The sequence below is a fragment of the Apodemus sylvaticus genome, chromosome X, assembly GCF_947179515.1.
Source record: "Apodemus sylvaticus chromosome X, mApoSyl1.1, whole genome shotgun sequence".
In the NCBI taxonomy this organism is placed as follows: domain Eukaryota; kingdom Metazoa; phylum Chordata; class Mammalia; order Rodentia; family Muridae; genus Apodemus; species Apodemus sylvaticus.
Genome location: NC_067495.1, coordinates 56269319 through 56384815, shown reverse-complemented (window position 1 = coordinate 56384815; position 115497 = coordinate 56269319). Strand labels below are relative to the sequence as shown.

The 115497-nt window shown below is 39.0% G+C and overlaps 3 protein-coding genes across 5 annotated transcripts; 1 reads left to right on the top strand and 2 right to left on the bottom strand.

Moving 5' to 3' along the window:
• The first annotated feature begins 32622 nt into the window (after positions 1–32622).
• Positions 32623–65756, top strand: Zc4h2 (zinc finger C4H2-type containing). 3 transcript variants are annotated; one of them, XM_052171518.1, is made up of 5 exons: positions 32623–32854; positions 46027–46198; positions 47807–47979; positions 62659–62821; positions 64304–65756. In XM_052171518.1, exons 1-5 carry the CDS (start codon positions 32802–32804, stop codon positions 64415–64417), a joined length of 675 nt encoding a protein of 224 aa, XP_052027478.1. In that variant the 5' UTR covers positions 32623–32801; the 3' UTR covers positions 64418–65756. The 3 variants fall into 3 exon arrangements, with proteins under 3 accessions (XP_052027478.1, XP_052027480.1, XP_052027479.1); XM_052171520.1 differs by lacking the exon at positions 62659–62821; XM_052171519.1 differs by lacking the exon at positions 64304–65756 and having other exon boundaries at positions 62627–62819.
• On the bottom strand, positions 49353–49616 carry LOC127675399 (non-histone chromosomal protein HMG-14-like). Its single transcript, XM_052171521.1, has one exon. The coding sequence runs from the start codon at positions 49614–49616 to the stop codon at positions 49353–49355; it is 264 nt and encodes an 87-aa protein (XP_052027481.1).
• A 47095-nt stretch (positions 65757–112851) lies between the features above and the next one.
• Positions 112852–113313, bottom strand: LOC127674490 (profilin-2-like). Its single transcript, XM_052170250.1, has one exon. It carries the CDS (start codon positions 113311–113313, stop codon positions 112852–112854), a length of 462 nt encoding a protein of 153 aa, XP_052026210.1.
• Positions 113314–115497: the final 2184 nt, after the last annotated feature.

The window sequence follows — 115497 nt, the reverse complement described above, 5'->3', positions numbered from 1 at the left end:
ATCAAAACAACCCTGAGATTTCACCTTACACCAGTCAGAATGGCTAAGATTAAAAACTCAGGAGACAGCAGGTGTTGGCGAGGATGTGGAGAAAGAGGAACACTCCTCCACTGCTGGTGGGGTCGCAAATTTGTACAACCACTCTGCAAATCAGTCTGCTGGTTCCTCAGAAAACTGGGCACATCACTTCCTGGGGATCCTGCTATACCACTCCTGGCCATATACTCAGAGGATTCACCAGCATGTAATAAGGATACGTGCTCCACTATGTTCATAGCAGCCCTATTTCTAATAGCCAGAAGATGGAAAGAACCCAGGTATCCCTCAACGGAGGAATGGATACAAAAATGTGGTATATCTACACAATGGAGTACTATTTTGTCATTAGAAACAATGAATTCATGAAATTCTTAGATAAATGGATGGAGCTGGAGAACATCATACTAAGTGAGGTAACCCAGTCTCAAAAGATCAATCATGGTATGCACTCACTAATAAGTGGATATTAGCCTAGAAAATTGGAATACCCAAAACATAATCCACACATCAAACGATGTCCAAGAAGAACGGAGGAGTGGCCCCTGGTTATGGAAAGACTCAGTTAGCAGTATAGGGCAATACAAGAACAGGGAAGTGGGAAGAGGTGGATGGGGGAATAGGGGGAGGGAAGAGGACTTATAGGAATTTTGGGGAATGGGAAGCCAGAATAGGGGAAATCATTTGAAATGTAAATAAAAAATATATCGAATAAAATAAAAAGAAGTTTTGTGGTGGAATGTTTTGGGGTCATATGGTAGATGTTTGTGGTGGTTTGCCTATGTTTGATCTTATTCGGAGGTGTGGCCTTGTTGGAGTAGGTGCAGCCTTGTTGGAAGAATGTCACTGTGGAGGGTGGGCTTTAAGACCCTCCTCCTAGTGGCCCCTAGTTCTGGAAAGACTCAGTGCAAGAGTATAGGGGAATTCCAGAACAGAGAAGTGGTAATGGTGGATGGAAGAATAGGGGAACGGAAGAGGGCTTATGGGACTTGCGGGGAGTGGGGACCCGGAAAAGGGGAAATCATTTGCAATGTAAATAAAAAATAAAATAAAATAAAATAAAATGAAAAAAAAAAAAGACCCTCCTCCTTACTGTGTAGGAATCAGTTGTTTCCTAGTGTCCTTCAGATGTCCTTCAGCTGTACCAGGCCTGCCTAGATGTTGCCATGCTTCCTGACATGATGTTAATGGACTAAGCCTCTGAACCTGTAAGCCAGCCTCAATTAAATGTTATCCTTGTAAGAGTTGCCTTGGTCATGGTGTCTGTTCACAGCAGTAAAACCCTAACTGAGACCATCTCTCTTTAACTTTTTGAGAATTCTTCACACTGATATCCATAGATACTGCACCAGTTTGAAAGTTCACTAACAATAAATGAGAAATCCCCTTTCTCCATTTCTCTCCAGCATTTGTTGTCAGTATTTTCTTAGCCATTATGACTGAGGTAAGATAAAATCTCAAAGAACTAAAAAACTCAAAGTGTCAAGAAAACATCCCAGTCAAAAGACAGATCTTAACAGGTAGCTCTAAAGAGAAAGAATAAAAATGACTAAAATTTCTTTTTTTTTAATTTTAGTTTTTTCGAGACAGGGTTTTTCTGTATAGCCCTGGCTGTCCTGGATCTCACTCTGTAGACCAGGCTGGCCTTGAACTCAGAAATCTGCCTGCCTCTGCCTCCCAGAGTGCTGGGATTACAAGCATGTGCCACCACCGCCCGGCTTGACTAAAATATCTTAAAAGTATTCAAAATTCTTAGGAATTAGGAAAGTGCAAATTAAACCTACTGTGAGATGCAACATGATAAAAATCTTAGCAAAAATTTTGTTCATTTATTTTATGGTTTTGGGTCTTTTAAATGAATGTAGAAATGATTGTATCTATAAATTCCTTCCTTAATTGGCCTATAGTATAAATATATATTAACGTTTATAAAAATAAATCTTATAAGAAATTATGAGAAATTAGATTGACATAGCCAAGTGTTATTTATATGTGGGGATTTTTATACTTTATATATCAAATATAATTAGACCTTTGAAATAGATGAAGTTATTTCTTTAAAAATAAATTTCCCTTTTTTCCAATCACAATATTACATCATTTCCTCCTCTTTTGTCCTCTCTCCAAACCCTCCCAGCAGCCCCCTTAGTAAAAAACATGATGTTGAGAATATACATACACACATATATTCTTATATACATAAATATAACCTGTTTAGTCTATGTAATGCTATTTGTATGCCTGTTTCTGGAGATGATCATTTGGTGTTGGATAACCAATTTGTGTGTTCATCCCTGGGGAAGATGATTTCTTCCACTCTTACCATTGCTTAGCACGTAATGATCAGGGATCATTGTGGAAAATAGAACAGAAAGACAGCAAAATCCAGAGAAGCAGAGAATTTTCTGTGACATTTGTCTCCTAGAAGTGTCAGAAGCTGCATCAATGAATCTTGTCACCATGACTGCTTAAACATGACCCAAACAAGAATGCCACTAATAGGCATGGAAACATGGATAGAGGGAAGTTCACAAAGTCTCAACATTACACAAAGAACTACAGGTAAATACAAATCTACTTTTAATAGAAATTTTTAGAGAGCTGACTTTAAAATGCAATAATGTAATACTTTATAATTCCAATTAATATTTTTAGGCTTTTAACAAAATTGGGTCTCATTTAAATTTCTATACAATCTAAAAATTTTTAATAACCACTTTATAGTTCTATTTAATTAGAGTTATGAAATATGTATGCTAAATACCAAACAGTGCAAAGAATGGAGACAGAATCTTTGCTAGCTACATATGTAATAAAAGGTTAATATTAAGAACATGCAGCACTATTCTTTTTCATATGCCCAACGAACTTGACATTTGATTCTACAAATATTTGATCAGCCATGTTAATTACCACCTAATTCATGTATTCTTATATTATGATCACTTATGCTATTTAAAATTCATGTTAAAAAAGGTTTCAAGATGTACTTTTTTCCCTAAGAGATCTTAAGATTAAAAAAACTTTCCTCCCATGATATACCACGACTTCTACAGAAAAATGTTCTGTTTTTAACTTTTTAATTTAATTTATCTTTTTTTGTTTTCTGTTGAAGGAGATATTACAAGGGTAGAGGGCAGTTTTCCTGGGATAAGGAGATGAATGGGGTTGGTATGGTGAATGTGAATTCACAAAGAATGAATCAAAAGTAAAGAAAAAAGTTAACCCCCCAAATTTATTCAACAATATAAAACTAAAGCTACCTTTCTATGTCTAAAACAAGGTTTTCCTAAAATAGTTTTTCTTACTACAAAAAGAAATTTGTTTGTGTGTGAGTTTATATTACAAAAGCAATTGGTTTGTAAATGAATATTCATGTACATTAAAACTGTTCAATTAGTTCAACTTTCTTTTAGTTAATAACTGAAAAATTAAGACAAAATTAACAAGTACAGCATCCCTGGCATGCTAAGCTTTGCATATCCCAATGTAATATAAAAACATACAGTATCAGTGAAAGTCTGAGAGAGGATATCGAATCCTGTCCGGGCTAGGGAGTAGATGATGCTGGGGATAAAGGAGCCTGACGGCCTTAGGTCTATGTTTAGAGTACTGATAAGTACTTTAACCTTAAATACAGAAGGTAAACTAAAACAGAGAACAATTTAATTTGACAGTATTGTTTCAATTGTTACCTGACTGACTATTTTCTCAATTTGTTTTACAAGATGGCATAAAGAAGTCCCTCTTCCTTGAAAGTATGAATGAACTGTTTCCTCACAGTGTTTAGATTTGCACTGATTGAATAATTATCTTCACCCGAGCGGAGGGCGGGGGGGGGCACTTTTTCTGGAATATAATGCATGAAACAGTAACTTTTATTTTTTTTTACCCTGCTTTGGTTGTATTGTAGGCCCAAATTAAGAAGTGTGTGTACGTGGGGGGTTGTTTGTTTTAATAAAATCAGTTTTGAATCACCTCCAGTCCATCTTCTTTCACCCACAGACATAGATCCAGAAGTACAGCTCATATGCCACCCTGTCCTAAGGAAAGCCATCCGTCCCTACACCATCTCTACACTTAAAGTCCTAGCTTTGGAAGTTAAATAGAAGCTTATCTTCTGACTTTGCTCGATGGGTTCATCTGACCTTTACCATTTTCATCAACCTCGAAAATGTGGTTCTCAATTTACAGCTCGTGCTTTCACCTACTGAGTTCCTTAGATCTTTAACTACTCCATGGCACTTCGAATCTTGCAGTGATAGCAAGGACTGATTGTTCCAGGTCTAGCTCCAGTTATGTGGATCCTGTGCTTGTGCAACCTAAAAAAGGCTAGACTTTCACATCAGACAAACAACAAAAGAAAGAATTATACATATCCAGGACTCATCACCAAATCACACAAAAAATATTATAGGCCAAGACAGTATATCACTTCCACAAGCATACTAATCTTTTTTTTCCCCTGTCCTCCCATCCACCCCTTCCCACTTCCCCGTTCTGGTTTTGCCAAATACTGCTTCACTGAGTCTTTCCAGAACAAGGGGCCACTCCTCCTTTCTTCTTGTACCTCATTAGATGTGTGGATTATGTTTTGGGTATTACAGTTTTCTAGGTTAATATCCACTTATTAGTGAGTGCATACCATGATTCACCTTTTGAGTCTGGGTTACCTCACTTAGTATGATGTTCTCTAGCTCCATCCATTTGCCTAAGATTTTCATGAATTCATTGTTTCTAATGGCTGAATAGTACTCCATTGTGTAGATATACCACATTTTTTGCATCCACTCTTCTGTTGAGGGATACCTGGGTTCTTTCCAGCATCTGGCAATTATAAATAGGGCTGCTATGAACATAGTAGAGCATGTATCCTTATTACATGGTGGGGAATCCTCTGAGTATATGCCCAGGAGTGGTATAGCAGGATCTTCTGGAAGTGAGGTGCCCAGTTTTCGGAGGAACCACCAGACTGATTTCCAGAGTGGTTGTACCAATTTGCAACCCCACCAGCAATGGAGGAGTGTTCCTCTTTTCTCCAGATCCTCGCCAACACCTGCTGTCTCCTGAATTTTTAATCTTAGCCATTCTGACTGATGTGAGGTGAAAACTCAGGGTTGTTTTGATTTGCATTTCCCTAATGACTAATGAAGTTGAGCATTTTTTAAGATGCTTCTCTGCCATCCGAAGTTCTTCAGGTGAGAATTCTTTGGTTAACTCTGTACCCCATTTTTTAATAGGGTTGTTGGGGTTTCTGGAGTCTAACTTCTTGAGTTCTTTATATATATATATTGGATATTAGCCCTCTATCTGATGTAGGATTGGTGAAGATCTTTTCCCAATTTGTTGGTTGCCGATTGGTCCTCTTGATGGTGTCCTTTGCCTTACAGAAACTTTGTAATTTTATGAGGTCCCATTTGTCAATTCTTGCTCTTAGAGCATACGCTATTGGTGTTCTGTTCAGGAACTTTCCCTCTGAACCGATGTCCTCAAGGGTCTTCCCAAGTTTCTTTTCTATTAGCTTCAGAGTGTCTGGCTTTATGTGGAGGTCCTTGATCCATTTGGAGTTGAGCTTAGGATGGATCAATTCGAATTCTTCTGCATGCTGACCTCCAGTTGAACCAGCACCATTTGTTGAAAAGGCTATCTTTTTTCCACAAAATACACAATGGAGTATTATTCAGCCATTAGAAACAATGAATTCATGAAATTCTTAGGCAAGTGGATGGAGCTGGAGAACATCATACTAAGTGAGGTAACCCAGACTCAAAAGATGAATCATGGTATGCATTCACTAATAAGTGGATATTAGCCTAGAAAACTGGAATAACCAAAACATAATTCATACATCAAATGAGGTACAAGAAGAATGGAGGAGTGGCCCCTGGTTCTGGAAAGACTCAATGTAGCAGTATAAGGCAAAACCAGAACAGGGAATTGGGAAGGGGTGGGTACGAGAACAGGGGGAGGGAAGGGGACTTATGGGACTTTCGGGGAGTGGGGGACCAGAAAGGGGGAAATCATTTGAAATGTAAATAAAAAATGTAAATAAATAAATAAATAAGAACAAGAATTGACAAATGGTGTACAGAGCCATATTGGGGCAGTCATGCACATGGTCAGAGTTTGACTTTGGTCAAGGATAATCCCTGGCTTTGGGCAGGAATCTGCCTTTAGGGCATAATAGGGAAGTAGGTTAAAGCAGGAATTTTTATCCTTGGGTGGAGTGCTAAGAGTGTACTTGACTATGGTCAAGGTTAACTTCTCCCAGATAGCCAGGATCCTGCTTCGAAGTAAAGGTTAAGTCCATTGTTCCTCCAGGTCTAGGAATTCCTGAGTTAAGCAGTTGACCCACCCAGGTGCTGGAGCAGTCAAGACAAGGACCTCCAAGAGAAGCTAGACAACTTCCACCGGAACTCAGCCTGGAGTCTGGGGGGGGGGATGGGTTTGCCCAAACTGTTAAAAGGTCTGGCGCCATTAAAGTTTCCGGCTTTGATCTGCGAATATTGTCTTAGCCCTTATTTCTTTTCGCCCCTTCCCTATCCATCCCTCAGCTTCTGTTCCAGAAACCCACTTCGTAATAGCTGCAGGCAGCTATGGAACTCAACAGAGTGGGACCTCATAAAACTGCACAGCTTATGTAAGGCAAAAGACACAGTCAATAGGACAAAACTAACAAATTGGGAACTAACAAATTGGGAAAAGATCTTTACCAACCCTACATCTGATAGAGGGCTAATATCTCATGTATACAAAGAACTCAAGAAGTTAGTCTCCAGAGAGTCAAATAACCCTATTAAAAAATGGGGTACAGAGCTAAACATGGAATTCTCAACTGAGGAAACTCAAATGACTCTAAAGCACCTAAAGAATGTTCAGCATTCTTAGTTATAAGGGAAATGAAAATCAAAACAACACTGAGACCCCACCTTACACCGGTCAGAATGGCTAAGATGAAAAACTCAGGGGACAGCAGATGCTGGAGAGGATGTAGGGAAAAAGGAACACTTCTCATTGTTGGTGGGATTTCAAGCTGATAAAACCACTCTGGAAATCAGTTTGGCAATTCCTCAGAAAATTAGACATAATACTACCTGTGGACCCAGCTATACTACTCCTGGGCATATACCCAGAAGTTTCTCCTACATGTAATAAGGACACATGCTCCAAAATGTTCATAGTAACCTTATTTATAATAGCCAGAAGATGGAAAGAACCCAGATGTCCCTCAACAGAGGAATGGATACAGAAACTATGGGATGTCCTCATTCTTAATAGTTGAATAGTATTCCATTGTGTAAATGAACCACATTTTCTGAATCCATTCTTCTGCTGTGGGGCATCTAGGTTGTTTCCAGCTTCTGGCTATCTAGGCCTAGAATGTTTTCAGCCTCTGAGATTTACTGCTGAATAAGCTTATACTTTCTTGTTCTTTCTCATCTCTGGCTGGCTGGTTCAACTCAGCTGTTCTAGCACAAATCTCCTCTCCAAACTGACTGATTCAGTCTGGCTTCTCTCTATTGGACTCTCCTGAATTGCTCTGCTTGGCTTTATACAAACTTTGGCAATATGTTCTAATCTTCTGGCTCCTTCTCATTCTCTAGCTTGTTCTCTCTTTACCTGTGTCTAGCTTGTTCTTTGTCTCTGTCTCTGTCTCTCTGTCTCTCTCCTGCAACCTGTCTCTGTACAACTTTCTTATAATACTGGCTCCTCGAATTTTCTCTGCACTGTCCCTTGTAGTTTCCTTTTCCTCTCTGTTCTCATGAAAGTTAGGCATATCCTATTCTGTCAAATATTTCTCTGATTGGTCAGTTTGTCTGCCACTCAACTAGACATCACTTTCAAACATGGGTGCTTCCTATTACAAATTAATTTTACCTTTATTGTTTAGGATTAAAGATGTGTACTAAGAGGGAGTCTGTATTCCAGCCAGAGGGATTAAAGGCAAGTGCTAAGGGCTGAACCGCAGCATAACTAGAAACAGGTTTTTCAGTAACTAACATAATCTTGGGGTTCACAGTGTGATCAAATAACCTACAACAACCACTAACACACACACACACACACACACACACACACACACACACACACATTCCAAGCCAATAAGGCAAAAAAAAAAGCCAAAACAAAATGAAATGGAACAAGTGACAACAAAAACCAGAGAGTTCATGTTATTTGGGCATGAGGCTAGCCATAGAATATGTCTGGTATGCCTAGTAACACACCGTTGGAGAAAACTGATTTTTTTTCCTTTTTCAGTGGGTGTCAATTGCAAAGAGAAGTAAAGCTGGTATTCAACTAGAAGTGTTAACTTACTGACTAGCTTTCATTGTGCTAAAAGGTACTCTGTACATTATAGGAGGAGAAAGGTGATTATAATATCAAATAGCTACAAATTCTGTGACCTATAACAGAGACTATTTTTTGATTGGATTTAAGGACTGCTTCATAAGAAAGAATCCATACCTGATACTGTTAAAGTGGTGAAGACCCTGAGAGTGGATAGGTCATAGTTTAGAGGAAAACCCATTTCTATTATTCTGCTAAAAGAACATAACAATAAAATAACTTCTAATGTATGGTGCTACACCCATAGAATAGAACCTCATTCAAGCTTAATAAAAGAAGCTTCTTCTCTCAGAAAATGGGAATTAATCCAGGGACCTACAATTGTAGAACGTGTAGAGAGTTGGAGAGTTTGGAGCACTTAGTTTTAAATGAGATGTTTTCATTAAATCCCTGCCCTCAATCCTTGAGGATTTTATTGGAAGAATAGAGGTTCTTGTACTCACAGATGAGCACTAAGGAATGTTAAACATGTAGAGTTGTCTTCAAATAAAGAGCAATATAACCTGTTTTTGGCCCAGAAGACTTGGGATGGAGGTGGTTAGGCAACCTTTCTGTTATTTGCAGGACCAGGCCACCTGTCTCCCCCAGGCACCCACAGCACTACCCCAAGATAGTTAATAGCCTAGGTGAATTCTATACTATCTGTATGCCTGGAGGCTCCCTCCCATAAACAGGACAAGGTGGTTAATAGCCTAGGTGACATCTGTGCTATCTTTAAGTACAATACCACTCAAGATTCTCCTGTAGACCCTTAAGATAACATGTGTAGCCCATCTGTAGAATCCATCTGCATGGAAGAAAAGATAGGAATTTTGAAGGGTTTCAATGTAATTATGCGTTATTGTTTCTACCAGATTGTGTTACACCAGGAAACTTTTTTCTAAATTATACTGTACTTATGCCTGTAAATATGTAAATATACTATAAATATACCTCAACTAAGCTGTCTAGTGTCAGACTCCAGAAGTTTGAACTAACATGGGCTACTGGGATTTGTTAAACTGGACTTCCCTTTTGCCTTATATAGATAATTACATTGTTAGCCATGGCAATTGAAGAGACCCCTCACAGGGATCTAGGAAGAAGAGGAGGCAGAAGGATTATAAGACGCAGAAATGATGGATGATTCCAAGGAAATTGTATATTCCAGACACAGCAGGATTGATATACCTATGAATTCAGAGACCATGACATTCTGCACAAGACATGCACAGGTTCAAGCCAGACAAAATAACAGAACTGAGAATAGAAAGTAGACACATGTAGCTAAGAAACTATTTCAACTGATAACCTGCTGACAAAGGGAAAAGTCAATTTGCTCCAATGAAGTGATACTGGCTATGTCAATCACACTACAGGGAGGGCTGCTACCCATGAGAGTAGCTAGGCAAAGAAAATAGACTTCATGTTTTTGTTTTTGTTTTTTTCTTGGTTATTTTACTTATTTACATTTCAAATGCTATCCCTGCTTCCTGGTTTCTCCTCTGCAAACCCCCCTTCCATTCCTCCCCTCCCCCTCCCCCCCCCCCCGTTTCTATGAGGGTACTTTCCCATCCACCCACTCTCCCACTCTGTCCTCACTACTCTAGCATTCCCCTACACTGGGGCATTGATTCTTCTCAGGTCCAAGGGCCTCTACTCCCGTTGATGTCCAACAAGGCCATCCTCAGCTACATATGGCATTGGAGCCATGGGTCCCTCCATATGTACTCTTTGATTGATGGTTTAGTTCCTGGGAGCAATGGGGGTACTGGTTGGTTCCTCCTATGGGGATTTTGTTTTGTTTTGTTTGTGTTGTGAGTGCACATGGACATGCTTTTTTGGGTTTTGTTTTGTTTTAGCTTTTTTTCCTTATTGGGTTTTTTTTATTTGTTTTTATTTTTATTTTTGTTTTTGGGGCTTTTGAGAGAGAAATAGAGAAATACGAACATGATGTTGAGTGGATAGCAATGTGGACAGGATCTAGGCAGAGTTAATGGAGGTAAAGAATATCTGATCAAGATATACTGTATGAAAGAAATTCAGAAAATTGGAAATAGATCTCCCTGAAGACCCAACTATACCACTCTTTGGGAATATACCCAAAAGATACCCCACTATGTCACAGGGGCACGTGTTCTACTATGTTCATAGCAGCCTTATTTGTGCTAGACAGAAGCTGGAAACAACCCAGATGTCCCACAACAGAAGAATGGATAGAGAAAATGTCGTACATTCATACAGTGGAATACTACTCAGCTATTAAGAATGAGGCCATCCTGAATTTTGCAGGCAAATGGATGGAACTACAGAATATCATCCTGAGTGAGGTAACCCAGACCCCAAAGGACATGCATGGTATGTACTCACTAATAAGTGGATATTAGCAAAAAAAAAAAAAGTACAGAATGCCTGAGATATAGTCCACAGAACTCAAAAAGGTCAACAAGCTGAAGTGCTCAAGTGAGGACGCCTCAGTCCCACTTGAGAGGTAGAAGAAAGTAATCACAAGTGGGGAGGGAGGGAGGGACCTGGGAGGGAAAGTGGATGGGATGGGGGATGGGGGCATAAGGGGGAGAGGGGAATCTGACATTGGTGGAGGGAAAGGACTGAAGCCCTGTGGGCCAACAGAAAGAATGGAAACATGCAACCTCAGAAGATAGGAGGTTGGGGGACCCTCCAGAATGTACCAGAGACCTGGGAGGTAAGAGACTCTCAGGATTCAAAGGGAGGGACCTTAGATGAAATGCCTGTCAGTAGGAAGAGGGAACTTAGAGAGGCCACCTCCAGCAGGAAGACAGGGCTTCAAATGAGGCAGGGGGTTTCACATTCACAACTCTGAGCCATAATTGTTATTGTCTGAAAGAATTACAGGGATGGAAATAGATAGGAGCCTGAGGAAAAGAAGGTCCAGGGACAGGCCCAAAGTGGGATCCTGCTCAAGGGGAGGTCTCAAGGCCTGACACTATTACTAAAGCTATGGATCACTCACAAAAAGGGACCTAGTATGACAGCACTCTACAAGACCCAACAAGCAGCTGAAAGAGTCAGATGCAGGTATTTGCATCCGACCAATAGACAGAAGCAGCTGACCCCTGTTGTTGAATTAGGGAAGGCTGAATGAAGCTGAAGCTGAGGGCAACTAGTAGGAGGACCAGCAGTCTCAATTAATCTGGACCCCCAGGATCTCTCAAACACTAGACCACCAAACAGGCAGCACACACCAGCTGATATGAGGCCCCCAACACATATACAGCAGAGGACTGCTGGGTCTGTGTTCATTCAGAGAAGATGCACCTAACTTTCAAGAGAAGGAGGCACCAGGGAGTTTAGAGGTCAGGTGAGGAGGGGGGGTAGGGACATCCATGTGGGGACAGGGGGAGGGGAGGAGGTATGGGATATGGAACAGTTGGAGGGTGGACAGGGCTAGCCTGGAAGGAGCGAATAAAATATGGAGTGTATAAAAATTAATAAAAAAATTAAAAATTCTAAATTAAATATAGGGAAAAGAATTAAAGAAATTTGCTTATTTTCTTTTACCAAAATAGCATATATATGTATATATATATATTATTCATATATAAAAATCTCCATTGCCAGGCATGAGAAACCTCCCTTCAGTTTGTTGGATTCTAAGGGATTTCCCCCCAAAAAACAATATAGGCTATTGCCTATATTGCCCTTGGTTGCCTCCACAAACTTGAAGGTAAGATCCTATTACTTTAGATACCACACTTCAGACATAGGACTTGGAAGAATCAGAGTGGGGCTGGTCAGCAATAACCTTGATTATTAGCTCTAATAGTATGGGAAGATGCTATGCAATGGAGAAAAGTGAAATACCTAGCTATAAAACCTATGGACTATAAAAATGTTCAGCATAGAAAGATATAGTGTAATAGTGGCAGTTACATGCTGTTGCTAACCAATGGTGTTGTATAACTGAACTTAAAACCTTCTGAATAGGAGACAATTTATAATTAATAATGTATACTTAGTCAACTGCATGGCTGATAAGGCCATTGGTCCTAGAAAAGAATCTACTACTGCCACTTCCTAAACCAGTATAATTCCTAACTGCATTCTAAATTTCTACCCTTATGTCGGCAGATAAGTGGGGCTTTTTTCACCCCTCATCAAAGATCCTTCCTTTTGAATGTGGAGACCATTGCATGAATCCATAACTGGTGAAAATAGAGAAACTGACCCTTTCCAATTGACACATTATAAAAAATCTTCTAAAGAAGATTCAAGGAGTACAATGGAAGATGGAATGGAAACACTGTAAGAGCCAGAGGACCAGGTCATTTGCTGTAAGATGGTGACTACTATACATGATAGGAAACTGTGTTTACATCAACAATATTTTTGCCTAAACAAGACTAGCAGAATGATAACCCTACTTATAATTCCACTGGCAGCAAGGGAAATCTCAAAAGGCCTCATTCCTAGCTGAAGAGCTATTGGCAATTAGTAGTTATTAAGACAGAGAGAATCAGTTATTTTCAGGGAAGAACTCCTTGATTAGTTAACCCATATCAAGTATCATCCCTACATATAAATCACATCTATATATAAGCAGCACTAAATGAACTCAGGTTATATTTATATATCCATTCATATATACATATCTAGCAATAATTATTAAAGAAGAAAACATTATGAATTTGAGATTGGAGTGTAAATAGTGTATGGCAGAAATGATATAAATACAGTATTCATTTATCAAATTCTGAAAAAAATATAAAAAAAATGAGTGCCATTTTAGTAATGCAATAGTGTGAATAATATACAACAATCAAGTATGGTTTATAACATAACGACCAAGGACATCAACATAAGACCAGATATACTGAATCTGATAGAAGAGAAATAGGTAATAGGCTTGAACTCATTTGGAGTTTCTGTACAGAACACTGTAGCAGAGTTGTTAAGAGCAGTAATTAATAAATGGGACCTCATGAAACTTAAAAGGTTTTGTAAAGCACAGGATACCATCATTTAAGCAAAGTGACAGTCTACAAACTGGGAAAAACTTTACCAATTACACATCTGACAGAATATTAGTGTTTAGAATATACATAGAACTAAAATAACTGAGCATCAAGAACAAATACAACCAAATTAAAAGGTGGAGTATACAAATGAACAGAGGTCTCTAAAGATGAAACACAGATGGCTTAGAAATACCTTTAAAATGCTCAATATTTAGCCTTTAAGGAAGTGCAAATTAAACTACCTTAATATTTCACCTTATTCCAAGATCAAAAAACAAGACAAAACAAAACCAAACCAAATTGCATCTCATGCTTGCAAGGATATGGGAAAGAGGAACAGTTATTCATTCTGTTGGGAGTGCAAATTGGTATAGCCACTATGGAAATCAATGTGGATACTCCTGAAAAATATGAAAATCAATCTACCTCAAGATCCAGAAACACCACTGTTGATCACATATTCAAAAGACTATACATTTTACAATGGGGATACTTGCTCATCTGTTTTATCATTGTTGGAAACTGGAAACTACCCAGATGTCCATCAACTGATGGACATATTCCCCTGCAGCACCTCCATCCACAGCCATTCTGTTTTTCTTCAGAAAAGGGAAGGTACCCTACGGATATCAACCAACACTGTCATATGAAGTTGCAGTAAGACTAGGTGCATCTTCCATTGAGGCTAAATGAGGCAGTCCAGTTAGGGGAAAGGACACAAAGGCAGGCAGCAGAGTCAAAGACAGCCCCTGCTCCCGCTCTTAGGAGTCCCACATGAAGACCGAGCTACACCAATGTTACAGTATGGACCCAGGTCAGTCCCCTGCATACTATCTGGTTGGTGGTTCAATCTCTGTGAGCACTTATAGGCCCAGGCTAGTTGAAGCAGTAGTTTTTCTTGTGGTGTCCTTTCCCCCTCTGGATCCTTCAATCTTTCCTCTCCCTCTTCCACAGGATTCCCCAAGCTCCACCTAATGTGTAGCTGTGGGTCTCTGCATCTGTTTCCATCAGTTGTTGGGCGAAGCCTCTCTGATGATAGCTATTCTAGGTTACTGTCTGCAAGTATATCAGAATATTATTAAGAGTGTCAGGCGTGGGCTCCTTCTTATGGCATGGGTCTCAAGCTGAACCAATCATTGGTTGGCCATTCCCTCAATTTACCTCTGTATGTCCTCTAGGCATGACAAAGTGTAAGTCAAAGATTTTGTGGTTGGGTTGGTGCTCCAATCTTTTCATTAAGTTTTGCCTGGTTATAGGAGATGGCCCCTTTCAGGCTCTGTAGCTCCCATTGCTAGGAGTCTTAGCTAGTGTCACCCTTACAGATTCCTAGAATTTTCCATTGCCCTAGGTTTCTAGCCCATCCCAAAGATGCCCCTCCCCATTCGGGTTGTCTCAGTACTTTCTCCTTTTGTCCCACCCCATTTGTTCTCTACTGTTCCTATTTCCATCCCCTCCCTCTCTAATATTCTCAACCACCTCCACTCATGATTTATTTCCCCTTCTCAGTGAGATTCCAAAGGTCCCCATTTGACCCTCCTGTTTCTTAGCTCCTTTGGATCTGTGGATTGTAGCATAGTTATGCTTTACTTCACAGCTAATGTCCACTTATAAGTGAGTACATACCATGTTTATGGTTCTGGATTGGGCTTACCTCACACGAGATAATCTTCTCTACTTTCAACCACTTTCTAGTTCCATGCAAATTTTATGATGTCTTTGTTTTTAATAGCTAAGTGATACTCCATAATGTAAAGGTACCACATTTTATTTATCCATTATTCAGTTGAGGGACATATAGGTTGTTCCCAGTTTCTGGATATTGCAAATATAGCTGCTATGAATAGTTAAGTGTACTTGTGGTATGGTCAAGCATCTTTTGGGTGTATGCCCAGGAGTGGATAGCTGGATCTTGGTAGATCTATTACCAACTTTCTGAGAAACTGCCAAACTGATTCCTAGTTTGTTGGACACATTTACACTCCCACCAACAATGAACGAATGTACCCCTTGCTCTCCATCCTCACCAGCATGAGCTGCCAATTGAGTCCTTGATTTTAGTCATTCTGATGGATGTAAAATGGAATCCCAGAGTCATTTTAATATGCATTTCCCTGATGGCTAAGGATGTTGAACATTTCTTTAAGTGTCTCTCAGCTATTAGCAATTCCTCTGTCAAGAATTCTCTGTTTGCCATCTGTGTCCCATTTTTAAATTGTGTTGCTTGGTTTGTCGATGTCTAACTTCTTGAGTTCTTTATATATTTTAGATATAAGCCCCCTGTCAGATGTTGAGTTATTTAAAATATTTTCTCATTCTGTAGGCTGCCATTTTTTCCTGTTGTTGGTGTCCTTTGCCTTATAAAAGGCTTTTAGTTTCATGAGGTTCCATTTGTTAATTGTTGACCTTAGCGCCTGAGGTGTTCTGTTCAGGAAGTTATATCCTCTGCCAATGCATTCAAGGTTATTTCCTACTTTCTCTTTTATCAGGTTTAGTGTATCTGGTTTTATGTTGAGGTCTTTGATTCATTTGGAACTGAGTTTTGTGCAGGGTGACAAGGATCTATTTGCATTGTTTTACATACAAACCCATTTGTTTAAGATGCTTTCTTTTTTTCCATTCTATAATTTTGGATTCTTTGTGAAAAATCAAGTTACATAGGTGGTGGATTTACTTCTGGGTCTTTGATTATATTCCATTGATCAGCCAGTCTGTTTTTATGCTAATATCATGTGCTTCTATTACTATAGCTCTGTAATAGAACTTAAAATTAGGAATGGTGGAGTCTTCCTGCTGCCATTTGCACCAGGGAGCCAGGAGACTCCACAGCCTTCTGTGCACAGCTTGCTAGGAGAGAGTGATCTACCAGCAGTGCTTTCACTTCTAAGCTTAGAAGAGTAAGGACACAGGCTTACAGGCCCACAAGAAGAACCAACTCCAGCCAGAGACAACAATAGCAACTAGCACCAGAGCTAACCAGATGGAGAAAGGCAAGCACAAGAACCGTACCAAGAGAAACCAAGGCCGCATGGCAACATCGGAACTCAGTTCTCCCACCACAGCAAGTCCCGGATACCCCAACACACCAGAAAAGCAAAAGTTGGATTTAAAATCATATCACATGATGCTGATAGAGGGATTCAAGAAAGACTTAAATAACTCCCTTAAGGAAACACAGGAGAACATCGGTCAACAAGTAAAAGCCCTTAAAGAGGAAACACAAAAATCCATTAAAGAAATACAGGAGAGCATGGGTTAACAGGCAGAAGCCTTTAAAAATGAAACACAAAAATCACTTAAAGAATTACAGGAAAACACAAACAATCAAGTGAAGGAACTGAACAAAACCATCCAGGATCTAAAAGTGGAAGTAGAAACAATAAGGGAATCACAAAGTGAGACATCTCTGGAGATAGAAAACCTTGGAAGGAATTCAGGAGTTATAGATGCAAGCATCAACAACAAAATACAAGAGATAGACGTTTCTATGGAACCTCAGGTACTGAAGATACCATAGAAAACATTGACTCAACAGTCAAAGAGAATGCAAAATGCATAAAGCTTGTAACCCAAAACACCCAGGAACTCCAGCATACAATGAGACGACCAAACCTAAGGATTATAGGTATAGATAAGACAAAAGATTTCCAACTTAAAGGGCCAGTAAATATCTTCAAAAAATTATAGAAGAAAACTTCTCTAACCTAGAGAAAGAGTTGCCCATGATATTATGTGCCTCTGGCACATAATAATCAAAACACCAAATTCACTAAACAAATAAAGAATATTAAAAGCAGTAAGGAAAAAAGGTAAAGTAACATATAAAGGCAGACCTATCAGAATCACACCAGACTTCTCACTAGAGAATATGAAAGCTAGAAGATCGTGGGCAGACCTCATACAGACCCTAAGAGAACACAAATGCCATCCAACTCTACTATACCCAGCAAAACTCTCAATCATCATAGACGGAGAAACCAAGATATTCCATAATAAAAACCACATTTACACAGTATCTTTCCACACCTACAAAGGATAATAGACAGAAAACAGCAACAGAAGGATGGAAACTACATCCTAGAAAAAGCAAGAAAGTAATCTTCCAACAAACACAAAAGAAGATACCCACACAAATATAAAAATAACATCAAAAATAAAAGGAAGCAACAATCACTATTCCTTAATATCTCTTAACAACAATGGACTCAACTCCCCAATAAAAAGACATAGACTAACAGAAATATTTCTCATGTAAATCTTCAATTTTATCAGAAAATGTTTGTAATTACCCTTTTAATTAATTTAGTAATGTTTTTTATGTCTACCATTTTATCTGCATTATTTTTCATGATAATCTTCAATTTTAATATGTCCTTTTATATATTTCCTCTGTTTTATCAGAAATGTTTTCAATGTAAATCTTTGATTTTATCGCAGATGTTTCTAATTCCATCTTCAATTAATTTAGAAAGAGTTTTTATATCTACCATTTTATATGTAAAATTTTCCATGTAATAGTTAATTTTAACGTGTTTGTCTATATATTTCTTGAATTTTACCAGAAATATTTTCCACTTAAATCTTCAGTTTTATCTGAAAATGTTTATAATTCCACCTTCAATCAACTTAGAATTATCCTTATTCCTATCTTTTTATCTGTATAACTTCCATGATAATCTTTAATTTTAAAATGTTTTTCTATATATTTCTTCAATTTTATCAGAAATATTTTCCATGTAAATCTTCAGTTTCCTCAGAAAATGTTTATAATTCCACTTTCAATCAACTTAGGAATACTTTTATGCCTACCATTATTGTATCTATATAAGATTTTTCCATGATAATCTTCAATTCTAACATGTTTTTCTACATTTTTCTACAATTTTATCAGAAATATTTTCCATATAAATCTTCAATTCTATCTTTTTTTATTTTATTATTTTTTATTTGTTTTTTCAACAAACATATAACTCTAATGAGTAAACAACTAACCAAAAGAGGGCATTAACACACACACACACACACACACAGATACACACACACAGACACACACACCCACACACACACTGACACACACAGAGTCAAATGCACACACACATGCATTTATATACATACACACAGACAATTATAGCAATCAAATAAATTTATAGCTTCATTGGTCTAAAGTAGGAAGTACACAGATAAAGGAGAGATTGAAGAAGTGGTCCTGATTACTGTGGAAGTGTATCTCCTGGATTCAGAGTGGTATATAGTGGATCATGATTCCTTCGTTTTGGTAATTTTAGTTTCACTAATGGTTTTTAATCCCAGTTCCTTTCACTTATGGGTCTTTCTATTACTGATGATAGTTTGTGCTTACTAGTTATTGTTGAGGTTTGGTCTGTTGCTATCTATTGTAATGCTAAATTCTGTACCCAGAGGTCTAGGTCTATGAATGAATTCTCACAGTTATAAGTTTTTGTTGGGCAAACATTGTTCCTTAATTCAAAAATGATTGGTTAAATTTTAAATTAAAATTGACTAGAGCCAATTACTGGAGAGGTTAGTGGTAGGTGGTTTTTGAGTTACCTGGTTACCTGATGGAGAAGTGAGTGGAAAGGAGGAGAGACCATGAGAGGAAAGTAGACAGGACCATGAGAGAAGGGGTACCATGAGCACATGGCCAGGTGAAACAGCAAGGATCTGAGGAACAGAGCTGGGGAGGTAGCCAGGTCAGCAATTTGAAAAGTAGATTAGGGTTACCCACTAGTAATTATCAAAGCCAAATAAAATAACCATAGTTAGAGTCTCATTTATTTGTAAGGTAGTTGGGGATAAGTTTAAATTGTTTGTACTACAAATTATTTTCATGTAAATTCATAACCAATATTCTTTCTTAAAATGTTTCTATTTGATATTTCAATTAATTTAGCAATGCTTTACATGTCTACCACTTTACTCTTTAATTTTCCATGAAAATTTTCAATTTTAACGTGTTTTCTATGTATCTCTTCTATTTTATCTGAAATATTTTCATGTAAAACTTTAATTTTATCATAAAGTGTTTTACTTCCCTTTTCAATAAAAAAGGGAATTAGAGAAACTGTTCTAGCATTTCTGATCAAGTGACCCTTAGAATCAATTCCATTCTTGTCTTCTGACCAGCTCCAGTTTCTTCGTCCCCCTAGACAGCTATTGTGTGCTGACCTGTGCTCTCTATATGTTCTACTTCTGATATTCATAGCTGTGACTGTGACCTTAGAGAGAAGTAGTAACCCTATAGATGACTTTACATAGTGGGTTCAAGCCAACCTAAGCCAGGTACTGGTATGCTCACAGGAAGAGAGAAATGTAGTCTCAGAGGGAAAAAAGAGATGCCAAGACCATGCTTAGACAACAAATAAATGCACATACAATGTAAGCACTAGGATTCCCAATGTCCCTCAGACCTTAAAAAAAGGCAAAGAGAAATCAGAACCATACCAACCTCTTAATTTCATTTGAGACTTCTAGAATTCTGAGGAAAACTGAAACTTGAAAGAAAAACTCATACACTGTGATAGAAAATTTATGTTAATGTATGGTTATCAGATTATAGGTCTGGCTCCTGTACTTAGCACTTTCTTGCTATAAAACAAAAAGAAATGGACACTATGCAGAAAAAGTTCATTTTCTTTCATTTCAATTTTTATTGTTCTTCTATGGGTAAATCTAGGAGATACTGTGGTCCTCATGAGATAAAGACATAGATATAACATAAGTGTTTCATACTTGATAATTTTAGAGAATGGCCAGGAGAATCTGAGGAGAGACATTAGAAACCAGAGAGGAAGAGATGAATAACTTTAAAATAATTTTAAAAAGGACAGAAATAATCAGAAAGAAACATTTCAAAATGCAGACGCTTCAGTACTGGTTTGAGGCAGCAGGTTTGAACACCAGCTTAGGAAATTCCACCTCAATGAGTGTGGGTCAAGTCGATGCCAAGTCTGACCTAGATATTGTCACTTGGAATACACATACTATTTAACAAGATTTTTCTGGAAGGAACAGGGAGTGCAGAATTAAATCTGCATCAGGTGCCCATGCAGGCTGTAGTGTCTTAGAGTGGCAATGCCAGCCTTCTTGTCATTGTCCTCCCAGTCGAGGACACATGGAAGTCAATGCCAGATAGGTGACACACTGTGAGTTCCTTATGAAGGAGGCTTTGATGGAGAATTGGAAGGGTCCACTGACAAGTATTAAGCCTTACAGGAGTCCCTTCCCAAGTGCTTACTCTACAAGTCTGCAAGAACAGCTAGCCTCTCTGTAACCTTCCAAAGTAATAAAGGATGATTCATTCTTTGGGTGAAAAGAGTGGTCCCATGGGTCAGTGACTGAGTATACCCACTGAGGGCTACATCTCTGTTCTGCACATGCTTACTCTTGCCTCTTGTCAGGACAGGATTCTTTGTAGCCAACATGCAAGTCAAGGCCTCATTCCTTATTCTGCTGCATGTTGAACCCCTGTCCTGGATCCAGCCCTCTAAGGGAGGATCCTAAGAAGGACCAGAGAAACTATGGGCTCCCTAGAGGAAACGTGCTTCAGGAGAAGTGGTCTTTGAAGCTTGTAGATAATAGACATCAACTGATGCAGAAGTTTTAAAGTATTGACAAAGAACCACAACAAATATTTTACATTTGTGCCCCAACACACACACACACACACACACACACACACACACACACACAAACACACACATGAACTCACACATGTACACATGACCAGGCTTGTGCAAAAAAAGTTTTGATACCTAATGTTTATTTCATGAATTTTGACTTATTTGGCTCTCAATCTTTGTCCATTTTAAAGGCTCTGGCTTTTCAACAGTTTCAGAAATTGTGGAATTACAACTTCCCTGTCATCCCTGAGATAAAGTATTCTTTTGCTTCTAGAAAGGCAGGGCAATGTTGGAAAAAGGAAAGATATCCCCTTCCGGAGTATTTTTCTTTTTATTTTAATTTTTAAGATTTGTTTATTTATTATATGTAAGTACACTGTATCTGTCTTCAGACACTCAAGAAAAGGGAGTCAGATCTTGTTACTGATGGTTGTGAGCCACCGTGTGGTTGCTGGGATTTGAACTCAGGACCTTTAGAAGAGCAGTCAGTGCTCTTAACTGCTGAGTCATCTCTCCAGCCCCAGAGTATTTTCAAAGGAAAAAAATCATATTCCAGGAGGCTCAAGAATGTGAAAAGGAAAAAAAACATGGCAGTGTTCCCTGGACACATATATAATAATTTAAATGGTGGGGTGCAATTTCAGGAGACCAAAATGGCTGTGTGTATCACTGGGTTTGATTTTTGTCTTTGTTTCCTGGTTTGTTTGTTTTCAAAAGTAAGGTCTGGCTCATTATGTAGCACAGGCTGGCCTAGAATGAAACACTCTTTAGTTTTTGTTTTTGTTTTTGTTTTTAAATAGGAATGGTGATACCTCCAGAAGTCCAGTTATTATATGATTGTTTTAGATTAGATGTTATCTTATAAGTTTTAGACATGTATGTTTCAAGTAGAGTAACTACTGTGTTTAGGTAGCAGGGAAGGGGCTATGGTGGGGAGAAGAGGAACTTTCAATAATGGGAAATAGAATATAGAAGGAGAAATTAGCATGGAGGATTTAATGGGGTGAGGTGGGATAAGATGGGGTGGAAGGGAAAGGTAAAGGAGGGACTATGTGAAGAGACAACTATCACTAAAAGTATTTTTGAAAAGCCATATGGAAATGTATTACTATGTAAACTTCCTGAAATATATACATATATGAAAGAAAATTCAATGGAGTTATAATATAATGTGGGAGACAATATCACAAGTGGAAACAGTATGCTACCATGCAAAACCCACCATGCTAGGAATGAGTTACATGTTGTTGAGTCATTGGCCATAGTAGTCTCATATAGCCACCTCACTAATATTACAGGCTATTGCCAATGCTATTGGCTATCCTCTATAACCTGATGTTAAGATCCTGTAGCTGAAGACACTGTTTATGTCACTGAACCTGGAGAAATCAAGGTGGTGCTCAACTAGAAGCTTCCTCTCTACTGTCTAGTGTACATGGGCCACTCCTGGGCATATACCCAGAGGATTCCCCAGCACACAATAAGGACACGTGCTCCACTATGTTCATAGCAGCCCTATTTATAATAGCCAGAAGCTGGAATGAACCCAGATGTCCCTCAACGGAGGAATGGATACAGAAAATGTGGTATATTTACACAATGGAATAGTACTCAGCTATTAAAAACAATGAATTCATGAAATTTTTCGGAATATGGTTGGAACTGGAAAATATCATCCTAAGTGAGGTAACCCAATCAAAAAAGAACACACATGGAATGCAGTCACTGATAAGTGGATATTAGCTCAGAAGCTCAGAGTACCCAAGACACAATTCACATATCAAATGACTCCCAAGAAGAAGGAAGGAGAGTTTCCTAGTCCTGGAAGGGCTTGATCCAGCATTGTAGGGGAGCACCAGGAAAGAGAAGTAGGAGGGGGTAGATCAGAGAATGGGAGGAGGGAAGAGTGCTTATGGGACATTTAGGGAGGGGGGAACCTGGAAAGGGAAAATCATTTGGAATGTAAACAAAGAATACAGAAAAAAAAAAAAAAAAACAACTAAGCCTAAATTTCACAACTGAGGAATCTCGAGTGGCTGAGAAGCACCTAAATAAATGTTCGAAGTCCTTGGTTCTCATAGATAATATGCATACTACTAGATAAGAAATATAATAATCATATAATAGCTATCTGCAAAACCTGTGAATCATAATAGCAACATGGCTGCAAGATATATTTATATAATAATTTTACAAATGTTATGGTATTAATCAACCACTTTTCTACAAAATTTAAGGACAACTCCATGGATTGGAACTTATACCTGAAACTGTTATTATGTTTAAGAACCTGAGATTAGAGCATATTCGCTGCTGGCCGGGGCAGAAAAGCTTCACTAGGTACTGTATCACCCCGAGCTTTAGATCTCTGGGGGTGCAAACCACCAGGGGTCTGCATGCACTCAGGAACTGAGCACATAGGAGGTTCATCTGCCAGACCTCCGGGCATGGGGCCTATGTTCTGCCTGGTGACCAGCACAGAGAGAGAATCCCTGCGGCCATATTCGCTGTCTGCCGGAGCAGAAGAGCTTCATTAGGTACTGTATCACCCCGAGCTTTAGATCTCTGGGGGTGCAAACCACCAGGGGTCTGCCTGCACTCAGGAACTGAGCACATAGGTGGTTCATCTGCCAGACCTCCGGGAGTGGGGCCTGTGTCCTGCCTGGAGACCAGCAGAGGGAGAGAATCCCTGTGGCCATATTCTCTGCCTGCTAGAGCAGAAGAACATCACTAGGTACTATATCACCCCGAGCTTTAGATCTCTGGGGGTGCAAACTGCCAGAGCTCTGCCTGCACCCAGGACCTGAGCACACAGGTGGTTCATCTCCCAGCTGGTAGGTCGTGGGGCCTGTATCCTTTGCAGAGAGCAGCAGAGGGAGCAACTCCCGTGGCCATCTTTGTGGCCTGCCAGGGCAGAAAAACATCACTAGGTACTCTATTATCCTGAGCTTAAGATCTCTAGGGGTACAAATCTCCAGGGGTCTGCCTGCGCTCAGGACCTGAGAACATAGGCGGTTTATCTGCAAGCCGGTCGGTCGTGGGGCCTGTGTTCTAAGTGAGAATCAACAGAGGGAGTGACCCCCCACTCACCATCTTTGCTCCACAATAGAGCAGTCTGAGAACACCCAAGTATAACATTTCTTGAGGCAAGACTGAGCAAGGCTCCAAAGGCACAAAAGAGGAAGGCAGCAAATTAGTAATCTGTGCCAGAGGAAACCCAGTCATCCAGTGTTGCAGAAAAAGCCCTAAAGGTCCACAATAGGTTGTGGCACCAGCCAGTAACAATAGGACCATCTAACAACAGGGAGAACTAGATGCTAAAGGCAAGCTTAGGAACGTTACTAACAGAAACCAAGGCATTATGGCAGCATCTGAACCCAATTCTCCAACAATAGCAAGTCCTGGATACCCCAACACACCAGAAAAACAAGAGCTGGATTTAAAAGCACTGGTAAGGATGCTGTTAGAGGAACACATGAAGGACACAAATAAATCTCTTAAAGAAAAATTTCTCTTTTCAGGAGAAAAATGATCAAAAGCTAGAAGCCCTTACAAGGGAAACACAAAAATCACTTAAAGAAATTCAGGACAATATGGGTCAGAAGTTTGTAGCCAATAAGGAGGAAATGCAAAAATCGCTTAAAAAAATACAGGAGAACTTTGATCAACAGGCAGAAGTCATGAAAGAGGAAACACAAAAATCTCTCAAAGAATTAGAGGAAAACACAAACAAGGAAATGACGGAACTGAGCAAAAACTTCCAGGATCTGAAAACAGAAGTAGAAACAACTAAGAAAGCACAAAGGGAGACAACACTGGAGATAGAAAACCTTGGGAAGAAATCAGGGACCATCGATTCAAATATCAACAACAGAATACAAGAGATAGAAGAAAGAATCTCAGATGCCGAAGATACCATAGAAACCATGGACTCGACAGTCAAAGAAAATGCAAAATGCAAAAAGCTTGTAACCCAAAACATCCAGGAAATCCAGGACACAATGAGAAAGCCAAATCTAAGGACTATAGGCATTGATGAGAGTGAAGATTTACAACTTAAAGGGCCAGCAAAGATCTTCAACAAAATTATGGAAGAAAACTTCCCTAATCTAAAGAAACAGATGCCCATGGATATACAAGAAGCCTACAGAACTTCAAACAGACTGGACCAGAACAGAAATACCTCCCGTCACATAATAATCCAAACCCCAAATGTACTAAACAAAGAGAGAATACTTAGGGCAGTAAGAGAAAAAGGGCAAGTAACATATAAAGGAAGACCTATCAGAATTACACCAGACTTCTCACCAGAGACAATGAAAGCTAGAAGATCCTGGGTGGAGCTCATGCAGACTCTAAGAGAACACAAATGCCAGCGAAACTCTCAATCACTATAGATGGAGAAACCAAGATATTCCATGATAAAACCAAATTTACACAATATCATCCCACAGACCCAGCCCTACAAAGGATAATAGGGGAAAACACCATTACAACGAGGGAAACTATACCCTGGAAAAAGCAGGATATTAAGCTTCTTTCATCAAACCCAAAAGAAGATAACCACACAAGTATAAAATTAACATAAAAAATGATGGGAAGCAATAACCACTACTCCTTAATATCTCTTAACATCAATGCACTCAATTCCCCAATAAAAAGACATAGACTAACTGATTGGTTACGTAAACAGGACCCTACATTTTGCTGCATACAGGAAACACACCTCAGTGCCAAAGAAAAAAACTACCTTAGAGTAAAAGGCTGGAAGACAATTCTACAAGCAAATGGTCTCAGGAAACAAGCTGGAGTTGCCAATCTAATATCAGATAAAATTGACTTTCAAACTAATGTCATCAAAAGAGACTCTGAGGGACACTTCTTGCTCATCAAAGGAAAAATCCAACAAGAAGAACTCTCAATCCTGAACATCTATGCTCCAAATACAAGGGCACCCTCATTCATAAAAGAAACTTTATTAAAGCTCAAAGCATACATTGCACCTAACTCAATAATTGTGGGTGACTTCAACACTCCACTCTCCTCAATGGACCGATCAGGAAAACAGAAACTAAACAGGGAGACAGTGAAACTAATTGAAGCTTTGGACCAATTGGATTTAACAGATATATATATAGAACTTTTCATCCCAAAGCAAAAAAATATACCTTTTTCTCAGCACCTCACAGTACCTCCAAAATCGATCATATAGTTGGTCACAAGACAGACCTCAACAAATATAAGAAGATTGAAATAATCCCATGCCTACTATCAGATCACTATGGAGTAAAAGTGGTATTTAATAACAATAAAAACAACAGAAATCCCACATTCTGAGAAAGAAATTAGGGAAATGACACCCTTCACAATAGCCACAAACAGCATAAAATAGCGTGGTGTAACTCTAACCAAACAAGTGAAAGACCTATATGACAAGAACTCCAGATCTCTGAAGAAGGAAATCAAAGAAGAGCTCAGAAAATGGAAAAATCTTCCATCTCACTGATTGGCAGGATTAATATAGTTAAAATGGCCATATTGCCAAAGGCAATCTACAGATTCAATGCAATCCCCATCAAAATCCCAACCCAGTTCTTCATAGAGCTAGAAAGAGCAATACTCAAATTCATCTGGAATAACAAAAAACCCAGGATAGCTAAAACTATTCTCAACAGTAAAAGAACTTCAGGGGGATTCAGTATCCCAGACCTCAAACTTTACTACAGAGCAATGGTGATTAAAAACTGCATGGTATTGGTACAATGTCAGGCAAGGGGATCAATGGAATAGGATTGAAGACCCAGAAATGAACCCACACACCTATGGTCACTTGATCTTTGACAAAGGAGCTGAAAGCATCCAGTGGAAAAACGATAGTCTTTTCAACAAATGGTGCTGGTTCAATTGAGGTCAGCATGCAGAAGAATGCGAATCGATCCATTCTTATCTCCTTGTACTAGGCTCAACTCCAAATGGATCAAAGACCTCCACATAAAACCTGACACACTGAAACTAATAGAAAAGAAACTGGGGAAGACCCTTGAGGACATGGGCACAGGGGAAAAGTTCCTGAATAGAACACCAATAGCTTATGCTCTAAGATCAAGAATTGACAAATGGGACCTCATAAAACTACAAAGTTTCTGTAAGGCAAAGGACACTGTCAAAAAGACAAAACGTCAACCAACAGATTGGGAAAGGATCTTCGCCAACCCTAAATCTGACAGAGGGCTAATATCTAATATATACAAAGAACTCAAGAAGGTAGAACCTAGAGAACCAAATAACCCCATTAAAAAGTGGGGTACCGAGCTAAACAAAGATTTTTCACATGAAGGACTTCGGAGGGCTGAGAAACACCTTAAGAAATGTTCAACATCATTAATTATTAGGGAAATGCAAATCAAAACAACCCTGAGATTTCACCTCACACCAGTCAGAATGGCTAAGGTCAAAAACTCAGGAGACAGCAGGTGCTGGTGAGGATGTGGAGAAAGAGGAACACTCCTCCACTGCTGGTGGGATTGTAAGATGGTGCAACCACTTTGGAAATCAGTCTGGAGGTTCCTAAGAAAACTGGGCATGGCACTTCCAGAGGACCCTGCTATACCACTCCTGGGCATATACCCAGAGGATTCCCCAGCATGTAATAAGGACACATCCTCCACTATGTTCATAGCAGCCCTATTTGTAGTAGCCAGAAGCTGGAAACAACCCAGGTGTCCCTCAGCAGAGGAATGGATACAAAAAATGTGGTATATTTACACAATGGAGTACTATTCAGCCATAAGAAACAATGAATTCATGAAATTCTTAGACAAATGGATGGAGCTGGAGAACATCATACTAAATGAGGTAACCCAGCCTCAAAAGATCAATCATGGTGTGCACTCACTGATAAGTGGATATTAACCTAGAAACTTGGAATACCCAAGAAATAATCCATATATTAAATGATGTCCAAAAAGAACAGAGGAGTGGCCCCTTGTTCTGGAAAGACTCAATGCAACAGTATAGGGGAATAACAGAACAGGGAAGTGGGAAGGAGTAGATGGAGGAACAGGAAGAAGGAAGAGGGCTTATGGGTGTTGTGGGGAGTGGGAACCCAGAAAAGGGGAAATCATTTGATATGTAAATAAAGAATACATGGAATAAAAAAAAAAGAACCTGAGATTAGATAGTTCATGGACCCAAGGTTGAAAACATACTGCTATTATTTTGCTAAAGGAATAATAATTGCTATGACCATAGTTCAATACTTCACTGAGTCCTCATTAGAGAAAGTTCCTTTTGTAGCAGATTGAATTAACATTGAGACCTCTACAATTGGATGATGTAAAGAAAGTGAGAATTTGGAGCACTCAGCCCTAAGTCCAATATCTTCATCAAGTCCTCCTCTTCGAGAATGTAAGAACCAGAACTGATAGGTGACTGCAAGAAAATAGTATCTTCCAGATACAACAGGAATGATATATATTTAAACTCACAGAGACTGCATGCACAAGACCGAAGAAGTTCAAGTCAGAAAAAAAGAAAATAAGAAAGGAACAGGCACACAAGATCCCTCCTCTAAGAAGCTATATGCATTTTATGCCAACTGGGGGTGTTGGTATTCTGTCCAAGCTCCACCCTACACCTACCTGGTAATAGCCAGGGATGCTCCGCCCCAGAGATCTGGCCCACTATAAGAGGGGCTACTTGCCCCTCCTCTCTCTCTTTTCTCTCTCCCCTCTCCCACAAACTCTCACCTCTCTACCCTTTGTGCTTTCCTCCCCCCTCTCTCCATGTGGTCATGGCTGGCCTCCACTCTACTTCTCTATTCTCTCTCTCTCTCTCTCTCTGCCATTCTCTACCACTAACTCCCATCCCCTACTCAGAATAAACTCTATTCTATACCATGCCTGTGTGTGTGTGGTCCCTCAGGGGGAAGAAGTGCCTGGACAGGGGCCTGCCTGGGCACACCCTCCCCCACACCACTCCCTTAACCCCCAATCCTCTCTTTTTAAGCCCCCTCAGGGGGAAGGAAAAAAAATCAATTTTCTCCAATGGAGTGACACAGAGTACATCAACCATATCCTGTGTTTAAAAGTTGTTAGCTAACACAAAACAGATACCATATTTTCTGGATTCCTTTGTTTGCTTTAGTTTGGTATTCTTTTCCCTTTTTGAGTTTTTGCTTGCTTTGATTTTTTTTTGAAAGGAAAAAAAAAGAACATTGAATTTGGGTGGACATCGAAGTGGTAAGCATCTTGGACGAGTTGGGAGAGGGGATAGAATGTGATTAAAATATATTGCAGGAAAACATTTTAAAGCCAATTGTTAGAACACAGTCTATAAATGAATCTGTGTGAGGAGAATTCTGAGAGATTGTGAGATAGCTATAAAGAAATAAAAGTCTTACAACCTCTTGTTTTTCCATAGCACAATTTGGTTTTCCAGTGTGCTTTTGTGCCTCTCCCAGATATAGTAAAAGGTGGGGTTTGCTTCAGATTATCCATCATCTTACTTTTGTTATTCAAAAGTGTTTCTAAGGATGGATTAGTCTTGTGACTGTATACAGCCTAAACTCTGGTGAACTTTGCTTATGACTTGCTTAACCCTCAGAATATAAATTGTCAATGACCTGAAAAAGGTTGGATCTTTCATGAGACTTCACTTTTAGGCCAAGCTCTCCCAGGTTCATGTCAACATACTTTTTAAAAGAATGGATACATTCATTTTAAAACCTTAAAGACTACGTTCACTATGCACTTCTTTGAAAGAGCACTTGTCTATTATATAGAAACACTGAGTTCCATTCCTGGCATGACAAAATTGACAAAACAAGTGAGCAAAAATAAAAAATGTCCTTCAAAGTTCATTCTTGAACTACTTCCCCATATCTCCATATACAACAACAACTTCTTCCCCAAATAATACTACCACTTATTGAAAAGTACTTTATGTTTATCCAGGAGCCTATTTGTATTTTATTTTCCACATATTTTTTTTTGGTTTTTTGGATTTTTTTTTTCGAGACAGGGTTTCTCTGTGTAGCTCTGGCTGTCCTGGAACTCACTCTGTAGACCAGGCTGGCCTCGAACTCAGAAATCCACCTGCCTCTGCCTCCCAGAGTGCTGGGATTACAGGCGTGCGCCACCACCGCCCGGCTATTTTCCACATTTTTTATTAAAAGTATTTTTTATACAACATATTCTGATCTGTTTCCACTCCTACAATTCCTGCCTATCCTTCCCACATATATTCAAACCCTTGACAAGAAGAGTCACACTGGAGTCTACTTGAAGTCCATCAGCAACACAGAACTGATAATTACAGCACAATTAGTACCTGCTTAAGAGTATTCTCCCTTAACACCTAGAAACTTGAAACTTCCCTAGGAATCTCATCAGGAACCCCATTTATAGGTAATTGACATGTACTGAACAGCTTGTGGGCCAAACCACAATGGATCTTATTACTTTATTAGATTATAGTTCCACCCAAGTGAAGTAGGCACTTCACTTATCTTATTTATGGAAAACTGAGAAAACAAAAGGTTTCTTAACCTTTTGGTATGTCATCTGAGAGTTACCAAAAGGTTTTTTTTTTTTTTATGGCTAATGCTAAAACAAATAATCTCATGACTCTCCTAAGGCCTCTATATGTATATTTGGAGACATCTCATTTTTATTTTTCACTTTCCTTTAGAGAATCCCATATTCATATTTTCATGTGTGCTCTAGGTCTCTTCTAAAGGACAGTTCCTTGTTAATATCTGTCTTAGTCAAAGTTCTATTGCTGTGAAGAAACATAATGACCATCACAATTCTTATAAAGGAAATCATTTGATTGGGCCTTACTTACAGATTCAAGTTTCATTTTCCACATGGCAGAAAGCATGGTGGCATGCAGGCAGATGGTGGCTGAAGAAGTAGCTGAGAGTTCTACATCTGGATTCACAGGCAGCAGAAAGAGAGAGTGCCACTGGACCTGGGTTGAGCATAAGGCTACCCTGTAATGACTGAAGATTCAAACATATGAGCCTATGGTGGCCATTCCTAGTCAAACCACCACAATATCTTTCATGAAATCTCCAATTCTGCTTCCTGAAATTCCTCCTCTATGAAATCCATGAATTGAAGTTTAGTATAGGTCATGGTACCTCAAAGATTAGGGGACCTCAACAGGCAGCTGAGAGTGACAGTGTGGAGGTGAGTCTTGTTAACTTATCTCTCACACTCCTTTGTTTCTGAAGCCTGGCTTCCATGTCAATCTATTGTTTTTGAATAACTAATGCCCTCTCATTTTCTTTAATTTTAACGTTTGCTTTCACAGTCACCTTCTTACATCACCCCAATTTTATTGCTCCTGTGCTTTTAATTATTTTATTTTAGAAGTTAGAAATGTAGCTAAGTAGTGGAGTACATGCTAAGAATGTATATGGTTCTGAGGAGAAATTCCAGCACCAAAAATTGATACATACTCTAAATATAATTGCACATTATTTGGCATGCAGTAAGCACAAATGCATACTGAATAAATGTGTGCCTATAAGATCAATTCCAAACTCTAATCTGACCCTCCAAGGTATTTAAAAATCTAGCTTCTGGGAAAGAAGCTTCAGGGTTTTTTTCCCCCCCAGGGACGCTGACTCCATACATGGTATCCATGCTCCAGTAGATGGCCCTATACCCATGCGCCAAAAAGTGGTTTAAAAAAATAATGCATGAATTTAGAAGGGAGATAGTTCTCAGAGGGGTTGGAGAGTAGCAATCGGGGAATTTGGTCAAAACACACCGTATAACATCTATAAAATAGCCAAAGAAAGCATTTAAAAAATATACCCTTCAAGAACTCTATACTCCAGGCACTCTGAACCACGAGCCCTTTTCATTCTCTGTGTAGGCTGCTTCTGTGAAATCCTGCTCTTCTCTGGAAAACTCTTAGTTTTAAAAACATATTTACACCTTCTATGTTCAAGTTTCATTTATTATCTCTGCGTTGTGACAGATCACACTACACTGTATTTACAATATATTTCACTCTCTCCTTCACAAAGACAAGAACTTGCTTTTATTTTCTTTGCCTCCCTCAGTAAAGCTTTCATTGACTGGCAAAAAACAAGCTCACTAATAGTTCAGTGGATGAGGAACCAGAGGGAAAGAGGTTCTCCCAGCAAGCCTGGTTTCCTGTTTTTGAAGAGTCCCCTTTCTCTTGTTCACCCCCTCTCCCCACAGGATTTTCAGTTCCAGTCTATTTACATTTCAGTGTCAAAGCTACAAATCCCTAGGTAGCATCCAGAACACTTGACATTTTGGAAGCTAAATCACCTACAGTTTCTCTCCAGCCCAAGGCATTCTGTAATAAATAATTTCTTAATTTGTTGAGGGGGTGGGGTGGGGGTAGGCATGAGGCCAGAGTCCGAGTCTCCTGATAAAAGGTTTATTTTTCATCTTCCTAGCTGCTTTCGAGAAAAATTCCCCCATTTTGCCGCACATCGATAGGACAAATATCTTCATTCCTTTGCTTATAATCTTAGACATAATTATCAGTGACATATTGATTTAAAGTGCCGCTACAGGAACTGGAACAGGAATGCTTTGCTTAGCCTTCTGGGAGTTGTAGTTCTAGAGGCACCCAGGCTGCCTGGCTGGTCCCGGAACTGCGGACTACAGCTCCCAGGCCTTCTCTAAGCCCCTACCACACAGGCTCAAAGCCACAAACCAGTAGGAGGTGGCTGTATTGTATCTATTGTATCCCTTGGCTGGTGCTTTTTTTTTTTTTAAACAATTCTCTGGACGTGAAATTGAGAGTGAAAAGCATGGCAGATGAACAAGAAATCATGTGCAAATTGGAAAGCATTAAAGAGATCAGGTAAGCCTTAATGCAGCATCCCTCCTCTCTCCTCGTTCACCCCTCCCTTCCCGGGCATCCCTAGAAGCAAGAACTGTCTTCCCCCCCCCCCCCCCCCCCCCGGTGAAAACTATCTATTGTTGGGCTACTTGCAAAGGGAATCGGAGGACTGGAAGGGGGCCCATTCATCACAGATTTACAGATAAGGTGGAAAATGGGAGCAGGGGCGGGTAAATTGAAATCATGTCTAGAGGAGGTAGTTGGTGGAAGTGTGTGTGTGTGTGTGTGTGTGTGTGTGTGTGTGTGTGTGTGGTATATAAGGCAGAAGGGAAAAGGGGAGATGGCAATGTCTTACCAGATGTTGCTGATGTTGCTGAGATGGAATAAAGGGAGACACCAAGAGCTGGTCACCAGACAACTAACGGTATTCTTTTTGTTTAGAACAAGTTGCTTTTTGCTTCTTGCTTTATAAAGTTGAGAATGATTTTTCCTTCATGACCCAGAGTTTGAGAAAGCCTTTTGAAAGGCAAGTTTAGCTGGCCGGTTCATTCAGTTTGCAACTTTGCTGTGGCTGTAGTCTGGGGATTCTGATGAGCCTGGGGAGTGGGTTGTTCTTGTTTTCCTGTAATTCTTTCACCACTTTTTTTTTTTTCAGTCCTGGGGTTGGAAGGAGGTTGTGAACTATGAGGATGTGAACAAGAGCTGGAGGTCTGGCAAACTGAGAATTGTCACACCTCCAATAGTTTACTCAGCAAGCAAGTTTTGATATTGCAGTGTTATTCCCGCCAAGAAAACAATAACTCAAATGCTGACTATGCTGACCTCCCCTGCTCTGCCTAACTCCCCGAATCTGTAGTGTTTTTCAGACATATGGAAAAAAAGAAAAAGGGACAGAGAGCATATCTTTTCTGAGAAATTGGGGCATATAATTTAACTCTGACAAATTTAACAAGAGATTTAATCTCTGTGGGATCTCTGTGGAATCTACACATGGTGATGGTAGTAAAGAATCTTGGTTTATTTTTCCTCTTGGAGGAAATGATAATTTATTGAGCCCCTGTTATGCCAGCCCCTCCCCCATTTCAACCCATTTTTGAAAGTGCCCTGTGACCTTTGTCATATGTGGAAAAATGGAGGTTCAGAGAATTTGAGTGGCTTTTTATATTCATGAAAGTTAACAATGCTACATTTTGACAGGAATCAAGTCTGCCTACAAAGGCTCTGTTCTTTTGTTTCCCATTGAAGGTCTGCTGCTATCTTTTTCTATAAAGACATCAGGAGATCGGAAATGAGAATCTTGGGTGCAGGAGAATGCTAAAGATGAAGGTGATGAAAAGCTTAGACCTTTGAATAGGAAGTCTCTAACTTCAGTCCTCTCTTCATGGACTTTAAGTTTATCTTATCCCTAGAAATGGACTATTTGGGATCAAGGTAATTAATCCCCAGTGAAAATAGACCCATTCAGGGGAGGGCAAGTCAGGAGCCATGGCTTCTTTTCTCAACCAGGTTAGATTTAGAGAGAAGGCTGAAGTTCCACTCCAATAACATGGGCATACCACTGGGTTGTTAAGAAAGATCCAGTGTAAAAGCTAGATTTCTGCTGAACTCTCAGGAGTTCTGAATCTTACTTAAATATTTGTCTTAGTAGGTCTCAGAAAGCCTACTAAGACAAATATTTAAGTAAGATTCAGAATTTTTAAGTCTTATTGAAATGTTTCTCACTGTACCAATAACTCTTCATGAATGAAAAATACACAGATATCAATATTGATAAACCACAGATTCAGAATAATATAACATGAGTTTTAAAATATACATCATGAAAATGCCCCTATAAGCAACTGTAACACCCTAGGAGCATATAAACATACAAAAATCACAATGCAGAGAAACTTCGGACCTTTAAAGTGTTGGAAATGTTAAGGACTAGAGAAACTTTTGAAGTTGGAATAAATGCTAATTTGTATTGTTCTTGGGTATTTGATTCTTGGTTCCCAGGTAGTGGTGCTATTTGGAGAGATAGTATAACATTGCTAGAGGAAGTGCTTTGTTGGAGTAGCAGGTTCAGGAACTGGGCATTCCCAATTGCGCTCTCTGCTTCCTGTTTGAGGTTGCTTCTTTCTCCTGTTCTTGCTGCCTGCTGCCATCTCTCTCACACTGATATGGACTTTCCTTCTGAAACCATAAGTACTAATAAACTCTTCCTTAAGTTAAAAAAAATACAAAACCTCAGCAAATAGGCAAGTACCAACAGCAAGAAAAACAAAAGAAGATGCCGAAGGGATCTTTAAAACAACCTAAAAATTCAACAGATAGGTGGAACAGAAAGGCAGAGAAGACAGGAAAAAAATGAGTCAGCTTAATACTAAAGCAAGAGAAATCACTGTGAGATTATTACTAAAGTTTAAAAATTGTCACAGGACAGGAGAAATAAACAGCTGGAAAAATAAGGACTAATATTGTTCCTTATTGAAGAAAAACAACTTCCAGATTCAACTGAATCTACTCCAACATATATTATAATCACACTTCAGGAAAAGTAGGAAAAAGAAAAAAAAATCTTTAAAGGAAAGCAGCTGACAAGAAGCAATCTCCTAAACAAACGTGTGTGTGTGTGTGTGTGTGTGTGTGTGTGTGTGCAGGAAAAAATAGAAAGACAATTTCCTTAACAGAAAAAAAAAATCAAGATCAAGGACTTAGTAGAAAGAGGTACAACATGTTCAAGTGCTGAAGGAAAAGAACTACCAATGCAGAATCCTGTGTGCAGTAATAGTGATATTATACTTCATGATAGAAGACATTCTCAAATAGTGCATCATCATCGGAGTGTGGAAAGGTGACAAAAATATTTAAAATAGACAAAAACCAAGTTTGCAACACTAGGAAGCACAGAAGTACCAATCAAAAACATGATAGAAATGACTTTACTTTTTTCTTTTGAGTATTTTTTAACTATCTTTGGTGAATTTTTATTTTTGAAATTTTTTGTTTTTTATTTTCTTTTTTATTATCATATATTAATGTATAAAAACTTACAGTGACAGTCTACATATTTATATAATGTACTTTGATTATATGGACTTCTCTTACACTCCCTTGTTCCCTATTCCCTGGTCCTCTTCTTCCCCATCAGACCTCTTGAAGGAAACTTTCTAAAATCATGATAACATAATCTCAGTGTATGTGCAGGAATATTTATATTTTATGTTTAGGGGAATATAAAAAGAAATAAAACAAATAATATATTTCACAAAGTTGGGAGTATGATGTTAGGAAATACTGATAAATTGGGTATATATAAGATATTACTTAAAGCAAACACTAATATTATACAAAGAGATGTGCTTAAAACTATGAAAAATAAACAAAAAACAAATTCTAAAACAAGTATAGTTTATCTAAAGCAGGATAAAAAAAACACTCACCCAACCAACCATCACCAAAAACAGCAAACAAGCTAACCAACCCGCAAGCAGAAAATAAACAGGATATACACATTTAAAAGGCAGATGTAGTTTTTACATTTAAATAATCCTGTTATAGGTAATGTAGTGCTGGAGAGATTGCTTAGTCGTTAAGAGTGCTAGTTATTCTTACAGAGGGTCTGAGTTTGTAGCTCACAACTGCCTCTAACTCCAGTTCCAGTGCCTTTATAGGCATCTGCATGCCTACAACACACCAAATTCACACAGTGTGCACATATTTAAAAGTATTTTATTTTAATAAACATTTTGTGTTTATTGGTGTTTTGCCTACATGTATGTCTGTGCCTCATGTGTGTAGCGTGTGTGTCAGCACGTACTGCCCATGCACATCTGAATGGTCTATAAATTAAACTCATCTTGGTCACCTCTCTATAACTTCATGGATCCCATCTGCTATTGAGCAACTCTTTTGAAAACTCGTTTTAATGTTGTTATTCTTGTTATAGTTGCCTCGATTGAAATTTGAAAGTCAGCATTTGACTTTCTCTTTCTGCCTTTAACATTTCACTCAAATTCCTGTCCTATTCTCTACCTCCACACTTACTGCCCATTTCAGGCCTTCATCATCATTACCCTGACTAGTTGTGCTCACTTTGACCTACAAAATTATTTCCCTGTCTCTAGTCTTTCCTCTGTCTTTAATTCAATGTATACGGCTATGAGAACAACCTGCCTGAACTATGCATGATCTTTTCCCCTCAAACACCCCAGTGATTTACCTTTCTAGATAGCAGTATTTTGAAATCGCAGGCTGTTGTCCACTAGTGGCTTGGCTTGCATATAGCTTTAGTCAGTTGCAAATAGTATTATTTTTATTTTTATTTAGAAGATAGAATACCAGTATATATTGCTTAATAGGTGGTAGACATACCTTTGGCAAAGCATTGCTTTTTGCTTGTTCTCTCTCTCTCTCTCTCTCTCTCTCTCTCTCTCTCTCTCTCTCTCTCTCTCTCTCTCTCTCTCTCTCCTCTCTCTCTCTGTGTGTGTGTGTGTGTGTGTGTGTGTTCAGTCGTGGTGTGAAATTCATTGTTTCCTAAGAAACAATTATTTTATGCTGTCTATTTGTTGGACATTGGCCTATAATTGATACTATGACATTCATAACTGCAGTATATTGCCACATCCAGGTTCACCATTTCCATCTTACCTATGACTACTCCTTATCTCCATTCTATCCCTTAGCAATATAGACATTCATTTCTAGTTCATATATTTCCATCCTCTAGTATTTTACCTGCATAGATCTTTCTTTCTAGACTGCTCTTTTCTCATTCCGTGCCAGTAAAAATCTGTCCATTTTTTTCCCAAGGAAGACCTAAATGAAATGCTACCTTTTATCCCAAACTTTCTCTAATGCTCTAGATCAAAGGAGTCAGTCTGCCTAAGCTACAGTGGGATCTATTATGGTATTCAAGGTAGCCAGCTTTATGATGCAACTTTTGTTTTACATGTGTTCTGTCTTAATTAGGGTTACAATTGCTGTGATAAAACACCATGACCAAAAGCAATGTCAGAAAGGGCTGGTTTTTGCCTATGCTCACAAGTAACTGTCCATCACTGATTAAGTCAGGGCAGGACCTCAAACAGGGCAGGAACCTGGAGGCAGGAACTGGGGAGTTCACGGAGGGGTGCTGCTTACTGTATTTCTCTCATGGACTATTCAAACTGCTTTCTTCCAACACCTGAAGACCAGGAGTGGCCCTCGACAGCACGAGTTCCCTCTCTATTTGCTTGCTTTCTCTGCAACTTTGTGACTTGGCCTTTCTCTTCCTCTCTTCCCCACCCTTTCTCTTACTTACCTTCTTGTTTAAACCTTGGGGCTTAAACAGTTATCAAAGTGAATATTGAGGTTACTAGAGCAGTAGCTGAAGGATGATGTGAGAGAGCGAGAGCGAGAGCGAGAGAGAGAGAGAGAGAGAGAGAGAGAGAGAGAGAGAGAGAGAGAACATGAGTGCTGTATATTGTACCATTAACATATGATCTATCATTTCTACTGGCCAGTTTCTATACACTTGGTTATCCCATCCTTCAGTGCTGTAGGTTCTAGCTGTCTTACCCTGTGTTTTGAGTGAGTACTGGTTTTGAACTGGTATGAAGTTTGTCACAGGGGAGCCCATGAAGTTTCTGTAAGTAATGGATAACTCATATCCTTAACAAATGCTCGCTTGCTCTTTCATTCTTTTGTTCTTTCTTTCTTGGAAAGCATTTATTCTTTCTGGATCTATATCTGAAGAAGAAAGTATAGTTTAGGAAGATTAGGAATCTAATTTTAAAAGTTTTGTGTCTTGTGTAATGTTGTGTTTCTTGGTACTGTATAAATTCCTCAAGGGAATTCCTCAAGGGAATTCCTGAAGTTTTTCTGGCATGCACTGGCCTTACCAGCTGTCCTTTAGTCTTTTGGAGGATCTCATTAGGAAATTCCTTTAAGAATTCCTCAACTGTAAAGCCAACTATTCTAAAGGCATCTCATGTAGTCGTCCAGTTCTCTGTACAGGATATACTGACTCTTACTTTTCATATAGAATATTCAAGATTCCAAAAAGTCCCATGATATTTTTTTTATTTCACCTTGAAAATTGGTGAGTCAGCGAGGACCAGAACTCACCCCACTGGCTCATGTTCCATGAGTTTACATGCGGGACGATGACTGGGTTCATAGGTACTAAGTTTTCTACTTCCTGAATATATAACCTGGGCAACTCATTTTACTTATTTCACTCTCAAAATTTTGTCTTTAAAAATGAAACTCAACATACCTGTGTGTGAGCGTGATGTGAGCATGGCATTTCATAGCATATAACGTTCCTAGATCAGTTGCCAGAATGTGGTAGGCTACACAAATACGATACCTATTACAATTAATCAATGCTGTTATAAAATAACACATTTTATGGTACTGAGAATAGAACCCTGGGAGGTTCTATATTAGGCAAGCATTCTATCACTAAGTTAAGCAATAAGATTCTTAACATATTTCTTTCTAACACAAGTTTCTGCCATTTCATTTGTGTTGTGCTTTCATTTTTATTTAATTCTTTCTTGATTTTTTTCCTTTGACCTATGAGGTTGTGTAAATATTACTGATTTGTTTGCTGTTGATTTCAAGCTTTATTTCATTGTAGTCATATGCTCTACAGAACTAGCTAGTCTTTTTTTGTTTGTTTGTTTGTTTTTTTTTGTTTGTTTGTTTTTGAGACAGGGTTTCTCTGTATAGTTTTGGCTGTCCTGGAACTCACTCTGTAGACCAGGCTAGCCTTGAACTCAGAAATCCGCCTGCCTCTGCCTCCCAGAGTGCTGGGATTACAGGTGTGCCCCACCACTGCCTGGCTTGTTTAGTCTTTATTTGTTAAGATCTCTTTTGTTTCCCAGTGTATGGTCTATTTTGGGGAAGCTTCCAGGGGCTATTGAATAAAGTGTGTATTCTTTGGTATTTGTATGGAACATTCTATAGCAGTCTTTTAGGACTATTTGATGTATGATGCCACTGAATTCGGGTGTGTTTCGACTTATATTTTGTCTTATGTTCTATCTATTGGAGGAAATGAAGCAGTAAAGTTATCTACTATTCCTCAGTTGAAGTTAATCTTTGTTCCCAAGTATAGTAATCATCTTTTTATGAAACAGGCTATGCAATAGTTTGGTACATATATGTACTATCTTCTTGATTTATTGTTTCCTTGATTAAAACGAAGTGTCTTTTTTGAGATTATACTATAATTACATTATCTTCCTCTTCCCTATCCTTCTCCTAACCCCTCTCGTGTGTATCCTATACTTACTCACATTCAAATTCAGGGCCCATTTCTTTAATTGTTACATTTTATATATAAATGTGTTACACACACACACACACACACACACACACACACATACACACATGCACGCGCGCGCGCGCGCACACACACACACACACACACACACACACACACACACACACACAAAATACACACACACATTTCTATATTCCTAAACATATAACTAGAACTTTCTCAGTCTATATGTTACTTTCATGTATATGATTTCAGGGGAGCCTATTTCTTATCGGCTAATCCATTGGGGGAGCTCTTCCTTGGAGAATATTATTTCTGTCCTCAGCATCTCTTCACTGCCTATAGTACTTTGTGTAGAGTTAAGGAATTGTGAGCTTTCCCCCATTCATGTTGTATGTCTATTGGTGTCCTCCTTGTTCAGGTCATATTTCAGCAGCCATGTTTGTGAGACTTCATGTGTGAGTAACTTTTATTCTCCTAATGTAATTGTCATCTTTGAGGCTTACTGCCTCCCTCTGCTAACCTCAACCTAGTCTGGAAGCTTCTGGCCTCTGTACAATCTCATCTAGGTCTAGAATATTTTCACCCTCTGAGACTTACTGCTGGATAAGTTCACCCTTTGTTGTTCTTTCTGAGCTCTGGCTGGCTGGTCCAACTCAGCTGTTCTTGTTCAAACTCCTCTCAAAGCTGACTGATTCAATCTGGCTTCTCTCAGCTTCTGACTGAATCACTCTGCTTGCTCTCATGCTATTTCTGGCGATCTGTTCTAATCTGCCTCCCTCTCATTCTCCAGTTTATTCTGTTTCCCTCAATATCTAGCTTGTGCTAAGGTGAGCCATGCCGAACTAGAACCAGGATCTCCTAGTAAACAACACAGTTGTGGAGTCCGCAGTGTGATCAGATATCCTACAACAACTTTGTGTTTGTAGCTTCTTTAACATTTCTAGAAGACACAATTTGACAGCAAACTTCCTACTCCTTTGGCTGTTACCACCTCCTCCCCTAAGTTACCTACAATGAATCCTGAGCCTTTAGTGCAGAAATTGTGTTGTAGATAGGACTGGGCTCCACATCCTGGATTTTGATCCATTGTGGTTTTCTGTAAATGCTCTTTGTCGCAAAGAGAAAGTTCCTTAATGAATGATGAGAACTATACTTATCTATGTGTATAAGGATAAATATTTAGAGTGTAGTTAGGGATTATGCTCCTCCAATAACCATGGCTTCACTAGCATGGACTTATTAACTAGATTTCCAGTATCATGAGAAAAAGAGGCATGTTTTCCCTCTTGTTGAGTGGCCCCACAGTCCAATTAGAGAGGTATTAGTTACTACTAAGTTGTGCATGCCACTATTGCCACCTTAGAGTTATTGTATCATGCTGATTTCGTTATTCATAAGCATTATAGCTGGGTAGGACTGTTGGTTATTCCCTCCTTTGGAACTTTGTATGATGTCTTCTGATACCATGAAAACTAGTCATCAAGGAGGAGACTTTCAGGTTATATTCATCTTGGGTCAAGTGCCCAACTTGCATTGTGTCTTCAGCAATAGGGAGTTATCTTCTATTTCTCAGGGGTAACCAAGAGCAACAGAAGTAGCCTATCATGTTTTGGGAGTCTCTTAGAAAACCATGATCAACAATTCTAAAGAGGTTTTATCACCTTTGGTGTGGTACTTTGTTAGTCTATGGTTTTGGGGGTAGCATTGTCAGCCTAAATGGGAAAATTTCATTTAAAGTATGTATATGTTTATACAGACTCATCTGTATTATAGGTAGTTTATGTAGATTGTAATATGATTTTATGACATGTTTTAGAATCCTTACTGTTATTTCACTCTCTTCTTTTTTCCCCTCTCCCCCTCCCTTTTTTTTCTGTTTTCCCCTTCAGATCCCTTGTATCCTGCTTTTTTACTCTCTACTGCTTCTAACTTGCAATGTTTGCTTTTTACTTTCCTGGTGATTTGAATGAGAGTGGTTCCCATGGGCTCATCATATATTTGAATGTCTAGTCCCTGGTTGATAGTGAAGGATTGTTGGAGGAGGTTTGTCACTGGGGGTGGGTTTCAGGCTTTGAAAACCCAAGTCTAGGCCTAGTTTCTGTCTCCTTCTTGGTCTGTCTCTCTCTCTCTCTCTCTCTCTCTCTCTCTCTCTCTCTCTCTCTCTCTCTCTCTCCCTCCTTTCCTGCTGTCAGTGGAGGTGGATTTGAAACTCTTAGCGACTCCTCCACTGCCTGTCTGCTTTTTTGCCATGATAATAATTGACTAACCCTCTGAAACTGTAAGCAAGCTCCCAGTTAAATGCATCCTTTTATGAGAGTTGCTGTGGTCAATCTAAATGAAATTACCAAATAACACGGGTCTCAGAGCCCCAACTAGATTTCTCTTGTCACTAAATGAAGGTTCCAATACCAGGAATTAGTTACATTTAATTGAGTTGCTGGCCAAAGAGGTCCCATGGGAACTTCTAAACAAACAACCCGGGCTGTTGACAAGGCTATAGAATGTTCTCTACAACTGACAACAAGGCCATATTACTGAAGACAATGTCTAGACAACTCTTGAATATGGAAAAGATGAGCTAGTTCCTACTTAGAGCCTTCACCCCTATGGGCTAGTACTCATGGTACAGAAAGTTACTCTGCATGCTTCCAGTAGAGAAACATAAACACCAACCCAGATATAAACCCACTGATCTATAATGTTGTCCTGCCTGCAAGCTATTCTAGTGCAATAGTGGCAAAATTCTTGTGGTGATAACCAGCCAATATCCAACTTGAGTTAAGGCTCATTCCACAAGTTAGAACTCATACTCCATGCTGCTCAGATGGTGAAGAACCTAAGATGCCCAGGAACCTAGGCTAAAACAAAAATATCACTGTCCTGCTAAAGGAATGGAACACTAAAACAACTCCTAATGATATCCTGTTACACCCATACATATAACATCAAAGAAACTTCTTCCTCCTACAGTAGATGGGAGAAAATACAGGGACCCACAGCCAAACATTATGCAAGTAGTAAGAGTCTTTGGGGCTTTGGGGGCATTCAGCTCTAAATGAATGTCTCCATCAAATCCCTCCTCTCAGCACACATGGAGCCCTGTGACAGAAAGAGTATAAGAACCAGAGGAGATGGAGGCCACCAGGAAACAAAGCCTTCTAAATGTGAAAGAACTGATGTGCATATGAAATGGCAGAGACTGAGGCAGCATGCCATATTTTCTTCAGTGTATCATTTTGGCATTTTTGTTGACTATTAAATTCATCTATATCTATGTGTAGTTACGGCTATAGTTATGTATACTTATGTTCAAGTCTTCATTGTGTCCCAGTGGTATACATATATATTTTGTGATATTACCATGTAGTTTTTAAAAAAATATTATTATTATTATTATTATTTTGGCTCTGATACTGATATATTGAGTTCTGGATTGGTAATACCCCCTGGCATTCTTCATGATTGTTTTGGTTACCATTCTATTTGTAAGGCTTTCTCTCGAGTTTCCTAGTTATGTTGTTGAATTTTTAAATTCCCTCTTCACATCACCTTGAGTGCTCTTCAATCTCTCTCTTTATTGAACTGCATTTTCAAAGCCTGCATTATCTTTGTCATCCTATTCAGCCTTATGTTCTTTTTGAGTTAATTCTCTTCAAGTTCACTGAGCTATTTGTTTCTCTTTTCTTTAAACTCCTTGAATTCATTACTGAAGTTTATGATTGTTAAGTTCTGTATGTTGGGATTAACCCAAGTAATTGTTCTTACATATTGTCATACACTGAGAACTGGGAACATGGACTTTTTGTGTTTGATGTGGACACAGCACGTTTGACTGGTACACAGGATTTGCTATGCAGTACAAGCTGGCAATTAATACAGGTGGGTCTCACCAAGCTTGATCTGGTCCCTGGTTGTGGACACTGAGTTAAGTCTATTAACTGAGGAAAGTTCAGGCAGGATAGGGTCAGGAATACTTACAAGGTTAGGCCAGAGCATAGGTCATATGGGTCTGTCTAACCCTGACATATGGATCTGGAACAAATATCCATAGAGGCAACTGGAACTGGAAGGGGTTGTGTCAGCAAGCATAGGTATATTACCTATGTTTCTATAGCACATAGACAGGCTAAAGAATCCCTGGCAGGGAATAGTCTTGGGTCTGTTGAGTCCTAAAATGATAAAGGGGGCCAGGTGAAAGTCATCTGATGAATTCTAAAAGGAGGAAAAGGGCAAGGAGAAAGTCATGATCCTTGGCAAGCAGCTTCAGAGCTACCTGAGTTGGGAGGGGCTGTGCCAGGGAACGCACACAGATTACCTGTGTCATCCCTCTGTATGGGCTGCCTAGAGAGTCCCTGGGAGTGAGACTTTCAGGATCTTATGGGTCCAAAGGGAGAAAGAAGGGTCAAGAGAAGGGCAAAATCCCAGAAAAGCATCTACAGTTCAACCAGTGTTGGGAAGGACTGTGCTTGGGTGCACAGGTAGGTTAACTGTATCTCTGCCTCAAGTGGGCAGACTAGAGGCTCCCTGACAGTACGCATTCCACAGTTTCATAAATCTCAAAGGGAGGAAGAGGATCTAGGAAAAAAACGTTATTTGATTATAGACTAGGAAGGCTTTTCCTGGCCCAATAATAGGCCATTGTTTATATTACCCTTATAAGATGACATATGCTAATGGAGTTATTCTAATTTAAGTAACTGGTAAAATGCCTTACAGCATAAATATTCTGTGTTGTAATCTCTTGGTAGCCATTGTGTTGAAGGAGATAACTATGAGTGAACTATTGGGCAGAGAGGAAAGTATATCGTCACTTGTTGACTGCTTATCATGTTCCACATATCTTGGGAACTTACAAGTCATTTAATTCTTACCACATGACATATAAAGTATGTTGTGTTATTTCCATATTAGGACTAAGTCAAAGCTGAGAGAAGTAAGGTAGTCAGATAATCTCACTTGATATTTAAAAACTTAAATACCCCTTTCAATTTTTAATGAAGGGCTTAGTTCATCCCATGTCAGCTGCTGCGTGTTTATCTCATCCAAAAAATCCCTAGATTCATCTAGGACCCCTCTCCCTCTTTCAATAGTTGGTTCAGAAATGCTAATATGTCTTTAGTTGTTCCTTTAATGTGTTGTGTCCTTCTGCACACACACAAGCTACCTACTGCATATTCATGGCATATATTTAAGTGTGAATTTGATTGTTATTATCCAAAGGCCAAAATCTAGTAAAGGACAGAACCAGCATGTATAGCCAGGTATGAGTTTAAAGTTCATGTTCTTTCATGATGTGTCTCTGCCTACAGAAATAGGTTTTCTTGACCCAACACTCACTCCACTGGCTACATGAATCCAAATAAGATGCCACTTTGAATATCAGTTTCTCATCTCTAAAATTGGAGTAGAAGTAAGCAGTTTCAGGTATTCTGCATGTAACCTTGAAGAGGGTGAGAAGAGAAGTCTAAACAGAAAGGGGTCTAAATAAACAATCTTCCAATAAAACCAAATATTGTTCTCCTGTAAGTCAGGTCAACAGCTACATCAAGACTTCTTAATATGCCTGATAACTTGTCTCAAAGGTAATGTAAAGTAGTGGGTAATATGCAGGTATTGTAGTTATTTTTGCAGCATTATGTCAATATTCCTGACATAAGCAACACATGGGGAAATTTTTATACTTGCCAGCTGTGCTGTTTGGTATAAGAGCCATTGGCCACAAGTCTAAAGCTAAATTCATTAAAATTAAAAACAAAATGTAACTCAACCTATTAGTTATAGTTACTGCATCTCATGTGCATTGGTTGTCTCTGAATGTGATAGGAAGGGTTAGAAAAATGACTTAGAAGGAAAAACCTAATTCTGCTTTCCATTTCTTTCCTCCTCCATTCTCCATTCTCCTGTTGGCCTGTTTCTTACTTTTGAGAAATTTCAGGAACAAGACTCTGCAGATGGAAAAGATCAAGGCCCGTCTGAAGGCTGAGTTCGAGGCTCTGGAGTCTGAAGAGAGGCACTTGAAAGAATACAAACAGGAGATGGATCTCCTGCTACAGGAGAAGATGGCCCATGTGGAGGAACTCCGACTGATTCATGCTGATATCAATGTGGTATGTGGCTAGTTTCCTCGAGCCTATCTCTGGGCCCAGTAAAGATGAGAAAGAATCTTGTTTTTCATTTCCATGTGACTGTAGCCACCCCAGAGGAGAAGGTATCAAGCTACTGTGATGTACAAAGATCCCAGGAGTTCTGAGATCAGCTCTTGTTATGTCACTGACTAACCACAATGGACAAGTCCTTCATTTCTGAGCACCATATTTTCTCCCTGTATTATAAAATAGGCTAGTTGAACTTCAAGGCTTCGTTCAGTTCTAACATGTTCACATTCTGGAAGTCTTCAACTTAAACAGTCAAGGAAAGGTAGAATAGATTCCTACCTCTTGAGGCGAGGTTAAAATTCTTAAGTGTCTAACCAGACCAAATAAATCATCCCTGCATATTTAACAAAGTAGGGCTCTCTCATTAGACTGACATTTGGAAACTATTGGAATATTTGGGAATTAATTTTCTGAGTTGAAAAATTTCCCTTGTTTGGAATTATACATGAAGAGTCTGGGCTTCTGTACTGCTTATTCCTTTATCAAGAAGTAGAAAGTGTTTACCTGTCAGTCAGGTAGGTCCTTTCTAATCATTAGAGTCTATGATAATCTTTTTCTAATTGATCTTTGATGGAGCTTAGTTTCTATTCCTGGGAAACTCATTTCTGTGGACTTACTCATTTCCAGAATATCGTCAGGCCTGGAATATATAAATATATATGACTTGCATCATAGACCCTTGGTGTTTAATGTGTTAGCACAAGATTCTGGTTCTCCTATGGGGACTGTAGACTTTGCTGCAAGCTAACTGATGATATAGAACCAATAGAATAAATTATGTGTTTTCAACAGAGGAGCTGAGAATGTAGACCAGTACATCTCAGACTAGAGCATCAGGGTCAACTCGAGAGTCTATTAGAAGAAAAATTGTTGAACTGTACTCTTGAGTTTCTAGTTAAATGTTCTTAATTTAAAGAGGGCTTGAAAATTTAAAATTCTTAGTTCCTAAATGCTAATGCTGCTGCATCAGTTGTGTGTGTGTGTGTGTGTGTGTGTGTGTGTGTGTGTGTGTGTGTGTGTGTGTGTTAGGGCAGGGGATGGGGTGGTAGGGGTAGAAGTGTGTGGCAATCATATTTTGAAAACAATTGATCTAGGAAAAAAATGTAACTGGCCTAAAAGACACAAGTCTTTAATTTTTGTGTAGATTTTTTCCTTAAGTGTTTTCTTGAGTAAATCCTTTATTCTCTAACCTTCATTCAGCTTACTAACCTCAAAAAATAATGATGGTGTGAGCTGGTAAGGCAATTGCAGCTGCGGGAAATTCTAATGTGAGGAACTTAGCTACCAGTTTATGCACTTTTACTTGATTAGTTCCTATATTTAGTGCTTTGTGTGAATTGGATCATTTGGTCTTTACTAAGAATACAAGGAGTGTGCACTATTCAAATTTCACTATGATAGTGATGAAGAAACTGAGACTCCAGCAGTCATATAGAGAAGACATAGAGAACTTGAACATAGACTGGTGTCCCTCTATAGTCTGCCCTATTATCCATTCAGTTATAAGGCCTCTTGTGAGTTTTGGGATCTTTTCTGTTTCTACTCGTCTCTATTTTCTAGATGGAAAACACCATTAAACAGTCTGAAAATGACTTAAACAAGCTGCTAGAGTCAACCCGGAGGCTTCATGATGAGTATAAACCACTGAAAGAACACGTGGATGCCCTGCGCATGACATTGGGCCTGCAAAGGCTTCCTGACTTGTGTGAAGAGGAAGAGAAACTCTCCTTGGAGTAAGCTGCCTGCTTTCTGACCTCCAAATAACACAGTGTAGCAGAATGGAGGGTATGGTGTGGGGATGGATATATATGTGTGTGTGTGTGTGTGTGTGTGTGTGTGTGTATACAAATATATATATATATTCCTATTCTTAGGCCTGTTAGTGGTTAATTCCTTGTATGACCTTCTGCAAGTCTCTATGCTGACACGTTATATAAGAAGAATGATGACATGAAGATTAATAGGTGACTTTTTAAAATACATTGTGCAATTTTTGACAGATTTTGTATAAGTTTTATCTATGCACTATCACAATGTCTCAGGGAGTAAAAGGGCTTTCCACCAAGCCTGGGGACCTGAGTTCTCTTGCTGGGACCCGTGTGGTAGAAGAAGGGAATGAACTCCTGAAGACTGTCCTGTGACTTCCACGTGTACATGGTTGTATCCTGTGCCACAGACACAGACACAGACACACACACACACACACACACAATTTTAAAAGTTATGGTCTAGAGGAGTGTACAGAAACTTTTTTTTACTCTTTCACAACAGATGTTATTGGTTGAGGAGCAGAGTACACAGACATTCCAATTCTTATTACATATTCACAAAAAGAGCCATATATTGTGTTCATGTACCCAAACTCTGAAGAGTCCCATTGTGTTCATGTATGCAAGTAAAGAGCTGCATATTGTTTTTCTTTGAACGTATTCCACTAATGTTCTAGCCTCAAACTTGGCAAGTTTCCCTAAGACCTCTCATAACAACCAAATGCTCATAATCCTTAGCTCCACCAATTCACAATTTTATGTCACACAGAACATACTCAAAATTTCCATCTTTCCCAGCACATTAACTGTTAGGAAAGTGGACTGCCATGACCACAGACATCACAGTTCTGGCAGGGCAAGGACTAAGGACTGGCTTTCTTATGAAATGGTTCTACTAGAACACAGAAGCAGATAGAACTGAAAATATTCCAGACACAAATGCACGACTGAGACTCCAAATTGCCATTTAGTATGCTTTGTATTGTAGGATATAAAACTAGCCCCCTCTACAAAATGTTAAGGTGACACCCGAAACAGTCACAGCCTCTCCTGATTTCCTGCTATTTTCTGGTTGTGCCAAACAACAACAACAACAACCAGCAAATGATTACAACCAGCAAATGATTTAACCTCTTAAAAAAATAATTTACACTTAAAAAATGGGAAGAGGTGGGATGCCCTCACCTTTGAAAAAATATTTCTAGAGCTACTAAAAAAACTCACATTTACAAACCAGTTGATAAAAACATTCCTCTGCATTGTACAGGAAGGGAGGCAGGGACCACTGACAGATAGACGTGATGGACACTTAGTCAGCCTTGGCTTATTTCTCTTCTTCAGAGACTGGACTCTGGTTTTCTGTCTCCAATTTCTGCAGGCAGATCTGTAGGTTGCTGGTCAGACACGTCAGCCTGCTTGCCCTTTGCTCCCTGCTTCCCTTTTATCGGCACATTTTTGTCTGATGCTTTATCCTTTCCCATGGCCTTTTTTTGGATTTCACATCTGCCTTGGCAGGGGTGGGCTTGGCCCAACAGCCTCGTCGACCAGCATTTGGGCTCTGCCTTCGCTGCTCCATCTGTGCTAACCCTCTTCTTGGGCATCAAGGCAATGCAGGGTGGGATATGCGTGCTTTGCCGGATCTGTCACTGGGCTGCACTGCCTAACCACCACTACACGAACTACTCACAGAAACCTTTGAAAACATAAAATGATATAATTCCATGTTCTCCTGGACCTAACCTGTCTTTTAATATCAAGACCTGGAATTAAAAATTAGTCCAATTTGAGAGAGACAGAGACAAAGACAGAGAGAGACAGAGAGAGACAGAGAGAGAGAGAGAGAGAGAGAGAGAGAGAGAGAGAGAAACTTATTCCTAGAAAGGTATAAATATATAGGACTATGAATGGATATTAAGAACATTGCAAATGGCTTTCTTTTTTAATTTATTTATTGGATATATATATATTTTTTTAATTTTCTATTTTTTTTATTATAACATCACAATTATTTTATTCGATATAATTTATTTACATTTCAAATGATTTCCCCTTTTCTAGCCCCCCCACTCCCCGAAAGTCCCGTAAGCCCCCTTCTCTTCCCCTGTCCTCCCATCCACCCCTTCCCACTTCCCCGTTCTGGTTTTGCTGAATACTGTTTCACTGAGTCTTTCCAGAACCAGGGGCCACTCCTCCTTTCTTCTTGTACCTCATTTGATGTGTGGATTATGTTTTGGGTATTCCAGTTTTCTAGGTTAATATCCACTTATTAGTGAGTGCATACCATGATTCACCTTTTGAGTCTGGGTTACCTCACTGAGTATGATATTCTCTAGCTCCATCCATTTGCCTAAGAATTTCATGAATTTGTTGTTTCTAATGGCTGAATAGTACTCCATTGTGTATATATACCACATTTTTTGCATCCACTCTTCTGTGGAGGGATACCTGGGTTCTTTCCAGCATCTGGCAATTATAAATAGGGCTGCAATGAACATAGTAGAACATGTATCCTTATTACATGGTGGGGAGTCTTCTGGGTATATGCCCAGGAGTGGTATAGCAGGATCTTCTGGAGGTAAGGTGCCCAGTTTTCGGAGGAACCGCCAGACTGATTTCCAGAGTGGTTGTACCAATTTGCAACCCCACCAGCAGTGGAGGAGTGTTCCTCTTTCTCCACACCCTCTCCAACACCTGCTGTCTCCTGAATTTTTAATCTTAGCCATTCTGACTGGTGTAAGATGAAATCTTAGGGTTGTTTTGATTTGCATTTCCCTAATGACTAATGAAGTTGAGCATTTTTTAAGATGCTTCTCCGCCATCCGAAGTTCTTCAGGTGAGAATTCTTTGTTTAACTCTGTACCCCATTTTTTAATAGGGTTGTTTGGTTTTCTGGAGTCTAACTTCTTGAGTTCTTTATATATATTGGATATTAGCCCTCTATCTGATGTAGGATTGGTGAAGATCTTTTCCCAATTTGTTGGTTGCCGATCTGTCCTCTTGATGGTGTCCTTTGCCTTACAGAAACTTTGTAATTTTATGAGGTCCCATTTGTCAATTCTTGCTCTTAGAGCATACGCTATTGGTGTTCTGTTCAGAAACTTTCTCCCTGTACCGATGTCCTCAAGGGTCTTCCCCAGTTTCTTTTCTATTAGCTTCAGAGTGTCTGGCTTTATGTGGAGGTCCTTGATCCATTTGGATTTGAGCTTAGTACAAGGAGACAAGGATGGATCAATTGGCATTCTTCTGCATGCTGACCTCCAGTTGAACCAGCACCATTTGTTGAAAAGGCTATCTTTTTTCCATTGGATGTTTTCAGCCTCTTTGTCGAGGATCCAGTGGCCATAGGTGTGTGGGTTCATTTCTGGATCTTCAATCCTGTTCCATTGATCCTCCTGCCTGTCACTGTACCAATACCATGCAGTTTTTAACACTATTGCTCTGTAGTATTGCTTGAGGTCAGGGATACTGATTCCCCCAGATTTTCTTTTGTTGCTGAGAATAGTTTTAGCTATCCTGGGTTTTTTGTTGTTCCAGATGAATTTGATAATTGCTCTTTCTAACTCTGTGAAGAATTGAGTTGGGATTTTGATGGGTATTGCATTGAATCTGTATAGTGCTTTAGGCAAAATGGCCATTTTAACTATATTGATTCTACCGATCCATGAGCATGGGAGGTTTTCCCATTTTTTGAGGTCTTCTTCCATTTCCTTCTTCAGAGTCTTGAAGTTCTTGTCATACAGATCTTTCACATGTTTGGTAAGAGTTACCCCAAGATACTTTATACTGTTTGTGGCTATTGTGAAGGGGGTCATTTCCCTAATTTCTTTCTCAGCCTGCTTATCCTTTGAGTATAGGAAGGCCACTGATTTGCTTGAGTTGATTTTATAACCTGCCACTTTGCTGAAGTTGTTTATCAGCTGTAGGAGCTCTCTAGTGGAGTTCTTTGGGTCACTTAGGTAGACGATCATGTCGTCTGCAAATAATGATAGTTTGACTTCTTCCTTTCCAATTTGTATCCCTTTGACCTCCTTATGTTGTCGAATTGCCCGAGCTAGTACCTCAAGTACAATATTGAAAAGATAAGGAGAAAGGGGGCAGCCTTGTCTGGTCCCTGATTTCAGTGGGATTGCTTCAAGTTTCTCTCCATTTAGTTTGATGCTGGCTACCGGTTTGCTGTATATTGCTTTTACTATGTTTGGGTATGGGCCTTGAATTCCTGTTCTCTCCAAGACTTTAAGCATGAAGGGATGCTGAATTTTGTCAAATGCTTTTTCACCATCCAATGAAACGACCATGTGGTTTTGTTCTTTGAGTTTGTTTATGTAGTGGATTGTATTGATGGATTTCCGTATATTGAACCAACCCTGCATTCCCGGGATAAAGCCTACTTGATCATGGTGGATGATCGTTTTGATGTGTTCTTAGATTTGGTTGGCAAGAATTTTATTGAGTATTTTTGCATCGATGTTCATAAGGGAAATTGGTCTGAAGTTCTCTTTCTTTGTTGGATCTTTTTGTGGCTTTGGTATCAGCGTAATTGTGGCTTCGCAGAAGGACTTGGGTAGTGTTCCTTCTGTTTCTATTTTGTGGAATAGTTTGAAGAGTATTGGTGTTAACTCTTCTTTGAAGGTCTGGTAGAATTCTGCACTGAAGCCATCTGGTCCTGTGCTTTTTTTGGTTGGAAGACTTTCTATGACTCCTTCTATTTCTTTAGGCATTATGGGACTCTTTAGATGGTCTAGTTGGTCCTGATTTAATTTTGGTATTTGGTATCTGTCTAGGAAATTGTCCATTTCCTCCAGATTCTCCAGTTGTGTTGAGTACAGGCTCTTGTAGTAGGATCTGATGATTTTTTGGATTTCCTCAGTTTCCGTTGTTATATCTCCCTTTTCATTTCTAAGTTTGTTAATTTGGATACTTTCTGTGCCCTTTGGTCAGTCTGGCTAAGGGTTTATCTATCTTGTTGATTTTCTCAAAGAACCAGCTCCTGGTTTTGTTGATTTTTTGTATGGTTCTCTTTGTTTCTACTTGATTGATTTCGGCCCTGAGTTTGATGATTTCCTGCCTTCTACTCCTCCTGCGCGAAATAGCTTCTTTTTGTTCCAGGGCTTTCAGGTGTGTCATTAAGCTGGTAATGTATGCTCTCTCCATTTTCTTTTTGGAGGCACTCAGGGCTATGAGTTTTCCTCTTAGCACTGCTTTCATTGTGTCCCATAGATTTGGGTATGTTGTGTTTTCATTTTCATTGTGTTCTAAAAAGTCTTTAATTTCTTTCTTTATTTCTTCCTTGACCAAGGTATCATTGAGTAGAGTATTGTTCAGTTTCCACGTGTATGTGGGTTTTCTGTTGTTTCTGTTGCTATTGAAGACCACTTTTACTCCATAGTGATCAGATAGGAGGCATGGGATTAGTTCTGTCTTCTTATATTTGTTGAGGTCTGTCTTGTGACCAATTATATGGTCGATTTTGGAGAAGGTACCATGAGGTGCTGAGAAAAAGGTATATTCTTTTGTTTTAGGATAGAATGTTCTATATATATCTGTTAAATCTAATTGGTCCAAAGCTTCAATTAGTTTCATTGTGTCCCTGTTTAGTTTCTGTTTTCCTGATCAGTCCATTGAGGAAAGTGCAGTGTTGAAGTCACCCACAATTATTGTGTTAGGTGCAATGTGTGCTTTGAGTTTTAATAAAGTTTCTTTTACGAAAGAGGGTGCCCTTGCATTTGGGGCATAGATGTTCAGGATTGACAGTTCTTTTTTTGTATTTTTCCTTTGACCAGCAAGAAGTGTCCCTCAGGGTCTCTTTTGATGACTTTGGGTTGAAAGTCAATTTTATCTGATATTAAAATGGCTACTCCAGCTTGTTTCCTGAGACCATTTGCTTGTAAAATTGTCTTCCAGCCTTTTACTCAAAGGTAGTGTTTGTCTTTGACCCTGAGGTGTGTTTCTTGTAAGCAGCAAAATGTAGGGTCCTGTTTACGTACCCATTCAGTTAGTCTGTGTCTTTTTATTGGGGCATTAAGTCCATTGATGTTAAGAGATATTAAGGAATAGTGATTGTTACTTCCTATCATTTTTGACGTTATTTTTTAAATTTGAATGCTTAACTTCTTTTGGGTTTGATGAAAGGTTACTATCTTGCTTTTTCCAGGGTGAAGTTTCCCTCCTTGTATTGGTGTTGTCCTCCTATTATCCTTTTTAGGGCCGGATTTGTGGATAGATATTGGGTAAACTTGGTTTTGTCATGAAAAATCTTAGGTTCTCCATCTATGGTGATTGAGAGTTTTGCTGGATATAGTAGTTTTGGCTGGCATTTGTGTTCTCTTAGAGTCTGCATGAGATCTGCCCAGGACCTTCTAGCCTTTATAGTCTCAGGTGAAAAGTCTGCTGTGATTCTGATAGGTCTTCCTTTATATGTTACTTGGCCTTTTTCTCTTACTGCCTTTAGTATTCTTTGTTTAGAACATTTGGTGTTTTGATTATTATGTGACGGGAAGTATTTCTGTTCTGGTCCAGTCTGTTTGGAGTTCTGTAGGCTTCTTGTATATTCATGGGCATCTCTCTCTTTAGGTTAGGGAAGTTTTCTTTCATAATTTTATTGAAGATATTTGCTGGCCCTTTAAATTGTAAATCTTCACTCTCATCTATGCCTATAATCCTTAAGTTTGGTCTTCTCATTGTGTCCTGGATTTCCTGGATATTTTGGGTTACAAGCTTTTTGCATTTTGCATTTTCTTTAACTGTTGAGTCCATGATTTCTATGGAATCTTCAGCATCTGAGATTCTTTCTTCTATCTCTTGTATTCTGTTGTTGATATTTGCATCTCTGTCCACTGATTTCTTCCCAAGGCTTTCTATCTCCAAAGTTGTCTCCCTTTGAGTTTTCTTAGTTGTTTCTACTTCTGATTTTAGATCCTGGATGGTTTTGCTTAGCTCCTTCACTTGCATGTTTGTGTTTTCCTGTAATTCTTTAAGAGATTTTTGTGTTTCCTCTTTCATGACTTCAGCCTGTTGACCAAAGTTCTCCTGTATTTCTTTAAGAGATTTTTGTGTTTCGTCTTTCATGACCTCAGCCTGTTGACCAAAGTTCTCCTGTATTTCTTTAAGTGTTTTTTGCATTTCCTCCTTGTTGGCTTTTCTATTCTCCTGGATTTCTTTCAATGATTTTTGTGTTTCCCTTGCAAGGGCTTCTAACTTTTGATCCATTTTCTCCTGAATTTCTTTAAGTATGTCCTTCATGTGTTCCTGTACCAGCATCATGACCGGTGATTTTAAATCCAAATGTTGTTTTACTGGTGTGATGGGGTATCCAGGACATGTTGGTAGAGGAGAATTGGGTTCAGATGTTGCCATATTGCCTTGATTTCTGTTAGTGACGTTCCTGCGTTTGCCTTTTGCCATCTAGTTCTCACTGGTGTTAGTCTTGTCAGTGCTGGACTCACCCGTGTAAGCTGCCCCTTCCCAGTTGGCCTCTGGTGCACAGCTTACCTCCTGCACTGCTTGTAGACAGGGTGCTGCTGCCCAGGCTGTTCAGATCCCAAAGCAGGCACCCGAAGGCTCCCGCTGGGGCCGCTGGATTCACTGGAGCACACTGACTTCTCCCAGCTGGCCGCCCGGAAGCCCAGCTAGCCACTTGCAAGACTTGGAGATGTGGTGCTGCTGCCCAGGCTGATCTGGATCCTGAAGCGGAGAGAGTAGAGCTGAGGGCTTCCGCCTGAGGCCTTGCCCCAGATTGTGTCTGTGGACGAGATGGAGCCCGTGTGCACCCCCAGGGAGTGCCGACGGTGTATGCTGCTGTGACCTCCCCTGTGTTCCGCTCACTCCGCTGGGCAGCCGATCCGCCAACCGGGCTGTCGCACACAAGGTTAGCCTGGCCGCCCAGTCCCTGAGTCCAGGCAAAAGCCTGGGAGGCCAAGGTCCGAGCAAAGTTCCCCTAGGGCTATGACTGTTAATTGGGTCCGCCAGGTGACTAGGATGGCGGGCGTGCGCGCCCGCGCTCCCTGAAAGCGCCGGGAGAGTCTGCTTTGCTAACAATCACCTGGGCGGGTTGACTCACAGATGGCCCACCAAGCCGCCCAGTTCTTGGGGTCAGTCCTGTGCCTTTTGGGGCCTGGACCCCCGCTTTGTTAGCCTTAGGCTATGCCTGTTACAGGTCTGCCCGCCAGAGCTCTCTGTCGTCCTGCAGGCAAAATGGCGGCGGCGCGCATGCAGGCCTGGGCAAAAAACCTCCTGGCTGGGTTAGCACCCCGATGGCCCCCCGACCAGCCCAGGGCCTGGGTGCAGGCCAACGCCCGTTGGGCTCAGACCACCGTGGTGTTGGCCTCGGATTATGTTTGTGTACCTCAGTCTGTCCGATCCCTGGAGTACGGAACCAAGATGGATGCACCTCTCCTGACTGGTGGGAGGCCGAGTTCTGAAGTGGCTTCCGTGCAGGAAAGGCGCAGCACAACTGCAGCTGCTTGCCGCCCGGCTGGTCAGCGAAGGTCAGTGGTTGTGGGCGCAGGGCCTAACTGGTCCCTGTGTCGCCTTGGTTCCACTGCTGATGGCCCTTCAGCTGGAACAGCCACTGCTGCACTTCCGCCGCCGCCGCTGCCGCCGGAAGTCAAGTCGCCTATTGGATATATTTTTATTTACATTTCAAATGATTTCCCCTTTTCTGGCCCCCCACTCCCTAAAAGTCCCATAAGTCCCCTTCCCTCCCCCTGTTCTCCCTCCCACCACTTCTCACTTCCCTGTTCTGGTTTTGTCCTATACTTGCTACACTGAGTCTTTCCAGAACCAGGCCACTCCTCCATTCTTGTTGTACCTCATTTGATGCGTGGATTATGTTTTGGGTATTCCAGTTTTCTAGGTTAATATCCACTTATTAGTGAGTGCATACCATGATTCACCTTTTGAGTCTGGGTTGCCTCACTTAGTATGATGGTCTCCAGCTCCATTCATTTGCCAAAGAATTTCATGAATTGATTGTTTCTAATGGCTGAATAGTACTCCATTGTGTATATATACCACATTTTTTTTTGCATCGATTCTTCCATTGAGGGATACCTGGGTTCTTTCCAGCTTCTGGCTATTATAAATAGGGCTGCTATGAACATAGTGGAACATGTATCCTTATTACATGGTGGGGAATCCTCTGGATATATGCCCAGGAGTGGTATAGCAGGATCTTACGGAAGTGACCTGCACAGTTTTCTGAGGAACCACCAGACTGATTTCCAGAGTGGTTGCACCAATTTGCAATTCCACCAGCAGTGGAGGAGTGTTCCTCTTTCTCCACATCCTTGCCAACACCTGCTGTCTCCTGAATTTTTAATCTTAGCCATTCTGACTGGTGTGAGGTGAAATCTCAGGGTTGTTTTGATTTGCATTTCCCTAATGACTAATGAAGTTGAGCATTTATTAAGATGCTTCACCGCTATCTGAAGTTCTTCAGGTGAAAATTCTTTGTTTACCTCTCTACCCCATTTTTTTAAATAGGGTTATTTGGTTCTCTGGGGTCTAACTTCTTGAGTTCTTTGTATATATTGGATATTAGCCCTCTATCTGATGTAGGGTTGGTGAAGATCTTTTCCCAATTTGTTGGTTGCCGATTTGTCCTTTTGATGGTGTCCTTTGCCTTATAGAAACTTTGTAATTTTATGAGGTCCCATCTGTCAATTCTTGATCTTAGAGCATAAGCTATTGGTGATCTATTCAGAAAGTTTCCCCCTGTACCAATGTCCTCAAGGGTCTTCTCCAGTTTATTTTCTATTAGCATTAGATAGTCTGGCTTTATGTGGAGGTCCTTGATCCATTTGGAGTTGAGCTTAGTACAAGGAGACAAGGATGGATCAATTCGAATTCTTCTGCATGCTGACCTCCAGTTGAACCAGCACCATTTGTTGAAAAGGCTATCTTTTATTCATTGGATGTTTTCAGACCTTTTGTTGAGGATCAAGTGGCCATAGGTGTGTGGGTTCATTTCTGGATCTTCAATCCTGTTCCATTGATCTGCCTGCCTGTCACTGTATCAATACCATGCAGTTTTAAACACTATTGCTCTGTAGTATTGCTTGAGGTCAGGGATACTGATTCCCCCAGAATTTCTTTTGTTGTTGAGAATAGTTTTAGCTATCCTGGGTTTTTTGTTATTCCAGATGAATTTGAGAATTGCTCTTTCTAACTCTATGAAGAATTGAGTTGGGATTTTGATGGGGATTGGGTTGAATCTCTATATTGCTTTTGGCAAAATGGCCATTTTAACTATATTAATCCTGCCGATCCATGAGTATAGGAGGTTTTTCCATTTTTCCATTTTTTGAGGTCTTCTTCCATTTCCTTCTTCAGAGTCTTGAAGTTCTTGTCATACAGATCTTTCACATGTTTGGTAAGAGTCACCCCAAGGTACTTTATACTGTTTGTGGCTATTGTGAAGGGGGTCATTTCTCTAATTTCTTTCTCAGCCTGTTTATCCTTTGAGTATAGGAAGGCTACTGATTTGCTTGAGTTGATTTTATAACCTGCCACTTTGCTGAAGTTGTTTATCAGCTGTAGGAGTTCTCTAGCGGAGTTTTTTGGGTCACTTAGGTAGACTATCATATCATCTGCAAATAATGATAGTTTGAGTTCTTCCTTTCCAATTTGTATCCCTTTGACCTCCTTATGTTGTCGAATTGCCCGAGCTAGTACCTCAAGTACAATATTGAAAAGTTAAGGAGAAAAAGGGCAGCTTTGTCTAGTCCCTCATTTTAGTGGGATTGCTTCAAGTTTCTCTCCATTTAGTTTGATGCTGGCTACCAGGTTACTGTATATTGCTTTTACTATGTGTAGGTATGGGCCTTGGATTCCTGTTCTTTCCGAGACTTTAAGCATGAAAGGATGCTGAATTTTGTCAAATGCTTTTTCAGCATCCAATGAAATGACCATGTGGTTTTTTTCTTTGAGTTTGTTTATGTAGTGGATTGCATTGATTTATTTCCGTATATTGAACAAACCCTGCATCCCTGGGATAAAGCCTACTTGATCATAGTGGATGATCATTTTTTTGTGTTCCGGGATTTGGTTGGCAAGAATTTTATTGAGTATTTTTGCATCGATGTTCATAAGGGAAATTGGTCTGAAGTTCTCTTTCTTTGTTGGATCTTTGTGTGGTTTGGGTATCAGCATAATTGTGGCTTCGTAGGAGTTGGGTAGTGTTCCTTCTTTTTCTATTTTGTGGAGTAGTTTGAAGAGTATTGGTGTTAGGTCTTCTTTGAAGGTCTGATAGAATTCTGCACTGAAACCATCTGGTCCTGTGCTTTTTTTTTGGTTAGAAGACTTTCTATGACCCCTTCTATATCTTTAGGGGTTATGGGACTGTTTAGATGATCTATTTGGTCCTGATTTAATTTTGGTATTTGGTATCTGTCTAGGAAATTTTCCATTTCCTCCAGATTCTCCAGTTGTGTTGAGTATAGGCTTTTGTAGTAGGATCTGATGATTTTTTTGGATTTCCTCAGTTTCTGTTGTTATATCCCCCTTTTCATTTATTTTTTTTTTGTTGTTGTTGTTGTTTTATTTTGTTTTGTTTTTTGGATTTGGTTTTTTCGAGACAGGGTTTTTCTGTGTAGCCCTGGCTGTCCTGGAACTCACTCTGTAGACCAGGCTGGCCTCGAACTCAGAAATCCATCTGCCTCTGCCTCCCAAGTTCTGGGATTTCAGGCGTGCGCCACCACTGCCCGGCTCCCCTTTTCATTTCTAATTTTGTTAATTTGGATACTGTCTCTGTGCCCTTTGGTTAGTCTGACTAAGGGTTTATCTATCTTGTTGATTTTCTCAAAGAACCAGCTCCTGGATTCATTGATTCTTTGTATGGTTCTCTTTGTTTCCACTTGATTGATTTCAGCCCTGAGTTTGATGATATCTTGTCTTCTACTCCTCCTGGGTGAATTGGCTTCTTTTTGTTCCAGGGCTTTCAGGTGTGTCATTAAGCTGCTAGTGTATGATCTCTCCATTTTCTTTTTGGAGGCACTCAGGGCTATGAGTTTTCCTCTTAGCACTGCTTTCATTGTGTCCCAAAGATTTGGGTATGTTGTGCCTTCATTTTCATTAAATTCTAAAAAGTCTCTGATTTCTTTCTTTATTTCTTCTTTGGCCAAGGTGTCATTGAGTAGAGTATTGTTCATCTTACATGTGTATGTGGGCTTTCTGTTGTTTTTGTTGCTATTGAAAACCACTCTTACTCCATAGTGATCTGATAGGTGGCATGGGATTAGTTTGATCTTCTTATATTTGTTGAGGTCTGTCTTGTGACCAATTATATGGTCGATTTTGGAGAAGGTTATCATGAGGTGCTGAGAAAAAGGTATATTCTTTTGCTTATGGTGAAATGTTCTATAAATATCAGTCAAATCCAATTGGTCCAAAGCTTCAATTAGTTTTACTGTGTCCCTGTTTAGTTTCTGTTTTCCTGATCGGTCCATTGAGGAGAGTGGAGTGTTGAAGTCACCTACAATTATTGTGTTAGGTGCAATGTGTGCTTTGAGCTTTAGTAAAGTTTCTTTTACGAATGAGGGTGCCCTTGCATTTGGCATATAGATGTTCAGAATTAAAAGTTCTTCTTGGTGGATTTTTCCTTTGACCAGCAAGGAGTGTCCTTCTGTGTCTCTTTTGATGATTTTAGGTTGAAAGTCAATTTTATCTGATATTAGAATGGCTACTCCAGCTCATTTCCCAAGACCATTGGCTTGTAAAATTGTCTTCTAGCCTTTTACTTTAAGGTAGTTTTTGTCTTTGTCACTGAGGTGTGTCTCCTGTATGCAGCAAAATGTAGGGTCCTGTTTCCTTATCCAGTCTGTTAGTCTGTCTTTTTATTGGGGAATTGAGTCTATTGATGTTAAGAGATATTAAGGAATAGTGATTATTACTTCCTTTCATTTTTGATGTTATTTTTATATTTGAGTGGTTATCTTCTTTTTGGGTTTGATGAAAGAAGGTAACTATCTTGCTTTTCCCAGGGTGTAGTTTCCGTCTTTTAATTGGAGTTTTCCTCCTTTTATTCTTTGCAGAGCTGAGTTTGTGGAAAGATATTGTGTAAATTTGGTTTTGTTATGGAATATCTTGGTTTCTCTATCTATTGTGATTGAGAGCTTTGCTGGGTATAGTAGTCTTGGCTGACATTTGTGTTCTCTTAGAGTCTGCATGAGATCTGCCCAGGATCTTCTAGCTTTCATGGTCTCAGGTGAGAAGTCTGGTGTAATTCTGATAGGTCTTCCTTTATATGTTACTTGGCCTTTTTCTCTTACTGCCCTAAGTATTCTTTCTTTGTTTAGTACATTTGGGGTTTTGATTATTATGTGACGGGAGGTATTTCTGTTCTGGTCCAGTCTGTTTGGAGTTCTGTATGCTTCTTGTATGTTCATGGGCATCTCTCTCTTTAGGTTAGGGAAGTTTTCTTCCATAATTTTGTTGAAGATATTTGCTTGCCCTTTAAGTTGTAAATCTTCACTCTTATCTATACCTATAATACTTAGGTTTGGTCTTCTAATTGTGTCCTGGATTTCCGGGATTTTTCCCGGACCTTTTTTGAGTGATGATCACTCTGCTGGGCAGCCCATCTCCCAACCGGATTGGTGTACACTAAGCTAGCCTAGCTGCTCAGGCCCGAGTCTAGGCAAAAGCCTAGCAGGTAAAGGACCGAGGAAAGTTCCCCTTGTGCTATGAGTGTTCTGTCCCCTCATACCTAGTTTTGTCAGGTGGCCAGGATGGAAGCGTGTGCGGACTCCAGGAGAGTCTGCTGGGCTAACAACCTCCTGGCTGGGTTGGCACACAGATGGCCCACCGAGCAGCCCAGGTCTTGGGAGCAGTCCAGGGCCTGTCGGGGCTAGACCCCCCCCCCCCCACCTTGCTATGTTAGCCTTGGGCTATGACTGTTAGCTGGCTTTGCCTGCTAGAACTCTCTGGAGTCCCATAGCCAAAATGGCAGTCTGTGTGCCGGGCCGGGCAAACAACCTCCTGGCCTGGTTGGCACACAAATGGCCCCCTGAACAGCCCAGGGCCTTGGTGCAGGCCAACGCCCGTCGGGCTTAGACCCCCGCGATGGCCTCGGGTTATGTTTGCATACCTCAGGCTGTCTGATTTCTCTGGTGTCTGAGAAACAAGATGGAGGCGAGTCTCTTGTAACTGACTGGTGGGAGGCAGATTTCTGCTGTAGCTTCTGTGTGGTGAAAGGCACTGTAAATCTGCTGCCGCTTGCAGCCTGGCTGGCCAGCGATGGTCAGTGGTAGTGGGTGCAGGGCCTGCCTGGACCCTGTCACCTTGGTTCCACTGCTGATGGCCCTTCCTCTGGACCAGCTGCTGCTGCTGCTGCCACTGCCGCTGCCGCCCCTCCGGACTCCTCGCAAATGGCTTTCAAATAGAGAATAGGTCTAAATATCTTGCTAGTCCTGAGAGTTTTTTGATCATCTGCATCTATCAGAATTAAGAAGCAAAATGTCTACCATTTGTTCTGAAAATGTACCCTGTGCTAAGGGGAAAGAGCTGTGTGCTATGGAGATATGGAGAGGGTACTACCTTTCTAGAGAGGGCTCTTATACAATTTTTGATCCCTTAGCATAGAGCATAAGAGGAGAAAAGTTCTTCTTGATTTTAGAATGATCCACCCAATGTGTTTTATCTCCAAAGTTACTTTGAGAAGCAAAAAGCAGAATGGCAGACGGAACCTCAAGAACCCCCCATACCTGAATCCCTTGCTGCTGCAGCTGCTGCTGCTCAACAACTCCAAGTGGCCAGGAAGCAGGACACTCGGCAGACAGCCACCTTCAGGCAGCAGCCTCCACCTATGAAGGTGAGTAACCTTGGAGGAAGCAAAGCATCCCGGGATACGAGGCTGATGACATGCCATTTGAAGTTGTGGCCTTATTTATTTTAGATCTTACTTAAATAATGTAAGTACTTACAACGTATGACATTATATTACACAATTTACAATATTGATGGGGGGGAGGGGGAGGCACAGAGGATGGGGTGCTATGTTGAATCCATGTTGTTTTTGTTGCTGTACGTTCCCAGAGAGATTAGAATACAGGGAGCATGGCAGGCTCTGTCAAAATATAATTTTCTAAAGTTTAGGAAGATAACCTTTATACAAATATATTGTGAACATAACACATTTGTGAGGGATCCAGCAGAATCAGAAGGCAGGTTCTAAGTACATTTGTTGTACATTTGTGCATGGTTGGAAACAGATGCTTAAATAAATTTGGAAATTTGTATTCAGAAATTATTTGTATTTTATAGAGACATAAATATATATAAAACCATTATGATCACCTTTTCTTCATAATTAATTTTCTACTAGGCAAAACCTGTTTGTGGGTAATCAATGAAATATCACAGAATCAGATCAATAGTAAATAGTCAAAAAGACATTCTACTAGAGTGGTTGCCCAGTAGCCCATAACCTACAAGTAGAGTCTGACATGCTATATGCTTTCATTGAAGACTTACTGACACACACACACACACACACACACACACACACACAACAAGTAGCTTGTGTGATGTATCTTAACATAAAATGAAGTTGAATAATTGCAACAGACCTCTGTGAAAAATCTAATATAATTATGAGCTTTTTATATGGTACAGGATGTAAAAGCATTTACCATGTAAACCTGATAGTCTGAGTTTGATCCCTAAATCCCATGATGGAAAGAAAGAACTGACTCCCAAAATTTGTTCTAATAGAGAATAGAAAAGTTGCCCTCAATCACCCACACATGTTCTGTGGCATGTGCACACACATCACATCACACTACACACACACACACACACACACACACACACAGAGAGAGAGAGAGAGAGAGAGAGAGAGAGAGAGAGAGAGAGAGAGAGAGAGAGAAAGAGAAAGAGACAGAGACAGAGAAAGATTTTTAATTAAAAATATTTTTGAAGTCTAAATATTCACTCTCTTGGTTATTATAGAAAATTCCTACTTATTCATCCCTTCCAAGAAAATCAACAGTGCATTGTGATTTTCTCCAGTGAGCCTGTTGGAGATAATGTTCTGCTATAATACTGCATAGATACCTAGTTCTTATTTCATTTGCAAGGTTTACATACATTTTCTGCATTCCTGTGTGTGTTATCTCCTTCTCTCCTAAGTTCTATGGCCTCCAAGAACACAGATCTCTACTTAAATCTTACTGATAATTGTTCCAGACCAACAGAATAGTACTGTTTTTTGGTCCCTTGAGTTTCGGCCATCTGAACCATTGCTTAGAAGAATGTGATTACTGACTTTATTTATCCTATCTTCCCCCACCAGGCCTGTTTGTCATGTCACCAACAGATTCATCGAAATGCACCTATATGCCCTCTTTGCAAAGCCAAGAGTCGGTCACGGAACCCCAAAAAGCCAAAACGGAAGCAAGATGAATGAAGAGAAGGTGGAGGGATAGACCTCTGTTGATCGTAAACCCTCTTTGGTTTGAGTGATAGATGTTCTGATTTTTTAATATCCCTCCCTTATCCCTACTGAGTCTTCTATTTAATTTGCTGAAAGAATAACCCCTTTCTTGTTTCTCTTATTTCTTTCTGCTCTTGGAAGTTGTGGTTTAAGAACAGCTGTGCTTTGGGTGCTAATCACTGAGTCTAATGACCCCTTCTCTCCCATTCACATTTCTATTACTGACCCAATTTGGAACTGACTGAGCGGTAAAAGGCCCTAGTTGATGCTTTCTTTTGTTCCTGAGGACTGGAGCCTAATGAGCTGTAGGGTGTAAGGACTGGAGGAGCTCCATGCCTTGCTTTGGAAAAAGGCTTCAGTGATTTCCTTCCCTCTGTTTTGGCCTTAGGTTATGAAGGGACATTTACATTATTTTTGATGAACTTCCCAGGGGGCTGAATGCATATATCTCCCCCAGTAGTCAGGTTATCATTAAAATCCAGGGGTAACTTAGACAAGTGTTCATTTTATATAAAATTGTGAGGCCCTGGTGTTATTCTATAGTTCTACACAAGTCTTCCAGGTATACTGACGTTCTTACATACTAGACAGGGCATCTTCAGAATTGCAAGATCTGTGAATCTTTCTCCATACTTCTATTATTTGAAAATTAGTAGACATTTACTATAGTGAAACTAGAGACCAAGGTCCATGCTACAAGAGTCACCTAGTTCACTGCCTAAAATACCAGGTCTTATTGCTGTATATACCAGGAATTGACTTGGACTGAGGAACCCTAAGCGGACTTTAACTTTGAATTTTGTTCAAAAACATTACTCTAATACCTGCTCAATGGTCTATCATTGTGAGGATAAAAAGGGATATAATGTTATTTGAATGCCAATCATTTTATATGTGTAAGTGGGTAGGGCTTTTGCTTTTCTATTCTTTCCTACTTTTGTTGTCTATGAGGTAGCTTCAGTTAAGGGCAGTTGGTCACCCCTTTTCTATGGGTTATGTAGGTGACCTTTCTTCCCCCAAGAAAAGGCACTTAAGCTCTTTAAGCTCCACAGCTCATTCCTTTATCAAAGCTAAGCCTCCTAGTCATGTCTTAGATCTACAGGATGAAATCTAGGGCTGACTGATGAAAAAGAATCAGCTCCAGGTCTCTATCCCTGACTGGGGAGAAGAGGGAGATATTTATCCTATTTTTCTTTAACTTTTGGTTTTATGTTACCATATTATATCTTCAAGACATCAATGTTTCCTCTGCCTTTTGAAAGTAAAACTGTTATGATATGATTTCATAAATCCTTTTAAATAAATGTTCATTTGTTGGAATAAATGCTAACTGGGTTCATTCTGTGTACTGGACAATGATGATGACAACCACAGCAGCAGCAGCAACAATAATAGTAATATAAAAAAATAATAATAATGGAGAACGGGGAAGACTGAGTGGGCTACAGAGATATGACCGGGAGCTGGTAGAGAGAGAGAGATAGATGGCTGGAGCAGTGTAACCTGCAGTGGCACTAATGGAAATGCAGGCCAAGAGCAGGACCCCCCAATGCTGAGACTCACTATGATTTTCTTAGTGTGACTAGTTAAGAATCCACTGCCTAAGTGAACGATAACATAGGATTATGGTAAAGGCAGACCAAAGCAATTTTTAAAGGCAGGAACTGTGGAGCATTGGCATAAAAGCAGCCAAAAATCTTAGCAGGATGAGAACACTCAACAAGAAAGGTACATAAATCATGAAAGACTGACCATTCCATACACCCCTAAGGTCTTCATAAGCTGAAAGCCAACCTTGGAAAATTTGGTCCCCAACACACCAGAAAAGGCTGTAGCTGGCAGGGAGAACAAACTGGTCTCACTTGTTTGAATTACTAAAAATAGCACCGTTCTCTTTACCTGTTCCTAGTTTTTTGTTGTTGTTGTTGTTGTTGTTGTTGTTTTGTTTTGTTTTGTTTTGTTTTTGAAACAGGGTTTCTCTGTGCAGCTCTGACTGTCCTAGAACTTATTTTGTAGACCAGGCTGGCCTCGAACTCACAAAGATATTCCAGCTTCTGCCTTCCGAATGTTGGAATTTAAAAGCATGCTCCACTACCATCTGGTGACTGAGATTTTTTTGAGTAACTTTCTGTACCAATTTTGTAATATTTTTTCTGTTATATTATACCTATAATCAATATACTTTCCCTGCCACTATGCTTTTCTTTTAAACCAGTTATTAATACCCTTGGTTGTTAAAATTTTAAAAAATAAGCTACATTTCTTCAACAGAACCCTGACACTTATCTCTGAACTTCATTGTAGAATGTAATTGAAGTTTTCTTTTTTAAAACATATTTTTAATTGAAATAGAATAATAATATCACTTCCCCTCCTTTCCTCCCTCTCAGTTTCTAGGTCATTTCGTTTACCTGCAAATTCCGTGATTTCATGTTTCTTGATAGCCGAGTGGTATGTTTTCTCCATGTACAACATTTTTCTTGTCCACTCATCTGTTGATGAACATTTATGTTATTTCAGTTTACTGAGTATTGTGACTAGAGCAGCCATGAACATGGCTAAGCAAGTGTCTGCAGAGAATCACGTCTAGTCCTTTGATCATATGTCATGGACTGGTATAGCGGGGTCATATGGTAGATTAATTTTTAAGTTTTTGACAATTCTTCATAGATTTCCTGAGTGGCTGTATCAATTTGCACTCTCAGTGACACTGAGAATTTCCTTTCAGTTGCTTTGTTAATATTACTGATTCTGAGTGGGGTGAGAGGAAATCTGTGTTATTTTAATTTGCAGTTCCCTTATTATTGCTAAGTATGATGAACCTTTTTTGATATATTTCTTAGCCATTTTTAATTCTTCTATTAAGAAATCCATTTTGATATCTAGCATATATCTTCCTTTTAAAATTTTTACAGTCCAGTCATTTTCCCCATCCCAGCTTGCCCTTTGACAGTTCCTCATCCCATTCCTCCTTGTCTCCAAGAGGATATTTCCACCCCAATACTCTGCCCTGCCAGGCCTCTTCATTCCTTGGGGCCTCAAGTCTCTTGAGGATTAGACACATCTTCTCTGACTGAGACCAGACCAGGCAGTCATCTGCTGTATATGTGTCAGGGACCACGGACCAGCTGGTGTATGCTGCCTGGTTGGTGGCTCAGTGTCTGAGAGATCTCAGGGGTCCAGGTTACTTGAGACTGCAGGTCTTCCTATGTGGTCGCCCTCCTCTTCTCCTTCCTCCATCTTTCCCCCAATTCAACCACAGTGCTCCCTGGCTTCTGTCCATTGGTTGGTTGTAAGTATCTGCTTTTGTGCCAGTCAACTGCTTGTTGGGCCTCTCAGAGGGTAGCCAAGCTAGGCCCCTGTCTGTCAGCACACCAGAGCATCAGTAATAATGCCAGGCCTTGGAGCCTCCCCTGGAGCTGGATCCCTATATCTAGCCTATTTTGAATGAGTTCATTTGTTTCTTAGACTGTTTTTTTTTTTTTTGAGGTTTTTATATATTCTGGATATTTACCCTCTGCCAAATAGATAACTGGGCAAAGATTCTTTCCCATTCTGTTGGTTCCTTTTCACTCAATTGATTATTGCCTCAGTTGAACTGAAGCTTTTTTTAGTTTTTTCAGGTCTCACTTGTCAATCATTGGCCTCCATTTCTTGGCAAATGGAATCCTGTTCAGAAAATACTTTCCTATAATTATATCTCGCAGGGTACTCCCTACATTTTCTTTTGGAAGTTTGAGTGTTCCATGCATCAAATTGAGGTGAGTGATCTACCTGGATCTAATTTTTGAGTAAGAAGATAAATGTGGGTCTAATTTCATTCTTCTGCATGTGGACATCCAGTTTCTCTGATACCTTGAAGATACAAACTTTCTCAAGTGCATCTTTTTTTACCTCTTTGTCAAGTATGATGGCTATAGTTATGAGTACTCATATTTGCATCTTACACTTCATTCCATTGGTCTAGCTGTGCCAATATCTTATTGTTTCTACTACTATAGGTCTACAAGATATTGAAGTCTGGAGTAGCCACCCTTCTGGTATTCTTTTTACTCAAGATTGCCTTGGCTATTTTGGAATTCCATATAAATTTTCTGTTTCCATATACATTTTCAGGTATTCATTTCTATTTCTGTGAGGAATGTTGTGGGTATTTTGATTGGGATTGCAGTGAGTGCATACATTGCTTTCAGTAGGATGATCACTTCCACAATGTTAATTCTACCAGTTCATGAATACAAGATATCTTTCTAATTTCTAGTATTGTAGTCTTTTCAGAGATTTGAAGTTTTCATTATAGAGGTCTTTCATCTCCTTGGTTGAGTTTACTCCAAGATACTTCATTGTCTTTAGTGCTATTGTAGTTGGAGGCCTGTCTATGATATCAGTCTCAGTGTGTTTGTATCATTTTGATGAAACTGTTGTTTCTACAAATTTTGTGGTGGAATTTTGGGACTCTCTTACGTATCATCTGTAAATAGTAATAATGTGACTTCTTTTCTTGTTTTTATCCCTTTAATTTTCTTGAATTACCTTATTGATATGGTTAGCACTTCCAGAACCATATTGAGAAGGAGTGTAGCTAGTGGAAAGCTTTGTCTCATTCCTGATTTTAATGGGATTGCTTTGAGTTAGCTGTGGGTTTGTCATATATAGCCTTTAGATATGTACCCTCCTGTACTACTCTAACACTTTTATTATGAAAACATTGAATTTTGTCAGAGGCATTTATTAAGATGATAATGTGACTTTTGACTGTAAGTTCATTTATATGATTTATAATACTTACTGACATATATTTTTAATCACCTTGCATTTCTAGGATTAAGCCAACTTGATTGTGGTAGATGATCTTGATATATGTTTGTATTTCCTTTACTAGTATTTTATTGAGAAGTTTTGCTTCTATGATCAACAGAGATTTTGCACTATAGTTTTGGGGTTTTGCTGTGTCTTTACCTGCTTTGGGTATTACAGTAATAGTGACTTCAGAGAATGAGTTTGGAAATGATCCTTCTCTTCTATTTTTTTTAAACTTTTAAGGATTTGTTGTAGTTCTTTCCCATCCTAGTGGAATTTTGCTGTGTTTCCATTGGAACCTGTTTTTGTTGTTGTTGTTTTAGTTGCAAGACTTTTTACGACTGTTTCAATCCCCTTCTTTGTTATGGATCTGTTTAAGATGTTGGTTCCTTCTTGGTTTAACTTTCATAGTTTGGATGAACCAAGAAATTTATCCACTTCCTTTATGATTTCAAAATTAATAAAGTACAGGCTTTTAAAATATTCTCTTATAACCGTCTGTATTTCTTTAGTGTCACTTATCATGCTCCCCCTGTTCATTTCTGATTCTGTTAATCTGGGTCATCTTTTCCTTCCTTTTGCTTAGTTGGGCCAAAAGTCTTCATCTAATTTTAGTTTAAAGTCTATTTTGTCAGATACTGGGATGAGAACCTTTGCTTAATTCTTGATCCCATTTTCTTGCAATACATTCCCTCCATCCTTTTACTTTTTTATCCTATTACTTTTAATATTGTGCCTATCTTTAAATCTGAGATGTTCCTTGTAGACAAAGCATAGATGAATTTTCTTTTCTTGATCTATGAGGCTAACTACTTTCTTTTGATTGGAGAGTTGAAACCATTAATATTTAGAGGTATTATTGAAAAGTGTATGTAGATTGTAGACATTATGATGTTTCCTTTTCTTTTTTCTTTTCTTTTCTTTTTTTTTTTTTTGCTGACTGATGCTCTTGTGGTTTATATTTTCATCAAAATATAGCTTCATTTATTTTCTTTCTAAAGTCTCTTTGATGTGTATATTCTTCTTTTCAATTCAAAGTATTGCTTCCAGTATTGTATGTAGCAGGGTTTTTTTGTTTTATTTTGTTTTCCTTCATATGCCTGTTTTTAAGGCCATTGGATCATGGAAAGTTATTACTTCTCTTTCAACTGTGACACATAGATCACCTGGGTACAGTAATCATGGTCTTTTAGAACTTGGAGTTCATTGTTCCAAGGTATTCTGGCTTTCAGAGTTTCCACAAAGAAATCAGGTCTTATTCTGACATTTTCCTTTATATGTGGCTTGTGTTTATTTCTCTTTAATATTCCATTGCTTTTCCTTTGTTCCACATATTTAGTGTTTTGACTATGATATGTTATGGGGTATTTATTTTTTGGTTTTATCTAGTTAGGGTTCTATGTGCTTCTTTTGTCTGTATGGGTATGTCTTTCCTTAGTTTATACAAGTTTTCTTTTATTAACTTGATAAAGATCTGGTCTATGCCATTGGCTTGGGGATTTTCCCTACTTCTATGCCTATAATTAAAAGATTCAATCTTTTGATATTGTCTCACATTTCCTGAATGTTCCTATCCTGTTTTGGTTTTTTTCAATTTTTTTCTTTGCTTATTTCATTTAGATCCTCTACTTTATCCATGAATCCTGATATATGTTCTACTTAATTCATTCTGCTTCTGAGGCTTTCTCCTGGATTTTCTAATTGGGATACTGAGTTTTTCAATTCAATCTTCATTTGCAACTTGTGTTCTCTTCAGTGCTTCTATGTCTTTATTGAATTTAGTTTTCTAATCATGAGTTATCTTCATTATTTTGTTCAGGTGTGTGTATATTTTCTTGGATATCACTCAAGATTTTTTGTTAACATTTTGGAGTTAAAGGAAGTGTATGCTCATTTATTCTTTAAATTCCTTAATTTTTTTGATAAAGTTTATGGTGGTTTTTAAAAGTCTAGGCCTGGAATACATGTATTTCTCTCATCTTTGTATTTCTCATTATGGAACACTTCTACAGGGCTAGAAGGTTTGAAGAGCGACATGATGCTTTGGCATTGATGCTATTTAGTTTTTGTGATTTGACCTAGACATGTAGACTGCTTTCTCTGCTTGTATTTCTGATGTGATAAATTGGTCTTCTTTATATTAGTGTAGGATGTGTATGGCCTGAGCTAGACCAGGTAAAGCTTGCAGATGAACTGTTTAATTGGATCAGAGAAAACTGTTTAAGCCATATATATCAATAGTCAAAGTAACAGAAGCTATCAATTTGAAAGTGGGGGGAACATCAGAGGAGTTGTATGGAAGGGACCTCAAAGGGATTTGAGGAGGAAAAGGGAAGAAGGTAAGTAGTGTGATTATATTTTAATTTAAAATATAAAAAATAAAAAGCTTCACCTAAAAAAGGTGTAGATATCAGAATAATGTTAGATATCTCATGAGATCCAGGAACCTGAGATTGTATATTTTAAGCCTTGTATGTAAATAACTGTCAATGAAGATTGGCATATATTTTAAGTTACTTGGGGAAATAAGAATGTCTTAAGGCAAACATACTAAGGCAATTTAGATCTACAAAGCCACTACTGCAGAAAATACTCAAAACAATATTGTGCACAAAAGAAGCAGCACAGTATCAATTACAAAACTACAGAAAAAAGATAAACTTTACTAGAAGAATAAACAAGGATAAGTACAAAAGAATTTGTCTTATACAACACAGTAAATGAGCAAATCCCAAAAGCTAATAGGTAAAACAAATGAACAACTGTGACCGAATTATCAATAAAACCTAAGAAAACACTTTAGAAATTAGCATACCCATTTCAGTTATATCTTTAAGATGGAAATGGTCTCAATGGTATTTATGTAAAATAACAATACAATTTATACAAATAGTTTAAATGAAATCTTCTTTCTTAGATTGACAATGTCCCCCCACCCCCAAAAAGCCATAGACTAAGAGAACATCAGGCAAGAGATGCTTCCTTTCCATTTGTTTTTTCAGGGAAGTCCAAGGCTCTTCTAAAGTTACAGGCTATTGCTGTTCCCCTTGATTACCTCCCAGAGGTTGAAGTCCCCATTAGTGAACATACCATGCACTCTAGACATAGGACCTGGAGCTATGAAGAGGGAACTGAATTGACAGACTCCACTAGCTTTCATCATACCAGGAGGTGCCATGCAAGATTCCAAGGCAGGAAAACAAGCAAGCAAACTGATAGTCCTAACACCCAGTTATGATGCCTACAAACCACAACTTTTAACTGTAACTTCCTACAAAATAAAAAGTATATTACAGCCAGGCGATGGTGGTGCACGCCTTTAATCCCAGTACTTGGGAGGCAGAGGCAGGCGGATTTCTGAGTTCAAGGCCAGCCTGGTCTACAGGGGGAGTTCCAGGACAGCCAGGGCTATACCGAGAAACCCTGTCTCAAAAAAAGTGTATTACATATTTCTAATATCTAATAGCACAGAATGCACATTACCATTCCAAAAGGGAAGAATCAGTCATAGTGATGCTATACCGTACCAAATCAAGGCTGAAACCCACCAGGGCAAACTCTAAATTCTCTAACTCCATCCTTGATGCCAAAAAGCTTAGATCCTTCTGTCCTTCCAGCTTTGCTACCTGTGATTCATTTCTTTCTCTTTTTTTCCTTCTTTATTTCAAATGTTATCCACTCTCCCGGTCTACCCCCACCTCCTGGAAACTCTCTAGTCCCTTTCCCTCCCCCCTGTTTCTATGAGAGTAAATTTTATGAATTCATCATTTTTAATAGTTGAGTAGTGATCCATTATGTACATGTACCACATTTTCTGTATCCATTCCTCTGTTGAAGGACATCTGGGTTCTTTCCAGCTTCTGGCTATTATAAGTAAGGCTGCTATGAACATAGTGGAGCATGTGTCCTTGTTATATGTTAGAGAATCTTTCTCTTTTCTGGTTGAATTCCTGTGTGCAGCTCTCCTTGAAGTATATCCCACAGTTCTCGAACCTTTAACATCCTGGGATTTCCAACATGTTTCTGGCTTAACTTTCATTTTCATGTAATGGTCTCTCAAGGTTTCTTGCCCTCTCAAGCCTCAACTTCACTCCAGGATTTCTTCAATCTCGGAGCCTCTATTTCAACTGAGGTTGCACATTCAACAGTAGCCTGTCCTGACCTTTCACAGTGCCAAGCCTGAGCTGGTCTCCGTGACTTGCAATCATAATGATGATAGAGATATTCCTTTGGAACCATAAGCCCTTTAAGCCTTGGAATGGCTTATAGGACCAGAGGAATATCACCATCCATCAACATGACCATAGACAGGCTGGTATGGTGCTGGAGCAGCAGTTGAAAGGTCGTATTTCTATCTACAAACAGGAAGCAGAGAGGAACAATGAAAATGGTGTATTTTGAAATTTCAAAGTATAGTGAAATGCATCCTTTTTGGTCAGACTTTTACATGATTTTTTTTTGTCTTCAAAAAAACTTGAAATCTTTCTGTTCCTTCTGTGTTTCTCTCTATAAATCTGACAGAAAGTTATTAAAAATGAGGTACAGAGCTAAACAATGAATTCTCAACTGAGGAATACCAAATGGCCGAGAAATACCTAAAGAAATGTTCAACATCTTTAGTCATCAGGGAAATGCAAATCAGAAAAAACCCTTGAGATTCCACCTCACACCAGTCAGAATGGCTAAGATCAAAAACTCTGGGGACAGCAGGTGCTGGGGAGGATGTGGAGAAAGAGGAATACTCCTTCATCGTTGGTGGGATTGCAAGATAGTACAACAACTCTTGAAATCAGTCTGGTGGTTCCTCAGAAAATTGGACATACTACTACCTGAGGACCCAGCTATATCACTCCTGGACAGATTCTCCAACATATAATAAGGACACATACTCCACTATGTTCATAACAGCCTTATTTATAATAGCCAGAAGCAAGAAAGAACCCAGATGTCCTTCAACAGAGGAGTGGATACAGAATATGTGGTACATTTATACAATGAAAGACTACTCAGCTATTAAAAACAATGAATTCATGAAATTCTTATGCAAATAAATAGAAATAGAAAATATCTTCCTGAGTGAGCTAACCCAATCACAAAAGAACACACATGGTATGCACACACTGATAAGTGGATATTAGCCCAAAAGCTCAGAATAAACAAGATACAATTCACATGAAGCTCAAAAGGAAGGAAGACCAAAGTGTGGGTGCTTTGGTCCTTCTTAAAAGGTGTAACAAAATACTTACAGGAGCAAAATATGGAGACAGAGTGTGGAGCAGAGACTGAAGGAAAGGTCATCCAGAGACTGCCCCACCTGGGGAATCTATTCCATATACAGTCACCAAATGCAGACACTATTGTGGATGTCAAGAAGTCCATGCTGATAGTAGCCTGATATAGCTGTCTCCTGAGAGGCTCTGCCAGAGCCTGATGTATACAGAGGTGGATGCTTGTAGCCAACCATTGAACTGAGTGTGGGTTCCTAATGGAGGAGTTAGAGAAAGGACTGAAGGAGCTGAAGGGGTTTGCAACCCCATAGGAAGAACAACAATATCAACCAACCAGAGCTCCCAGGATCTAAACTACCAACCAAGGAGTACAGCTCCAGTCGTATATGTAGCAGAGGGTAGCCTTGTAGGGCATTAATGGGAGGAGAGGCTCTTGGTTCTGTGAAGGCTCGAAGCCCCAGTGTAGGAGAATTCAGGGGTGGTGAGGCAGGAGTGGGTGGATGGGTGGGGTTACACCCTCATAGAAGCAGGAGGAGGGGGAATGATAGGGGGGGGGTCTGGGTGGGGAAATCAGGAAAGGGGATAACATTTGAAATGTAAATAAATAAAATCTTTAAAAAAAAGGCAAATTCTCAGAAAGTAGTGATAGAGTCTGAGTGCTATGTTATATTGGAAATTCTTCTGAAAAGTAAGTTAGTCTGCCACCTTCAAGGTCAGCACTGAAAATAACTGATGACATAAGGTGAATGCTTCTAACTTCTTTACTACAATCTAAGAACAATATCTTCACTTACATTTTTTTAATTTTCAAAAGCAATATTTATTCAATAAACATTTGCTGAAGAAGAATGATTTCCTTATATTCATAGTAATCAAAACATAACCACACCTATCTCCATTCTATAGCAACTATTTCTTTTTTATTCGATACATTTTTTATTTGCATTTCAAATGATTTCCCATTTCCTGGCTCCCCACTCCTTGAATGTCCCATAAGCCCTCTTCCCTCCCCCTGTCACTTACATTTTCAATAAGAGTCCTTATTTATTCATAAAAATCTCATTAGCAATAACCTTTATTACTCCTATTTCTGTCAACATTTTGGATTTTTGAGCTGCTGCTTAAGTTGTCAAAGTGCATTTACATGTTCTAAATTTTTTTTAGCATGTTCCTCCAAACTTTGACAAACTTTCCATATAAATTGTACATGACACATGGAAAAAAGTTCTTACTGTTGGTATTGATTATATTTACCCTTTCTTATTATAAAAGTACTGAAACAATCTACTTATAAAGAGAAGGAGGTTTTCTGTTCTTTTGGAAGTTTCAGTCTATGAATAGTTGATTCCACTACATCGTAGCCTGAAATTAGACAGCAGAACACAGTGGAAATACCTAATTGAGTAAAGGTGACTCCTTGTGACTCCAGAACAAAACCAGGAAGCAGAACAAAGCAGATGTAAACATGTGGAACAAAAGATAATGGCAGAAAAAGAATCAGTGAAATAGAAACAGAATATTTTTCTAATCTCTGGAAAGATATTGACACAAATGTAAAGATGTCTTGAAAAACTATTTAAATTGCTACTAGAGAGGATTTTTCTCTATGACATATATTAGTCAAAAATGTTGTAATCCTTTAAGGGCAAAACTACAGGTTACATTTAATAGTACCCCTTTTAAATGACTGGCATATTTCTCAACAGCAACTCTACAGGCACAGAGAGATAAAAATGAGAAATCATAAGTCATAAAGACATAAAATTGGTGTTTGAGATTTCATCTCGCCAGAGTCTGTATAGCTACCATCAAGAAAACAACTGAAGAAAATGTTGGTGAGGTGTTGGTAGCATTACAAACTGGGGTATCCACACTGGGAATCAGTATGGCAAAATCTCAGAAACCTAAAATAAATCAATATGACCAAGTTATACCACTTGTTTGCATATTCTAAAAGAACTTAACATCCTACTCCATAACACTTGCTCAGCCATGCTCAGTGCAGCTCTATTTATAATAACTAGAAAATTGAAACAGCTTAAATGTCCTTCATGGATTAAAAAAAAGTGTTGTACATGTACACAATGACATACTACTCATCTGTACAGAAAAATAAAATCATGAGCGTTGTGGGTAAACAGACAGGACTGGATATTATACCAAGTGAGGTCATCTATCTAGAAAGTCAAACACCACATATTTTCTCCAATCTGTGGTTCCTATTTCCAAATCTTCAGACATGGGCATGTAACTTGGAGTAACCACATAAACCAGTAAAAGGAACTAATGGTAGGAGGCTTGGAGTTAAGGGAATTTTCTGGACAGATAATATCAGGGTACAGGTGCTATGAAGAGAGAAATATAAAAATGGGGAGGGTGTCACATTAGGGAACAAAGAGGGAGGAAAATACAGAAGGAGAAGGAAGGAAGAAGGATAAATATTAAGAATGCTTGAAAAACTCAAAGGGAATTATTTTATGTTTACTTAAATTATGGATAGATAGATAGATAGATAGATAGATAGATAGATAGATAGATAGATAGATAGACAGTCAGACAGACAGACAGGCAGATAGATACAAGGTGATAATACACTTGTAAGAGCCAGAGAGTAACAACAAATACCTCAGTCCCTTTTTTTTTTTTTATTTTTTTATTTTTTGGCTTATTGGTCAGGAGCTTCCCAAAACATAGGCTTTTGCTATTGTTCTTGGCTTCCTCTTAGATGTTGAAAGTAAATCCCTGCTGCTGAGGACATGATGCATTTTGGTAATAGGACTTAGAATTATAGCTGGGCCTGATATGAAAGTCTCTTCCCTAAGAACTAGCTTTCATAGTTCCAAAAGTTGATATGAAAGTGGCTAAGGGAGAAAAGCATCTATAGTCTTATCCAGCTGTTAGGTCTGTGAACCACAAGATATCCCTAAAATGCATTAGTGGCACTTCTATCTTGATGGTAAATGTACAGATTCTATTAATTGTACTCAAAACCTGCTTGAAAGAAGAGAAATCATGCCTGGGTTTTGTAAGCCTGACCAACTACAAGTGGTTCAACATATATATCAATCAGTGAAGGTAATTTGTGACATAAATGCAGTAAAAGGACTTTGACAAAATCCATCATCCATTCACTATAAATGCCTTAGAGAGGCTGTGAACAAAGGTGGCATGCTTAGCCACTATTGTGACAAAGAAAAATCTCAATGCATCTTAAGATCAAGAAGAGCACAAAAGATGGATGTAAAATGCATTCAGATATAATACTCTGAAGATCAACGTATCTCTATTTGCAGATTACATGATTCTATACAATACGAAACTTTAAAGACTACATCAGAAAACTCCAAAAGATGATCAAAACTTTCAGCAATGTGGCAGGACATCAAATTAACATACAGAAATCAGTAGCCTTCCTATATATTAATATAAAATATACTAAGAAAGAACTCAGGGAAACAATCCCATTCACAATAGCATCTTTCATTTTATCTGACTATGATGAAGAAAGATAGATACTACAACACTAGAACCCACATGAAGTATACAAACTCATGGAGACTACATAAAATGCTAGTGATAATTAAGAAAGAAATCAGGGACATAATTCTAGATTTGAATGAAAGTGAAAAGAAAACAAACCAAATTTATAGGCACTAATTATGGAAATTCTAGGAGAACATTTTATAGTGCTTAGTGCAGACATCAAAAATTTGAGAGCTCTCAAAATAAAAACTTATTGGTGCATCTTAAAGCCTTAAGAAACATGATCAAGCCGGGCGGTGGTGGCGCACACCTGTAATCCCAGCACTCTGGGAGGCAGAGGCAGGCAGATTTCTGAGTTCGAGGCCAACCTGGTCTACAAAGTGAGTTCCAGGACAGCCAGGGCTATACAGAGAAACCCTGTCTCGGAAAAAAACAAATCCAAAAAAAAAAAAAAAAAAAAGAAAGAAAGAAAAAAGAAAAAAAAGAAAAAGAAACATGATCAAAGTAAACTACCAATTGCTGGGAAGATATAATTAAAATAACGGCAGATCTTAATGAAATTGAACCAAGTAAATAACCAATACAAAAAATACCCATGAAACGAGGAGCTAGTCCATTGAAAGTCTGAGAAACCCTTATCAAGTTAACCGAAAGAAATAGAAAAGAAAATTTAATAAAATTAGATGTAAAAATTGAAAAGCTACAACAGACATTAATGAAATTTTTTTTAAAAAAAATCACTTGGACATATTTTAGAAATCTCTATTCCAACAGATTGGAAAGGCTTTCAAAAATGGATGAACTTCCAGATGCATATAACATAACAAATCAAACCAAAATAAAATAAATAATTTAAACAGATCCACAAACAGCAATGAGATTGAAGCAGAAAAAAAAAAATATCTCAACTATAGAAATCTCAGAACCAGATGGACTCACTAGAGAATTCTGCCAAAACTCTAAAGAACTAACACCACCAATACTAGTTAAAGGATAAATAGTAAAGGAAATAAGGTTTCAAAACACATTTTATAATGCCAGTATTAATCATGATTCCCAAACAAAATAAAGGCATAAAACAAAAAAAAAATGCAGACTAAATTACACGATTAATTTAGATGCAAAAATTCTCAATAAGTTACTGGAAAATTGAATCCAGGATTATAGTAAAGAGATCATTTATCATAACCAAATTGGCTTCATTCCAAGGATATAAGGATGGCTCAATATACATAATTCAACAATTGTAGTTTATCACACCAATGGAATAAAGCACATAAATCATAATGTCATCTCAACATATGAAGAAAAGTTCTTTGGAAAACATGCAATATCCTGTCTTGATAAAGGATTAAAGATAAAGGGAGTCATACCTCACTATGATACAGGCACTATAGGACAATCAAATCTAACATCCTGCTTCATAGGGGAAAACATCAAACTTACCATGAAAACAGGAATGGCATTCCTTTCAGCTCTTCATTTCAAATTCCCCAGTTTCAACCCAAACCTCATGACAGACCTCTTGTAGAGGCTTGTCTGCCTTTTCTGCTTCTAAAACCTGAGAACTCTAAAGATCCTTGAAGTGGTCTTAACCTTTCTCCCTCACCCCACCCCATTGTGTCAGTCATCAATACCAGGAGGTACTTTCTAGGAACACACTTGCCACACTGGCTTGGGAGTTGGGAAGACAATCTTTAATCTCCTCCCAGACCTCCATTTATAATTTCCCAGCCAACTTTGAATACTAGAATCATGTTCTACCTGGCACCTCCAGTGGCTATACCTGTCAGGAACTTAGATGTACTCCCTACCAGAGAACCCACAGCTACCACACATTCCTAAGATCCAGAGAGGATCAACAAAGAACAGGCAATTCACCTGATAAAGACCAGCTACAATCACAATTATACCAAATCAATATGTCAAGACATGAGTGTAAAAACAATTATAAACAGACAACAAAATATATCTCTACCACGACCCAGTAACACTACTAAAGTAGGCCCTGAGAAATGCAATATATCTGAAGCACAAGACAAGGTCTTCACAATAGCTATTATAAATATGCTCAATGACCTTTAAGAAGATATGAATAGATCCACTAAGGAAGTCTGTGAAAACACAAACAAGCAATGGAATGAAATGATGAAACCAGTTAAAAAACATGAAAATAGAAATAAAACCACTAGAAGGTTTGATGCCTTAGCATAGAGGAATGCTAAGGCAGGGAGGCAAGAGTGAGTGGGTGGGAAGAGGAGCACCCTCATAGAAGCAGAGGAAAGGGTTGGGGAAGGGGGTGGAGAGGGGAAAGTGGGAAGGGGGATAACATTTGAAATGTAAATAAATAAAATAACCAATTAAAAATTAAAAAAGAAATAGAACCACTAAAGAAAATCAGGCCAAGGTAAAACTGGAAATGGAAAATTTAGGAAGTCAAACAAAAATCTGAGAGGTAAGCTTTATCCAGTACAATACAGGAGATGGAAGAGAGAATCTCAGGCATTGAAGACAAGACAGAAAAAAAAATACCCCAGACAAACAAAAAGCTGTTAAAAGAAATTCAGACACAAAACATCCAATAAATCTGGGAAACTATAAAAAGACCAAATCAATGAATTGTAGTAAAATAAGAGGGAGAAGGAACCTACATCAAAGGCACAGAAAATATTTTCCTTTTCTTTCATTTTATTTATTCGATATATATTTTATTTACGTTTCAAATGATTTCCCCTTTTCTGGTCCCCCCCTCCCTGAAAGTCCCATAAGCACCCTTCCCCCCCCCCCCCCCCCCGTTCTCTCACCCACCCCTTCCCACTTCCCTGTTCTGGTTTTGCCTTATACTACTATACTGAGTCGTTCCAGGACAAGGGGCCACTCCTCCATTCTTCTTGTACCTCATTTGATGTGTGGATTATGTTTTGGGTATTCCAGTTTTCTAGGTTAATATCCACTTATTAGTGAGTGCATACCATGATTGATCTTTTGAGACTAGGTTACCTCACTTAGTATGATGTTCTCCAGCTCCATCCATTTGCCTAAGAATTTCATGAATTCATTGTTTCTAATGGCTGAATAGTACTCCATTGTGTATATATACCACATTTTTTTTGCAGCCATTCTTCTATTCAGAGATACCTGGGTTCTTTCCAGGTTCTGGCTATTATAAATAGGGCTGCTATGAACATAGTGGAGCATGTATCCTTATTACATGCTGGGGAATCCTTTGTATATATGCCCAGGAGTGGTATAGCAGGATCTTACGGAAGTGACCTGCCCAGTTTTCTGAGAAACCGCCAGACTGATTTCCAGAGTGGTTGTACAAATTTGCAACCCCATCAGCAGTGGAGGAGTGTTCCTCTTTCTCCACATCCTCACCAACACCTGCTGTCTCCTGAATTTTTAATCTTAGCCATTCTGACTGATGTGAGGTGAAAACTCAGGGTTGTTTTGATTTGCATTTCCCTAATGACTAATGAAGTTGAGCATTTTTTAAGATGCTTCTCCGCCATCCGAAGTTCTTCAGGTGAAAATTCTTTGTTTAACTCTGTACCCCATTTTTAATAGGGTTATTTGGTTTTCTGGGGTCTCACTTCTTGAGTTCTTTGTATATATTGGATATTAGCCCTCTATCTGATATAGGGTTGGTGAAGATCTTTTCCCAATTTGTTGGTTGCCAATTTGTCCTTTTGATGGTGCCCTTTGCCTTACAGAAACTTTGTAATTTTATGAGGTCCCATTTGTCAATTCTTGATCTTAGAGCATACGCTATTGGTGATCTGTTTAGGAAAATTCCCCCTGTACCAATGTCCTCAAGGGTCTTCCCCAGTTTCTTTTCTATTAGCTTCAGAGTGTCTGGCTTTATGTGTATAGGTCCTTGATCCATTTGGAGTTGAGCTTAGTACAAGGAGACAAGGATAGATCAATTCCCATTCTTCTGCATGCTGACCTCCAGTTGAACCAGCACCATTTGTTGAAAAGGCTATCTTTTGTCCATTGGAAGTTTTCAGCCCCTTTGTTGAGGATCAAGTGGCCATAGGTGTGTGGGTTCATTTCTGGATCTTCAATCCTGTTCCATTGATCCTCCTGCCTGTCACTGTACCAATACCATGCAGTTTTTATCACTATTGCTCTGTAGTATTGCTTGAGGTCAGGGATACTGATTCCCCCAGATTTTCTTTTGTTGCTGAGAATAGTTTTATCTATCCTGGGTTTTTTGTTATTCCAGATGAATTTGAGAATTGCTCTTTCTAACTCTGTGAAGAATTGAGTTGGGATTTTGATGGGTATTGGGTTGAATCTCTATATTGCTTTTGGCAAAATGGCCATTTTAACTATATTAATCCTGCCGATCCATGAGCATAGGAGGTTTTTCCATTCTTCCATTTTTTTGAGGGCTTCGTCCATTTCCTTCTTCAGAGTCTTGAAGTTCTTGTCATACAGATCTTTCACATATTTGGTAAGAGTCACCCCAAGGTACTTTATACTGTTTGTGGCTATTGTGAAGGGTGTCATTTCCCTAATTTCTTTCTCAGCCTGCTTATCCTTTGAGTATAGGAAGGCTACTGATTTGCTTGAGTTGATTTTATAATCTGACACTTTGCTGAAGTTGTTTATCAGCTGTAGGAGTTCTCTAGCGGAGTTTTTTTGGGTCACTTAGGTAGACTATCATATCATCTGCAAATAATGATAGTTTGACTTCTTCCTTTCCAATTTGTTTCCCTTTGACCTCCTTATGTTGTCTAATTGCCCGAGCTAGTACCTCAAGTACAATATTGAAAAGATAAGGAGAAAGGGGGCAGCTTTGTCTAGTCCCTGATTTTAGTGGGATTGCTTCAAGTTTCTCTCCATTTAGTTTGATGCTGGCTACCAGGTTACTGTATATTGCTTTTACTATGTGTAGGTATGGGCCTTGGATTCCTGTTCTTTCCAAGACTTTAAGCATGAAAGGATGCTGAATTTTGTCAAATGCCTTTTCAGCATCCAATGAAATGACCATGTGTTTTTTTTCTTTGAGTTTGTTTATGTAGTGGATTGCATTGATGGATTTACGTATATTGAACTAACCCTGCATCCCTGGGATAAAGCCTACTTGATCATAGTGGATGATCCTTTTCATGTGTTCTGGGATTTGGTTGGCAAGAATTTTATTGAGTATTTTTGCATCTATGTTCATAAGGGAAATTGGTCTGAAGTTCTCTTTCTTTGTTGGATCTTTGTGTGTTTTTGATATCAGCATAATTGTGGTTTGGTAGGAGTTGGGTAGTGTTCCTTCTCTTTCTATTTTGTGGAGTAGTTTGAAGAGTATTGGTGTTAGGTCTTCTTTGAAGGTCTGATAGAATTCTGCACTGAAACCATCTGGTCCTGTGCTTTTTTTTTGGTTAGAAGACTTTCTATGACCCCTTCTATATCTTTAGGGGTTATGGGACTGTTTAGATGATCTATTTGGTCCTGATTTAATTTTGGTATTTGGTATCTGTCTAGGAAATTGTCCATTTCCTCCAGATTCTCCAGTTGTGTTGAGTATAGGCTTTTGTAGTAGGATCTGATGATTTTTTGGATTTCCTCAGTTTCTGTTGTTATACCCCCCTTTTCATTTCTAATTTTGTTAATTTGGATACTGTCTCTGTTCCCGTTGGTCAGGCTGGCTAAGGGTTTATCTATCTTGTTGACTTTCTCAAAGAACCAGCTCCTGGATTCGTTGATTCTTTGTATGGTTCTCTTTGTTTCCCCTTGATTGATTTCAGCCCTGAGTTTGATGATTTCCTGTCTTCTACTCCTCCTGTGTGAATTGGCTTCTTTTTGTTCCAGGGCTTTCAGGTGGGTCTTTAAGCTGCTAGTGTATGCTCTCTCCCGTTTCATTTTGGAGGCACTCAGGGCTTTGAGTTTTCCTCTTAGCACTGCTTTCATTGTGTCCCAAAGATTTGGGTACGTTGTGTCTTCATTTTCATTAAATTCTCAAAAGTCTCTGATTTCTTTCTTTATTTCTTCTTTGGCCAAGGTGTCATTGAGTAGATTATTGTTCAGCTCCTGTGTATATGTGGGCTTTCTGTTTTTTTTTTTTTTTTTTTTTTTTTTTTTTTTTTTTTTTTTTGGCCATTGAAGACCACTCTTACTCCATAGTGATCTAATAGGAGGCATGGGAATAGTTCGATCACTTTATATTTGTTGAGGTCTGTCTTGTGACCAATTATATGGTCGATTTTGGAGAAGGTATCATGAGGTGCTGAGAAAAAGGTATATTCTTTTGTTTTAGGGTGAAATGTTCTATAAATATCAGTCAAGTCCAATTGGTCCAAAGCTTCAATTAGTTTTATTGTGTCCCTGTTTAGTTTCTGTTTTCCTGATCGGTCCATTGAGGAGAGTGGAGTGTTAAAGTCAACTACAATTATTGTGTTAGGTGCAATGTGTGCTTTGAGCTTTAGTAAAGTTTCTTTTATGAATGAGGGTGCCCTTGTGTTTGGCGCATAGATGTTCAGAATTGAAAGTTCTTCTTGGTGGATTTTTCCTTTGACTAGCAAGAAGTGTCCTTCTGTATCTCTTTTTTTTTAATATTTTTTTTAAGATTTATTCATTTATTTATTATATGTAAGTACACTGTAGCTGTCTTCAGACACTCCAGAAGAGGGCATCAGATCTCATTACAGATGGTTGTGAGCCACCATGTGGTTGCTGGGATTTGAACTCAGGACCTTTGGAAGAGCAGTCAGTGCTCTTAACCGTTGAGCCATCTCTCCAGCCCCCCTTCTGTATCTCTTTTGATAACTTTAGGTTGAAAGTTAATTTTATCTGATATTAGAATGGCTACATTTCCTGAGACCATTAGCTTGTAAATTTGTCTTCCAGTCTTTTACTCTAAGGTAATTTTTGTCTTTGATATTGAGGTGTGTTTCCTGTATGCAGCAAAATGTAGGGTCCTGTTTCCTTATCCAGTCTGTTAGTCTATGTCTTTTTATTGGGGAATTGAGTCTATTGATGTTAAGAGATATTAAGGAATAGTGATTATTACTTCCTGTCATTTTTGATGTTATTTTTATATTTGAGTGGTTATCTTCTTTTGGGTTTGATGAAGGAAGGTTACTATCTTACTTTTTCCAGGGTGTCGTTTCCCTCCTTGTATTGGAGTTTTCCTCCTATTATTCTTTGCAGAGCTGGGTTTGTAGAAAGATAATGTGTAAATTTGGTTTTGTCATGGAATATCTTGGTTCTCCATCTATGGAGACTGAGAGTTTTGCTGGGTATAGTAGTCTTGGCTGACATTTGTGTTCTCTTAGAGTCTGTATGAGATCAACCAGGATCTTCTAGCTTTCATGGTCTCTGGTGAGAAGTCTGGTGTGATTCTAATCAGTCTTCCTTTATATGTTACTTGGCCTTTTTCTCTTACTGCTTTTAATTTTCTTTCTTTGTTTAGTGCACTTGGGGTTTTTATTATGTGACGAGAGATATTTCTGCTCTTGTCCAGTCTGTTTGGAGTTCTGTAGGCTTCTTGTATATTCATGGGTATCTCTCTAAGTTGGGAAAGGTTTCCTCCATAATTTTGTTGAAGATATTTGCTGGCCCTTTCAGTTGTAAATCTTCACTCTCATCTATACCTATAATCCTTAGGTTTCGTCTTCTCATTGTATCCTGGATTTCCTGGATGTTCTGGGATACAAGCTTTTTGCATTTTGCATTTTCTTTGACAGTTGGTCAATGGTTTCTATGGTATCTTCTGCATCTGAGATTCTTTCTTCTATCTCTTGTATTCTGTTGTTGATATTTGCATCTATGGCCCCTGATTTCTTCTCAAGGTTTTCTATCTCCAAAGTTGTCTCCCTTTGTGATTTCTTAGTTGTTTCTACTTCTGTTTTTAGATCCAGTATGGTTTTGCTCAGTTCCATCATTTGTTTGTTTGTGTTTTCCTTTAATTCTTTAAGAGATTTTTGTGTTTCCTCTTTCATGACTTCTGCCTGATGACTCAAGTTCTCCTGCATTTCTTTAAGGTTTGTGTGTGTGTGTGTGTGTGTGTGTGTGTGTGTGTGTGTGTGTTTCTTCTTTATTAGCTTCTATCTCTTGAGCCTTATTCTCCTGTATTTAAGTGATTTTTGTGTTTCCATTATACGGGTTTCTAGCTTATTCATGTTCCCCTGTATTTCTTTAAGAGATTCATTTATGTCCTTTTTATGTTCTTGTACCAGCATAATGATCAGTGATTTTAAATCCAAATCTTGTTTTTCTGGTGTGTTGGCATAACCAGGACTTGCTGATGTTGGAGAGTTTGGTTCAGACTCTGCCTTATTGCTTAGATTTCTGTTAGTAGCATTCCTGCGTTTGCCCTTTGCCATCTTGTTCTCTGGCATTAGTTGGTCTTGTCTCTGGCTAGTTTTTGAGCCTCCTGTGAGGCTCTAGGGATATTTTCACAACACTGGATGGCCGGGTTTCCCCTGTTGCAGATTGCTGATGTGCTGTCCTCCTCTTGGGTGGCCTTGGAGCCCTAGTGTGCTTTGCCTCAGATTGTGTCTGGGGACCAGATGGTGCCTGTTTGCTCCTTCAGGGAGTAATGATGGTGTATGCTGTGGGATCTTTTCAGAGTGATGATCACTCTGCTGGGCAGCTGATCTCCCAACTGGGTTGGTGCACACAAGGCTAGCCTAGCTGCTCAAGCCCCGAGTCTAGGCAAAAGCCTGGCAGGCCAAGGTCTGAGCAAAGTTCCCCTCAGGCTATGAGTATTAACTGGTTCTGTCAGGTGGCCAGGATGGAGGCGTGCGAGCACTCCCTGATAGTGCCGGGTGAGTCTGCTGGGCTAACAACCTCCTGGCCGGATTGGCACACAGATGGCCCACCGAGCAGCCCAGTTCTTGGGGTCAGTCCAGGGCCTGTAGGGCCTAGCCCCCCCCCCCCCCGCCATGTTAGCCTCGGGCTATGGCTGTTAGTCGGCTTTGCCTGCTAGAACTCTCTGGCGTCCCTTTGCCAAAATGGCAGCATGCATGCTGGTCCGGGTAAACAACCTCCTGTCCGGGTTGGCACACTGATGGCCCCCCGAACAGCCCAGGGCCTGAGTGCAGGCCAACACCCATTGGGCCTAGACCCCAGAGATGGCCTTGGGTTATATTTGCGAACCTCAGTCTGTCTGATTTCTCTGGCGTCCGAGAACCAAGATGGAAGCGAGTCTCTTGTAACTGACTGGCAGGATGTAGATTTCTGATGTGGCTTCTGCGAAGTGAAAGGCACTGTAAATCCACCTCCACTTACAGCCCGGTTGGCCAGCCATGGTCAGTGGTAGTGGGCGCAGGGCCTGCCTGGACCCTGTCACCTTGGTTCCACTGCTGATGGCCCTTCCTCTGGACCAGCTGCTGCTGCTGTTGCCACTGCCGCCACTGCCTCTCCCCAGAGAAAATATTTTCAACAAAATCATAGAAGAAAAAAATTTTCTAACAAAGAAGGAGGTGCTTACAATAAACATATAGAACACCAAGCAGACTGGGCAAGAAAATGAATTCCACAGACACATAATAATGAAAACACGAAATGTACAGAACAAAGAAAATATTAAACACTACAATGGAATAAGAACAAGTAATATATGAAGGAGGACCCATTAGAATAAAACCTGATTTCTCAGTGAAGACTCTAAAAGACAAAAAGAAGGGCCTGGATGGATTTCCTACAAGTACAAAGAGACCACAGATGCCAGCCAAGTATAATATACCCAACCAAACTTCTAATCACAATACATGGAGAAGGAAAAACATTCCATGATAAAATGAAATTTAAGCATTATCTATTTATAAGTATATTTCTACAGAAGGTATTTACTTTATTTGCAGATATGATTGTATATAGAAACTACCCTAAGATCTTAACTATCTATATGGCTGATAAACAATTTTTTCAAAGTAATATCCTCTATACAACTGACAAATGGACTGAAAAAGAAATCAGGGAAACAATACCTTTTACAATAGCCTCAAAAATGTATTTTGTAATAAGTATAACTGAGCAAGTGAAGAACTTATACATTACAAACCTTAAGACACTTAAAGGAGAAATTGAAGAAGATATCAGAAGATTACAGTAAAAATGACGACCCTACCAAATACAGTCTACATATCCAACAAAAACCCCTTTGAACTTGCAACATAAATCTCCACAGAACTTGTAAGAACAATTTCAGCTTCAGATGTAAACACAAAAATACAGGATAAATGAAATAATCCTAAATATTAAAATAGCTGTTTGAGGTATTATCATCCCCAATCTTAATTAGACTACAGAGTTATTGCAATAAAACAGCACAGTAATAGCATTAAAAAAGACATGTTGATTAGTGGAATAATATTAGAAACCCAGGCAAAGTCTACCTTTTGGACATCTGAATTTTTATAAAAATTCTTATTCCATTGTAGTGTTTAATATTTTCTTTGTTGTGTGCATTTCGTGTTTTCATTATTATGTGTCTGTGGAATTCATTTTCTTGCCCAGTCTGCTTGGTGTTCTATATGTTTATTGTAAGCACCTCCTTCTTTGTTAGAAATTTTTTTCTTCTATGATTTTGTTGAAAATATTTTCTCTGGGGAGAGGCAGTGGCGGCAGTGACACTCCAGAAATATAGACTTTTTAAAAAAGTATTTTCAATGCAAATCAAGACAACACTGAGATTTCACCTTACTCCAGTCAGAATGGCTAAGATGAAAAACTCAGGGAACAGCAGTTGATGGACAGGATGTGGAGAAAGAGGACAACTCCATTGTTGGAGCGATTACAAGCTGGTAAAAGCACTCTGAAAATCAGTTTGGCATATATACACAAAGATCTCTCTACATGTTACTAGAGAGACATTTGTTCATTCATGTTTCCTGCTGCTCTACTTATAATAACCAGAAATTGAAAACAACCTAGATGCCTGTCAAAGGATGAAGTGGTAAAGAAAATATGGTATATTTATACAATGGAATATTACTTAGCTCTAAACAAAATGAGATTATGAAATTTGCCTGTAAATCGGTAGACCTAGGGAAAAAAATCATCCTGATTGAAGTAACACAGACCTCAAAAATCTAATATGGTATGTATTCACTTATGTGTGGATGTTAACTGTTTAGTCTCTAATACGTAGGCTATAATCCCTGTAACCATAGAGATTAGATACAGAGTAAGGGATTAGGTGGGAGGAAAGGATCTCCTGAGGATGGGGAGGTATAATAGTTATAGACAGATTCATGGTGAGACATAAATGTGAGGGTTAAACAGAGAAGGAAGAAAGATGGAGGAAGGGGAAGGGACATGGAGGGGATCATTTGAGGGGTCATATGGAAATTTACTACAGCAGAAGTTTCTTAAAATAAATATGCACACGAAAGTAATCTAAATAGAATCACAATTAACAGCAGAGACAGAACCACAATAAATCATTTCTGGCCATCAAATGAAACCTCCTGAAGCAGAAATCTAATTGACACGTTGGTAAAAGGGGCTTTATAGAAACCTCCAGTTGTGTGTGTGTGTGTGTGAGTGTGTGAGTGTGTGTGTGTGTGTGTGTGTTAATTGCCAGCTCACTCACTCCTGACAGAGGCCATACATTGCACCCACATGTGCTGGTTAAGCTTCCCTTCCTGAGCCCAGCCTTGTGGGAGAAGCAGACATGGAGTGGTGCCTGGTAACACTTTTTTTCCCCTCCAAGTTCTTAGTACCAGTGAATTTCCCCTTATGAAGCAAGTCTTAATTCCAGTCAGAAAGTTGATTCTATTGATACCAACTTCAGTACCACTGCACTAGCTAGTACATCTTTCATTGAAATCCCATTTTGAAATATGCAGAATTTACAGCTTTTGGCCATAATTCTTCTCCAGAATATTAAGGTCAGAATCCTTAATAGCATCTTCTGGTATATTAGGAGTTAATTTGCAGGGAGGGAAAACTTCTTAGCCCAGTCCTACCTTTATCTTTCCAAGTCCTGCAATCAAACCATGAGTCTTCAGCAAGAGGGTCCTCCTAATCAGTTCTGGAATGCAGCTAAAAACCATGCCAATTGGCCTAAAATTTATTGTTTGAAGGACATTAAGACTTCTGTGGTTTACAACTCCTAGGCGATAACCTTATCCTAGCACTGATATTCCCAATTAATCACCCTACAGCTTCTAAGAGTATCTGTTTCTGCCTTCTGTATGTTCTTTAACATTTACTGCCACACCCTGTTGCAGACTTTCCCCAATCTTTTATACTTTACACAACCATAAAGCTCCCGAGCATTCGGCAGTAATACCTGGTCCTTGTGCTTTTTGTGATCTAATTTCCTATGTTTGCTTCTTTGGTGCACTTGGGTATTTCATAAATGAGTCTCAAAATCCATAAAATACTCAAAGGTTAGGATTGTACAATAAAATCTTTATAGAGAGAGTGAAAAGAGGTACAAAGTCCTGTGCCACCATTCCATAGTGAATAATGGGAGTGTGTAGACAATCTCGATGAGCCCAGAGTATAGAGTATCTCCAAGCCTTGGTCCACCCCCACCCCCTGTTTTACTACATGCCCTACATTCTTTTTAGTTACAGTAAAAAAAATAAAACATCTGGCCTGCGTCAGCCCCACAACGTTAAGATAAGACCACTGCTTTGTTAGAGTAGCCTTGAGCCTGAACAGACATCCTGCTATCAGGCACATCCTGGGATAGGCCGTTATTCAAGTTACTCAAGGACTAAACCCCTATTAATGGATTCCTTCTTTATCAGCCCCTGAACATCTGCCTATGGTTTTTATGCTTTAAAAGGTACCCACTCCCTCTCCTTGAGTCCATGGTGAGCTCCAGAGTCTGTCCATGACCCTAGAGGGCTAGAAGTGCTTCCCTCGGTGAATAAAGTTGCTTTCAGTTTAATTTTTGTTTCATTGGCTTGTCCTCATTATTTGCACATCCATGACCCCAACACCCACAGGTATCAAAGGCAAATCATTAACAAGGTTTATTCCAACCATTCCTATCGGTTATTTGGCTGCTTTATCCTGGGTTACTCTCATGGGTCCCTATCCATTTCCTCATTTTACTGAACTCAGTGAAGCTACTTGAAGTTGTAAGACCAGTTGAAAATATAAAGTGGCACTGTGGTACTAACCTGACTTCAAAGATAATGCCCACCAGCTGATTAAGGCTTTGGCTACCTTCCAGTCAAGGCTGTCCATGAGAGTGAATGTCTCAGAAGTCACAATCTGATGCTGGAGTCCAGGATGATACCTAGCTAGCTGTTTGTTTTTGGTTTATATTGGAATCCCAAAGAAGTAGCCCAGTGCTCAGTGGAGGAATGCATCAGCAGCAAGATAATTAACCTTGATAGCTAGAGTAAGGGTAGGCAGGCAAAGTGTAAAGCTTTTCTTTTTCCATGTCCTTTTATGTGTGTTGCCACCAGAAGGTGTAGCTCAGATTTAGGGTGGCTCTTCCCACTTCAAATGATCAAATTAAGAAATTTCCACACAAACGAGTACCCTGCTGTATGGATTTTAGTTGATTCCAGATGTAGTTAAGTTGACAACCAAGATTAGCCTTCACAGTACTGAAGATGTACACAAGATTAAGAGAGTTAAAATTTCTAGCATGTTATGTGTGGAGAGGGAAGCTCTGTTGTACTGCATGTCTCTCCGAACTGAATTTAATTTAAAACATTTACTTCAAGCACAGCATAGCATCAATAAACTCAGCACATATGTAGCAGGGGGCTATCATGTCAGGATTCAGTGGGAGAGGATGCGCCTAATCCTGTAGACTTGATGCCCCAGGGTAGGTCACTATGGTGGGGGCACCCTCTCAGAGACAAAGCAGAGATGGTGGAAGAAGTATAAAAGGGGGGACCAGGAGAGGGGGAAACAGTTGGGATAAAAGTAAAATAAGCAAAAAAAATTTAAAAACAAATTTACTTCAAGAGGGAAGGTTAGGCTCAGAAGGTAAACAAGGTAACAAAGGGTCAAAGATTGAGAGGAAAACTTTTTTAAATTTTTCTATATTCTTTGTTTACATTCCAAATGTTTTCCCCTTTCCCACTTTGCCCCTCCCAATAAGTCCCTGGGTGTCCCTACCCCACAGTAAAAAAAAAAGAGTTAACAGTTGTTAGGGGTTAAGATGCTGTGATGTGGAAAGATATTTGGATTGTCCACTTACATGCAAGATCAGTAGAGCAGAAGTTTCAGGTTTGTAGGAGTCTTCACTAAGGTTTGGGTAGACTTTCTGGTGAGACAGCTGCTTTTAAGTTATCTCCGCTTCTTGTAAATAGCCCCAACTCCCCCAAACTCCCATTAATCATTCCAATAAAGAAGTCGCTGGTTCACCACATTGGATATTGGTACAATCTTTATTTACTTTGGTCTGTCTTGGGCTCCCATTTGGGGATGAATAAATGTATATGTGTTACACCCTCCCAGGAAAAGTCTGCGACACAGCAGAGAACCCTGAGACATTACTACTAGATAGGATCTATTAACAATTTTTAAAATTAAAATTAAAAACAATACCTAAAAAGGAAGAAATGCAAAAGTGTCTAGTAAACACTTTAATAACTATTGGACAACTTTAACCATCAAGGAATGCATAATAAAACTGCTTCAATACTCTACATGCCCTGACATTTCTGGAGGACCCTGCTACACCACTCCTGGGCATATACCCAGAGGATTCTCCAGCATGTAATAAGGACACATGCTCCACTATATTCATAGCAGCCCTATTTATAATTGCCAGAAGCTAGAAAGAACCCAGATGTCCCTCAATGGAGAAATGGTCACAGAAAATGTGGTATATTTACACAATGGACTACTACTCAGCAATTAAGAACAATGAATTCATGAAATTCTTAGGCAAATGGTTTGAACTGGAAAATATCATCCTAAGTGAGGTAACCCAATCACAAAAGAACACACATGGAATGCAGTCACTGATAAGTGGATATTAGCCCAGAAGCTCTGAATACCCAAGACTCAACTCACATATCAAATGATTCCCATGAAGAATGAAGGACAGGGCCCTGGTCCTGGAAAGCCTTGATGCAGCATTGTAGGGGAGTACCAGGACAGAGAAGTAGGAGGGGTTGATTGGGGAGTGGGTGGAGGGAAGAGGGCTTATGGGACTTATGGGGAGGGGGGAACCGGGAAAGGGGAAATCATTTGGAATGTAAACAAAGAATATAGAAAATAATAATAATAAAAAATTACAAAATAAAAAGACTCTACATGTCTACACATTGAATAGCCATCATCAAGACACCAAAACAAAGGATAGCATGGATGGGGGGACAGGAGAACCATTATACAATGCTGGTGTGAGCATAAACCCATTTATCCACTATACAAATAAGCCTAGATGTTTCTGAACAAAGAACATTTAACTACAACTGGTTCAACTACACCACACCAAAGGTGTCTGTACCCTACCACTGAGGTATTTGCTCCATGTTTATTGCTGAATTATTTACATTAGCTAACAAGTACAATCTTTCTAGGTGTTCATCAGCTGGTTGAAGAGTTAATGTACTACTTGCACATGGAATTTTATTCCACTGGACAGAAAATTAATTTATGAAATTTGCTAATATATAGAACTAGATGATATTATATTGAGTGTTGTAACTGTGGCTTAGTAATATAAATGCTATGATTTCCCTCATATTTGCTTCAAAGCTACACATTTTTAGATTTGTGTTTAACATGGGAAAGCTAGAAAGACGACAACCTATTTCCACTTTTTTTTTTTTTTTCAGAAATCCTTTGCAGCGAATGACTGTCTTTTGACTCTGGAGTCCGTGAGATCTGGCCAATAGGTCTTCAAGGCCCACGGCAATAATTTGGAACCCTTCTTTTCTACTTTTCTTTTTCTGTTAGCCATTCTCTGATCTTAGTTGCTGAACAGTGGGAAGAAAATAAACATCTGAGCCTGAAATCTATGAGGTGCCTTCTGTAGATTCTGAAGCTTTCTATGGATATCAGAGGCTAACTGGCTAATAATAAAATGCTGACATAAAGGGGCTTGTCTTTCAAGGTGTGGGGTGTTCTGCTCTGGGAGGAAATCCAGGTGAAGCTTTTGAAACCCTCTGTTACCCTGTTGAGAAAAAAAGCAGAACATTCTTCTCTTTTGTGAGTGAGCTCATTGGTCTCCTCATAGTTAACTTATTTCTTGATGCAAACATTAGTTCCTGTCATCATCTGAATCCTGCTGAATGTCATAATAATAATTTCAATAAGGGTGTTCTTGGTTTCAGATGAACTGTGCACTGGGATCATAGATGATAGTATTTTGACTAAACAATACATCTGTGTACCTTTTAGCTTCCTCTTAAATTATCTGGTTTCTTTTTAACACCCCCAGGAGTACAGCAGATAGTCAAGACTAAGTACTAGTCTTTTCATGTATATTCACAAACTAAAGTTAAGGTCTGTTATGTCTTTGGTAAATCTGAATGGGCCCTCAGAAAACTTCCAAGCTTATTATTATTATTATTATTATTATTATTATTATTATCTGGACCAGGCACTTCCCTTAAGGGAAAGGCCATAGACATAGGAGAGAATAGTCAATAGGAAGCTCTAGTTATAATCTGCCCTATAATTCTGGGTCCCTTTATTCTGGTAATTTGAGGCAAGTAGGAGAATGTGATTGAAGGGCTCTATCAGGCCCAAGTGTGGCAAGCACAGATCAGAGCATGACATTGGCAGGTTTTGCCCTGTACCCTAGTCCCTCTGCCTTGCTAGACCATTAAATTACATTCCTAAAGGTAGCCACCAAGTTCTATTCCCTTAGTTGGCTGCTTTGTTTTGCCTAATTCCTGAGGCTGATCACCAAGACTCAACTGTCAAAGCATCAAGGTCCAGCAATCAAAATTCATTATCTTGATTAGCCTAATTAAAATACCCAATCAGAGCACAACCTAGCTCATTCTAACACAGACCTCCCTCTTTTCCCTCTTAAAATTAACACTTACAAAGCTATTTGCTGCTGTTTCTGTCTGACTCAGATTCAGCCACATTGTCTCCTTGCCTTGCTTAATAAGGATCTCTTTGTGTTTTGTTTGTGCTTGGAAATTGGTATTTGGGCGTGGTCTTAGCCTAATCCAGGGTCCAGAGGGAAGTACCCTGCAGTAGCAAGTACCTCAGTATTCAGGTCCCTTTAGTGGTAGAAAAGTGAGCCTCACTGCATGACATTTCTTGTTTGAAATGTGCATTTTGTAAGTAGACAGGAATCATCTAAAATATCCCAGGTTTTTCTTTTGCCTAGTAGATAGCCACCAACCTTGAACATAAGGCACTTTAGACCATTTCCCTTGATTCCTACACAATAAGATCCAGCTATAAAGTGGAACTATAATTTAAGCTTTCAACCCCTGAGCAAAATTTACCATCAATCAACTTAAGTTGAAGCCAGCCAATATTTTGAAGAAATACTAGCTTCTTTTTCTTTAGGCTCTCAGGACAAACTTATCCCAACTCTTAAAGATACATCATAGTAGGACCCTAAGGAAACTTAGGGCAGATTTCCCATGATGATTCAAATAAGAGAGACAAAGTACTAGAGCCCCTGGCATGGAAGAGGTCATATACTTAAGCCTACTAAAGGCCCTTCCCATTTTCATATTCTACCCTCAAAATACTTGGGAGTGCTCCACAGCTACAAAAGGATTAGAAACACTGACTTGTGTTCTAGATGCTCTCGAAGTTTACTGTTCTTCCAGCCAGGGTTTAAAGATCTGCCATCCACTACACTCCATCAGTTAATCCTTGAAACACTGCACAATAGTTCAAGTACTTCTACAAACATCTTTGTAATGTTTCCTTTTCTCTATTCTAAGAAGCTAAATCAGTAGAAGAAAAGAAGATCATAGATAGGGAGAGAGAGAGGAGAGAGAGAGAGAGAGAGAGAGAGAGAGAGAGAGAGAGAGAGAGAGAGAGAGAGAAAGAGAGACAGAGACAGAGAGACAAAGAGACAGAGACAAAGAGACAGAGACAGAGAGAGAAACATAATGCCTAAATCAGTTTTTTCGACAAGAAACTATTTGCATATATGAATGGTTTTGACCTGTTTTTTCTTTTTAATTTATTTTTATTTTGTGTGCATCGGTGTTTTGCTCTGACATATATCTCTGTGAGGATGTCATATCTTGGAGTTATAGTTGTGAGCTGGCATGTGAATGCTTGGAATTGAACCCTGGTCCTCTGGGAGAGTACTCAATGCTCTTAACTGCTGATAAACCTCTGCAGCCCCTGGCCCTTTTTTAAAATCACTATTAATATGAAAAATATAAATGGATGGTTTTTATTCCTCTGGACTTAATGAACAAGGAAAATGTCTTATTACCTGTAGAATTATCTCCCTACCCATGGGAATAGAATTGTCTACAGTAAATGAACAGCAAGAAATTGAGAGCAATTTGAATATAATATAGCAGAAATAAGTAAAGTAGACAGGATAACTACTTAGTATATTTGAAAAGAAAAGGAAAACCTATTGCTTTTAACTGACCTGAATCTCAGGAAGGAAAGTTTAGCCTTCAGACAGAGGAACAGGAAAGCACTGGCTTTTATCATCTCAGACTGTGCCTCTGTAGTGTCTCACTCTTTATTTACCCTTTAGGGTCCTGTGTGCTTGGGCTACAAAATTCAAAATCTTGTCCCCATTAAGGAATGTCCCCATGGAGAAAAGAAATATAAACTGGGAGGCACTGGAAGACATCAGCATTCAAAGACATGTGCAGTAAAATTCTGGAGGGATTTGATAACTTTGCTGATGCCAAGGAGTGCTTGCTGACAGGAGCCTAGTCTGAGGAGGCTCTGTCAGAGCCTGACCAATACAGATGCGGATGCATGCAGCCAAACATTGGACTGAGTGTAGTGACCCCAATGGAGGAATTAAGGCAAAGACTGAGGGAGCTGAAGGGGTTTGCAACTCCATAGGAAGAACAATATCAACCAATGACACCCCCCAGAACTCCCGGGGACTAGAACACCAACCAAAGAGTACACATGGAGAGATCCATGGCTCCAGCTAGATATGTAGCAGAGGATGGCCTTATATTTCATCAATGGGAGGAGAGGCCCTTGTTCCTGTGGAAGCTCAATGACCCAGCACAGGGGAATGCTAGGGCACTGAGGCAGTAGTGGGTGGGAAGATGGGGGAGCATCTTCATAGAGGCAGGGGGAGGGGGAAGGGATGGGGATTTGTGGAACAGAAACTGGGAAGGGGATAACATTTGAAATGTAAATAAATAATCAATTAAAAAGGAAGAAAGATAAAGATTCTGGAGGGAATCTAGTCAAGACTTTCTTTAACCCTCTACCCCCAATCTCTGAACCATCCACGCAGGGACAGGTGTCTGTTGACCTTGTCTCAGGTTGAGAGTAGGAACATGTGGTAAATCCGTCATTATAAAACTACCTCTAACATTATAAGAGCCTCAACTTTTGCTGGACCTCACAATAATCGTACACCTTGAGGTCAGTTAAAATTTAAACTGATATCCTACTGTGTACTTAGCCTGTTTGTTTAACCTGCTTTTAAGAGAATAATCATATGCTTCATTTGAATTTTTTTAAATCTTACTAGTATTTTGATATCAGTTTCTGATTTTTTGTTTTTCTGGATTTTGTTTGTGTGTATGTGTTTCTTGTGTTTTTCTGTATGTTTTGGGGTTTTTTGTTTGTTTGTTTTAATTCTGTTTTCTTTGCTTTTTTTATTTGCCTGCTTATTTTCTAAAGAGAGAGAGAAAGAAGGTATAGAGCAAGTTGTATGGTATGGGAGGTGGAGATGAGATGGCGGAGGGGAAACTGATTAGAATATATTATATGGATTTTCAATAAAGAGAGAGAGTATAATGTACAGAGCAGCAGTGAACATGGCCAAGCAAGCATTAAAAATATGGGGGACAATGTAACAACTAAACTTGTTTGCCTTGGATTTCCCATGTACGTAACTTTTACAACCTGAGCTAATGCAGAGTTTTTATTTTAAGATGTGTATTCTGTGACCCTGACCCAAAGGGCAATATATGTGTCCCTGTTTGTCTGTTAGGATAATCATTTACTAAGAACATTAAATGGGATAAAAACAAATATCCACTACAAATGCTGAAAGTGACACTGCTTGATAGTATTTGGTTTTTTTTAAATCTGTGTCTGTTGGGGTCAGTTAGAGTCCCCTGACTTAACCCCTTGTAAAGCTGTTAAAGTTTTCTGTAAAGTATCCTTTATTTTTTCCTCATCTGGTACTTTCTGTTCTGCTCAACAAACAAGAAGCTAAAGCCCTTTGTGAGGGATGGACATAAGGATAGGAACAGACACAGACAGCATTCTGGTAGACATAGGGACATATATTGGAGCCCATACAACAGACAGGAAACAGGTGGAAAACACATGGAGAGAAGTGGAGAACTCAAACTATAACTTTCTCTTGGTTAAACTACCCCAAGGGTGAGGGCTATGACTCCTTTCCTTAATGTGATACTGATGCAGACTGGTGACTCTGTTTTTCACTAACATGTTCAGCAGAAGAAGGAATGAACTGCTATAATGTTTGTGTTAGAGTCCCATGTGGATTTCCTGCTTCTGACATTCTAAGAGGTGTCCAGGAAAGTGAAAAGAAAAAAGAATTGGGAGAAGAGAATTGATATGTGCTAATGAGTAGAGTCATTTACATATTACCTGCCTATCCTAAGTTTATATAATGCAAGATTGATTGGGAATTTTGTTTGCTGCATGCTCCCTTGGTTGAATAAGCACAACTAGGTCTAAAGTGCCAGTTTTATTCTAATGATGCCTTTCCTTTGTTAATCACTGGCATTTCCTCCACTTCCCTAATTGCTATTCTCCTGTCTCTGGGTGATTCAAACCAGAAGTCAATCAGAAAGGGCTTTGCTGACTCCCATGGGCAAGATGTTATTTCATCAAATGTGCATAAGAAGCTAGTTTTTGGCGGTTCTGTCAGAAAATGAGGGGCTGGAAAAGAGAACATTGAATGCATTATTTGACACAGACAAGGACAAACATCGGTTCAGACAAAGCCAGTGTGCAGAAGAATAAAAGACACATAGTCCAAAATACCAAATACCTCAATTGGAATCTAGGCTTTGGCATTACTGGTTAGGCCTCAGGAAAAGTAATTAGTCTCTGTCTTTCTTGAACTTTCTTGCCATACAGAGGTTATGCTCTCATTAGGTTTTCTCAACTTAACACAAACTAGAGTCACCTGGGAAGATAGAGCCTAAATGAGGAAGTGTCTCTATTGGATTGGACTGTAGGCGTGTCTGGAGGGGCATTTTCTTAATTAATATTAGATATGGAAGGTTTCAGCATGTATCTCTGAAATAATTCTCTTATCTAGACCTTCTGGAGGAAGAAGAGATATTTGGGTCTTGATCATGTGTCAAGTGTTTAAGAGGTGAGTGGGATTTCTCCTTTTCACACACACACACACACACACACACACACACACACACACACACACACACACACACACACCACGTAGAAAGTAGAATTTGAATTTCAAAAGAAATGAGTCATCTTCATGGGCCACAAAGAAATAGAAATTATTTACAAATCCAGTGGCCAAAGCATTATTGTAAAATGCCTCTAGAAATTATATTTGTAAGAAAATAGTGAGAAGTTTTGAATAGTTAGGACACATCAGGTGATGTGAAATATTTTATTCAGAAAGGGTGGGACAATCTTAAATAAATGCAGATTTTAACCTAATTCTTAAAATATGTAACTATGACAAAGAGAAATGTTTGAAGGTTCTGGCTATTTAGAACTTATAAGGGAGGATTAACTATTAGTTATAATTCACCAATAACCCTCATAAAGTCTCTAGTCGAGGTAATTGAATTTAAAGCTAAATATGGTCTTGCCATTCTATATTCTTTTCTTCAGGATTGACTATTATAAGTTGCTCTCACCAATTAATATAAGTTATGTTAGACTTGTCAACATGCTGTCTTGGCTTAAAATCTTCTCTGCATAGCACCAAGTTTAATGATTCTTTGAAAATGATAGTCACAAAAATATCCTAAAATCATTACTTAAACTAGCTGGTTAATGTATTAGTCTAATATATTTTGCTATCATAATATCTGTTCTGCAAAATAATCAATTTATATAAAGAACACTAGAAATCTTGTTGAATATACAGATTTCTAATAACATTTCTTCAAAAGTTCTGATTTAGTACATAATTCCAAATAGTCTGTACCCCATACTTGAAAACCCTTTAATGGATTGGGTTAAGTTGTTTCCTTGGTGCAACATTTTTGAGAGATCCAGCTGGAAATTGTTTGTCGTGTACAACCAGGTACTGATTGCGCCACAATAACAAGCCAAGTGTCATCAAGGTAAAGATCAGATTATTGGTTGCAATAATTGTGACAAATAGTTCTACTCCTGATGGAAAGGTCCACTATTACATGTCTATTTTTATTTCTTTCCTAATAATTTACTATGGACTTTTGGGAAACAGGTAAGAGAACTATCTTTTGAGTCTGGCCTAAACTATGTAAAAACAAACAAACAATATAAACACAAAGCTGGGTGTAGTCGCACATGTTCATAATTGCAGCACTCCAAAAGCAAAGGCATGAAGATTTCCATGAGTTCAAGACAAATCAAGGATACTTAGTGAGTACTAGGCCAGCCTGGGATACAGAATTAGTTCCTAGACAGCTAAGACAAGATAGACAGTTCTTGTCTCAAAAGACTAAACAAACAAGCAAACAAACAAAACCCTCACAATTACTTTGCTATTTGGTATAAAATTTACATTAAGATGCTGAACTAAAGAGAGATTACAAAATATGCAGGATGCAATAAAAGGCTTTCTTCCTTTTTACTTGATTAATATGTAACTTCCCACAGCCATAGTGAACTGGGTCCCTGGAACAGAACCTGGGGATAGATGGTGGGGGGGGGCGGGGGGAGCAAAAATAACAGAGGCCAGGACAACTCAATTGCTGATCGAGGCCCCAAGTTTAATGGAGGTCTCAATATATATATACAGGCAGGGCACGACCCTTCCTCAAATTCCAGGAGGTGTTTCGGGGAACTGGTCTTGCTGTTCATTAGGCATTGGCTCTACTGCTCAGGCAGCTGGGTCACCTGCTTAATTCAGGAATTCATAGACCTGGAAGAACAACGAGCTTCACCTTCACTCTGAGTGTTCCACCCTAGGTGGAGCAGGATCCTGACTAGCACGAGATTCCATGCTCAACATAGGCTGGGAGAAAAACTTCACCTTGATCAATGTCAAGTTCCTACCAGGTGGCATGACACGCTAATATGGCTCTGTACATTAATATATATATGTACACACACACACACACACACACACACAAACACACACACATATATATCTTAGAAGTTAGACTCCAGAGAACAAAATAGCCCTATTAAAAAACAGGTTATAGAGCTAAACAAAGAATTTTCACCTGAGGAATATCGAATGACTGAGAAGCACCTAAAGAAATGTTCAACATCCTTAGTCATCAGGAAAATGCAAATCAAAACAACCCTGAGGTTTCACCTTACACCAGTCAGAGTGGCTAAGATTAAAAACTCAGGTGACAGCAGATGCTGACGAGGATATGGAGAAAGAGGAACACTCCTCCACTGCTGGTGGGATTGCAAGGTGGTACAACCACTCTGGAAATCAGTCTGGAGGTTCCTCAGAAAACTGGTCCTCTCTTCTGTTTTCCCCCTCACCTGATCTTGCCTGCGCATTTTCCTCCCTGCATCTTCTCCCACCAAGTTCCCTCTGCTCTCTACCTCCTGTGAATATTTTATTTTTCCCTTCTAAGTGTGATTCAAGCACCATTGTTTGGTCCTTCTTGCTTAATTTCCTTGGGTCTGTAGGGTGTATCATGGTTATTATGTACTTTATGGCTAATATCCACTTATCAGTGAGTACCTTCTGGATGTGGTTTACCTCACTTGGAATGATATTTTCTAATTCTATCCATTTGTCCCCAAAATTCATAATGTCCTTGTTTTTAATAGCTGCATAGTATTCTACTGTATAGATTAGCCACATTCTCAGCACCTAGGTTACAAGACTCACAGCTATTTGCAACTATCCTTCCAAAGAATTCAACACTCTCATCTGAAGCCTGCAGGCACTCATGCTCATGTGTACATACACATATGCATTGTATATGTGTATATACACATATATACATGTTCAAAAATGAAATGCCTTAGAAAATAAAGATGATTTATAGGAAGTATTAAGGATTAAACCTAGGGATATCCACATGCTAGGAAAGATTGCTGTCAATGAGCTATATCCCTAGTCCACTTAAAGTGATTTTTAATTAGGAGACAATACTTCACTAAGTTCCTAGGCTGGTCTTGAAGCCCAGGAAGCCTTTGAACTTGTGATTCTCCTGCATCAGCCTCCCAACTAGCTATGATTACAGGTTTGAATTACTAGGTCTGGCTTCAACAATACTTCTATTTCTGGTTTGCAATCTCTTAGGATCATGGTCTTAACAGAGTCACTAACTAGGGCTAACATGATAAATTGTCACATTAATTATTATAAATGGGTTAATATACTTTATAATACTATTTTCTTTTTTGATACAGATTTACTTAATTTACTCTTTTTTCAGAGTTTTTAAAATATATTTATTCTTTAATCGTTTTTTACAGTCCAGACTTTATTCCCCTCCTGGTCTACCCTCTGATCATTCTACATCTACACCTCCCCGATTTCCCCACCATCTCCAAGAGGATTCCCCCACCCCCACCCCTACCCCACCAGACCTCCTAGTCCCTGGGGCACCAAGTCTCTCGAGGGTTATCATTTTCTTCATCACTATAAATATTTGTTGACTAAATAAAGTCAAAAGTAATTTGCAAATAATAAAACATTCTAAACTGTAGTTCATTTTCATGAAATAGTTATGCTGTTTTCCCTTAGGCCAGATGGCTGAAGTTGTTTATGGCTGCTCCTAATGCCCACAGTATGGTACATTTTCCAATGCATTTTGTGTACTTCATCTTTTGTCTGTGATTTCCATATCAGTCTTTCAGATATTAATATTTCTACATTTTAAGTAAAAATACAGAAATCCATAGTGGTGAAGTGACTAGTTCCGAGTCAGTGATAGCTCAGAGCTGGCATTCAGGTTTTAGGACTTATTAATCTGTCAGATATGACTTCTTAAAAAGATGACCATATCATATATATATCCTCTTATCTCCTCCTTGTTCCTTCTGGACCTCATTTTATTCTCAATACATCTCTCTCTGATGTTCATTTCTTTCTTTTCTGTGACACACTGAGTTTAATTAGGCCTACTTGAATGAAGATGGGGATAGGGTTTTTACCAGTATCTATATTATTGAAAAAAATGATCCTCCCAACTCCAGCAGATATTAACTGTCAATTTCTCCTGAGCTAGGAGGTAGGGCCTCATGAGCATGTCCCCCATCTATACTGAAGTGGTGAAGGAGGTTCCATCTTGTGCAGAACTTTTGTGGGTAGTCACAACTGCTATTAGTTTGTCAATATAATGGCCATGTCATATCTAGACATCATTTTGCTGCACTTTTCCCTACCCTCTAGTTCTTAAATTCTTTCCACCATCTCTTCTCCCATATTACCTGAGACTTAGAGTGGTATTGTTTAGGACTAAGTGTTCAACAGTCACTTATTATCAGCACTTTGACCAGTTATGAGTCTATACATTAACCATTGCGAGCTGTTCAAAGAAGTTTCTCTGATGGGACTAAAAGTAACAATAGTTTATGAGTATAAATGTACATAGTTATATAGAAAGTAGTTTTACTACATGCCTATTTTACTACAGGTCAATGAAAAGGGTCCTGTCACTATTGCACCAGTAGGTTCATTTTGCCTTTCAGTAGCAAACAGGATCTACTGTTGGGTAGAAATGTTGATGGCTTTTCTCCCACAATGGCCTCTGCATCTCCTTTCAGGCACTAAGGAAGCAAGCCAGCATGAAAGAAGCCCAATTCAATTCCTGTGCAATTTCTCAATGTCTTACAAATAAAGGATATAGTGTCTTCAGTAATAAGATCTCACCATCTACTTCTTTTAGGCAACCAAGAACAATTGCAATAGCCTATGTTGTTTGAGGAGCCCTTGGGACCTACCTGACCAACAACTCATAGGGTGGTATCCGATATTTGCACTGGGATTTTTTTTTTTTTATTAACAACCTATGTCTTTTGAGAGCAGCATTATCCCATGATGCAGGGTACCTCTGCTTATGTTTTTGGGTTTGGTTAGCCCTGTGCCATGTGAATAATCTATAAAATTAACAGTATAGGAGTTGAATAAAAAAACTGCCTTTGAGTGTTACCACAGCATTCTTAGTCTTTGCTAATTAAGACCCTGTCACTTGAACATGGTAGTGGACAAGTTATTCCCTCTCCTGGAAATTTGAGGCAGGATTGCTACAACTATGAGGTCAAGCTGGGCTACATGGTTAGACTCTGTTTCTAAAAAGAAAGACAACTTAAGAGTTTCTGTAAAGGGTAGGAAGCCAGAAAGGGATCCTAAGATAGCAGAGAGATATTAAGGAGTGGATAGTAGTGTACATTCGATACAAAAATACAGGGTAGGGATGTGTGGAAACATTTAAGAAGGAACAGGGATAGGAGGACTGAATAGACAAGGGAGTTGGGAAGGGAACCTCTGTTTATGTTTTTGCGTTTGGTTAGTTATCACTAATCTTTATCTCTAATCTATATCTCTAATCTATATCTATATTTTATCCATATCTAATTTGTATCAATATATCTATATTTATCTATATATAATCTATATGTCTACATATCTAATTATCTATCTACCCATATATATCTATATAACTCTATATGTCTATATATCTATATACATCTATACATTCATACAACTATATATCTATATATCTATATAACTCTATATGTCTATATATCTATGTACATCTATACATTCATACAATTATATATCTATATATCTATATATACCTATATATCTATATATCTACACATCTACATATCTATCTCTATCCCTATCCCTATCCCATCTCTATCTCTATTTCTATCTCTATCATCTCTCTATCTCTCTATCTCTATATCTCTACCTTTATCTCTATCTCTATCTCTATCTCTATATTCAAACAATCTTCACTTCCAGCAACTGTCAACATTTGTGGAGGCCCATACCCTGCTGGCTCTGTTCCAGGGGCAGAAAAGCATGTCACACCATCCCTTCTACATGGTTAAGCAGGATGTGGCATAGTAGCAAAATTGCAGTCATGTAGTAGCAACAAAAATAATCTTTTGTTTGGGGGAGGGATCACCAAAACATGAGGAAATGCATTAAAAAGTTGTAGCATTAGGAAGGTTGAAAATTACTTGTCTAGGAGCCCCGTGGTCCAAGGTCACCAGCCACCATCTGGGCACAGGCAGCTCAACCAGCTTAGCTAGGGAGTACCATGGTTAGATGGAGCCCCCATGGTCCGAGGTTGCCAGCCATCATCTTGGCACAGGCAGATCAACCAGGTATGCAGAGGGCAACAGAGTGAATGATTGCCCAGGACACAGCCTGCCTGGGTTCCTTCCCCACCAGGGAGCCCGGCAGCTCTACAGCTGTCTAGGCCCATATCCTGCAGGGAGCTTCTGAGCAGCAGGAAGGCCCTTGGTTAGACTGAGCCCCGCTGTCCGAGGTCACCAGCTACCATCTTGGCACAGGCAGCTCAACCAGGCCCACAGGAGGTTCAAGCACCAGCCAGTTACAACAGGACTAATGCCAGAGATAACCAGATGGCAAAAGACAAATGCAGTAGCGTTACTAACAGAAATCAAGGCAATATGGCAGCATCTGTACCCAATTCTCCAACAACAGCAAGTCCTAGATATCCCAACACACCAGAAAAACAAGATTTGGATTTAAAATCACTGGTCATAATACTGTTAGAGGAACACAAGAAAGACATAAATAAATCTCTTAAAGAAATACAGGGGAACATGAATAAGTTAGAAGCCGTTACAATGGAAACACAAAAATCACTTAAAGAAATTCAGGAGAATATGGGTCAACAGACAGAAGCCAATAAAGAGGAAATGCAAAAATCACTTAAAGAAATGCACAAGAAATTGAGTCAATAGGGCAGAAGTCATGAAAGGGGAAACACAAAAATATATTAAAGAAATACAAGAAAATACAAACAAGTGAAGGAACTGAGAAAAACCATCTAGGATCTAAAAACAGAAGTAGAAACAACTAAGAAAGCACAAAGGGAGACAACTTTGGAGATAGAAAACCTTGGGAAGAAATCAGGGGCCATAGATGCAAATATAAACAACAGAATACAAGAGATAGAAGAAAGAATCTCAGATGCAGAAGATACCATAGAAACCATTGACTAAACAGTGAAAGACAATGGAAAAAGCAAAAAGCACGTAACCCAAAACATCAGGGAAATCCAGGACACAATGAGAAAGCCAAACCTAAGGATTATAGGTATAGATGAGAGTGAAGATTTACAACTTAAAGGGCCAGCAAATATCCTCAATAAAATTATGGTAGAAAACTTCCTTAACCTAAAGAGAGAGATGCCCATGAACATACAAGAAGCGTACAGAACTCCAAACAGACTGGACCAGAGCAGATATACATCCTGTCACATAATAATCAAAACCCCAAATGTACCAAACAAAGAAAGAATATTAAGAGCAGTAAGAGAAAAAGGCCAAGTAACATATAAAGGAAGACCGATTAGAGTTACACCAGACTTCTCACCAGAGACCATGAAATCTAGAAGATCCTGGGCAGATCTCATGCACACTCTAAGAGAACACAAATGCCAGCCAAGATTACTATACCCAGCCAAACTTTCAATCACCATAGATGAAGAAAACAAGATATTCCATGACAAAATCAAATTTACACAATATCTTTCCACAAACCCAGCCCTACAAAGGATAATAGGTGGAAAACACTAATAAAAGGAGGGAAACTATACCATGGAAAAAGCAAGATAGTAAACTTCTTTCATCAAATCCAAAAGAAGATAACCACTCAAATATAAAAATAAATAAAAAATAACAGGAAGTAATAATCACTATTACTTAATATCTCTTAACATCAATGAACTCAATTCCCCAATAAAAAGACATAGACTAACAGATTGGATACATAAAGAGGACCCTACATTTTGCTGCATGCAGGAAACACACCTCAGTGTCAAAGACAAAAACTACCTTAGAGTAAAAGGCTAGAAGACAATTTTACAAGTAAATGGTCTCAGGAAACGAGCCGGAGTAGCCATTCTAATATCAGATAAAATTGACTTTCAACCTAAAGTCATCAAAAGAGACATGGAAGGACACTTCTTGCTGGTCAAAGGAAAAATCAACCAAGAAGAACTCTCAATTCTGAACATCTATGCTCCAAATTCAAGGGCACTCTCATTCGTAAAAGAAACTTTACTAAAGCTCAAAGCACACATTGCACCTAACACAATAATTGTGGGCAACTTCAACACTCCACTCTCCTCAATGGACAGATCAAGAAAACAGAAACTAAACATGGACACAGTGAAATTAATGAAAGCATTGGACCAATTGGATTTAACAGATTATATATATATACACATATATATATGTATATATGTGCTATAGATATATATTATTTATATTTATATTTATATTTATATATTTATATATAGATATTTATATATTATATAGATACATAAGACAGATTATTTGTATATATATATATAAAACATTTCATCCTAAAGCAAAAGAATATACCTTTTTCTCAGCACCGCATGGTACCTTCTCCAAAATTGACCATGTAATTGTTCACAAGACAGACCTCAACAAATATAAGATCAAAATAATCCCATGCTTCCTATCAGATCACTATGGAGTAAGAGTGGTCTTCAATAGCAAGAAAAACAACAGAAAGCCCACATACACATGGAAATTGAACAGCACTCTACTCAATGATATCTTGGCCAAAGAAGAAATAAAGAAATCAAAGACTTTTTAGAATTTAATGAAAATGAAGGCACAACTTACCCAAATTTATGGGACACAATGAAAACAGTGCTAAGAGGAAAACACATAGTCCTGAGTGCCTCCAAAAAGAAATTGGAAAGAGCATATACTAGCAGCTTAATCGCACACCTGAAAGCCCTGGAACAAAAAGAAGCTAATTCACCCAGGAGGAGTAGAAGACAGGAAATCAAACTCAGTGCTGAAATCAATCAAGTAGAAACAAAGAGAATCATACAAAGAATCAACAAAACCAGGAGTTGGTTCTTTGAGAAAATCAACAAGATAAATAAACCCTTAGCCAGATTACCCAAAGGGCACAGAGACAGTATCCAAATTAACAAAATTAGAAATGAAAAGGGAGATATAACAACAGAAACCAAGGAAATTCAAAAAAATCATCAGATCCTACAACAAAAGTCTATACTCAACACAACTGGTAAAACTGGAGGAAATGGACAATTTCCTAGGCAGATACCAAATACCAAAATTAAATAAGGATCAAATAGATCAACTAAACCATCCCATAATCCATAAAGAAATAAAAGGGGTCATAGAAAGTCTTCCAACTAAAAAAAGCACGGGACCAGATGGCTTCAGTGCAGAATTCTATCAGACCTTCAAAGAAGACCTAACACCAATACTCTTCAAATTATTCCACAAAATAGAAACAGAAGGAACTCTACCCAACTTGTTCTATGAAGCCACAATTACGCTGATACCAAAACCACACAAAGATCCAACAAAGAGTGAGAACTTCAGGCCAATTTCCCTTATGAACATTGATGAAAAATACTCAATAAAATTCTTGCCAGCCGAATCCAAGAAGACATTAAAAACGATCATCCACCATGATCAAGTAGGCTTCATCCCAGCGATACAGGGATGGTTCAATATACAGAAATCCATCAATGCAATCCACTACATAAACAAAATCAAAGAAAAAAACCACATGGTCATTTCATTGGATGCTGAAAAGGCATTTGACAAAATTCAGCATCCTTTCATGCTTAAAGTCTTGGAAAGAACAGGAATTCAAGGCCCATACCTAAACATAGTAAAAGCATATACAGCAAACCGGTAGCCAGCATCAAACTAAATGGAGAGAAACTTGAAGCAATCCCACTAAAATCAGGGACTAGACAGGGCTGCCCCCTTTCTCCTTATCTTTTCAATATTGTACTTGAGGTACTAGCTCGGGCAATTCGACAACATAAGGAGGTCAAAGGGATACAAATTGGAAAGGAAGAAGTCAAACTATCATTATTTGCAGATGACATGATAGTCTATCTAAGTGACCCAAAAAACTCCACAAGAGAACTCTTACAGTTCATAATCAACTTCAGCAATGTGGCAGGTTATAAAATCAACTCAAGCAAATCAGTAGCCTTCCTATACTCAAAGGATAATCAGATTGAGAAAGAAATTAGGGAAATGACACCCTTCACAATAGCCACAAACAGTATAAAGTATCTTGGGGTGACTCTAACCAAACAAGTGAAAGCTCTGTATGACAAGAACTTCAGGTCTATGAAGAAGGGAATTGAAGAAGACCTCAGAAAATGGAAAAATCTTCCATGCTCGTGGATTGGCAGGATTAATATAGTTAAAATGGCCATCTTACCAAAAGCAATCTACAGATTCAATGCAATCCCCATCAAAATCCCAACTCAGTTCTTCATAGAGTTAGAAAGAGCAATTCTCAAATTCATCTGGAATAACAAAAATCCCAGGATAGCTAAAACTCTTCTCAACAGTAAAAGGAATTCCGGGGGAATCCGTATCCCAGACCTCAAGCAGTACTACAGAGCAATAGTGATAAAAACTGCATGGCATTGGTACAGTGACAGGCAGGTAGATCCATGGAATAGGATTGAAGACCCAAAAATGAACCCACACATCTATGGTCACTTGATCTTTGACAAAGGATCTGAAACTATCTAGGGGAAAAAAAGATAGGCTTTTCAATAAATGGTGCTGGTTCAACTGGAGGCCAGCTTGCAGAAGAATGTGAATTGATCCATTTGTATCTCCTAGTACTAAGCTCAACTCCAAGTGGATCAAGGACTTCCACATAAAACCAGACACACTCAAACTAATAGAAAAGAAACTGGGGAAAACCCTCGAGGACATGGGCACAGGGGAAAAGTTCCTAAATAGAAAACCAATAGCTTATGCTCTAAGATCAAGAATTGACAAATGGGACCTCATAAAACTACAAAGTTTCTGTAAGGCAAAGGACACTGTCAAGCAGGCAAAAATGGCAACCAACAAATTGAGAAAAGATCTTCACCAACCCTACATCCAACAGAGGGCTAATATCCAATATATACAAAGAACTCAAGAAGCTAGATGGTAGAGAGCCAAATAACCCTATTTTAAAAATGGGGTACAGAGCTAAACAAAGGATTTTCACCTGAAGAACTTCAGATGGCTGAGAAGCACCTTAAGAAATGTTCAGCATCATTAGTCATTAGGGAAATGCAAATCAAAACAACCCTGAGATTTCACCTCACACCAGTCAGAATGGCTAAGATCAAAAACTCAGATTTGTCCTTTTTCTGAGTTTTTGATCTTAGCCATTCTGACTGGTGTGAGGTGAAATCTCATGGCCACTTGATCCTCGACAAAGGGGCTGAAAACATCCAATGGAAAAAAGATAGCCTTTTCAACAAATGGTGCTGGTTCAACTGGAGGTCAGCATGCAGAAGAATGCGAATTGATCCATCCTTGTCTCCTTGTACTAAGCTCAAATCCACATGGATCAAGGACCTCCACATAAAGCCAGACACTCTGAAGCTAATAGAAAAGAAACTGGGGAAGACCCTTGAGGACATTGGTACAGGGAGAAAATTTCTGAACAGAACACCAATAGCGTATGCTCTAAGAGCAAGAATTGACAAATGGGACCTCATAAAATTACAAAGTTTCTGTAAGGCAAAGGACACCATCAAAAGGACAAATCGGCAACCAACAAATTGGGAAAAGATCTTCACCAATCCTACATCAGATAGAGGGCTGATATCCAATATATATAAAGAACTTAAGAAGTTAGACTCCAGAAGACCAAACAACCCTATTAAAAAATGGGGTACAGAGTTAAACAGGGAATTCTCACCTGAAGAACTTCGGATGGCGGAGAAGCATCTTAAAAAATGCTCAACTTCATTAGTCATTAGGGAAATGCAAATCAAAACAACCCTGAAATTTCACCTTACACCAGTCAGAATGGCTAAGATTAAAAATTCAGGAGACAGCAGGTGTTGGAGAGGATGTGGAGAAAGAGGAACACTCCTCCACTGCTGGTGGGGTTGCAAATTGGTACAACCACTCTGGAAAGCAGTCTGGCGGTTCCTCAGAAAACTGGGCACCTCACTTCCAGAAGATCCTGCTATACCACTCCTGGGCATATACCCAGAGGATTCCCCACCATGTAATAAGGATACATGCTCTACTATGTTCATAGCAGCCCTATTTATAATTGCCAGATGCTGGAAAGAACCCAGGTATCCCTCAACAGAAGAGTGGATGCAAAAAATGTGGTATATCTACACAATGGAGTACTATTCAGCCATTAGAAACAATGAATTCATGAAATTCTTAGGCAAATGGATGGAGCTAGAAAACATCATACTAAGTGAGGTAACCCAGACTCAAAAGGTGACTCATGGTATGCACTCACTAATAAGTGGATATTAACCTAGAAAACTGGAATACCCCAAACATAATCCATACATCAAATGAGGTACAAGAAGAAAGGAGGAGTGGCCCCTTGTTCTAGAAAGACTCAGTGAAGAAGTATAGGGCAAAACCAGAATGGGGAAGGGGGAAGGGGTGGGTGGGAGGACAGGGGGAGAAAAGGGGGCTTATGGGACTTTCGGGGAGTGGGGGGCTAGAAAAGGGGAATTCATTTGAAATGTAAATAAAAAATATATCGAATAAAAAAAAATTCCTTGGGGGGGGGGGAAACTCAGGAGACAGTAGGTGTTGGCAAGGATGTGGAGAAAGAGGAACACTCTTCCACTGCTGGTGGGAATGCATGTTGGTACAACCACTCTGGAAATCAGTCTAGCTGTTCCTCAGAAAACTGGGCATAACATTTCTGGAGGATCCTGCAATACCACTCCTGGGCATATATCCAGATGATTCCCCAGCATGCAATAAGGACGCATGCTCTACTATGTTCATAGCAGCCTTATTTATAATAGCCAGAAACTGGAAAGAACCCAGATGCCCCTCAATGGAGGAATGGATACAGAAAATGTATATTTACACAATGGAATACTACTCAGCAATTAAAAACAATGAATTCATGAAATTCTTAGGCAAATGGTTGGAACTGGAAAATATCATCCCAAATGAGGTAACCCAGTCACAAAAGAACACACATGGAATATAGTCACTGGTAGTGGATATTAGCTCAGAAACTCTGAATTCTCAAGACACAATTCACATATCAAATGATTCCCAAGAAGGAAGGAAGGAGAGGTCCCTGGTGCTGAAAAGGCTTGATGCAACATTGTAGGGGATTACCAGGACAGAGAAGTAGGAGGGGGTAGATAGGAGAATGGGCAGAGAGAAGAGGGCTTATGGGACATATGGTGAGGGGGAAACCAGAAACGGGAAAAATCATTTGGAATGTAAACATAGAATATAGAAAATAAAAAAGAAAATAAACAAATGACATATTCAACAGAAAAAAAAGAAAATTACTTTCTAAAGAAACAACTGTTTTCCAAGCTACATCCCTCCCTCCATCCAAAAAGGGTGGATGTATATGCATATATGCCTTCAAATTAGGTATGAGGTCTTATCCTTCAAGAATAAGCTAATTTAGCAGGTGAAACATAAAACTGAACTCAGATGGTAGGTCCTGCATCAGGTCTTTTTATTTACTTAACAATGGGCCATTTTTTGAAGAATGGCCTCTCTCATGTAGCCTGCTATCTCAAAAGCTTTGAGGTTGAGAGGTCCTCCTTCTGTCCCCTTCTTTCCCATCACCACAAGATACACAGACTCCATCTGAACTACAGTCACTGCCTGGCTACCTCGACTTTGGCCTTTGGTACGGAGGTCCATACTGTTGTTGCCGTGGGTGAACAAGTTGTCTCGGATCAACAGGCATTTGATTCCAGCAAGGGTGACTCCCTGGAGAAACAGTTTTTCTCTACCGTCTCTTGCCAGTAAGGTCTGAACTTCTTCCTGGGTCATCTGAATAAAGTTTCCATCAGTAGAAGAAGCTAATAACCAGGGTGGACAGTTGGTGATAACCGCTGCATCACTGCACATCTCAGATTGTAGGAACAATTTGACACAGTCTTGCCAGATGTCTTGGCTGACATCCTCTATGCACTGCATAGGTGAAGTATTCTGTCTCTATAAGGTAAATATAAAGTTCCTAGAAGATTGGTCTTCACAGAAAGTTTGTTAATAGCTGGCTCAAGAAGCTTGATCAGATAAGACTGGCAGAAATTAAAAAAAAAAAAAACAGCTCAGTCTGGTTCTTGAGGCTTCTCTGAGTGGCAAGTTAGTGGAGTCTTGGGTGAAGTTGTGCCCCAAGCTGACTGCTAGTACTTTTGAAGCAGTAGTTATTTCACTGTGGCTTTATGACTTGCTTAATAGTCATAATTCATTACATCATCAGAACCCTCTGGCAGTGACATTCTGGGGCTGTCTCTATGGTCAGTAAGACAAGGGAATGGAGTAAATCTACTTCCCCAATTACTATGGGAAGAACACCAGCTTCCAATAGGTAAGTAGAGATTAAACATGTAATAACTGAGCTGTAAGCTTGAGTGTAAACCAAGACAGGTGAAACTTACTATAGTAAATAGTATTTAACATGTGATATCATCTTTTAGAAGCCTGAGCACTAGGTACAAAGCAAATAGTTTATGTACTAGTTCACATCTTCTTAATGGGATGACATCACCCTTTTAGCTATTTGTTTTTTCTAGCCTTTATTTTACCCTCTAGTTTACATCGACTTTAAATTTAGAGTGATTTACTATCATCACTTGTTCAGCAGAGTAATGAGCATTTAGTATGTGCCAAGTACTTTTCTAAGTACTGGGGTAGTAAGTTAAATAAACAAACTTAAGGAATAATGTAACTGACTTTTCAAATGACAGAGAAGATATTATCATTTACTGAAAATATTTTAGGAAACTAACATTGTTTTCTCAGTTTTCTCATACATTTCCTGGATTTCCTATTCTGGTAAAAGTCCCTTTCTGAATTTTGACACCCCTATATTCGTTGTTAAGACATTCTGCTCTAATACGTCTTAAAGAGAATTACTATAAAGAACCACTAATACTAATAGTGTCAAAAATCTGTGGTAGTTCTGACTATTTACTCATTCATTCAATAAGTACTTATTAATTATGCATACTAACTACTGTAAACTAGGCCTGTCTCAGAATTTAGAGAGATTCTGTCTGCACGAATACGACTTAACAGAAAGAAAAATAAGTAACAGATAATAGATACATTTATATTTTTAAATGACATTGAAAACTGGCAAAAATGAGGGAAGTAGAGAAAGAGCAACAGTAGTGACTTTATTTATTATAAGGTACTTAGATAAGGATTCTCTGATACAGAGACATTTGGTCAACACTCTTACATAAATGAGTGAATAAATTTGTACATTTCAGAGGAAGAAAACAACCTAGTCAGGAAGAAAATAGCAAATGTAAAAGACTTAGGAGAAATGGCAGGGAACCAAATATGACTGAGCAAAGAAAAAGAGTAATGGAAGATGTTTCTGAGAGAAACTGGATTGAACTCCTATTAATATATTCATGTTTTATGATTAAGCATTTAGCTTGGTTTTAGAGACAGGGAGACATTATAAGGTTTTATTAAAAATAATAACTTCATTTTAGACTACAATCTAAATGATCCTATGTAGGAAATAGATTCTATGGAGACTAGGGTCAAAACATAAAGACCAACTAACATGCTGTGACAATAACCCAGCCAAAAAGTCCTGAGGCCTAGGCCAGGATGCAAGTTGAAAAATGATTACATTTGGAGTCCATTTTAAAGGAAGTGTTCATTATATTATGTGTGCTACATATTAAACAAGAGAAAGATAATACCTCCAAGGACGTGGGTCTGAAAAATTGTGATAGGTATAAATATGTGTGTTCCTTCTGAAAGCATGCTGAATATTTATCTCCAATTTGAAAATATTGAAGATTAATATGATATTAATACCAATACTTGGGAGGCAGGAAAATAGAGCATTTCATACCCAAACAAATATATAGTTTGACTGTGAGTAAAACAAACAATATCAATTACAAAGCTATTCAGAAACAAAGCCTTTAAGGACTAAAAGGACTCAGCTAATAGGATCTAGTTAGGCCCTTTTTCTATTTTCTTCTTCTACACAACACCTAAACATTCAGTATGACCTGACTCACATGAAACCCTGTCTCAAAAAAAAAATTCAAAACACAAACAAAAACATCAAAAAGGGAACCTGGGGAGATAGCTCAGTTGATAAAGTGTTTGTAAAGTAAGCCTGAGGAC

Bases quoted from the DNA above. Each gene is read 5' to 3' on its own strand.
- Zc4h2 (XM_052171518.1), top strand. From the start codon at position 32,802: ATGGCAGATGAACAAGAAATCATGTGCAAATTGGAAAGCATTAAAGAG. The intron at 47,980-62,658 runs GTAAGCTGCCTG...TTATCTCCAAAG, and splicing joins GAAGAGAAACTCTCCTTGGA to TTACTTTGAGAAGCAAAAAG. The intron at 62,822-64,303 runs GTGAGTAACCTT...TTCCCCCACCAG, and splicing joins AGCAGCCTCCACCTATGAAG to GCCTGTTTGTCATGTCACCA.
- LOC127675399 (XM_052171521.1), bottom strand. From the start codon at position 49,616: ATGCCCAAGAAGAGGGTTAGCACAGATGGAGCAGCGAAGGCAGAGCCC.
- LOC127674490 (XM_052170250.1), bottom strand. From the start codon at position 113,313: ATGCAGTGCATAGAGGATGTCAGCCAAGACATCTGGCAAGACTGTGTC.